Source organism: Panicum virgatum, chromosome 1K (genome assembly GCF_016808335.1).
Source record: "Panicum virgatum strain AP13 chromosome 1K, P.virgatum_v5, whole genome shotgun sequence".
Lineage (NCBI taxonomy): Eukaryota > Viridiplantae > Streptophyta > Magnoliopsida > Poales > Poaceae > Panicum > Panicum virgatum.
This window is the reverse complement of record NC_053136.1, coordinates 49,757,481-49,893,824: the sequence shown is the minus strand read 5'-3', so window position 1 is coordinate 49,893,824 and position 136,344 is coordinate 49,757,481. Positions and strand designations below refer to the sequence as shown.

The window sequence follows — 136,344 nt, the reverse complement described above, 5'->3', positions numbered from 1 at the left end:
GAGATGATAAGCAAAGCTCGGGCTCAAGGCAAAGGTATAAAATAGGGCCTTTGTATTTTACCGGTCACAAGGCGTTTAGTGGATGAAAAGTGACCGGATTTGTTGGATAGATAGCCGTACTATCAAGAGGGGTTGTGTACTCATGCTTGACGGGTCTTTAGTGCCATTTTGCTCAAAATGTCTAGTTGCATGCATGAGGGCTAACGGCGTTTTGAAAAGATTTGAAATAGACTAAGTTCTAGAGCGACTGAGTAACGGCGGACAGTCCGCGCCTGACGGCGGACAGTCCGCCTGAGGGGCGGACAGTCCCGCCCGTTCCAGAGAGCTTGCAGAGGCTCTGGTGGGCTGGCGGACAGTCCGGCCAGAGGGGCGGACAGTCCGCGACCGTTCCAGAGAGCTTGCAGAGGCTCTGGTGGGCTGGCGGACAGTCCGGCCCAGGTGGGCGGACGGTCCGCCACTGTATTTCAAATTTGTACCAGAGAGGTTGTTTCTTGGTTTGGGCTGAAAAGTTAACTGCGGACGGTCCGCTCTGAGGCGCGGACGGTCCGCAGGCTAATCTCAAAGTTGTTCCAGAGACATTGTTAGTCTCTGGTGGGTTGGAACTCTTAACTGCGGACGGTCCGCCACTGGGCGCGGACGGTCCGCCAGGGCTTAACGGCTAGTTCTGACATGCATTAAATGCACTCTGACTCACTGGTTTATAACGGCGGACAGTCCGGTTTTTGAACCGCGGACGGTCCGCGACTTCGCAGAAAAGAGTGTAACGGCTAGTTTTTGGAGGGATGTCTATATATACCCAATGCCCGGCCATTGGGTGGGTCTCTTGGCCATTTGGATAGCATTTGACACATTAGAGCTAACATCCCTCTCTCACACACACTTGCTTAGAGATTGCTTTTTGAGAGTGTGAGAGCTTCCTAGTGCATTGCATCAAGAGTTTGAGCTTTGTGGCATTAGGGAACTTCAAGCAAGCGTCATCAACTTGTTACTCTTGGGAGTTGCCGCTCCCTAGACGGCTTGGAGAAGTGGATTTCGTGGAGCACCTCCAAGGAGATTGTTGAGGAGCCCCGATTTCGGTTGTGAGAGGTTTTGTGCTCACCTCACCGGAGTGGTGAAGAGCAACTCTAGTGGAATCGAGGTGTGGAGCGGTTCTTGATTCAAGCCGGCTCAAGATCAAGAGGTTCTTGATAGAGGAGCGGTTGATTCTTGGAATCCACCTCAACGTGGATTAGGGGTGACCGGCAAGTCATCGACACCACGGGATAATTCTTGTGTCAAGCTTGGTTACTTCTCTTGCTCTCTTTAATACTTGCTTTACTTTGAGCAATTTACTTTACTAGAGCTTGATTTGTGTCTTGTCACCCTAGGTTGCAAACCCATCTAGAGATAGTAATAGCATGACATAGGGCTTTCCTTTGTTACTAATTAAATTTCTCTAGTGTTATTGCTTTTAGATTTAAACCGCCTATTCACCCCCCCTCTAGTCGGTGTTCTTGATCCTACAAGTGGTACCAGAGCTAAGTACTCCATTAATTAAGGATTTAACCATCTTGGAGTAGAACAATGACTAGTGATCATGGGATTCATGTTGGGAAGCCACCGTTCTTTGATGGGAACAATTATGATTATTGGAAGACTAGGATGTCGGCTCATCTCAAAGCCATGAGTAGAAAGCTATGGAGAGTAGTAAATGATGGATATGTCATTTTGGACCCAAAGAGTTTGACTCCCCTAGATGAGGAAAATGAGACACTAAATGATCAAGGGGTTAATGTGCTCTTTAGTGCTCTTGATGTAAATGAATTTAATAGAGTCAAGAGCCTCACAAATGCAAATGACATATGGAAGAAGCTCATGGAAATTCATGAGGGTACATCAACGGTGAAGAGGCCAAGCTATACTTGCTTAAAGGAAATTTTAGTGAATTACCATGAAGAAGGATGAGAGCATAGCCGAGATGTTCAACCGGCTAAATGACATTGTAAATGATCTCAAGGGACTTGGATTTGAGGTACCGGATGGGGATTTCAACCACAAGTTTCTTAGATGTCTTCCGGAAAGATATGACACAATGTGACCTTACTTGTAAGGTCAAATGTGAAGACCGCAACTCCCACACAAATATTGGGAGAAATTCTCACCCATGACATGTTCAAGAAATCTCAAGATGAAGCTCATGGTGGAGAAATTGATATGAAAAAGAAAAGTGTGGCATTCAAAGCTCAAGATAGCAAAAATGAAGAAGAAGTGGATGCCAAGAAGAAGAATCGGATGAGGAGATGGCTCTTTTTGTCAAGAGATTCAATAGAATGATGAGCAAGAAGAGCTTTGGCAAGAGAGGTCAATCATCAAGAAAAAATCCTTTGTGGACAAGACTTACTTTAATTGTGGTGAAGTAGGTCATATCATTGTCAATTGTCCAAACAAGAAAAAGGACAAGAAAAATGATGAAAAGAAGAAGAAGAAGTTCATCAAGAAGAAAAAGAATGGCCAAGCTTATTTTGTTGAATGGGATTCCGATGCAAGCTCCGATGATGATGATGATGATGACAAGCCATCCAAGGGAGTTGCCGGGATCGCCATCAAGGAGGCTCCATCACTCTTCTCTACACCACATTGTCTTATGGCAAAGGGTGGTGCAAAGGTACAACAAGATGATGAACTTGATGAACTTTCATATGATGATCTTGTTGAAATGCTTAATGATGCCGATGAATTCATGACAAAGGAAAAGGCTAAGTTGAGGGACTTGAAGTTGAAGTTTACTTCTCTTCAAGATTCCTATGAGGAGCTAAAGACTTCTCATGAGAATCTCAAAGAAACTCATGAGAAGCTTGAGGAAGCTCACAATACCTTGCTTAGTCATGAAAGAAAAGCAACATTGAGCATTGGTGTTAGTTGTGATTTAATTGATGATAAATCTTGTGGCTCTAGCTCTACTAGTTCTTTGTGCACCAACCTAGACAACTCATATTGCAATAAATCTCTCATTACGGAAAATGATTTGTTAAAGAAAGAGGTTACTTGCTTGACTAATGATTGAGAAAATGCTATGATAGTAGAGCAAAATTTAATCATTGTTGGGCAGCCAAAAGTTCACCTTGACACAGCAAGGGTTTGGATATATTCTAAGAAAGGGAAGAAGGTTTTGTGCAAACCACAACTACCTTTGTGAAGAGTAGTGGCAAGCCATATTGTGAAAAAATGCAAGAAGGTTGGCCATGTTGAGAAGAAGAATTGCACCAACAAGAAAGTCATATCCTTTAAGTCAAGTTACATGCTATGAAAAATTCAAATGGCAATGTTAGTGCAAAATTTGTTGGGATACCTATAAATGGTGCTAAAAGAATGCCATTTGGGTGCCCAAAAGTTCTGGTCACTAATGTGGTCACTAACGCTCAAGGACCCAAGAAAGTTTGGGTACCTAAAAGAGTTACTTCCTCTTTGTAGGTGAATTACAAGTCCGGAGGAAGACATTGGGTGCTTGATAGTGGATGCACTCAACATATGACCGGAGATCAAATGATGTCTTTCCTCTCTAGATGAGAATGTGGGGTGGCTATAGTGACATCATTTTTGGTGACAATAGGCCGGGGCCAAAGTCAAAGGAGTTGGTACAATTCCTATCTCAACCAATCATTCTCTCTCAAATGTATTGTTAGTTGATTCTCTCAAGTTTAATCTCTTAGCGGTCACTCAACTTTGTGATTTTGGATATAAGTGTAGTTTCACTAAAGATGATGTTGTAGTGACTAGCTTGGATGGAAAAGATCACATCTTTACGGGATTTAGACATGAGGATGTATATCTTGTGGATTTTGCAACTAAAGAGGCAAATTTGTCCACTTGCTTATTCACTCAATCATCTTTGGGTTGGTTATGGCATAGAAGGCTTGGTCCTGTTGGCATGAAACAACTCAACCGACTTTTGAAGCATGATTTAGTAGTTGGTTTGAAGAAGAAGTTTGATAAAGATAAGCTTTGTAGTGCATGTCAAGCCGGAAAGCAAGTTGCAAATACTCATCCCACTAAGAGTGTCATGTCAACCGAGAGACCTTTGGAATTATTGCACATGGATTTATTTGGTCCTACAACTTATAGAAGTATAGGTGGAAATTGCTATTGTCTTGTGGTAGTGGATGATTACTCAAGATATACATGGGTTTTCTTTCTTCATGACAAGGCCGATACATATGACACATTCAAGAAATTCTTTACAAGGGCCGAAAATGAATTTGAGCTCAAAGTGAAGAAAGTGAGGAGTGACAATGGAAGTGAGTTTAGAAAACACAAGAGTTGAGGAATGGTGTGATGAGAAAGGAATCAAGCATGAATTCTCAACCAAGTACACTCCGGAACAAAATGGTCTTGTTGAGAGGAAAAATAGAACCTTGATTGATATGGCAAGATCAATGCTCTCCGAGTATAATGTTTCGGATAGCTTTTGGGCCGAAGCAATCAACACGGCTTGTCATGCCTCAAATAGATTGTATTGCCATAGATTTCATAACAAGACCCCATATGAGTTGCTCATTGGAAGGAAGCCAAAATTATCATATTTTAGAGTGTTTGGTTGCAAATGCTATATTCTCAAGAAGGGAACTCGGTTATCAAAGTTTCAAAGCAAATGTGATGAGGGTTTTCTTCTTGGATATTCATCTAGTAGCAAGGCTTATCGGGTCTACAACAAAACACATGGCATTGTTGAAGAAGCTTATGATGTTGAGTTTGATGAAACCAATGGGTCTCAAAATGAACAAGAAAATCTTGATGATGTGAGAAGTGGGTTGAGAAATGCAATGAAAAAACATATCAATGGTGATGTTAGACCAAGAGAAGAAGATGAAGATGAAGATGGTCCTTCTATCTCTATTAGAGTTAATCCTTCAACTTCTATCTCAAATGATCAAGCACAACAAATTGTACAAGATTCAAGTAATGATGATTCTCAAGTACAAGATCAAGTTGGTTCATCTAGTGCACCTTCTTCATCAACTCAAGAACCCATTATTCCTCAAAGAATTCATCATGTTCTTGCAAAGGATCATCCGGTGGATCAAATCATGGGTGATATTAGTAAGGGTGTCCAAACTCGATCTCGCATCGCTTCATTTTGTGAACATTATTCTTTTGTATCTTTTCTTGAACCTAACCGTGTAGATGAAGCATTGAGAGATCCGGATTGGGTGAATGCTATGCATGAAGAATTAAATAATTTCACCCGGAATCAAGTTTGGGATTTAGTTGAGAGGCCAAGAATTATAATGTATTGGCACTAAATGGGTCTTTAGAAACAAGCAAAATGAAGATGGAATGGTTGTGAGGAACAAGGCAAGATTGGTCGCTCAAGGCTTCACTCAAGTCGAAGGTTTGGATTTCGGTGAAACTTTTGCTCCCGTGCTAGATTAGAAGCTATTAGAATTTTATTAGCTTATGCTTGCTCTCACAACATTAAACTTTTCAAATGGATGTGAAAAGTGCTTTCTTGAATGGCAAAATTAGTGAACTTGTTTTTGTTGAGCAACCTCCCGGTTTTGAAGATCCCAAGAAGCCAAATCATGTATACAAGCTCTCTAAAGCTCTTTATGGTCTTAAGCAAGCTCCACGAGCTTGGTATGAAAGATTGAGGGATTTTCTTATCTCTAAGGGCTTCAAATTGGTAAGGTTGATACTACCTTGTTCACTAAAGATATTGGTAAAGATTTGTTTGTTTGTCAAATTTATGTCGATGATATTATCTTTGGTTCAACTAACCCAAGTTTTGTGAGGAATTTGGTGAAATGAAATGATGTCTAGGGAATTTGAGATGTCCATGATTGGTGAATTGAGTTCTTTCTTGGACTTCAAATCAAGCAACTCAAGGAAGGCACCTTTGTGTGTCAATCAAAATATGTGAAGGATATCTTGAAGAAATTGGAATGGAAGATGCAAAACCAATCAAGACTCCTATGGCCACAAATGGGCATCTCGACCTAGATGAGGGAGGTAACCCGGTTGACCAAAAGCTTTATCGTTCTATGATTGGTAGTTTGCTTTATTTGACCGCATCTAGGCCCGACATCATGTTTAGTGTTTGCATGTGTGCACGATTTCAAGCCGCACCTAGAGAATGTCATTTGACCGCCGTCAAAAGGATCTTGAGATATTTGAAATATTCTCCTAATATTGGTTATGGTATCCCAAGGGGGCTCATTTGATTTGGTTGGATTCTCGGATTCGGATTATGCGGGGTGCAAGGTTGATAGGAAGAGCACTTCGGTGGTTGTCAATTCTTGGAAGATCTCTTTGTATCATGGTCATCAAAGAAGCAAAATTCCGTGGCTCTTTCAACCGCCGAAGCGGAATATATCTCGGCCGGAAGTTGTGTGCTCAATTATTATGGATGAAGCAACTCTTCTAGATTATGGTGTGAAATTTGATGAAATTCTCTTGTTGTGTGATAATGAAAGTGCCGTGAAGATTGCCTCTAATCCGGTTTCAACATTCAAGAAACCAAGCATATTGATATCCGCCATCATTTTCTTAGAGATCATGTGAAACAAGGGTGATATCAAGATTGATTGGTATTGGCACGGATGATCAATTAGCCGATATCTTTACCAAGCCTTTGGATGAATCTCGGTTTTGCAAGTTGAGAAATGAGTTAAACATAATTGACTCTCAAATGTAGCTTGAAAACTAGCACATGTGCCATATGGTTCTTTTATGCACTTCTTGGTTCATTTTTATGAATTTTTGAGGTATTTTTGAGCCATTTATGAGTTTTCATGATTCTACTCGATTTATTTTGAATTCTTGTTGAAACTTGCTCATATAAGTTGTTTGAAGGTTTTCATGCAAGATTTGAGATTTTAGATTTTTATTTGAGCAATGATCCCAAATTGGAGTTGAATTGAGAAAATTGGCAGAATTCAGACTTGTCAGCTTTTTGGTAGCGCGGACGGTCCGCGTGTAAGGGGCGGACAGTCCGCCGTTAATTGGACGTATTCACCAGAGGTTCTGCAGAGAAGTTGTCAACCGCAAAAATTCATTGCGGACAGTCCGCCAAAGGACCGCGGACGGTCCGCGCATGTTTGGGCAGAGGCAGTTTCAGTCAGTTACAGTGTAAAAATTTCAAAGGCGGACGGTCCGCCAAAGGACCGCGGACAGTCCGCGACTGGACAGAATCGTGGGGTCGGCCAGACTTGACTTATATTGGATGTCCCCTTCACCTCCCCACCAAACCAAACACTACTCCAAAAGTGTCTCTCTCTTTCTCTCTCAAGCACGTGGGGAAGACGACAAGGTCAAGCCCTTTTGGAGTGGTTCCCGGACGGTCCGAGCACATCCCCGGACTCTTCTCAAGATAGTGCATCATGTCCTCGCGGTATTTCAATGAATCCCTAACTCTTGTTCTTGGATTTCTTTATTGGAAAGAGTTAGGGTTAGATGCTCCGATCTATTTTTTGACCATGGATTCGTGCAAATACTTGGGGGATCTTATTCCTAGTGATGAGGAGTTGCTAGAGTTAAGTTTGGTTGGTTGATTTGAATCAAAACTCAAATATGGATGAATCAAAGATGAGGGCGATTTTGTGTTCCTATGCAGAACAGATGGGTCGCGGACAGTCCGCCTGCTGGACGCGGACGGTCCGCCGTGGTATTTCATGAACCGCGGACAGTCCGCGTTCAGAAGTGCGGACAGTCCGCTAGTATCAGTTTTCTCAGATCAGTGCTGAATTGAGCTTTATCATTAAGGATTGATTCTATGACTTTAGTAATTGTTCTTATGGTTAAATCTTGATCTCAGGCCACCCCGGAAGATCGTCAAGGCCACAGCTACGAAAATCAAGAAGGCAATGACTTCTAAAAGGCAAAGAGACAGTGATGACTCGGATGATGTGGACTATGCTCCAAATGTCAGTGAGATGGCTGCTGCATCTTCAGTGGGAGATGTTGGTGATGAGTCCTCAGAGGAAGATACTGAGGGGGTTGACAATGATGTTACAGATTTGATGGGGTTAGATCTACCTAGCCGACAGTGGACTGCAGAGAGCTATGCAAATGCAAGAGCAGTGGATCAGTTCAGCTTGCCTCGTGACACCAACATTCTCTTCTTCAAAACCGAGGTACAAAAAGATGTTTACTTTGGTCATTTAATTAAGAAAAATGTCTTCAAACATCAGACCATTGACTTAGGCTATATGAGACAACATCAAGTCATGACTGATCTAGTGGATAGATTTCAGCAAATGGGGTTAGCTGATTTTCTGCAGCATAGGTGTGATTGGAATGAAACAGTGATACGCCAGTTCTATGCCACTCTAGAAATCAACATGGTTGAGGAAACATTTAGGTGGACAACTGGAAAAAGAACCAATGGTGCTACATTTGCACAGTTTGCTGAGGCAAATCAATTGGATTATAATGTCATAAATAGTGAGCATAGTATGAATGTTGTGCTAGAAAACCCTCTAGATGAGAATGACTACCCCATGTTCTATGAGCCTGCAAATCTTGGAATTGCTAGAAGCTTTGGGGGCACTCAGGGTCTAAGGCATCATCCTGCAGTGATCAATAAAATTGTTAGAGTCACATTCATGCCTAAGAGTGGCAACAAGGACAAGATTAGAGGGCACTATTGGAATGTGATATCTCATATCATGAATGGAAATAGAATCAATGTCATTGCTCTTATCATGGATCAGCTTGCAGACTTGAGGCTTAACATGGAGATGAACTTGTACTTTGCTCCATACATTATGTCCATCATCAAGGTTAAAACTAGCTTCAGAGGGATATGTGAAAGCAAGCACACACCTTTCAGGCCATTCAAGAATGACAATGCTTTTCTCTTGAGGCCTTTGACTCCCTTCCCTGGAGATGATATGGATGCCGAAGCACAGGGGCAAGATGATAGTGATGATGATGCTCATATGGGAGCAGCTGCAGCTCAGCATGCCATGCCACCACCGCATCCTCCAGCACAGCAGCAGTGGGCTCCTCCAGCTGGCTACTTTGATCCATACTTTGCATCCATGCAGGAAAGCATGTCCTCTCAGATTGCGGGGTTGGCTAGTCAGATGCAGAATCAAATGAACCTCAACTTTCAGAACATGCAGCAGCAGATGTTCCAGCCCATGATGACTCAGATGCAGGGGTTTCATGAGAGCTTACACTCAGATATAGCAGCCCTTGACTCACGTTTTGAGGATTTGCCCTCCTCTGAGCAGTTTGAGCAGCTTGAGCAGAGACAGGAGCAGCTAGAGCAGCGCTTTGATGCTTCAGCACAGCCTTCACAGGGTTTTCTGATCATTTCTACTCAGTGTTTCCAGCTCCAGTGCCGCCTCCAGAGTTCTATCCGCACCAGCCGTTCTACCCACCGCCACCTCCTCCACCAGCCGTTTGACTTTCTTGGCAATTGATGCCAAAGGGGGAGAAGGAGCTTTGGAGTGCTTGGATTCTAGGGGGAGCTCATGGACTTCTTATGGAGATCATTCGTTTTCAGCTTCCGCTTGCCTCACATGTTTTTATATATTTGTGTCTTTCATGAACTCTATTTGAGACTTGTGTTTGGATTTGAACCTTGGTTTGTAATGTGTGATGAACTATGTTAGTTTGCGCTACTCTTATCTATTTATGTTCATCTTGTGGTTGTGAGGGTCGTCTGCTAACCATGCTAAACTTTTCATATCATATATCTATTGTATCTTGTATGCCTCGATTTCCACTTGTAGGGAAAACTCTGTCAAAATTCTCAAATATATATATGTGCTCTTGGTATTCATGAAAATTTATATGCACATATCAAGGGGGAGAGTTCTCTCTACTCATCGAACTTGGTGAATTTATTCATACCATATTCTGAAATTTTCAAGAAATGAGTAAGTTCTTCCAAAGTTCAATTCCAAGTCCACCTTATGCCTAGTGTATAAAGTTGACTTGAAAACTTTTATCACTCCAAAATTTAGTGTTGTCATCAATTACCAAAAAGGGGAGATTGAAAGCATCTAGGCCCCTAATTCGAGTTTTGGTAATTAATGACAACGGTTTGTGGATTAACGATTTCATTTGAGAAGATGAGTATAGGTTGATTCACGGATGAAAGACATTTGTGTTGTGAACGTATGGAGTTTTGGAGATGATGCGTAAAGCTCGGGCTCAAGGCAAGGTATTATCAAATAGGGCTTTTACATTTACGGTCACAAGGCGTTTAGTGGATGAAAAGTGACCGGATTTGTTGGATAGTTAGCCGTTACTATCAAGAGGGGTTGTGTACTCATGCTTGACGGGTCTTTAGTGCCATTTTGCTCAAAATGTCTAGTTGCATGCATGAGGGCTAACGGCGCTTTGAAAGTTTGAAATAGACTAAGGTTCGAGCTCACTGAGTAAACGGCGGACAGTCCGCACCTGAGGGGCGGACCGTCCGCCGCCCATTCCAGAGAGCTTGCAGAGGCTCTGGTGGGCTGGCGGACTGTCCGGCCCAGAGGGGCGGACAGTCCGCGATCGTTCCAGAGAGCTTGCAGAGGCTCTGGTGGGCTGGCGGACAGTCCGGCCCAGGTGGGGGACGGTCCGCTACTGTATTTCATTTTTACCAGAAAGGGTGTCTCTCTGGTGTGGGCTTCAAAGTTAAACTGCGGACGGTCCGCTCCTGAGGCGCGGACGGTCCGCAGGCTAATCTCAAAGTTGTTCCAGAGACGATGTTTAGTCTCTGGTGGGGTTGGAACTCTTAACTGCGGACGGTCCGCCACTGGGGCGCGGACGGTCCGCCAGGGCTTAACGGCTAGTTCTGACATGCATTAAATGCACTCTGACTCACTGGTTTATAACGGCGGACAGTCCGGTTTTGAATCGCGGACGGTCCGCGACTTCGCAGAAAAGAGTGTAACGGCTAGTTTTTGGAGGGATGTCTATATATACCCCAATGCCCGGCCATTGGGTGATTCTCTTGGCCATTTGGATAGCATTCTTGACACATTAGAGCTAAGGCATCCCTCTCTCACACACACTTGCTTAGAGATTGCATTTTTGAGAGTGTGAGAGCTTCCTAGTGCATTGCATCAAGAGTTTGAGCTTTGTGGCATTAGGGATACTTCAAGCAAGCGTCATCAACTTGTTACTCTTGGGAGTTGCCGCTCCCTAGACGGCTTGGAGAAGTGGATTTCGTGGAGCACCTCCAAGGAGATTGTTGAGGAGCCCCGATTTCGGTTGTGAGAGGTCTTGTGCTCACCTCACCGGAGTGGTGAAGAGCAACTCTAGTGGAATCGAGGTGTGGAGCGGTTCCTTGATTCAAGCCGGCTCAAGATCAAGAGGTTCTTGATAGAGGAGCGGTTGATTCTTGGAATCCACCTCAACGTGGATTAGGGGTGACCGGCAAGTCATCGACACCACGGGATAATTTCTTGTGTCAAGCTTGGTTACTACTCTTGCTCTCTTTAATACTTGCTTTACTTTGAGCAATTTTCTTTACTAGAGCTTGAATTGTGTCTTGTCACCCTAGGTTGCAAACCCATCTAGAGATAGTAATAGCTTGACATAGGGCTTTCCTTTGTTACTAATTAAATTTCTCTAGTGGTATTGGTTTTAGTTTTTAAACCGCCTATTCACCCCCCCTCTAGTCGGTGTTCTTGATCCTACAATGGGGACCATAAAGAACTCATCTGACACTTTTCGAGAAGAGGTGCAGTAAATTTCCTAACAAAATTTATTCATCTGAACAACTGATCAAGTGCATCCACAAATTTTAATGACCAGAGCTATTGCAAAAGTTGACGGAGCCATTATCCAAAAGCCAGGATACTCTAATATTGACAGATTCATTATGCAAAAGCTAAGATATTATAATATTGCAGAGCCATCATCCAAAAGCCAAGATACAGGAACTCACCCGTCACCATACAATCTTCAAAGCATCACACCAGGAAGTCATCCATCTGCAGTGATAGCAGAGACAAACCAAAGGCAATTGCAAGAAAGCGAGCCCACAGATGATGGAATACAACTGTAATAGTTTATGTTTGCATGATGGAACATGGAAAATATAAGAGAAGCATACGGTGGCCCCGCACGGCCTCGCCCACCAGCGACGGCGGCCTCTGCCGCCAGCTTCGCGCCCCGCCCGCAGCAGCCTCGGCCACCAGCGCCGGCGGAGGAGGCGGCGGGGGACCAAAGGAGGAGGCGGCATCGGAGTAGATCCACTCTGTACCGAGGTCGGAGAAGGCCGCGCCGGCGTGGATCCAGCCGACAAGCACGGCGCCAGTGCGGAGGCGGCGCCTAGGGTTAGGGTCGGGAGGAGCTCGAGAGAGGCGTCGCGAGCGTGGACGGGGTGGCCCCCACCCCTTTCCCTCGCCGGATCTGGAGGGAAGGAGGCGGCCGGAGGCCGGAGCTGAGGAGGGCGAGGGTCGCGGCGGCGGGGGGAGAGAGAGGGGGGGCAAACGCGAGAGGGAGAGGGAGAGGGGGAGCGCGCGGGGGGGGGGGGGGGGGGGGGGGTGGGGCGGGGGCGGGGTGTGGGGGGTGGGTGCGCCGGTGGGGGGTGGGGGGCCGGCAGGGACGGACGCGCGGGGTGGCGGGGTGAAGCGGTGCGTTGAAGCCGCGGATCCATATAACATCAGCCGCTCGATCGCGTTGAAGTCGGGTTGGAGAAGATCTCCGTCGTACATTTCAATGGAGTTACTTTTTCTGGGTACATTTGGATGGGTGGACAACAGTTGGAGCATCTCAGTGGGGGTAGATTTAGTGGGTGGCCGTAGCAAAGAAAACTTCGTGCTTTAATGGATAGAAACGACGTTGGAAAGCTCCAGCCCCCCCTCCCCCCCAATTATAACTCCCCTCAGATCCAGCATTCCGGCTAGTGATGCAGGAATTCGGTTCCCACTTAACTGGCGTTTTTCCAAGGTCAATTTCAGTGGGAGTATTATAGGAGTATCATGGACATTAAATTTATTAATATGTACCAATAGTAGGAGGAGAGATGGGAGATAAATGTCATGAAATATGAGAAGAGTATGACACTCTACTGGCATAGTTCTCAAATTTACAGTCTTCATCACTGTCTCGATGACACTCCATTGAGACTAGCTTAAGATCAACTACACTTACACCCAGAAAAACTCTAGGTCGGGCGAGGCAGATAAGCAAATGAAGTCAAGCTCCCCCGAGCCACTCGAGATTTTCGTAGCAGTATAAAAAGAAGCCAAATCATAAGTAGTGCATTTCATCTAAGAACTTGGATTTGGACATTACTTCCCCAAGTAAGGCCGTGTTTAGTTCCCAAAAAAATTTCTACAGTATCCGTCACATTAAATCGTCGGACACATGCATAGAGCATTAAATACAGTTGAAAAAATAACTAATTATACAGTCCAACTAATTCATACGAGATGAATCTAATGACGCTAATTAATTTATAATTAGATATTAATTGTCAAATAACAACAAAATGTGCTACAGTATCAAAACCCATACTTTTCGCGAACTAAACACAGCCTAAGTTTCTAAACTTTCAAAAGAATTTGGATTCAATTCAAACCCCCTTTTTCCAAACATGGCCTCGGTGTCCTCACAAAGCTCCATTCTTCTTTCCAACGCCACATACCACCCAGCTTTGCCGGGCAGTTTTTTCCCCCCGGATATGTTACAGCAAGTAGTACTAGCGCGGAGAAGCAACAGGAGATCCTGGGCGTTCCACGCGCGCGCGCTTCGCTGCCCGTCCTTTCGCCGGCCAAGTTCACCCGCCTCGAGGTCGAGGCGCCCGCCGCGGCTTCTGTTCTGCCTCGGGCGGGCGCGGACAAGTTCGTTGCGCCTTGCCGGACGTTCCGCCGCGGTGTACCGTACCGTGTGCTACGGCCTAGGACTAGGAGTGGTACGGGTACCAGTAGAACGAGCGAGCAGCCAAACGAGCGATTCTGATTCGCACGCACGGCGGCGATCCACGACCCGTACGAACTAAGGGTGGGCAAATTTAACCGAAACCGAAGAACCGAACCGAAAGAACCGGAACCGAAACCGAAATAACCGGAACCGAAAAATTCGATTCCTTGTTCGGTTCCAGATATTGAAGAACCGAAATAATCGAAAAAAATTCGGTTCCTACCCTCGGGTAACCGAATTAACCGAAAGAACCGAATTACATAAACTTTGCATTTTGTAAGATTATATTTAGTTTACATGTGATGTATCATACTTCAATTGCCATGTATTTCTCTTACTATATTGTTATTGTTCTCTTCTCAATTATTATTCTCTAAAGTAGAGGAAGTATTGTCTAAATTTGCTATAGAACATGTATATTTTTCTTGTTATCTTAGCTTTCGGTAAAAAAATTCGGTTAGTTCGGTTAGAACCGAAACCGAACCGAAAGAACCGAGAACCGAAATACTCGGTTCCTGAAATTTCTTGGAACCGATCGGTTCCTATTTTTTAAGAACCGAATTTCTTCGAAAACCGAAGAACCGAACCGAACCGAACTGAAGAACCGAATGCCCACCCCTACGAACGCCCCTGACGAGGTTCGGCCAGGCACCTCCGTGACAACGCGAGCACGAGCACTGCTAGCTTTGCCTTTACGTGACACTTGGCCGTCCTTTCAGGCTTCTCCCCCCCTTGGCTCATTCCTTTCGGACGCGACGCAGCACGCACGGGGCCATCCGCCATCGTCGCCCGCGCATCATCAGGTCATGCGCGCGCTCCGATCCTCCACGGGTGCCGGCCATGTGACGAGCGCCCTTGCTCGGGGGCGCGGCCCTTTTCCCCCGCTGTCGTCGTCGCCATCGCGGGCGACGAGACGCCGAGCCTGGAAAGGTTCCAAAGGATGAAAAAAGGGAGCTAGAGCTACGCAAAAAAAAAATCAAAAAGGGCAAAAGCTACGCAATTTTTTTTTTCAAAAAACAGGGAGGGAGGGAGCTACGGAAGGGGTCAAAAGGGCACTGATTCTTTCCTGATGCGATGTGCGCTCCTGCTGCGCAAGCTGGCGAAAACACCCTGCAGAGGGACAAGAGGTTGCCGTAGGCACGCCAAAGAGCCAGGTGGGGCCGCGATCGATCGTCGTAATCCGCAACCGCAGTGGGGAAATTACCACGCAGTTTACCTTGCCCCGGCAAGCTTCTGGTGCAAGTGCATGGCTTGCTCTTGCTGCTGGCCTGCTGCCCGATGTCGTCTCCGCGAACCAGGAAGGCAGGAAAGGACTCGGGGGGGGGGGGGGGGGGGGGGGTCGCACCGTCGCAGGCTTGCAGGTGTAGGGAAAAAGGACAGGAAGGTGCGCGGCGTGCTTCGCCCTCGAAGAGAAGTGGTAAATTTTTACTGCCATTTCCCCAACTGAAGTGAACTCTTTCGGTTAGATTCAGGCCAGATTTGATTTTTTTTCTGTTTCTGTTGTAAGTCTCGTCACATCACATGTTTAAATATTAATTAAAAGCATCAAATATAAATTTATTATAAATATAATTTCATAAGTTGTGACTTAATCACATGACGAAGTTATTAACCATAATTAATTTATAATTTAACCACTAATTACTACAGTAATCATCCTCTAATTGTACTTTAGTTATACTTAATATATTCGTCTAGAACATTGCAATTTATACAACTAGTTTAATATTAAATTGACATCCGATGCTAAAGCCACAAAAACCGAACGAGACCTCATCTGTCCCGGACAGATAAAGACCTAGCATTTGCTACAACAGTTACACTGACAGACTGACTACACACACGAAGGGAAGCTTTCTCTCGCTCTTCGATAAAGGAAGCGCATGTGCACGAGGGGAACAAAAGCTGGATCCGGGACCGAAATCAACAGGAGGCTGTGTGCTCTAGGACCTAAGGCTGGTTCCAGCAGGACGCGGTTGCGCATGCGGAAAATGTTCCGGATCCGCATCTGGACCCACCATCCGCTTCGCGATAGGAGAACATGCATTCCAGCGGAACGCGGATGCGGGAGGTGAGACCGTGAGAGGATGCGGGGAGAAAAGAGAACACGTCAATATGCAGTACGCCCAGGGCCATCTCATATTTTACGTAACCGCATCCGCACTCTCCTGGAAGCGGTAGCACCGCATCTGCCCAGGCTCAGGATTCGTTATTTCCGCATCCACATCGCGATAGGAGCACTGCTGGAAACAGCGTAAGCGTGGGCCGCATAGAGCCCGCGCTACGGCGGCGAGAATGATCGGCGCCTGATTTTCCGGGTAGTTTGTTGTGGACGGGGCCCACAAACCCAAACTACAACCCTGTCTCTCCTCTTGGCCCAAAAGAAAAGTGGCTTACGGCCCAGTCTATGATACAGGCGGGCCCAATTAAACAACTGAATGTTGTGTTACTTGCTGTAATGCTAAAACTATACACTGGAAGTACAGAGAAGTGACAGAACTACAGCTCCTAAAAAAAGCTAAAAAAAGTGACAACTACAGAAGTCGCTGAACATCAAAAATGCTATTTTGCTAGTCAGTCTTACAGACTTACAATTACATCTTCACAAGTACCTCAACAAGTCAAGAGCAGCAGCAAACACATCACAAATTTTTTTTAAAAAAAACAAGGAACAGCACAACAGAAGGCTTTACGGACAAAAATCCCGGTTGGGCTCTCCAAAGGTCTGCAGGTGTGTTGTTAGCCCGTGCTGTGCTCCAGGGTCACTACTTCTGTCACTGTGTCAACGCCTTAGCGTATAGGCGACAAGGTGGTATGTACAGGCGGGGTGGCAGAACACTGTCTCATCTCAACCTTTTATACAGCTGCTGGTGCTATCAGACCTGGTAGACCATTCCTACCTCTAGGGTGGAAGCATGAGGTATGTTTGCGGCGTACGAAGGGCTGCGACTGTTCTTTCTCAAGAACTCGTAGAAGTTTATCACAATTCGCTTTATGAAACTTGATCCACTCTTCGCCTTCATGTACGAGTGCCCCAGGATGAAGGACATGCCTGCCTCCCTTGCGTCCATGAGCTCCTGCAGCTCGCGGCGCACCTCACTGTCCACCTGGGCGCTCTTTGGTATCATGAACCTTGCTTTCTTTCGCTTGGGTGCTATGTTCTGTGCGTCTATATCCTTGTGAGGAGATGCTGATGCATCAAGGTCCCCATCCTCTTCCCACAGTGGAATTCCAGTGCTAACTGGAGACAATTTATCAGAGGGCCTATCTGTATCCTCCACAAAACCATTCTTGTCACATTCCCCGGAGCTGCGGATGAACTCTGCAATGTTGCTGACTAGCTCCTTCTCAAACTCTAGGTCATCCTTCTGCACATCACGATACCCATACCTGACAATAACCCTGTACAGCCTGTACTCTTTTGGACCAATGCGACCCACGAGAAATCGGTCTTCAGGTTGCACGTGTGGCACTGGAACTGATTTAACACAAAGAAAGACCAGCACCTGACAAAAAAACAAATGTGAGAACTGTACAAGTTATTCAGATCTATAAATTGCCCGGCATAATGATGCAATTTATTCAGATTTCTGAATAGTGCATTCAGGCAAACTAAAAAAAAAGGGTTGTGCCAAAGGATGCTAGCCCAGTTGGTTAGTCACTCCGGCGGCACCCCTCAGGTCCTGAGTTCGACTCCCCGTGGGAGCGAATTTCAGGCTGAGGGTAAAAAAATCCCCTCGCTGGCCCCGTGTGCCAAAGCACTGGTTGTGAGACTACCCAGGTCGGCCTAAGGACCGTTACATGGCCCAGGCACAGTTCCCAGGGGTTACGTCTCCCAGTGTCAGGGCGGGGCCAGGGTTCGGGGATTTTCTCGGTCGGGGAAGCCGAGGCTTCTTCTTAAGTTAATACCAGTGGGGCGGTCTTTCCCCATCCGGCCGAGTTTTTTTTAAAAAAGGGTTGCGTGTACTCTGAATAGGGAACCCGTGATAAGGTACCTGGTGAAATGCAGGCAGATTGGTGACAAAGTGGGAGAAAATGGCTGGAATTCCAGACATTAGTTCTGTATGTATTAGCCCAATGCCTCGAACGCGGACAATGCCCAGTGAAGGACCAAGGTTTAAGAGCCAGTTTACTGATACCTTGTTTTGGACATCGAACTCGTACTTCTTTATTGTGCCATAGTGCCAGACACACATGACTACCATAAATATGAAAGAAAGAGTAATAGGGACCCAAGCACCTTCATGAAACTTGACAAGAGAAGCTGAGAAGTAGAGTACTTCAATTGTGCCAAAGAAAAGCAGGAAACCAATGGCAAGGAAGATACTCTTGTTCCAGCAAAGCACAATAACGAGTGACATTAAGCATGTGGTGACAAGCATAACCGTTATTACCGCCAACCCTGTACAAGAAAGTAGGGCAAAACATCAACAAATATATATGAGAAGATTCACTTCGATGTATAAAAGGAGCACAACAGATAGCTGAAATTATTACTTGCGAGGGAAAGAACTATTTGAATATGGGCTCTCGTTTTCTTTTCTTTTCTTTTTACCTTGTGCATTTGCCAAGTGCTTTGTGTCTCTGAAGCCAATAGTAACAGCCAGGCACAGTACCATCAGCATCCAATTGATTTCTGGTATGTATATCTGACCGTGCACTGTAGAGGATGTATGCACAAGCTTCACTCCAGGAAAACAACTTAATGAAGAGCACTGCTTGATTATGGAAAAGGTTCCCGTAATAATTGCTTGACTTCCAACTACAGCAGCAAGTATTGCAATCACCAGAACAGGCCATCTGAGTGATTCTACAGAAACAGTTGCCTACATCAGCGCTTCAAAATATGCAGATTTTTAAATGGGAATTTATGATAAAAAATACTTTAATAATAATATTTAAAAGGAACCAAAAAGGAAATCAAAGAGATGTACCTGGTACTGACACATAAAATCCAATATGATAACTACTCTCAAAGTTGTGATGTTGTGAAATAAAAGCAGCCTGTCCCATATAAGCCAGTACAAGAGCAGGATAGACCACAGATATGAATGCAATCTGTTGGGGAACAAATAAAAACTCATTAAACTGGAACTAGTCCAAAACTTCAAAAAGAAAACAAAGAGTGTTAAGTAGAACAATCAAGACAAAAGATCATGAGAATGTCACTATCTCGTAAAATGTCAAGGATACAGAGTACGGATATACAGATAGATTAAAGTATGCAGGGAAAGAAATAGTCTGAACTGTCGACAGAACAGAAACATGTATTGAGCACAGGTAACTGGTTGATCTTTCAAGGAAATCAGCAAGTGTTTTTACATGAAAATTTAAATTATTCCATTCCTATAACGAGCAGATTTTAGTCAAGAGCAGGACACTCGCAGAAATTGTTTTTCTGATGAAGGTGACAACTCACCACAAAATTGCTAAGAAAAAGGGATAATGAAAATCCCATGTGGATGAAGAAAGAGTTTAAATGTTATGGATAATTAGAAAATACATAAAACTAGTGCCTTACAATTTTTCTATATTTACAACAATCCTAAATGTGGCATACATATGGAAAGCCATGAAAGTAGGAGCTTTTATCAGTCATGTAAGTAACTGCATCTTTTAATTTTATTGTGCAAAGAATAGAAATTGAGTTAAGTTAGACATAATTTTATTTCCGTACAAGAAAAAGGTGCCGAATCAGTAGAATTGAACTAACCAGGGGTCAGAAATAAACACTGAAGGCTATAAACAAAACGTGCATCATGTTCCTATAAGTTGCAATAGATTCATCCCATACCTGAATTGACGATTGTGAGAAGTGTCCAAGATCTGCATACATGGCTTCAGAGCCTAAAAGTGTCAACAAGAAAGAAAGAAAGTGTCAGCCTTCTGACATTGCAATTCAAGTAGGGCCGCAACCAAACAGCAGGCAACAGCAGTACAGCGTATCTGTACCTGTTACACATAGAAGGATTCCACCCAGTGACATCCAGCCACCAGTCTGAGTCTTCTTGAGGAATTGGTACATGTAGTATGGCGAGAGGGCTCGATAGACATGGTGGTCCCAATGGATGATATTGTAGAGACCTATTGCACTTATGCAGAGAAGCCAAATGCATACTATTGGTGCAAAAAGAAACCCAACTTTGTGTGTCCCATAGTGTTGCAGTGCAAATAAGCATATAAGTATGGCACAAGCCACAGGAAGTTCTATATCTGCATATAAACAAGTTGCAATGAACATCTCATAAGCATGGCGCAATTGAACATACATTAAGTTGACTGAAACATTTGCGCCTATTAATTCAACTATGTACCATATGGCACGCACTCAAAGAAAGGATTTAACCTACATTTGTGCTGCTCCTTTTCCATCGACAACTCGAGCCCAGATACCGCAGAAAACACTGCAAATGAACCAGCAGAGCACATATGGCGTCAGAAACAAATAGAACGGCATGGAGACAGACGATCCAGAGCGAAGAAGGAAAGGGTCCAACCGGAGACTGCAGGGGTGAGCACGCCGTCGCCGATGACCATACAGGTCCCCAGCAGCGCGAACAGCAGCAACAGCCTCTGCAGCACCCTGTACTTCTCCAACACCGCCCTGACCCTTGACACGGGCCGCTCGCCGCGACGCCCCGTGACCTTGTCTTCCTCCATGAGCTCATCTCTGGTGCCGCCACCGGGCAGCAGGCCAGCGCGGACATGGCGGCAGATGAGGGAGTAGAGCGCGAAGGTGCCGCCCTCCCCGCCGTCGTCCGCGCGGAGCACGATGAGCACGTACTTGACAAGGGTGATGAGGGTCAGCGTCCAGAAGACGAAAGAGAGGACGCCGTAGATCTCCTCGTTGCCCGCCGAGTGCTGGATGTCGTCGCCGGCGAAGGCGCTCTTGTAGACGTAGAGCGGCGACGTGGCCACGTCGCCGTACACCACCCCGAGGCTCTGGTACGCGAGCAGCAGCGTCGCGCGCCATGACTCCCCACGCCACCTCTGCAGGAGAAGCAAAGCAATCGAGCAAGCAGTCAGGAAGGAAATGGAGGAGCAAGGCCCCCACCCAACACAGACGAGCGCTCCGAATCCAAGGACTCCGAGAGCCGCGAGCTGACTCGCTCACCTTCCCGTGCGCCGCCGCCGCGCCGCCCGCGGCTTCCAGATCCATGTGCCCGGCCCCGGCCCCGCACGCGCCGCCTCAATGCGTCACGCCTGCCGCCGCCATGGCAGCAAACCTCGTCGAATCGTCGCGAGAGGGAACAAGGAATCGGTCCTCGGAGCCGAATCCTTCCGCGGCGGCGCGCCCAAGACCAAGATTTGTCCGTCGGCTTGGCCCGTAGCGAGCGGGAGGCCAACCAACCAACCAGACCAAGCAAAGCGAGGCACCCACAAAGCAAAGCGAGGCCAAGGCGCAGTCCACACTCCTCCTCGCCCCCCTCCTTCTACTTCTAGCACCTTCCCTCAAAACCACCTCGCCTAAACCAAAGCTACCTCGCTCGCCCCCACGCCTGTCGCGCCTCTCACTAACTCGCTATCAACCGCCCGTACGGAACGAGGCCGGGCGGTAACTTCCCCGCTGGCCGCGTACGAGAGCGCCACGACAAGGCAAAACGGCCCAAGGTGGGGGGAGAGGTCTCCCTCTGGCGGAGAGGGCGAACCAGCCAGCCAACCACGCGAGCAGGAGGAAGATAGGGATGCCGTGGGCTCCCCCCGCGGCCGCTCGCCCTACGGATTTTGATTCCAAACCACCCTGCTTTTTTGCTCGACGACGTCGAGTCGAGTCCGGTGAAGCGAGGCACGCCGCACGCCGCACGCAGCTTCCTCCTCTCTTGTAGCTAAAAGCTCGCTGCGGGTGCGGGGGGAGGTGTCGGCCGGCGGGATCGAGTTCGAGTGGGAGCTTGGGCTGTTGGGCGGAACGGGACGCGTGGAGCGGGTGGCTTGTCGCGACGGGGGATCGATACCAGGGTTTACCTTTCCGTCGGGAAGCGCTTTCCCGCCTGAGTCCGGGAACGGGAAACCGGCCGGTTCCCGGTGAAAACCGCCAGAAACCGGACGGGATGGCACTTCAAATTCAAAAATTGGGAAACCGATTTTCCCGACCGGGAACCGGTGTTTTCTGACCGGGAAACCGGTCACAGCGACCGGGAATTCAAGAAAAACAGGTGCAGTGAAGCCAAATTTTACAAAGAAATGACTCCATTTGAACAATTGACATGTTGTAAGATATTTTGAAGACATATATAATGTTTTAATGTATATAATGGACATAGCATTGCATAGTTAGTACGAACAATGGAAATTTTGGCAGCATTTCAGTGCAAATTGAATACATGACATGGCACAAACATATATAAGATACATATATACATGTCACACACATATATAGACATGTCACAGCATATGTTTTACACATATAGCGCCTTACAAATACAAGTCATATAGCACCGTTGAATTTGACCGAAAAATGTCGTCGGCTGCGGTGAAAATAAAATTTTTTTAGCAACATTTCCCCCTAATTTTGTAAAAAGCATTGCACAAAATATACATCGAGCAATTGTATATCATTGACACAGAGATAATGTATATAAATAGAAGTTCATACACACTAGTTCATACAAATCATCAAATACATAACCAAAGTCCATGCTCCATAGTACACATTATTCCGCATGATACATACAAATAACATGATGTGTATTTGATGATTTGTATGGACTATGGATATGAAGTTTGGATGGACTATTGTTGTGATTTATGGACTACTCATGCGAACACAACATTTATATGTATATGAACTTCTATTTATATGTTTATCTCCCTGTCAATGATATATAAATGCTTGATATATACTTTGTGCAATGCTATTTACAAAATTACGGGGAAATGTTGCCAAAATTTTTAATTTTCCCCTCGGCCGACGGCATTTCCCGGTCAAAATCAACGGAAACCGGTCGGGAAACGACGATTCCCGCTCGGGATGCAGCGGTTACCGTTCATACAAAATTTTTTAAATTTTTTAAATTTGGGCGAAATTTTCCGGGAAATTCTGGCGGTTTCCAATCCCGGATAGTTCCGGGAACGGGAAATTTTTCCGGTTTCCGGCGGATACCGGACGGGAAGTGAAACCCTGATCGATACGTCGTTGTACGTTTTGCTGCCTGTTTCAGCGCCTTTTAGGCCCTAATCAAGTGCCTTTCCTCGCTCCGCTCCTTTTTGGCTGCACTTTAATGGCAACCCGGCAGTGAATTATACGGGTTTGATGGGAACCCATCATGGTGTGGAGTGGAGGGAAAGGCGTAGAAATCGCAGGCGTCTGATTGGAAAAAAAATAGTGGTGCTAAATCTGTATATTGATGGAAATGGAACCAGTTAAAAATTATGCTTTGGGTCTCCTTCAAATATCGAAAGGGAAACGCTTAGCATGCGCCTGATATTTGAAGGAAAACAGTTAAACAGGCGACACATGAAAAACAAGACCTATGGTAAACTTCTTCGGTTTGGATTCAGACATGGGAAGTTGTTTGGGATCGGAATTGAAGTGCCGGTCTTAGAAGGGAAGCTTTAGAGCAAGTATAGTAACACTCTCTCAGCTGGCGAGGAGAAGCAACATCATCAAAAAAAAAAACAACCACGTCAGGAGAGAGAAACGAAAGCCGGCGGCAAACTCTTCGCCGGCTGAATGGAGCGTTGCACTGCTGCATGTGTGTCCAAATTAGCTAAACCGGTAGCACACAGCCGGCAGCAGGCGCAACAGTGGGCGCATGGCCGCGCATGCAGCCCGCCAGCCGGCTGCGTTATTGTTCTTGCTCTTAGGAGGGTACCCTGACGTGACGGAGGATGGTCGGTAGGCAGCATTGGGAGGCTGGGAGCTCAAGAATTGAGCGTTAGCAGTAGGCGGGGCAGCACGACTAGTTGTATTGGTGTGAAATGTCAAGCTGAAAACGAACAGTGCTCCTGCCTTTAATTTCAAAAAAACAAACAGTACATTGAGCTAGAGGTAGATTGGTGGAAGTTGAACTATAAGCTGCAAGCTTGTGATCTCCTGTCTTTAAGTTGTTGCTTGGGAGTGCTATTTTGCAGGCACCTCAAAATAGTACCCTCAAAAGGGGAAAAAAAGAAAAATCTTCTGCAAACCTCTTGGACCGAGTACAAGGCAAACTAAAAGTGCATTCTACGAAAATTACGTGACGAATGAGCAAAAGGGTTGGAGATGCAAACGAAGTTACAGTCGTACCACCGCCATGTTTTTTCTTCGAATGCGAAGTTCTCATATACTATTACAGTCAAAGATGCTCCCGATGTGACACGCGCCCTCGACCCCTGGTAAGAAATTTCAGCGCTGTCAAAAACAGGAAAAGCATGGCTGCTAGCTACAAATCAGTCCACGTAATTTTCATGCATTTATAAAGATCCTTTCGAAGGGGGAGCACATTTCTTTCCGTTGAAAAAGATGAGTCCACTTTATACTGCTTCTGATAGCTTGTCAAACAGGCGAAACGCAGTGTGAGCGAAAGAGATATGCACGGACGTGCGTACTTGCCGGCGGAAAGCTACGCGCGGGCGATGGTGCGCCGCGAGCATCTAATCTGCCGGCAGAAAAATATCCGTGTCCGGTGTTCCCAAAGCAGCAGCGTCCTCCAGCCCATCCAGCGTTTCCACCCTGAAAGAGACGCTGCTGGCAGCATCTGTTTTTTTTTTTTAAATTCCCGCGCGCTAAGGGCGCTGCTGCTTTTATTTTCAAAGAGGGAGAAAAAATGGCTCGTGTACATGCAGCGCGGACAAGTTTGCCCTTGCTGTTAGATGCTGCTGCTCTTCTTGCTGTTTCAGTGGAGGGTCAGGGCTGCTCGCTGAAATTTGGGTCGTCGTTGTTGAAAACCTTTCGTCGTCTGCTTGAATTCGGTGAAGGAGAAATCTCACGTCTCTCTCTGACAAAGTGAGCTCGAGATATTCTTCCTGCAGCCTGTGTTGTTGTGCGTGCAGGGTGCTTCGACTAATGTAGCTTGACAAGTTGTTTTGCTCATACTCTTTTTTATTCTTTTTTATGCTTTTTAGAAAGCAGATGGCGTTTCAGAAACCGCACGAAATCGAAACAAGAAGTTCAGGCCACCTACCTACTCTCGAGCCCCTACACTGCCAGCTATTTTTAAATCGCCGGGAGTCACTGATAAAATCGATAGAAAAAAAAGAAGCTGGACGCTTCCAGGTGAGCTGAATGCCTAGAATATCTTAGATGCGTGGTGCCACATGGTTGGGAGGCGTTAAAATTTCTCAAAATCAATAGATTAATCCGGCGCCAGAATTGAGTAGATCACTATCAGATTCTACGCGGGGCAGCAACATACGGAGACGATCTGATCCACCAGATTAGCTTCGGTAAGCCATGAGGTTTGCGAGCAAACAATCAGGGACTTTCAAATCTTTTTTTTTTTGAAAAGGAAGGGATTTTCAAATCCGTATATGTGTGCTCCCAGTTCATCGTTCTAGAAGACAGGACGTCAAATCTGAACACCTGATGGTTAACAACCGCTACGAGCTTTGCATTTGAAGGTTTGCAATCGCATTACCTTTGACAGCGGCGGATTCCAAACCCCTAATAAGCTCCCTGTCAACCTTTTTGTAACATCGCCCCTCTTATTCACCTCGTCTTTTCACCTTCTTTTTTTAGACGCCATTGGTATGGCATCGTCCTCCCCACCTAGCACATTGTTTGATCGAAAGAAACCAGGGGATGGAGAGACGTTGCTTTCGGTCGATCGCTCAAGACAGGAGGACGTCTACGGGTGTCTGAATAAGTTAATGCTCTTGCAACGCTCCAAAAGAAATCTTCAGAGCTCCTGCATGTCAAACTCGATGGCGCCGGTGCTCTCGTCTTGGTCCCCAAACCACCAACCAGAGAAGATCCTGACGCACCGATGCTACAGTTGTGGACTAATTTTTGACGCTTCTGTGCAAGTAGTATTGTTTAAGCACTTATACTAATTTGTGCCGGAAAATTTCCAGATCCTCTGGAAACCGAACCGAATTTCAGATGAAATTCGCACGGCTTTATTATCCAATAATAAATCTCCACATTTGGACCGAACCCTTATTCTAATTCGGCCTCGCTTTCGGGGCACCGTATCAGAATTGTGCTAGCAGCACGGACGACAAAGCTAAACAAAACACGTCCAGCTATTAGCCGGCCTGAATCTCTGTGATGACGTGTGACGTGGACGGGCCCTTGATAATATATCTAATCCAACAAATAATGACCGCGCGCATCCATCAGCCATGGCGGTCGACGGCCGGGCCCCACCGCGGCCTCCGACGTTCGCAGAGGTTCGGCTCCGGTCACATCCGCGTCCCCGTCGGGCATGGCGGCGTCGCTGTCGCCGGCCGGGGCCCGCCGTCGACGGTGCCGATGCGGAGGCGGGCGTTGAGCTTTCTTTATTTTTTTTCCTTTTTCTTTTTGGTCGGCGTACGGGCGCGGGCGGAGCTGGACGAGAATATCTTCCTTCCCATCGTCTTCCTCTTCCCCAGCCAGCAGCCACCTCGGCAGGCTCGCTCCCATGTTCTTGGGCCACGGCCACAAATTTCCTGCGTGGTGTTAGGTGAGACTTGCGTGTGCTCGTCAAGAGTTTTACTTACCTGGGCAGCTGACTAATCGACAGTGGGAAAGACACTACGGTAAGCCAGTCCAGCAGAGATTTTCGTTTGCTTGTTCTTTCGATAAACCAAGCCGTCAAAGGCTCGTGTACTAGTTTTTTTTTTTTTTAAAATGTTAACCTACCTATACGTGGCACGTGCACTGACACGTCGGCTTCAGTACTGATTTGTTTTCGGTACAGGCTAGTATTAAAGTGACTCATCAAGTCATCATGAGCTCGGACCGGTGCCACCCGCTATCTGGTGTGCAGTCGATTTCTTGCTGGTTCGATGTGATAATAATATCTCCTCGAATAATTGGTTTGTTTGTGTCAGAAAGAAAAAAAATGCTAGAAGCGTTTTAGGTTGGCGTATTGGTGGATCGAGCCAAGTACTATATGGAGGCGGATGGTCATGGAGAGCAGAGGTTGGCAGCTAACTGCTTCCATAAAACCGTGTTAACCGACAGCATCTCGAGCGGTTTTGCAGAAAGAGACCTGAACGGACGGCTGAATGTGTAGCCCACTCCCCACTGGATGAACTCTTCTTCTTTTTTTTTTTCTTTTTGAGACCAACACTGCGATCAACATTGAGCTGCGTACAAGGCTTGGTACGTTGAAGTTGAACAGCTAGCACTGGTTCATCAGGATCATCTATTCCATGGCAGCCAATCATCAATGTGGAAAGGCATCAAAAATCAAAACCTACAGTAGCCCGTGGTGCGAAACCCCCGCGCGTGGAGCCGCGAACAGTGTCCGGATCCCCGATGTCCAGTCCCGATTCATGGGAACCATGGCAGCAGGCCGGAGCCCGCAGGCGCAAACCCTGCCGCCGCCGCCAGCAGTTCCAAATCGCCGGGTCGCCTGCCGGAGCAGTGAGCTGACCCTGTGTCGAGACAAGCCGTGCGTCGTGGAGCTCGACCAGAGGAGCTCTTCCTGCTGCCCGGCTCCGACGCTGAACGGAGAGAGAGCGACGCGCTCGCGAGTTTGCGAGCGTCGCACGCGACGAACGCGAGCCACATACGGCGACGCGTCAGGAGGAGAACAAGTCTGAACGGATCACTCTCCTGCTGCTGCTGACTGCTGGCCTGCCTGGTAGCTGTAAGAGGATAAGGGGCGGCAGCAGGCAGACTGCCGACTTACAGTGGCGAGGACGAGACGACGCAGAGGCAACGATCAGCCGGTCGTCGAGACCTGCTCCCTAGCCCTACGGCGGCCTACGGATCGTCCCGTCAGTTCTTGAGAAAACGAGAGGTTCAGAGGCCGGGCGGATCGGCTAGCTTCTCGCCGATGGCGACGGAGGGAGAGATCGAATCGCATTGGAGATCGAATGGAAGGTGGTGTGGATCCCATCCTTTCCTTTGGGTTGGGTGTGGGTTGCTAGTCAATGCCCCCGTGCGCCGGCATTGACGCCTCGGCCCCTTCGGGCACGGGGTCAAGGGTCCACTCCGCGGGCGGTTGGGCGTCGCCGTCGTCGTCCATCGCCGTGTGGGTGTGGCCGTATCTCCCGGCCGGACCACCCGCGCGCCCGCGCCGACGCGGAGGCGGTCGGCTTGAGTCCTCTTTGTTGCCATCGTCCCGGTGAGCCGCACTTGGCGCGTGGTGCGGGGCCGCGTGGCGCACGCCGCCCGCGCGCCGACGGCCAATTCCCTCCCTCCCTCCGCGACCGGCCATCCCGTGGGCGCGGGAACGACGACGACGACCCGGCGGAGAGGCCAAGACCCCGCGACTGGGGCCTGGGTCTGGGACGCGGAATTCTCTCTTTTTCCCGGGCCGTTGAGCTACGCGGGCGGCACTCTCCCCAACACGACACGCGATGATGGGCTGGCGCCGGCGTCTACCGGCCCACCCTCTTGTGTAATGGGCCGTATCTGCGCTCCGCTGCGTAGGAACCTCAGCTCATTCTTGTGTAATGGGCCTTGCCGTGGAGTCGCCTTTCCTGTGCGGGCTAAAAAAAAACTTATTATTTATTCCGTACCCCTCCCAAACAAAAAACTTTGCATTCCCAACATGGTAATTTTTGCTTTCTAATCCTTTTTGCAAAAGTTTTTCACATATAGGACCTTTTTATAACGAATGGTAGAAATGGACCCTGGGGTCGGCGACGTAGTCTACAACGCCGAGCTAACACGTCTCGGCGCCATTGTATGCGGCGCCGAGGTGCCACACCCGCATGCCGAGCCGTGCCGAGCTGGCGCTGATGTGGCCCAGGGTCGGCGCCGTAGATCTTAGCGCCGAGCTTGGCGCCAAGATCTACGGCGCCGAGCTCCTGCCACTCTCTGCTTTCTCGCGCCACGAGCTCCTGTCACAATTTGTAGAGATGCAAGAACGGGCGAGTCACTGACAAGGAACAAGCTAGCGATAACGTCATGACAATATGTGGAGAGGAGTTATGGAGCCCATTGGATATCACTTGCTTTCCATTTGATAAAAGATTGTAGCTTTTTTTTTCCTATTAGAACAGAAAAGTCCTGCACTGTGATTATTTGTGTCTGTATGTGTTTTTTGGTTGATGATTTAAATCCATTGACCAAGTTCTTGTAAACTGTGAGAATGGCATGCAAATATACTAACATTTCAAGTGTGTTTTCTCACTTATTTTGGATGCCATACCTACCTGATGATTAATACTAAGTTGTTACTTCAAAAAAATAATACTAAGTTGATCTTGCAATAGTATAGAAGAAAAGCTAGTATCCTAGTTTCTGCAGCGAGGCTCCACCAGAGCTTGCGGCCAGAGTTGTTTGAGCGAATCAATAATCAATCGAGCAGATCATGACACCAAACACGTGGCGGAGCAGATGGTCGAGCACCATCATTTATGGATTTATGGAGGCACGCCACGAAGCAGGTCCTGACACCAAGCACGTCAGGCGCGAGCGGCAGGTGGCCGTGTGCGGCCGGCGAGCGGTGCGAGAAAGTAGAGGTGTTATGGCAGGAGCTCGGTGCTGTAGATCTTGGCGCCGATCCTGAGCCACGTCAGCACTAGCTCGGCACGGCTCGGCATACGGGCGTGGCATCTCGGCGCCGCATACAACGGCGCCGAGACGTGTTAGCTCGGCGCCGTAGACTACGGCGCCGATCTCCAGAGTCCATTTCTACAATTTGTTAAAGGATTTATATGTGAAAAACTTTTGCGAAAAAAGTTAGAAAGCAAAAAATACGGTGAACCGACCGTTTGGAACATCGGCAGACCCCCTGAAATCTCGGTTTCGACGGAGCCGGGCGTGGTGGCCGGGTGCGCGCATGGGCCGCCCTAGCTGCGGTGAGTCAGTGACCCGCCGCTCTCCACTACGGGAGACGGCCTGTTCACGGCAAAGGAGTTGTAGCACACGGTAAAGTGTTTGCCGTATGTAACACACGGCAAATGACACACGGCAAACAGGCATATCGGGCACTCAGCAAGTTGCCGAGTGCCAAAAGCGACACTCGGCAAAGATTTTTCAAAAAAATAAAAAAAACAGGGCTCGCCGCCGCAGCCCGACGCTGCGCCGAAGCCGCCCATGCTCGCCGCAGCCGCTGCCCCGGCTCGCTGCAGCAACAGCCGTACACCGCGTCGCCGCAGCCCGCGCTCGCCGCCGCCGCCACGACCGCAGTCCGCGCGCTCGCCGTCGTCGCCATAGCCCGCGCTCGCCGCCGCAGCCCCCGTGCGCTCGCCGTCGCAGCCATAACCCACGCGCTCGCCATCGTCGCCGTAGCCCGCGCTCGCCTCAGCAGCCCCGTTCGCTCGCCGGCGCAGCCGAAGCCCGCGCGCTCGCCGCCGTCGCCGCAGCCCGCGCGCGCTCGTCGTCGCCGCCGCCGCCGCTGCCGGGGCTCGCCGCAGCACCAGCCATACACCGCGCCGCCGCTGCCCGCGCGCTCGCCGTTGTCGCAGTAGCCCGCGCTCGCCGCTCGCAGTCGCAGCCCCCCATGCGCTCGCCGTCGCAGCCGTTGCCCGCGCGCTCGCAGCCGTTGCCGCAGCCCGCGATCGCGGCTGTCGCCGCAGCCCACGCGTGCTCTCTGTCGCCACAGCCGCAACCCGCACGCGCCGCCGCCGCCGCCCGAGCTCGCCGCCGCTGCAGCCTCCGCGCGCGCTCGCCGCATCACAAGCTTGCCCGTGCGAGTCAGGAGAGAGACACAGAGAGAGAGGTCAGGTGCCTTATCGACCGATGGGGAGGGAGAAAAGAAGATGGATCCGGTGAAGGCCACTTGAGCCAATTAGAATCAAGTATTTTGGGCACACGGATCGCTGACGTGGCGAGTTTGTTTCCTTTATGCCCTTGTAACTAAAATTTGAATGGCTAAATGAACTCAGATCAAAAAGTGGTAAACTACAAAGTTTTAGATCTCTTTCAGCTCTACAAGGTTGATATACAACTTATTTACATCCGAAGTCATTTGGAAATTTCAAAAAATTAAAATTTGAATTTAGAGAACTTATAATGATATTTTGAAGTATAAAACATTGTCAAATACAAAAATATACAACTACAAAGTCTTAAATCTCATCGGGCTCTATAATTTTGGTATAGAAATTATTTACATCCGAGATAATTTGATGAATTGATACTTCAATTTAAATATGTATCACATTATATTGTTTAACTAAAAATTTTTAAAATTTACGAACTGATCTGAAAAATTCCCAAACTTTGGCATTAAGGAAAAGATGTTGGGTATTGCATATACAAAAGGTTTGAAAGTGAAATCCCAATTCGACAGTCACTTTTGACTCGAACTCAGAACGATTCCCTCTCGAATCTATGCATCTTCTTTAGATAAGTTCAGATTAGTAAGGAGCGATGTTAAATTTGTGCGAAACCTCCTCAATTTTTTACCATAGCTTCAACACATGAAATTATGATATTATTCAAAATTTTGTGATATTAAGAGTTGAAATGTTATTTATAGAATTTATAAATGATTCCGCTAGATGTTTCCGGTAATGTTTCAGGACGAAATTTTTTGAAATTCTCTCCCATCTCATGCATACGGGACAAAATTTTTTGAAATTCTCTCCCATCTCATGCATACGGTGTCAGATTGGACTAAAAAACATGAATATAATTTTTCAATTAATTTTAGTATGTTATTTAAATTAGTTGCAGTTCAAATTTGGTTTAATTCTAACAAATGTGTTTAATGTAAATAAATGATTAGAAAAAGCATACGTACTAAAAGAAAATTTAGATATTAACATAAGGTACCATGTGCAATAGTTTACACTAGAAAAAATTAGGTGAGTGGAATCAAATTTTTTTGAAAATGTTTGTCGTGTATTTGCATATTTGCCATGAGTCGTCATGACAGACACACGGCAAAAGGTCTTTTGACCAAAAAAAAAAGACTGCACACGGCATCCAAGCCGTTTCCGGAAGTGCTCGCAGCACCGGTGCTCTTCCCGAATCCCGGCGGCCGCCTGCCTGCCGCCGTGGGAACGTGGGCTCCAATCACGGTAAGTTCGTGGCGGCTCGTTGCATCTGCTACCTCCTTCGAATCAGTTCGATCGCCGATGACGCGGTTAATTTGTGTTGGAATTGTGCTTCCCGTACGGAGCGCGATGGACTCCGTCTACCCCGCTGAAGCCGGCGACGAACATCTCTGTATTTAGAGAAAAGCGAAATGGCCATTTCGACGGCGGCAAGTCATGGCGGCTGCTCCGAGCAACCATGCCCTGTATCACGAACATCTTGCTTGCGACGAAACCGCCAAATTAAAACTCTAAATTAAACATAATGGTCATTATTTGAACACATCAGATGCATTAGCTTAATGGTTTAATTTAACGTTCCTTTCTCAACCCACGGCCCGATCGAAACAACACCGGTAGTCCCACACGAAGGCTGGCGCAGATGGTACAAGCACGATAAATACTTGGAAATATAAAGAGGCGACAAATCGATACACAAGAGTTTTTATAACAGTTCAAGTACATATATAGCTTACATAATTTATATAAATTAAATAATTTACAAACTTTACAATAGGGAGATTAAATTCAACAAAGGAAAGGAACCTACAACTACATTAGTGTTCTGCCCCCACACCACCGGTTAGACCGGTTATTCCAGCCGGTCAGACCGGCCTGCACGACATACCAATAGAAGATACCGGTCATACCGGTCCACGGACAGGTCAGACCGGTCTAACAAAATAGACAGGCTGCACATTCAGCCCTGCACATGTGCAATCCTGCGGACCCTATTCTAACTATCTGGTCCCAAGACCTCCCACCCCTCTTGTGGCAGTCCCGCCTAAATTAATCCGGCTTAAGTGCACTAACCATCACCGAAACGGCAATTAGGATTAACACGCACTTAAAACAGAGTAATCCGGCAGTGCTGTCTGGTAAAATCCCGATTAAACCACATGAAACAGGATCAACAAAGCAGTTCAGAGCGTGCAATATTCCACAAATTTTACAGCACAGAGTATGAAATTGAATTATTATTACAAACTAAGTTTGAATTTATAAAAGTACAACAAAGTTTAAGTTTGACGGAAAACGAACGATAGTCTAGCGACGAAACAAGACGTCATGATGAAGCCCGTACATGACGTCAACCACATCCTCAGATGTAGTACCTGAAAAATAAAGCCACAAACAAGGCTGAGTATACTAATACTCAGCAAGGCTTACCCGACTAAGGGTATACTTAGCCCTTTATCTAGACATGCAAGGCTTTTGGCTTGAGGGGTCTGTTAAAGAGTAGATCCGTAATTTTAGGTTTTAGCTTTCAAGTTCTAGTTCAATTAATCACTCTAGGTGAGCATCTATCCAATAGCATACATGGTGAAAATAATTATCTTTCATCATCCAACCAGCCATATTCATTATCATCATCTTTCACTTCTTACTCTATGTGGCAAAAGGGTTAAGCAGTCCCAAACCGTGAGAAGCGGACGATTAACCTGGCCAGGCAGACCTAACACACACGTATGGGAACCGAGTCACCCACACGACTTTTCTCCTTTCTTTCCGGGTTGTGGATCAGGGTCACCCACCTCAACTACAAGAATCCACACCTGGCGTGCGCCTTCTTGCACCCGCATGTGGCCGCATGAGAACAACGTTCAAAGAGGGTGAAAATAAAGTCCACTCGCCGGGCCAATCAGTTACTTAAGCTTACCGATTACCATATTTCTCGGCATGTGGTTAGTACGTTCAAAAGCTTAACCACCACTACCACACACTGCGGCCTTATCATCTTTCACTAAACAGACGGGGCATCACAAGTACCATAGCCCCGCCCGTGAGCCTTATAGTTGCAGCATATAATAAACATTCAATTCCTATCATTCTCGCGAGTGACAGGAAATCACTCGACTTCTACCGAACCATTAGCCTAGCTAACTAGCGACCTACACATACTAGTGTTCAAGTATAGGTACCTAGGATCATACAGCTAAGGTTCCAAACAACTCCTGTAAACTTAAATGCGCAAGTAGGTAGGAACAATAATAAGTTGTATAAATTTAAAATAGAAGGACATGCTCCGGGGCTTGCCTGGAATTAACACTAGGTCAGCGTTAGTTAGAGGCTTCTGAAGTCGAGTTCGGGTTCTCAACGGCGTCTGCAAAGTTCACTTGAGCTTCTCCGGGAGCTTCTTCGGCTTCACACACCAACTTGTACGTTCCGTCTAGTAGGTTCGTCGGCTCTATATGAATGCATATGTATGAGACGAATATAATGCATTTATTTCTTGACATAGATGGAGATCAACCAAACTCAAGTTGGAGGGTGCTACTACTTTCTTTTTTATCCTGTTGGGCAGTCATTTATAGAGTATGAATTTTATCTATACTAACTCATAAAAGAGCTGGGTGTGTTGCTTTTTTTTATATTAGTACAGAAAAAGTATTTCTACACAAAAATAATTCTCCAGGCCAAGGATTGTAAGTGATGGTAATGATCTTTTAACTGAAAATTGTATTCCTTAATATGAGCCTGCTATAAAATTTTCAGAACTAAAAGAGCTATATAAGAGGCATGAAAAATAAGATAATAATCCATTGCATGGATCAAGATGAATTTTCACAGGCTAAGCTACTGATTTACCGAGGCTCAAATTCTTCTAGCATGTTTCTAACCTCAAGTGGAAACACCAACAAAAATATGAGATTTTTCCAGGTATAGAAACTATTTTTCATGATTTATTGTATTTCTCCCTACCATAAATTGTCTAGGTCAGTTAGTCCTGCCTAAAAATTCTCTAAATTTTTCTATGGCATCTATAACACAAAATAGGGTCACTGTAAAAATTTCAGTTCAAAATACATAGTGTAGAATCTGTATTAAATAAATCACTTTATCCTAGACATAAATTCAAATTTAATTAAACCTATAGCTAAACATGTCTAATGACTACCAAATTTTTACACAAGACCACTATATTTTTATACAATTCACTGACCAAAAATCAGAACCAGCACATGCATACAACTTGAGATACAATAAAAGATACTTATTCTTTTTATTTTAAATAGAGCAAAAACTATTGGGCAAAAGAAAAAGTGACTGTAACAGAACTTGTAGATCTAGTTGCAATGAACTCATAACAATTGAGTTTGCATTTTTATGATTTTTCAATAATTTTTAAATGAATATACAAACTCACTGAAAAATTGGAGACAACATAGACACATATTTACCAAGGGGTCCCTGATTCTTGCATAAATACCCTTGGAATCTTTTATATCTTACAGGGAGGCCCTTGACCGGTGACAGAACAGGGGAGGGCGACAGGGGGCGGCGGCCGGCCGGTTTCTGGCGAGGAGCCTCGCTGGCAGCGAGGGCTAGGGTGGGGAAAAGAAGGAGGAGGCCAAGGGCTACCTAGGGGTGTGCTTATTGGGGTCGGAGACAGCCGGGAAAGAGGTCGCCGGCGTGAGTGGCGGTTTGCCGGCGGCGACGAGCAGCGACGGTGGCGCTCCGGCGGCTGTGGCAGCGGAACTAGGGGTCGGCGAGCTCAAGTGGAGGTCGGGGAAGCTCGTAGGCCGGTCGGACCGGGTGGAGGATGGCCGGAGAGGGGAGGTCAGCGTGTAGGGGCGGCGGCGACAATAGGGTGCGGTGGCAGCAATACGCCGGCAGCCCCGGGTGGCGAGGATGGTGTCGGTGTGTTTCCTTGGGAGGCGGGGGAGCGATCCTAGGGGTCACTTGGGGCCGAGGAGAGGCGGAGGAGTGAGCTCGTCGGTGAGCTCCAGGGGACGGCGCCTCTGGTGCAGGGAGAAGCTGGGGCACGGCTCCTAGCGGTGAGAGGGGTGAGGGGAGGGTGCTGAGGCTTACGTTGCGTCTAGGGGAGGTGCACTTGGGTTGGGGCACGATGGGCAGGGGCGACGGCAAAGGCACGACGGCGAGCGGCGCACGACGTCGGCGTGTTGGGCAGGGAGGCGAAACTGGGGGCGCGAAGGCGGGTTTGGCCGAGGGCTCGGCGCGTGGCCGGCCAGGTGGCCGCGCCGGCGGCGAGACGGCGACGCCGTGAACGTGAAACAGAGGAGAAGGGAGATGGTGGTGAGGGCAATTTCGTAATTAAAGCAAAGTTCAAAATTTCATTTTGTAAACTCAAATTTTATCCCTATTCCAAAGGTCAAATGAAAAACTTTTGAATACCAAACTCGTTCAAAATTTTGAGATTTACAACTTTTGTTTTAGGCAAAAGTTCATTTGAGCAATGGTTTGAAATTTAAAATTTGAAACTTGAGTGCATTTGAAAATGTCCTATACGCTTCGGAATTCAAATTTTTCTCCCATTTTTGTGTGGCAACACGAAAAACTTTGAACACAAAAGTTGTTCGTCATTCGAAAACCTATAATATTGGTTTTGGACAAAAGTCCATTTAAGCATCGATTTAAAATTTATTTTGAAAACCTGTTTTTTACAATTTGAAAGATAAGTTAAATATTTAAAAACTGTGATTTGAAGAACTCGTCATTTCATGTGCAAAACGTCATTTTCTCATCTGTTTTCATATACACATAGACACACATACACATGCATATTCAAACACACACATATATTATTTCCCAAAAAAATGCATAATTTGAATTGTTCTTGTTTATTAAGCATGACTATGTGTTTATTATTTCTTGCTTAGTATTTTAAAAATCTGGGATGTCACACCTCTGCGTCCCGACGGATGAACTTGACGCAACAGGACAGAAGTCAACGTCCGGGTGCCTTGAAATAAAATTAGGTGGCAACAAACCCTGAGCAACTAATACTCAGCAAGACTTACCCGACTATTGGGTATACTTAGCCCACATACCTAGACATGCAAGACATTTAACTGGTGGTTGTTTTGCAGAAAAAACTTCTAAAGTGAGTCCTTATTTTTCCACTTTTAGCTCCAAATTCTATATGCTTAAATCATCAACTAGTATTTGCATCTTCTAAGTAATTATACTAAACATTGAATATTAACTCAGGGTAATCATTTCCAACCATTACTATGATGCGGTGCTGCGATCAAGGTGCTCATATCCGAGGGCGACTGACGGCGAATCGATCCGATTTAACCTTGCAAGGTGGACCGAACCAACATGGCAAGTATTTGCCCCGTCGGACTATACGAACCAACCATTCCCCTCCCCGCCTCGAACTACAGAACCGCCCCACCTACATATAGTCAGTCGGGCCCTATGAGAGATCACCAAAAGTAAACTCATGCATCCCAATTCTCCGCAGCCACTCGACTCATCCTAAGGAGTGGATAGAAGTTCTGTACTTTCGAAGCAAGGCAGTACTCGGCTTACCGGTTTCGACTACCTCCTACTCTCGGCATGCGGTTAGTAATTCAAACTCGATCACAAGGCCAGACAACGGATGATCCTTAACCGACACAGACAGGGCAAACCTTTCCCCGCCCGGTCTCCAAATATTTTCCTTTCCTGCATAATCTAATATTCCGTGTATCCAAAAATATGGAGGCATCCTATATCTCGCGAGTGACCAGAAATCACTCGACATCTACCGGGATTTATTAGGCATAGCATTTCTATCGTCCTATGTATACTAGTATAACTCAAGGGAATCTAGGGATCATGCAACTAGGGTTCCAAACAACTCCTAAAACTTAATGCACAAGTAATATATATATATATATATATATATATATATATATATATATATATATATATATATATATATATATATATATATGTGTGTGTGTGTCATAAATTTAAATTAATAGGTTGTGCACCGGGGCTTGCCTTGAGACTGCTGCTCAGTGCTAGGGTCAGCTGGGCCTTGGGCCGACTCCTCACGACCCTCCTGCTGCGGGGCTTGCCCCTGCGGCTCCTGTGGCTCCGCAACCACCTCGTATACCACCTTCTCCGCTACGGCTGTTACACGTATGCATATGCATACGATATGAGAATGTATACATGATTTATAAAAATTACAAGTAACCAATAACCGAACTTATTTCTAACTATTTGCACCAACTATCCCGCATTTAGCCCTCTCAGCCCCTGCCACACCGGTCAGACCGGTCCCTCCGACCGGTCAGACTGGTCCCATTTAATCCAAACACACTACCGGTCAGACCGGTCCTGCCCAGACCTAGAGCTAGAATTTTTGGCGCGGCGAAAATCGCCCACCAAATCTAACACCCTTCTAGGAATTAGTTTAGGGACGCCCCTAAAGATGTTTGATCTCAGAAAATCACCTAAAACCATCTAGATCAAGAGATCGAACCAAGCCAAGCTTGAGTACCTTGAATGAGCCTCTTCCCCGTGAAAAAACTTGGACTCCACTTCACCCCGGAAAGGAGCACATGGCAGAGATGATTCCCCACGCCAATTTGGAGCTTTCCTCGGCCTTGGATCAAATGGAGAGGAAGGATTTGGGGATTAGGGTTTTGGGGGAGAAAATGAGAGGGCGAGCTCAGGCAGGCGAGCTGAACACGGTGGGGATGAAGGAGTTGGTGGAGAGAAGAGAGAGAGCGATTTAAATGTTGTGGGGTCCAAAGAAAACGGTTGACCCAGCTTCAACCGGTCCGACCGGTTGGCCCGACCGGTCCGGCCCAAGCTGACAGGAAAAGTTTGATTTAGTGATTTGTCGCGTGAAATTTGAAACTAATGACCGTGATTAAATTAATTATAGTGGATTAACACCTGAGTGTTACATTGCTTGCATCGCACAGTCGTCACACCACCCCGGTCTCGCCGGTGCTGTCTGGCTGCCACTCTGCCGCCGCTAATACCTTCTCTGTTCTCTCTAACAGCAAGCGCTCAGCGCTCCAGTGGTACGGGCCTCGCGGGAGGGCATCATCACCGAACTGGCAAGCTCCAGCACCATGCATCAGACCAAGCTTCAGTGCGGTCTCGCTCTCACATGGATCTCACATCTCTTCAGTGCATCCTCTATTCCTCTCCCGTCTCTCTGCTCCGAATTAATAAACTTGTGCTTGAGGAGCCTCTGCAGCCCACTGCCCACTTACCCTGATACCCACACCAGACACCACTCGGGCCGTCAGTCGACCGAGTGGCGTGTTCCACGCGCAGGAACAAACTTATATGTGCGTGTCTTTTTTTGATAGGGTTATTGTGTGTGTCTGTATATATGTTGAAGCGAAATCATACGGTAAGCCTTAATTTCTATTTTTCTGTTCGTACAAGAAATGAAAAGCTACAGCTGCTAGCCTGCTGCTTTCCAAACAAACATACAAAGAGAACTGGATTACTGTCTTACTCTTGCCTATCTTTTGGTCGCGGCCGGCTCCATCCCAGCGTCCGGCTCTGGAAGGTCGACCTGCACAGCAGGGGCATCTGATGGGGTGAAGCTCCTCACAACAAATCGTCCACAACTCCATCATCTGGAACAGAACATGGATGACGAATCGCCATGGTTCGGGAAGAGGAGAAGGCGGGCTTGCTTGCCACGGCCAAGCTGACCAGCTTGAGCTTGACGGCCCTGCCGATTAGATCAGCTGTAAAGTGAATGCACTACTAAGAAGTTACAACTTACAACCATTCTTGGTCTGAAGGGGAAAATTTTCCAGCTTCAGCCAAAAACACACGGAGCTTATGGCATCAATGTTTGTTAGGATGATTTGTTTCCATGAGGTCTTAGGCATTCCTAATCCTAGCCGCCATTCTCCCAAATAGACTATAGTCTTGCTTGGTTTCCTCAGTGACGAACCGTGACACAAGAAAATTCCACCTGGGATTCGTTTCTCCCAGAGAAAAGACAACCAACAGAAGATGATGTGATGCCAATCTCTACATAACGAAATCTGCTCCATAGGATCTGGCGTCTTATTTGGCCACGTCGCTGGCCGTTCTCTTCCGTTGGATGTTGATCGGACCATCCACAGTTGCAGGCAAATTACCTAGCGTTTCTAGACACTTCGTCCCGACTCCTGAGTGTGCGCCGCTGCCGCCGTTGTCCACCTACCCCCTCGCCGGCGCACGAGGAGCTCTCCCAATCCTCCTCACAAGGGCCATGGACCCAATCTCGTCTCGCTTTCATCACTCTCTCCAGCTAGTGCCATCCGCACTGGAATCTTTTTCTCCCATCTAGCTGACGCTCCTCCCCACTCATCCACAAGCACCTTCCATTCCCCCAGCAGTTGCCGGTCGATATTCTCCTGCCAGCTGCAAGGTCCGTCGTCCTCCACACCTGGCTGGTGATTCGTGAAGGAGCCGTGGTGTCTGCGCCAGCGCAGCTCAAGGCTCTCGCGTCGAAGAAGGTGAGCCGCACCAGCCTGCACTGCAAATAGCGGCCCTTGGGGCCTCTGTCACCACAGAGCACGATTGGTAGTGCCCCTACAGCCAGAGCGGTGGTCAACATGTACGACACCCAACAACTGCTTGAGGAAATGCCCCCAAAGGCTCTAAGGTAAAGGTGCTCACTGAAAGTTGGTGTTCGGAGGAGTTGTAGCCCAGTAGGACCTGCCAAACATAAAAATACGACTTCGATTCAAGAAGGGATCACATAAGTTTGTTGTGAAAATTATGGTTCACTTTGACCCATCTTTTCTATCTAAAACTACATATATAATTTTCAATTTATCCCTAATGCTTCATAATTTATCCCAAGCTACTGTAAAATTCTTTTATATGTTCAATACAAAATTGCTGGCTATTCCTGCATGTTCAGTCCTCGTGCTAACTCTTGCTCTCAAGTTTAATTTATGCTATCTTTGCATTTTAATTCTGTACAAACTACATATATTTCGTATGCATTCTTGATTGCCTTTTTGGCAGGTTGTCTCGGGTGTGATGAGGATTTTAAATCAAATTAGCTCTCCACTTGTCAGTATCTAGCAAACTTTCTCATGTGCATAAGCAGATGCTAGGTTAAAATTTCATGTGTAAGAGCCAATTTTGTACTTGAAAGTGAGTTTCTTATACTGATGTTTTTTGCCCATGGCTAGAAGTGCCTTGATTGGTTCAAAGCAACTGGTTAGTCAGTGCCATATATCAGCTTGATTGCCGATCCGCTTGGCTGCAGCATCTAATGTGGCACCCATTTGGTTGTGTCGTCATGAAATTATCTGCAGGCTTTTGAACAGGCTGTGGCCCATGCATAGATTGTTGTTCCATTTCTTTGTCTGTGAGTTAAGGGATTGTAGTTGACAAGTGGTTTGCAGTTTCCACAAATCATGAGCTCAACCACTTCACGATGAATTATTAGTTTTTTTATCAACCAATTGTGCACCATGGAGAATACCAAATCGGTTAGTGTACTGCTTTCTTAGGATTTGACTAACACATGTTGAGTATTTACAAGCAGCCAAATATTGCCAAAGCCACCAAGGTCAAGCTTGAGTTCTTGCCACATCAAATTGGAGGTATTGGGCTTACTGTCATATAGCATTGCCAAACTTGAACTTGGGAAATCAGCCTTTTCTGGTCGGAGTAGCCTTTTGAATATTGCATCTATTATTTCTATGCATAAGGTATTAATTGTCAACCTTAGTTTTTGGCACAGGAAATGATCAATATCAGCTTGAGAACCTCAATGCCCACAATGAGGGTTTTGGTTCTTGACTCCAGATGACCTAATTTGAACTCAGTTGTCGGCTTCCCTGCTCGCAAAAGCTGTGTATAATTATGAGTCATTATCTTTGCTTGCTTTTAGACTTTAAACATAATCTAGCTAAATTGTTTACAACTTGTTTCTTCTTTCCTTATACAGCCTCACCATGGAAGAATATGGAAAACAGTCGAGAACTAGAACAGCAAGTGGCATGATGTTGACTTCGCCAATAAAACTTAATGAAACAATATAGCTTCTTGAGATGCTCAATTGAAATTCCAAAGTGTGTATCAGAGTACTTTTGCAGGAAATAGGCATACTCGTGACTTCTGGATGGTTGATCCCCTATAACAGCTTCTTATGTAAATGCTGCTTGAGGATTTCATGCCCTTCCATAAGATTGTCATGGCATTTGCTCAAAGCTAAAATTTTATACGCGTTACATTTATAGTACTTGTTGATCTGCGGTTGAAAAAGCAGAGACAAGTAGAAGACCGGAATGCATTTCCATACTATGTCTCGACTAAGCTAATTTACTCAGAGGGTAACCAAACAGCAAGACAAATAAAAAAAACTCTTATCCTGTTACAAATAGAAATATATCAAAATCTGGCATTAATCACTCATGTATATGTTATACGTTGTACCATTTTTATGCTCATCAAAGGGTTGAAGCTACAAAGCTGAAGTAACACGAAACACTGGCCAGATTCCGAATGGAGCGGCAACGCCGCGCCAAGAGTTCTAGTACAAATCGAATTGCCACTCTTTTTTCTCGGCCATGCCTTGCTCTGCTTCCAAAACCACTCGTGACGCCGGTGTGAAAGGAAATAACCTTGATCTGTGTGCGCCGCCCACAGTTTGGGAGCAGCGGCCTTGGTGGAGCACTCGCCAAGTTGCCCAGCGAACCGAGAGGACTGTACAACGCTGACGCACCACCGGTTGCAGCGAGGTAGCGATGATCGGTTTCTTGGGTGTTGATCGAGACTGTTGCCTCTTCTTGTCGCCTGGAGACTGTAGAAGCCAACGATCTCTCCTTATCCGGGACCAGGAGCCAACCTGCTGCTCAGCTGCCGAGGCTGAACGCATACGAACGCTCTTGCTGCAGGCCCGTCACCGGTAAAGCTGATTCGGTTGATGCTCTGCAGCTCTGCTCCTGTTCGTCTCGGCTTTGCATTCGCAGATTCGCTGCCTTCTTGATTCTTGTAGGTAGGAGTGACAAATTGAACAGTAGCATCAGATTGCGAGGATCATGTGGGGCCACTATGTAAGTGGCACACCCCTAAGGGGTGCCGTAGTTTTCTTCAAAAATATCATGTGGGGCTAGCATGTAACTGGCAGCTGCAGCGTGATGAGCACGCTAAAAACACACTCTCTGTGCGGAGCAGAAATATAGAGATCATTGCTACGGAGCTAGTCAAGGGAGAGTGGAAGCATAATTATCGTTTCTTTGTCTGTTTTAGAGACTGGTTCTGCTCTTTTTTTTTGTAAACTTTTCAATAATTGGCTGTGTACTTACAGACGTAGAGGCCGGATTTGTAATCTTTTTTCTAAAAAAATATAAGTGGCACACCCCTGCTAGTTTCCAATCTGCATGATCAGTGTGGCCCTGCGCGGCTGCGCCTGCGCTTGTGGGCATCGTTTGGTCGCATCGACGGACCACGGTGGGCGCCGTTCATCGCAACTAGACGGCGAACCGAAACAAAAAGCTGCGCACGCATGGAACGTAGCTATGCCGTGCCCCACTGCCCCGGGTCTGTTTTCACGTGAAGGCTGGGGGGTCGGTACCCTCTACCGCTGGTGTACCAGCGCTTATCAGCAGCACGTCGGCCGTCTTTGCAGTTGCAAGTCGTCGAATCCGATTCGCCTTCTCAAGCCTGCTGATGGCAGCAGCGAGCATTTGCGAAGGGAAGTGGATCCTCATAGAGGTCACGATGAGCGTCTACAGCCTACGCACGAGTCGAACTGAGTGTGACATTTCATCTTTTCTGGGAATGGAAAAGATGAAGACACGGAGAGGACGAACCTGACGATGGGTGCATGATTCCCTTCGTTACGTCATTCGATCACAAGTAGGGCATAGTTTAAGTTTTAAGTAGTCAAATTATCCAAACTTTCCCCAATAATACCTATCTTTATACTGTTTTGAGGCCTTCCGCGGTGTGGAGCGAAGCTTGAGAAAAAAAACAGACCCCACCGTAAAAAGTTAGTTTCGCTTCTCAACTGCTGCAATGTGCCGGCTTCACTCGCTAGCTTGTAGTCTGTACAAAAGTACCATGTTTCCTGCTCAGGCAAGCAGTTGGAAGAGTAAGCTCTACACAACAACAATTCTTCTAGCACGGGCATCGTATGTCACGGTGTGGGAGTGATGCTAATTTTTTCTCTCTCCGTTTGAAGCATCGCTCTAGACCAATAATGTGGAGGGCCTGATTGGACATCTGAGGATGATATTGGCACAATTATCTCCTAAATACTTATCGTATCGTAGTTTTGGTAGCCTCTGTAGATATCTTGCAAACTTGCAGTGAAAATTTGTGGTCGCAGCTCACAAGTATAAAATGTCTCGGAAATGTCCTAAAACGACTTTTGTTCATGATGACCGTAGGAAGCTTACTTTTTACTCCACATCCTTTCTCTCGTTTAAACATTCTTTCCTTTGCAGTAGTCTGGTAGAGCACAGTATTGTCATGTCTCTCCCCTCCTTTTTCTATTCCTTATCTGGACATGCTTCACCAGCAGGTAGCTGCACTCGCGTGCTGTCACGCAACCCCGCATTCCACCTCGAGGCTTGCCTGATATATAGGCCCCTCCAAAAGAATCGCAAGGCAGCAGAACAAAGGCCATCGCTCTCCCATACTGGCCTCAGACAGAGAGAGACTTGCCTGAAACACACACACCTTATAGTTCCCCGCAGCTGACGGCTGAGCTCTGCTTGAGATTTTCAGCCGCAGTAGCGTTACAGGAAGGGATCAGGCATGGCTGCAAGGAGGGCTGCTTCCTCCGTCCTCTCTCGCTACCTCCTCGCAAGGTCTTCTGCTTCTTCTCCCGCCGGCAAATCCGCTCTCCTCGGACCAGGTGACGACCTGTTCATGCGTCTTGGTTCCTTTTTGGTCCATTTCAAGTTTTCTCCTCGTGGCCTCGATCGAAGCTCTGGTGTTTGGAGTGATGAGTAGATGAGAGCGGCCGTCTTACCTCTGCTTATCTTTTCTCAGTCGCCGTTTCAATCACCTGATCACTCACGTTTCGGTCGTCAGACGTTTTGTCCTTATTTCCCCCCTCTCTCCGTAAAGTCTATTATCTTTGTCCCTATCTGAAGAACAGAAGAAACAGATTGACGTCGCTGGCTGTTCGGCACGCCGATCAGCGAAATTCCGCTCAGAGAAAATGCAACTATGCACTTTTTTGTACGCCAAATTTCTTTTCCTTTTCGGTTTCAGTAGTCACGTCATCAGTGAGTCATGGCGCTAAAGGCAGCCGCCGCGGCAGTTGGTGAGGAGGTTCTTCCTTATCAAAACTAGGGTGGGAAGCAAAAGCACAGTAATTGCGTACCGTTTGGTTTGATTGCGACTCTGTATTTTTCAAGTTGCAAAATTGCAACTTCAGTAGTTCCATGCCATGGGTTTGCATGCCTATCATGCACTTATGCGTCAAACACATTTACTTAAAGCATGTACCGATCAAACGCTTAGAAATTGTAACATCAGTCCATTGATTCTGCAATCGAAGGAAGCTACCAGCAATCTGTCAGTCATGTTCTAGATGAAGAAACGACTCCATTGAACCGCGCTCTGTTGCCAGGGGATCTTCTTCGCAGGTTCGGTACTGCACCGGCTGCCGCCGCCGCCGCCACCGAGGAGCCAATCCAACCCACAGTGGAGATCAAGCACACCCAACTCCTCATCAATGGCAACTTCGTCGACGCAGCTTCTGGTACGGCAACTCTAGCAGCTCCAACCTGTCTGCCGATGTCGATCGCGTTCAGGGTCTCAGCGATGTGCACATTGCAATTTTCACCAGGGAGGACGTTCCCGACGGTGGACCCCCGCACCGGCGAGGTCATCGCGCACGTCGCCGAGGGCGACAGCGAGGACATCGACCGCGCCGTCGCCGCCGCCCGCCGGGCCTTCGACGAGGGCCCGTGGCCGCGCATGACCGCCTACGTACGCACCCCCCCCCCCCCCCCCCATCCACCCACCCCACATTGGCATTGGCACAGCGCACGCCGGCGGGTTCGCGCTCACGCCACGGTCACCGTGGTGATCTGGTCTCTCGCAGGAGCGGTGCCGGGTGCTGCTGCGGTTGGCGGACCTGATCGAGCAGCACGCGGAGGAGATCGCAGCGCTGGAGACGTGGGACAACGGGAAGACGCTGGCGCAGTCGGCCGGCACCGAGGTGCCCATGCTGGCGCGGTGCATGCGGTACTACGCCGGGTGGGCGGACAAGATCCACGGCCTGGTGGTGCCGGCCGACGGTGCGCACCACGCGCAGGTGCTGCACGAGCCCGTCGGCGTCGCCGGGCAGATCATCCCCTGGAACTTCCCGCTGCTCATGTTCGCCTGGAAGGTCGGCCCGGCGCTCGCCTGCGGCAACACCGTCGTCCTCAAGACCGCTGAGCAGACGCCGCTCTCCGCGCTCTACGTCGCCAGCCTCCTCCACGAGGTTTGCCTAGCTAGTCGGAACTTGTCATTGCTCTGCTCGTGAATTCTGCCATCAATGCGGCCGTTTCTTGTGTTTGTTCGTCGCAGGCTGGGCTCCCCGACGGTGTTCTGAACGTGATCTCCGGCTTCGGCCCGACGGCCGGCGCCGCGCTGTGTAGCCACATGGGCGTGGACAAGCTCGCGTTCACCGGATCGACGGGCACGGGCCAGATTGTCCTCGAACTGGCGGCGAGGAGCAACCTGAAGCCGGTGACCCTGGAGCTCGGCGGCAAGTCCCCCTTCATCGTCATGGACGACGCCGACGTCGACCAGGCCGTCGAGCTCGCGCACCAAGCCGTCTTCTTCAACCAGGTAGTTACTACAATTGTGATGAATCGTGTCGTGCTCCTGTGCTGAAGAAATTACTGCTGCTGATTCCTGAATTCCGAAACTCTTTCATTCCCAATGCAAAGGGCCAATGCTGCTGCGCCGGGTCGCGGACGTTCGTGCACGAGCGCGTGTACGACGAGTTCGTGGAGAAGTCCAAGGCCCGCGCCATGAAGCGCGTCGTCGGCGACCCCTTCAGGAACGGCGTCGAACAGGGGCCTCAGGTGCAAAGAGAACCTTTTCCGGAGCGGCGACATTGATCCTGGGTCCTGGCTGCTGACGCTGAAACCTTCCATTCGTGTCGCTTCAGATCGATGAGGAGCAGTTCAAGAAGATCCTGCGGTACGTCCAGTCCGGCGTCGACAGCGGCGCCACCCTCCTCGCCGGCGGCGACAGGGCGGGCAACCGGGGCTTCTACATCCAGCCGACGGTGTTTGCCGATGCCAAGGCAAGGCCCCGCTACCCACACCATTATCTGTTTCTACCAAAAGCACATCCTTCGATCTCGACGTGTTCGATCCATGGCTCCATCTGCAGTCGATCCCTGAACTCTGTGATGGTGCGTGCAGGACGACATGAAGATCGCTCGGGAGGAGATATTCGGGCCGGTCCAGACCATCCTCAAGTTCAGGTAAACTTGTGATTTTTTTTTGGTGGCGCGTGACGTGTTGGCTGACGGTAGGCATGCCACCACGCGCTGGGCAGCGGCGTGGAGGAGGTGATCCGGCGGGCGAACGCGTCGCAGTACGGGCTGGCGGCGGGGGTGTTCACGAGGAGCCTGGACGCGGCCAACACGCTGTCGCGGGCGCTGCGGGTGGGCACCGTGTGGGTCAACTGCTACGACGTGTTCGACGCGGGCATCCCGTTCGGCGGCTACAAGATGAGCGGCGTCGGCCGGGAGAAGGGCGTCTACGCCCTCCGCAACTACCTCCAGACCAAGGCCGTCGTCACGCCCATCAGGGGCGCCGCCTGGCTGTGATCCCGGCCGCCGCCGCCGCCGCTTGCCGGTGGTATGATCTCTGATGTACTAGAAGAACATGGACGGCGCCGGACACCAGAAAATGTGGCGAATAATAACAGCCGGTTTAGTTGCAACACCACACCACCGCGCTGTCTGTGCTCTTCATTTACCAGGCCGATTTCGACACCGAAATCAAATGCGTGAACATGTAATGTACACACACACACACGTAATGTACAGAGGGAAGTAAAACCGGTACCAAACATGCGGTCATACACTCAGACATACGCGCTGCTACCTTCCACTTTCAGTAACGACCTCCACGGTGCCGGCGTCCTCCTTGCGCTGGTCGGCCGCCTCGGCGCGGCAGAGGGGGCACCGGCGGCTCTTGCGCAGCCACGAGTCCACGCACTCCGCGTGGAACCCGTGCCCACACCCGGCACCGGTCGCTCGCGAGGAACGCCTCCATGCACACCGCGCACTCGCCGCCGCCGGCGGCTCCCTCCTCCTCGAACTTGTGGCACGGCAGCTCGCCGACCTCCTCTGGCGTGAGCCCGGCGCCGCGGCCACCGCCTTCTTCTTGCGCGTGCTTGTAACGCCCCGATATTTTGCCGGGGTCACCAAGGCCAAATTGGCCACGGCACCGCCGAACGACGCGCGCGTTCCGCGTGTCCCGCGTTGCCGCCGTGCCGCCCCTTCCTTCTGCTGCTGCTCGCCCACTGCCATCTTTTCCTCCTCCCTCTGCTCGCGAGTGCTCCGTGTGCGCGCCATGGCCGCTGGTCTGCCCGGCTTCCGCCACCGCACGTCGCGGGCCGCCTCCGCGCAACCTTGCGCCGCGCCACGGGGCGTTGCAGCTGTGCCTGGCTACAGCGCTGCTCACCTCGTCGCCGGCCAGTCCCGCCCGCCTGCGCTTGCGCCGCGCCGCTGCTCGCTATGGCTGCCACCCGCCCCTCCATGCTGAGCCACCACTCGAGCCCACGCCGCCTTCCACCAACCCCCGAATCCGCTTGCTCTCATCCCAACGAATCTCCCGAGCCCGGCCATCACCTCCACGCCTCGCCGGAACGCCGCCGCAGCGGCATAGCACCGCCGCCGGCCGCTGCTCGCCGTGGAGCCGCCACCACTGGCCACCCCGAGCCCTCAAACCACCACCCACAGGTAGCTCTCGCTCTCCTCTTCCTCCTCCACCCCTCCCTCTCCGCCAGCAAGCCCCCCCATGGCCGGAATCGCCGTTTCCCTTTCTCCCCTGCTTCAAAATTGTTTCCCCATAGCCGCCCCTCCGTCGTCTCCCAGCTACCCTCGTCTCGCCTCCGACCTCCCACCTCTCCTCCCAACGCCTGAATCCATCTCTCCTTGCTTTGCTCCGATTGGGGCTACTGTTCCTCCCCCCTGTTCTCGGCGCCGTGGCCGGAGTTGGCCCCTTCCGTCCAAGCCACCTCCTCCACTGGTGTTGCCGTCAGCTGTGGCGGGTGGGACTTGCATCTCTCGTGATGCTCTGGGCTCCTGCTCCTCCATCAGGGCGTGTCGACTCCCAGCAACTCAACGCCGCTACCCGTTGAACACAGGTATGCCCTTCTGCGACTTGGCTCTGTTGCATTTTCATCACCTCGTCGTCCCCGCCCCTAGGGGTCAACCGGCGCCGAGGGGGGCTACCTTCTGGGTTCGACCGAAGAAAGGCTCTTGCACTCCTTCCTTGCTCCAAGTCCAGAACGCGCTGAGTTTTCGTTTTTCCAGAGCTCCCCACCGGTTCGAGGTTCAGTCTTGTGGTCTTGGAGTTTTCTCTGCCAGTGCGGCCACCAAGAACCTTGCGTCCTTCCTTGTCACACGGGGGAGGTGCAAGGTCGGGGATGTCTCGTTGCTCCTCTTCCCATATCTAGCCTCCGCCATGGCCGCCGGTGACCTTGCTGGAGTTGAGCGGGAAGATGTCGTCACCCCTGGAATTCGAAATGCGGATTCCCCGGAATGGGCCGGGCACGCCCCCTCCCAGGCCCATGGCGGCCCACCTTGCGAAACCCTCCCCACATCCTCCCGCCAAGCCAAGGAAGGCGACATTCACTTCTTCTCCCACCTCCTGTCAGAAGCGCCACTGCCCCAACGGCCTGTCAGTGAGTGCGCCATTGCTGCTCCGGGAGATCTCCTTGATATCTGGGGAAATAGATCGCCTACTGCCACTCCTCCTCTCCGGATATTCAGTGGTGAACTGGGGCATTCATCGCCCCGCAGCGCTCCGTCAACTCACTCTCTGTCCGGTGGTGTTGCTTCCAGCGCGCCGAACGGAGGTCACCTCGCCCACCCCCCCATCTCCGCGCCGCTCGCCGTCGACTCGCATCAGGCGTCTAATCCGAGTGCGGCGCGACCATACCTCCTCGGTTTGCTCTCCTCCGCCCCCTCGCCTATAAAAAACACGGATGGCAGCAAACATCGTCGTGCTCGCTCAGTGCCTCCCTCCCACAACCAGTGTTTCCGGTGCCTCTCGACTGATCACCACGTCGAGGCGTGCAGAGACCCAGTCCGGTGCCGGCAGTGCCTCCGCTACGGCCACCGCAGCACAGCGTGCTCGATGGCGGGGCCGTCGGCCCTCTGGGCGGGAGTCGCTCGGCGTGCGTCGCGCTCCTCCAGCGAGGACTCCTCGTCGCCGCCCCGTCCACGAGCGCCTGCGCCGTTCGGACCACGGTCTGGGGACTCCACTTCCTGGCGCTCCCCGACGGTGGAACGGCGATACACGGGCTCCGGACCTTCCCCTCTTTCCCCCACCACCCACTCCCCCGCTCTCTCCCCTCATGCTCACGGGGAGCAGCGCCGCGCTCCTGCAGTCCGGTTTGTCCATGACACCCCTCCTACTGTAGCCTCCACCGTTCGCCGCCCCCACGCCCGCTGTGCTTGGCGTGCCGCCACACCTTTCCTCCCCACTCGCTCTCCCACCCCTACTAGCGATGCTGCCGCCAACGGACATGACTTCGTTGGGGTCCACATGCCCCCAGTGGACATGGAGCCCTGCCGGCACCTTGCTTACGCCTTCGTCGAGCCTGAGTGTGCTGACCCAGGGCTCTTCATCCGCAGTGCCCTGGAGCAACGTGGCGGCGACCCTCCCATCCGGCTGGCGCCCTCTTCCTATGGGACCATGATAATGGTGTTCAGGCACCCCCTTTTTCGGGAGGAGATGCTGCGGTGCGGCCCTTTCTTCCACGAGGGCCGTCTTCTGCGGCTAATCCGTCACGAGGAGGCGGATTTCAGGTTCGTCTGTCGCTACCGTCGCTTGGCGGTCCTCGCGGCGACGAACTACCCGCCGGAGCACTAGACTCGGGAGCGCATCACCCGCGCGTTCCAAGTGTACGGGCACGTCTGCTGCGTCGACAAGGAGTGTATCCGGACCGTTGGGGACCACAGACCCGACAACAACTATGGCGCGGACATTGCTGATTACTCAGCTGTCCGGGTGTTGGTCCTCCTCGACAACGAACTTCTGGTCCGCCCTGGCCTGGTGATGCGCAACTTGAGCAGCGGCCTGGCCGGCATCGCCAAGGTTCGCGTGGTGAAGGTCTGGGGGCACCCTGACGGCGCCCCGCTCCCCACCGAGCAGGACTTCTCCGACTGGGGGGACGACGATGGCTTCGACAACCTCCCTCCCCGGCGCGCGGCATCGGCGCGTTTTGATCCGCTCGGCCGCTCAGAGCAACCGCGTGGCCGCCAGGGGGTCTGTCGCGCGAGCCCGGGGCGCACAACTTCACACGACCACGGTACTTGCCGTTCGCTCGGCCCCTTGCTTTTCCCTTCTGTCCCGTTGTGGACTTTTGTGGAAGGCGCAGTGTCCGCTCTGGCACGTGCCCTCTCTTTGACTGGCGTTCCACAGCTGACGATCCGGGAGCTCCCTACCCCATCGCGCTCGGCTTCTCCACCACCTCCGTCACCTTCTCTCAAGCCGGTGGACGTGCTTCATCGCTCTCCCTCACGCGCTCCCTCCTTGGAGGACTTGCTGCTCGAGGAGGAACACGAAGTCAGCGTTCGCCGCCGTCGTGCTCGCCGCAAGCGGGCGCACGACTCCGCTGCCAAAGCCCGTCGCCGCAGCAGCCGCCTTGCCGCAAAGGAGGACCCCTTCTACATCGACGCCACTTCCAAGGCCACGCATGTCAAGGCCTCTCAGCTCGACCTGACACGTGCCTCTGCTCGGATGAAGGAGGCTCTCACCAGCTCTGGCATGCTCCTGTGCCCCTGTAACATCCCGAAAATTACCCAAAATAAATCGTGCGCTAAAATTTTGCTTCGTCGTTGAGCTCGAGATCCCTCCTTGAAACCCTAACCCCAGTTTTCCGGAATCCTCCCTGTTCCGCCGGATCTCCCGATTCCCCAAAGACCCGACACCCGTATCCGACACCCTGTTTCCCCTCGACCTGCGCGTCGCGCTCTCGCGCGCCCGGACGCCAAGCGTGGCCGACCGGCTCCGCGATCAGCGCCGTGATCCCGGCGCGGACCTCTCTCCCCCTCTCTTTTTCCCTTCTCTTTCCCCTCCTTTTTCTTTTTCTTTTTCCCATTTTCTTTCTCTTTTCTTTTCTTTTCTTTTCCTCCTTTTCTTTCTTTTCTTCTCCCCTCTCCTTCTCTCTTCTCTCTTCTCTCTCCCCTTCCTTTCTTCTCTGCCGCGCGCGCCTGGCCCGCGCCCTCCCCCCCTTCGCCCCCCTACTCGCCCGACCGTGCCCCAGCTGAGCACGCCTCCCCCCGGGCACGCCGCCCCTGGACCCCGCTCCGGCCACGCAGCGCACGCGCCGCCCTGCAGCGGCTCGGCGCGCACCGGCCGCGCCCCGCGCAGCTCGCCTTCGCCCCGCTCCCGGCCGCTGCACGCACCCACGCGCGCCCGCCTGCCCGAGCGCGCACACGCGCACAGACGCGCCCACGCCACGCGCACGCGGCCGCGCCGCGACCGGAACGCCCGCACACGCCACGCCCTGCCCCCCCTCGTGCCCACGCCTCGCCACGGCGCCGACCGAACACGCCGCCGGCCCCGCTCGCCGTACTCGCCCACAACACCGGTGACCCCCGCACAGCGTCGCCTGCGCGCGGTCGCCGCCTCCTCGACGCGTCTCGTCCCGCCTCGCAGCGCACGCCGCCTCCCTGTGCGCGCACGACGCTGGCGACCCCTCTACAGCGCCGCCGTTGACGCCGCCGCTGCCCCGCTCCCCGCTCTACCGCCTTGGCCGCCTATAAAAGACCCCGCAGAGCCCTCCCCGAGCTCCACCGCCACCGCCGCCCCTTTTCCCCAGCCCTGCAGCGCCGCCGTCGCTCACCACTCCCACCATTACCGCCGCCGCGAGCAGGCCACCGTGGAGCCCCCATTCCACAGCACCGCAGCTCGAGCCGAGGTAGGCAACAGGGTTCCCGAGCTCCTCATCCCCTTTTCCCCTCGAATCCGGGCCGCAAGCAGGCGCTGCAGCGCCGCCTCATGTCCGCCGCCGCTCGCCGCCGCACCCCGTCGCGGCCAGGCCAACTCAGGCCATCTCCGCCCGAGCTGTGGCCGGGAATCAACCTCACGGCTCCTTCTCTCCCTTTTCCCCCACTCCGGAGCCACCCCCGAGCCTCTGGCCGCCGGGACTGGCGCCGCCGGCGCCCCTCCATCCCCTTCCTCTGTTCTGAACGAGAGGAAGGAGGGGGAAGAGAGGGCTTTTTGCCCCTAGGCCCTTTCTTTCCCTTCTAATTACTTAAGAAACCCCACCCCTTTTAAGCCTTTTGCAATTAAACCCTTACCCTTTGTCATATTTCCAAAACAAACCCCCCACCTTATAAACTTAATTACAAATAAAACCCTGACCCTTTTTAATTAACCCAAGAAACTTCTAAAATATAAACCAAGCCCCTGCCTACTTAATCTTAATTACAATTAGGTCCCTGGACCCCTGTTTAGGGCCTAAATGCTCCCCTGACCTATCATTTTATGTGCCTAACGACCCCGGTTTAACCTAAAATTTTACCCCGCCTCTCCTAGCTCAGTTGTGGCCATACCATTCAGAAACCATCCAAAAATAATACTCTATGCTCTATATTTCATGTGTTCCCGTTTCGAGCTCGACGACAAATCTTTATTTTCTGTGTTTTGATTGTGTGCCTGTTTGTGTGCGCTGTAGACCACGGAGTGAATGAAGGAGAACCCGTTGATGAGCAGTGCTGTGAGCAGGTGAACGAGGACCCGTTCCGCGACCCCGAGCCCGAAGGTCAAGACTTCCCCGAAGGCTTTGAAGACGGCAAGTTCAATCCCATCCTTTGATGCATGTTTCTGTCCTAGTTTTATAAACACAACCCAAAGGCCTATTTTATAAAATTGCATATGTACTGCTTGCATGAAAACACGGTTGGATAGCCACCCCTTGATTTGTGATGACCATTCCTTGACCACCTAGATTAATGTCTGATTTTGCTTGGACGTTAATCGATATTAGAACGCTTAAGACTTTACTCTTAATATGATTTATTTGATAAAGAAAATGTGTGCGTGTGGGAAGGGATAAAATGTGGATTTCGAAAGATGAGTATGGACGAGATGGACGGCATTTCTGTGTGATTTGCCGATTGGTGTGCTTGTGCCTGTGTGGCAGAGCAAGGAGGGAGATATCCATCTTGTCGTGTCTAAGGACCGAGTTGGTGTGTCATCTCACCTAACTCCATTATCGTGCAAACCACTCGACCGTTGAATGGGCAACGGCGTAGCATAAATCCCACTAGTTGGTGTGGTAGCCATCAGGAGAGCTGAGAGCAACGGGTAACTAAGGAAAAGGGATAAGCCCCGAGTGACTTATGCCCGGTTATACCTAAGTGAACGGTCAATGACCCCTTGGTGCATCCCGTGATGGCTAGTCAGGCTTAGCTATGGTGGGTAATGGCTATGTTGGGATCTACACCGACACGACGGTGTTCGAGTTGTGGTATCCTACTTGTGGGTAAAGTTGCACACCTCTGCAGAGTTAAGAATCTATTCGAATAGTCCGTGCCCACGGTATTGGGCGAGTTACGGTGTGGTCACATAACTAGTGTTTCTTTGGGATGGGCGGGTGTGAGTTGTTTTTGAATTGGTTCCGGCAATTGTGCCGTGTGCTACGACGGACGGGGAGTCCGGTAGCAGTTTTAAAAACCTGAACTCTGTGTTACTGCAAAAACTGTTTTCTAAAAGGTTTTTCGTAAAATAAGCCCCTGCATAAAATGTCGTTTTTCTGTAAATTAAACCGTAACCTTATCCTTGATTTACCTATGCATATTATTCTGTTATAACCCCCTCCGTGGGTGTGGTTGGACTTGCTGAGTACGTTTGTACTCACCCCACTCTTACTTTTTACAGAAGAAGACCCGGACTTCGTACCAGACGACGCCGAGTAGGGTTATCGTTCTACACCCAACCTTGCCTGTGGAACCGGCCCTGTTGAGATGCCTCCGCTGTCGCAGTACTCTGAGCCCGTAGTAGACCCTATGTGGTTCGCGGTCTGGTGTTATGTCGTAGCCTGGTTAATTATTATTATCATCTGTATCGAGTGTCCGCCAAGGTTTGTAAGGTTTTAAACCATCTGATGTAATAAATATGGCATCAGCCTCCTGGGACTGGTGCTTTGTATCGCATTTAAGTCTTCTCTTATGAGGGGACGCTTCAGCCCCGCTCCTGCCAAGATCTCGACGAACAAGCTACGTTGCCTTGGTCGTGTGTGCGGTCTCCCTGACCTGTCGGACACCGAGGAGGAGGTGGTGACCGCGGGCTGATGTGCCCGGCTTCTTGTCAGTGTTGTATTTATCCTTCTAGAGGATGTAGTTTAGTCTATCCTGATCCTGTTGTTCAGGATAGTGCTCTGTCTGTTGTCTGGTTGTTGTTTGGTGCCGTTGTCTGGTACTTGTCTTGTGTGTGTGTTCGGACTGATGCCTTGCTCGGCCAACACAGTGGTTGGGGTCCCGGTTTAGAGGCAGCCGGTGTAACTTGTACGCGCTCATGTGTTGTTTCGTGCTCAATCAATTGTTCTGTTCCGTACCTTGCTGTTGTCCCTTGTCCCTCCGTCTTTTGGTGCCTTTTGTGTTGTCCATGAACAGAACGTTGTCCTTTGTTTCGTGGAATGTCCGCGGCTTGGGCCATCAGAGTCGGTGTGACAACGTCCTCTCTTAGCTACTCTCTGTCCGTCCGTCCTTTGTGACCTTGCAGGAAACCAAGCTCTCCTCTTCTTGCTCTGTTAAAAGAAGCTCTTTCCTTCCCTCTCGCCTCTCTAATTGTGTCTCTCGTGATTCCGTGGGCGCTGCTGGAGGCATGTTAACCGCCTGGGATGCATCCATCTACAGTTTGGGTGCGGTGTCATTGTGCCCCTTCTCTTTGACAGCCTCCTTCACATTGTCAGTCGATGCTATGTGCTTCTTTCTGACTAATGTCTATGCACCTTCTGTCCGTGAAGACAGACCTGCTTTCTTTAGTGAGATTGCATCTGTGGCCTCGACTGTTCAGGGTCCTTGGATGCTCCTTGGCGATTTCAACCTCACTCGGTGTCCGGACGACAAGAACAATGATTGTTTTAACGCTTCCGAGGCAAATCGCTTCAATGATCTTATCAACAGCCTTGGGTTCATTGAAATCCCCCTTGTCGATCGGGCCTACATTTGGAGCAACCGTCGAGATGTCCCCACTCTGGTGCGTCTGGATCGTTGCTTTGTGAACACTGACTGGGATGCGGTGTTTCCGAACACCACGCTGCGCTCGCTCACTCGTTTTGCTTCCGACCACATCCCCCTCCTTGTCTCGGCGTTGACCCATGTTCCACGGAGTGCTTGCTTCCGTTTTGAGAACTCCTGGATGCATCACCGCCTCTTTCCTCAGGTCGTGCTTACGGCTTGGGAGCGCCCAGCCTTTGGGAACACCGGGAAGGTGTTCACCCAGCGACTAAAACACTGCAGGAATGCCTGTAAAACTTGGTCTCGTCGTCTCTCACCGATTGACGTCCGGAAACAGGACACCAAGGTGTTGATCAACGCCCTTGATCTGTTGGAGGAGCAACGTCCTTTGCTCCCCAATGAGAACGCTCTCCGATGCCTTGCCATCCGGGGGCTGCGTGATGTGCACTCGGAGAAGCTTGCCTTCTGGAGACAGCGCTTCCACACTCGCCTCACCCTGGAATGGGATGAAAATTCCAAATTTTTCCATGCTGCTGCGAGTGGGCGCCGAAGACACAACTCCATTGCTTGCCTTGAACACGATGGAGTGACCACCACTGCCCACAGCGCAAAAAGTGACATCCTTCATAATTTCTATTCTGCTCTCCTTGGTAGTACGCCGCATACCGCCTGGAATTTCGATCTCGGTGCTCTCTACCCTACTTTGACGGTTGCTTCTGCATCCATCTCCGAGCCCTTCTCCATGGAGGAAATCACCCGTGCACTGTTTGCCATGGATGTTCATGCCAGCCCAGGGCCTGATGGCTTTGGCCCTTCCTTTTACAGGCATTTTTGGTCGGCCTTACGGGACGACGTCCTGCAACTCTTCCATGAATTTCATGATGGTAGTCTTGAGCTTGATGGCCTTAACCGTGCTCTGCTCGTCCTCCTACCCAAGAAGGAGGGTGCTCGATCTGCCGATGGTTTTCGGCCAATTTCATTGCAGAACTGCCCGATGAAACTCTTCTCAAAAGTGATGGTGAACCAGCTCAAACCACTTATCCCCCTGCTGGTCGACCCGGATCATACTGGTTTTGTACACGGGCGCAGTATCGCTGAAAACTTTGTCTACGCCGCGGACCTTCTCAGTTGTTGTCACAAAAGGAATGTTGCTACGGCGGTCCTCAAGCTTGATTTCAGAAAAGCGTTTGACTCGGTTTCCTGGGCGAGCCTTGACGCCATTCTGCAGGCGCGTGGTTTTGATGCTCGTTGGCGACAATGGACTGCTCACATCCTAAACAGTGGGCGAACGGTGGTGCTGCTCAATGGTGTTCCCGGGAGGTGGATCACCTGTTGACGTGGTCTGAGGTAGGGTGATCCAATGTCACCATACCTCTTCATCATTGTCGCGGATGTTCTTCAGAAGCTCATCCAACGTGCTTCTTCTGACGGTGTCCTCTGCCACCCTGTGGATCACTCCCCCCTTGCCCTGTGCTGCAGTACGCAGACGATATGTTGGTCCTCACCAAAGGAGATGTTCCTTCCATGCTTGCCTTGAAGTAAATTCTTGACAACTTCTCCACTGCAACCGGCCTGTGTATTAACTTCCAGAAATCCACTTTTGTTCCCATGAACGTGAACGACACAACTGCTGCTCAAATGGCCACGGTTCTTGGCTGTACGCTGTCCTCCTTCCCCCAAACCTACTTGGGGCTTCCCCTCTCACCACACAAGCTGCGTCCTTCGGATTTTCAACCCCTGATCTCGTCCTTTGATCGGTATCTAGCTGGATGGAAGGCACACCTCTTAATCACTGGTGGTCGCATCGTCCTAGTGAATGCTGTGCTTGGTAGCCTTCCCATCTATTTCATGTCATCCACTCTCCTCCCAAAAACCGTCAGAGATCAGCTGGAAGCCAGGCGCCGTGCCTTCTTTTGGACTGGTGAAGATAAATGTACGGGCGCCAAATGTTTGGTGTCTTGGGAGCGGGTGTGCCAAAGCCGCGATGCTGGGGGCCTTGGGATCAAAAACATGGAGGACATGAATCACTGTCTACTGATGAGATTTGTCCACAAGCTACATGAGGCTGAGCCCTTGCCTTGGAAACGTTGGTTTCTCTCCCATGCCAGTTCTGATTTTGTCAGTAATCCCGACTCATACCTGTCTAAACTTGTCCTGGCCGAACTTCCCCGCTACAAGTCTGTGACCAAAGTTCTAATCAGGGACGGGTTCAGGTCTCCTTCTGGCATGATAAATGGTTGCTTGACACTCCTTTGGCCGAGCGATACCCTGCCTTGTTTTCACACTGTGTTCGCGACATTGCCACTGTCCGAACCGTTCTACGTGATGGTCTCCATCACCACTTGCGCCCACGGCTAACTCATGTTGCCAGGAGGGAACTAGTGGACCTGGAAGACTCCCTCTCTCACGTCGACCTTCAGTATGTGCCTGATTCTCGATTGCTGGCTCTCGTGGCGCATGAACCTTTCACTACTCGTGGTGCCTATCATGTTCTCCACGCAACCTCTCAGTCCTCTGACGTCCCCAGGCTGTGGAGCGTTTGTCTCCCTACGAAGATCAAATTCTTTGGTTGGCTACTGCACCACGGTCGTCTTAACACGCGGGCGCGACTCTTCCACAGAAACATCAAGCCCAGGGAGGAATCATATTGTGAACTCTGCACTAGCACTTTAGAGACAGACACACACCTCTTCCTGAACTGCCCCAAGGCCCTTGCTGTCTGGTGCCGCTTGCAATTTGTCTTGACCGACACCACCCTCAAACGCCCCTAGGACTTTGGCGCTCCCACCACTCTCCCGACTGTCCTGCGGCTTGAGATAATGATGCTGCTCCTTTGGAATATTTGGAAGGCTCGAAATGACTTGATCTTCGAACACCAAGATCACTCTCCCTCGGAAGTGCTACGCCGTGTTGTCAAGGACATCGATGATTGGTCCTGCAGATACAGAAGACACACCGCCGAGATCACTGCTTGGCACGATTGGATTGCACACTCTTGACTCCTCTCCATTCTCCCTCAAACCTCCTGTAATCTCCAACCTCGGTATGCCGAGGATCACTTGTAACCGAACTAACAAGTTTCAATGAAATGGGTAGGTGGGGATCTCCCCCCGATACAGTTCAAAAAAAAAAAATCGCGACCAGGGACCTTGTGCGACAATTGAAACAAGTTCAAGGGCCTATCTGCACAACCGTAGACTCATATGAATAGTGCTGCGAAGGGTTATTTTGCAATAAATTGGCTGAAATGTTGAAAAATCATAGTAAATCATAAAAAAATCAAAAAAATGCAAACTAAAATTTGTTGGATTCCTTGTTCTAATATCTACAACTTTTCTTAAAGGTTGATCTTAAGTTTCTAAATAGTTTTTGCTCTAGTTTACATATTAGTTTAAGTGGCTGTAAACTTTGAAAAATCATAGTAAATCATAGAAAAATCGTAAAATAGAAAATGAAGATGTTTTGGAATTCTCGTTAGTAGATATATGCAGTGGGTACATAATATGATATGTGTTAGTAGAAAAATATTGTCCTAGAATTTTATTTATATTTGTTAGGAATAAATTTATATTTATAGTTATATTGCTCCGTTTGCTATGAAATTTTTATGGTAGGCTGTTCATGTGATTCATATGCTGTGGCAAAGGTGTTAGATTTATTTGGTGCATGTATACATGAGTTAATGATTTAATATTGATGCTTTAACGTTTCTTCTATTAAAAATAAATCCCTATGGATAAAAGTCATGAGACTTAGTTCAAGACTTTAATTATGTAACATACATTAGTTTTGCATCTTTACAGGACCATAGGAGCTATAAGTGTTATCCGGTGCATTTCACTCCTTTTTGCATCAACGATGTTGTATTTAACAATAGTACTTTATAAAAGCTATTAAAAATCATCCAAACTATAGGCTCTGTATTTACAATTAAAATCCCACTTTAGAGTAGTAGTATTTATTTTTGAACCAAAGCACCTATATTTATGAAATGTTTGCAAATTTTCTAGCTTGGCTTTGTAATTAAAATGACCGTTAAGTAGTAGTAAATATGATTTTATTTTAGTCTGACAAAATAAATAGTGCTATAGCTCATAGCAATGTCTGTAAGTGCTGGTTTTAGATGATCATGTATTGATACATTTGTTTATGATAATTATGCTCTTTTCGAAGTGTGATTCATCTTTTCTTTAATGTCAAATGATATATTGTATAGTGTGTTGCACTTTTATGAATGCTTTGCGCGTTGTACTTTCATACATTTATACATATGCATTATTGCACCTCATTTAGGTACGATAGATGAACCACGTGAAGGACGTGATATTGGAACCGAACACGAAGACGATGTTTGGTGAACATATCCAGAAGAGGCAAAGAATCAGGAGTACATGCTTGGACCGGAATACTCGCCACCGAGTGTCATCTAACAAACACTGACCTAGTGTTAATCCCAGGCAAGCCTATATATTTGAAATTATGACACCTATATATGTATTTATTACTTGTGCATTACGTTTCAGGAGTTGATTGGAACCCTAGTTGCATGATCCCTAGGTTTTCTTGAATTATACTAGCATGTATAGGACGATAGAAATGATATGCTTAATAATTCTCGATAGAAGTCGAGTGACTTTTTGCACTCGCGAGATATAGGATACTTAGAAGTCGAGTAATTTCTGGTTACTCGCGAGATATAGGTTATATACTTATATACAGTACCTGAGTTGTTGAAATTGACATGGAAATATGAGACCGGACGGGGAATGATGATGATATATAGGTATGGCAGCAGGACAGGGTTCCTGGGTGTCTTAGTCCCGTCTGTGTTGGTTAAGGACCGCTCGTTGTCTGGCCCTGTGATCGAGTTTGAATTGTACTAGCCGCATGCTGGGAGTAGGAGGTAGTCGAAACCGGTAAGCCGAGTACTGCCTTGCTTCGAAAGTACAGGACTCATTCCCACCCCTTAGGGCGAGTCGAGTAGTCGCGGAGAATTGGGATGCATGTATTTATTTTTTGTGGTCTCTCGTTGAGCTCGGCTGACTATACGCTGGTGGGGCGGTCCTGTAGTTCGAGGCGGGGAGGGGAATGGTTGGTTTGTATTGTCCGACGGGGCAAATACGTGACGTGTTGGTTAGGTCCACCTTGCAAGGTTAAATCGGATCGATTCGCCGTCAGTCGCTCTCGGATATGAGCACCTTGATCGCAGCACCGCATCGTAGTAATGTGTTGGAATATGAATGATATATGAGGAGGATTATTTTGAACTGTTATTTAATGCTCCATCATGATTGCTCTAGTTAGGAGGCAAATATTACATGATGGTTACCATACAAAAATCCTGAGCTAAAATATGGAAAATAAGGATTCACTTGTAGTTGTTTTTCTGCAAAATAAACTACCAGCCAGAAAGCTTTGCATGTCTAGATATGTGGGCTAAGTATACCCAATAATCGGGTAAGTCTTGCTGAGTATTAGTTGCTCAGGGTTTGTTGTTTACCCTATTTCAGGTATAGGAGCTAACCCGGATGCACATCGGTGGGCTCGATGTGACGTCCTCACGTCTCCGTATTTATCGTTTTATTTCAATTTATTTTAGTTGGTTTCTAATGAAAATCTTCCTCATGTTAGACTCTCTCTACCGCTGCTGTTATCTATTATATGAACTTTAATTTGTAAAAGTCATTTTGTAAATATCTTAATATTGTTTACTATTTTGTAAAATTGTATCATGCTGGTACCGTTTGCGCTCGCCGTCGTGCGAGACTTCTGGTGTGTTTCGATCGAGCCGTGGGTTGGAAACAAGCTGTCAGGTTACACTTAATTAAGCTAATGCGCCTGATGCGTTCAAATGATGGCCATTACGCCCAATTAAGCCGTTTAACTTGGCGGTTCTGTCACAGTCCTCCGCGACGCGGCGGAGGTCTTGGCACGCGTGGAAGAGCGCCCAGATGGCCACGACTAGTTGGAGGGCGAGATACAGCAGGATCCCGGCGATGGTGAAGACGCCGGGACGGGTTAGTCTGTCCGGCCATGCATTCGGGGAAACCTGCGGCGCGGGCACGCACGCACGGAGAGACATTGAGAGAGCTGAGACCTGGAAAGACTAGAACTGATCGATTAGCTGCGGCCTGTGGGCTGTCAGCTGTGCGCTATGGGTATAAATACTCTGATAGAAAAGAGAAGACTTCTTGCTTTCTGACTTTGAGTGATCCAATCATCAGTTCTTCTGACTCCATGGAAGTCGTTGGAACTGATGATGATGCTACTGATAGGATTTAAATACCAGGTCAGTTCTCGATCAGCCTCAGCCATGACCTTGGGCTGCAGCTACGGGACAAGGAAAGGAATGAAATTAAAGACTAATTTGGAGTCCATGATTGGCAGGAGCGGCACCGCACTTCTGATGGGGAAAAAGTACACTATTTGAGCTTAATTTGCTACTAGGTAGCTTTTCCGGGCATGTCATTTGACCAATCTTGCAAGGGACATCCCTTGGACTTTCGAACATTCCAATGAGGATGTTTTTTTAAAAAAAAAGTGAATTTCTCTTTTTTTTTGAAAGATAAAGTTAATTGCTCTGGGAAGGCAGTACATGATGTACGGACTGATGGCATAAGTGCCGTTGCTAGATTGTTTCATCTGAGAATACTGCACGCGCAAGGGATCAGTGGGAAGTGACAGTTTGGATTTGGATGAGAAACCGTCCAGATGCATCCCCTTAAATTTCCTCCTCTCTACATCGACGCTGTGTGCGATAAGTTTTATGATTCAAAGTTGAAATTTCGAGTTCAAAAACGACAACAACATTTTCAAACTCCTGATTTGTTTGCTTGACCTACAAATTGATCAATTTTAGTTCAAGGGCAAGTGTTCGAAGTTGACGCTTTATACACATAACACATGGATTCCTGCCCAAATGGACAAAAGATCACACATTCAAACATGTACTACAGTACTAGTGTAGTTGGAATTTGGAAAACATGCAGAAGCGACAGCATTCATACACGGAACGGCGCATGGCAGACCCAACTACCACATGAATATCTCCACATATCGCATGCTACCACTATCTTTCAGTAACAATCTCCACGGTGTCGGCGGCCGCGGCCACCGCGCCGGCGCCGCCGTCCTTGCGCTCCGCGACCACATCGGCGCGGCAGACGGGGCACCGGCGGCTCTTGCGCAGCCACGAGTCCACGCACCCCGCGTGGAACCCGTGCCCGCACCTCGGCAGCACCCGGCACCGGTCGCCCGCGCGGAACGCCTCCAGGCACACCGCGCACTCGCCGCCGGCGCCTCCCTCCTTGACCTCGTGCCACGGCAGCTCGCCGATCTCCTCGGCCGAAAGGCCGGCCCCGCCGCCTTCTTCCCCCGCGTGCCCCGCGACGCGGCGGGAGGGGCGCGCGCGGAAGAGCGCCCAGATGACCGCGGCGAGGTGGACGACGACCATCAGCACGAGGCCGACCACCATGACGACGATGCGGTGGTGCGCTGGTCCCGCCATGCCGTCGGAGCCTGACGAACTTGCTGCGCCCGCATGCAGGGACGGGACCCTTGCAAGGCTGCAGCCGAGAAGAGCTGGGGCGCAGCTATATAATGAGAAGGCAATGAGAACCTCAAGAGCTGACTTGCCTGCTTCTGACTTTGTGACTGCCCCATGGAAGTTGGAGCAGCGACGCTGCATCTTGACAGTTTGAGCTGTTGACTATCCCTTTGGTGCGGGCAACTCTCGGGATTTAAAATAATCTGGCTGGCAATGTTGCGTGCGCCGCGCCATCTGTCCGTACATCACGTACGACCATCGATCCTCTAGCGATTCGAATGTCCAAAGGTTGTGTGTCTTGCATTGCATCACAAAATCTCGATTGCTGACTTTGATACCAGGTGATGCACGAATCTTTGACAATCAAGCCCAGAACGCAAACTGTGGCTAACAGTTTGAAAACATGAAGCCATCCAGGTGCATCCCCTCTATCCATCTAGGGACGAATCTAGTCAAGGGACGGATCCAGTCAATGTATAAAGAGAGGCCAGGGCTTATCTTCCAACTACTCCTCCTCCTCCTCCTCCTCCTCCTTCATTCTTTCTTTCAAAAAATTAATGGAGGGGCTTGGGGTATCCATTAACCTTGGGGAGGAGCCCCCTCACCCCTGGATCTGCCACTGCCTCTATCTGTACCCGCGGCTGTTTTTCTCTCGTCATCACTAGTGACTCGAGATCGTCATATCCCCTGCACGCATAACTGCATAAGTGATCAATATGAACTATAGGGTTAGACATATGGTGATTAAGTGTTGACATTTTGATTTCCTTAATCGAGCTACGTCCCATGAACCAGGTCCTTCTATTCATGTGGGCTTGACACAAGTGAAGTATTGTTCAAACTAGACCTAAACATTCTAGGCCCAATACAAGACCGCGATCCTAGTAGGGCCAGGCATGTTTTTTTTAAAAAAAAGATCAAACCTGTACAATAATTTGTTTTATTTATTTTTAATTGGAAAGAATGAGAAGCCTAAGCCCATCCAAAACAAGCTACAATACGTCAATACTGTCCATAGGATGGGTGTGGGAGCGAATTTTAGGCCCAAAGGTAAATGGGTTTTTTCGGCCTTGGCCGGTTGGCCCGACTTTTGCACAGGTCTAGTCCAAACTACCTTTACGAAACAAAAGCATCTACTGTCATATGTTCAATTTGAAAAGTTAGTCTATGGAATTGAACTTACGAAATACCTCAGTTGGAAATCATATGGATGATTACATCTGCAGCCCACGCATGCAAAAGCAACTGATTTATGGAAACGCTGTCCTAGAAGAAAAAAAAGCTTTGGTCGACCAGAATTTTAATAACAAAATCTTTTACCAATGTATGGCTTGCCGACTTTGGTAAAAAAAAAGTCACATGAAGATGTATGTAAATGAGATTTTTTTTTGTCCTATCATTATCACTAAAAGAAATCTGAACTCCTTTTTACTATTTTATAAATCTACTCTTAAATACCTAGGGAAATACGTTGTTGCTATTTTTGTGGGTGAGTGAAAACAATATTCACTGTGCTCCTTTCGTCCTAAATTATCAGTTGTCTTGGCTTTTCTAAATATGTAGATTTTGATGTATACCTAAATATATCATATATCTAGCTAGATGCATAATAAAAACTATGCATCCAGAAACTCTAAGACAACTGATAATTTAGAACGGAGGGGGATAATAGCGTGTTTGATTAGCGGATCGTCCTCATCCGACATGTGCTATCCACACGGCCTGTTTGGTTGGCCGATGCTCTTATCCAAAATCCAACCCTCCACGCTGTTTGGTTTGAGTCACGGTATCATGTATTCATGTCGCCCGTTGTCCATGGGTCCCATGGAGAAACATCGACTGGTGCAGGTGTTTGGTTTGCGTCAACTTTTTTTCGCCTATGAGCATCTTCGAAATTTAAGTCGGTAAATCCTTGAGGAATCACAGGCGTCTTTTTGTCGACGAAAACATCGCCTACCACTTAAAGCACAACGTCATTAAATTTTAGACTAATATTCACTGCCGCTGGAGTTGAACCCAGGACTTAAGGTACTGCTAACGCTGTTGTAACTACCAAGCTACGTACCCGGTTTGAATCCATTTAATACTGAACTGTCAACTTAACATTGTGAGACTAAATATTTTGAATATTCACTTTGCGAAGATGTGTACGGATGGGCGCCGGCCGTACGTTTTGCGAAAACCTGGGCACTCCAGAGTCCAAACTAGACTGTTTAGTAGTGGCTGATGAGGTGCGGCCCGCCGCGCCGCACCACCAGGGAGGCGCCCAGCTCGATCGAAGTGTTGAAACGTGGGTGTCAAATCTGCCTGCTGGTGGTCGCCGAGGCGCCTGATGAGCTAGACGTGGAAACCCGAGTGCTCGTGGACTTGTCGAGCAAAAACTTAATGAATTGATGCGTGGCCTACGACGCTTCTGAATAGGCAGGCAGGTGGTCATGAGCTATTGAGCTGTATTACTGAGATAAACGTTGTGTAAGGGGGATTTTTGGAATAGACGTGGAGGATCCATGTCCTGTGATAGATTATTTCTAAGAGACATGAAAGAGTTGTTTACAGTGGTTTTTGCTAACTGTTGTTTCAGGACTAGGGTTCGAAGTTTTGACCAAAAGTTGGCAAATTTGTTTCAACTTTCCCACATTGGTGGTGAAAGTCAGAACCCATAAAAGTGGTGAACACCTTACCTCATTGGCTAGCCTTTTGGATGTAGAGAGTGGCCCTTCAACATGTTCTCCCATGTTGTAGTTAGTGGGACCAAAATTGCACCTCTCCCATATGGTAGCTATTGGTTAAAGATGAGTACTTGTTTAAAGATAATAGAGCTTGTTTGGGAAGTCCAAATTCTAGTCCAATCAACTTGGTTGTGCTTGAAGTTGCATATATCAAGTTAAGGGGAGGCCGAGAAGTTTTTTTTTTTGTTAAAATAAAAAGTGCGACAACAGCATTGTTAGTGCATTTTTTTTTCGGTTATATATGATGGCCTTGCATGAAAAACAGAAAGTAGTTTCCCTTTTGTCCATGTACGTAGTTTATGATGATACAAAACGGGGTACTGTTCAAGCTAACTTCGTAAAACTGAAGCAAGATTTGTTCCAAAACGTTCCAGATTTCAGTAGACGAAAACATATCGAGCAAAAGAATCGCATTAAATTCGAAAAATCAGTTACCCTATAAAATAGAACCTTCAAATAAAAGTGTCTCACCTAGAAATCACATGGATTGAAGACACGTTCACAGCTCGCATCGTTACAGCTGTACAGTACAGCTAGCTTGCAAAAGCTGGAAGGCAAAGCCAACACCAAACAAGCGAACTATCTTTCGCTGACGATCTCCACGGCGGTAGCCGCCTCCACCTCGCCGGCGTTATTGCACTCACCGCCCACCACCTCGGCGCGGCAGATGGGGCACCGGCGGCTCCTGCGCAGCCACGTGTCCACGCACTCCGCGTGGAACCCGTGCTCGCAGCCCGGCAGCACCCTGCACCGGTCGCCGGCGCGGAACGCCTCCAGGCACACCGCGCACTCGCCGCCGCCGGGCCCCTCCTTGCACTCGTGGCAGGGAAGCTCGTCGACCTGCTCGGCCGAAAGGCCGCCGCCAGCGCTTTCCGCCGCGCGCTCCCCGACGCGGGACGAGGCTTGTGCTCGTCGGCAGCACCGTTTCAGCGCCCAGAGCAGCAGCACGACGTTGGCGACGAACAGCATCGCGAGGCCGGTGTCGAGGAAGACGATGGAACGGGCTCCCGCCATGCAATCGAACCAAGAGCACTCTGCTGGCAGCTTTGCGACCTGGGAGTCTGGAACCTGACAAAGCTGTCCAGGTGACCAGGATATAGGACGTCGACATGACAGACAAATGATTAGACTTGTTGCTTCTGACTTTGGATACGCTAGAGAAGTTGCAACTTGCAAGCAGCAGATGTAGCATCCGAGGATGCTGCTACGAGCATTATAAATTTAAACGAGATAACTTAAGATAACTTGTGGTGAGAGTTTTCGTCAGAGTTTCTTTTCTTGAAAATACAAGGATATGCTCTGGTATTGGTATATTGTAGGTGGCGTACGAGGATACACATTCGACCATTAATCTTGTCAGATATATGTATTCTTTCAGATTATGAGTTTATGACCCCTTCTGTCAGTTGTCAATCCGTTGGATGCTTCCGGATTCGTTAAGCTGGAGAGTTCATCAGACGCAGAGAGATTGGTCGGAACAGAAGACTTGATCGATTTAACAATGCAGTGACGAGCTAATAATGCTGCGGCCGACAGGCATGGTTAACAGCTAAACAAGTCCAGGCCAGCAGAGCGGCCGCCGCGGTGTCGGGGGCTTGGAACATTTGCTTCGCTGTGGCATCCCTCCTATGCTGATTTTGCCGAGTCAAAACTGTCCGTGTTCATCTTCAGTCCGGTTCGGTTTGCAAACAAACAGAACAGCGCACTGAACTTGGGCAGACATGAACTGCAACGACCTGCATCGTAGTTCGTACGTGATCACCTGGTCACTACCTGGGGTGTTTTAGGCTTCTAATTCGTTCTAGGCATCCTTTTTTTTTTGGGGTGGGGGGGGGTGGTTCTGTGTGGTGTTGCTGTGTTTTGGTGGTGCTTGTGTGGGTGGTTGGGACGGGTTGTGGGTTGGGGCCGCTCGCGGACCACAATTCGTTCTAGGCATCTTGGTCACTCCTGTTCACTACTCACTGCTTTCATTATGGAGTGTCCCGAAACTAGGCCGCTTCTGGGAGAGGTGGCGACACCATTCTGAGCTGGCATGAAAAAGAGGGAATGAATCGTGGATGTGCTTTACCAATTGAAAATAAGAAATGCTTTCGGGGGGCATTCCGATTTCGTTAGTTCCATCTTTTTTTGCCGCTCAAATACAGATTGAGATAGAGGAAAGGGAGTAAATTAAGTTTTCGAATCACTGACTCAAGTCTATTGTAGAATCCTACTCAGCCAAAAAATGGGGTACTTATTGCTTAAGTTAAGGGATCACCACATATATTTATCAGATTATCATGTCTAGGGCGCTGTCAATGAGCCGAGCTTGAACTAGCAGGTTTGTCGCCTCAAGCCTAAGCTTGTAAAAGTCCTAGAAGGTCGAGCCAAGCTCCTTCCGAGACTAAGATCTCGTTTGGATCTAAATGCTAATAGATGAAAGTGCTAAATTTTAGCACTAATGTATCCAAACAGGAGTGCTAATAGATTGGGCTAAAATTTAACCAAAACTCAAAAGTTTTAGCAAAAGTTATAGCTAAATTTGACTTAGAACAAACATAAATAATATGATATATAAATAAAAATGGAGGGAGTATTGCTCAGTTTTCAGAAAAGAGGCGCTCACGGTTTACATCATTAGAGCTGTACAACATGCATGGAAAAGCAGGACGGCAAAGCCAAACACCAAACAGTCAAACGCATGCCGGCGTTCTTGCCATGCCCGTGACATGATGACAAAAAGCTACCTAGCTAGCTACCTTTCGGTAACGATCTCCACGGCGGCGGCCTCCGCCACCTCACCGGCGTTCTTGCCATGCGCGGCCACCACCACCTCCGCGCGGCAGATGGGGCACCGGCGGCTCTTGCGCAGCCACGAGTCGACGCACTCCGCGTGGAACCCGTGCTCGCAGCCCGGCAGCACCCTGCGCCTGTCGCCCGCGCGGAACGCCTCCAGGCACACCGCGCACTCGCCGGCGCCGGCCCCGGGGCCCTCCTTGCACTCGTGGCAGGGAAGCTCGCCGACCTGCTCGGCCGAAAGGCCGCCGCCGCCGCCGCCTTCCTCCGCGCGCTCCCCGACGCGGGACGAGGGTTGTGCCCGGCAGCACCAGTTCAGCGCCAAGAAGAGCACGAGGACGTGGACGACGAACACCATCGCGAGGCCGGTGACGAGGAAGACGACGGAGTGGGCTCCGGCCATGCGATCGAACTAACAGAGAGGAGCCGACGCGCGCGCGAGAAGCTGGCAGCCGTACGACCTGCTGGAACCTGACGCGAGCTTCTCCAGTGTACAGGATATGAGGATAGGAGTTAGGAATGAGACAGAAGAGAAGACTTGTTGCTTTCTGACTTTTTGAGTGATCAGGTGTGGTATCGGACACGCTAGAGAAGTCGCAGCCGGCAGTTAAGTACTAGTAGTAAGTAGCAGAACTTGTCCATGATGCCACGAGTATAATAAACTTCAATGAGTGTACGGGCCAAACAAGCACTACATCATTCAGCTTCAGCCTCTCACTGAAATTCTGATGAAAGTCTTCGTTGAGTTCATCTCCGCTATGGTTGGTGGCGTACGAGGATATACATTCGACTTGTCACAGATAATTTTTTTGGATAGTGATGTTTTGTCAGACACACATCCTTTGAATACTTCATGGCTGGGATGGAAGTACATGATGTACGGATGGGCATCCGTACCGCCACCAGATTCTTCAATACTGATACTTCTTCGGACGCAAGAGATTGATCGAAATAGAAGACTTGATAGACTTGGTAGACGAAGACCAGGGGCTCGGAATATGCCCCCGCCGTGGCATCACGTCCATTGCGGATTCGACTGAACTCAAGTCAAACTGCCACAGCTCATGTTCAGTCATGACCCCGGTTTGCAAATAAACTGAGCTCAACTTGGGGACAACAACACGTACTGAAACAGGGTGCCGGTCTATGGAAATGAAACACTGGTTTTGCTCTGAAGATTACTAAGTTCATTGTCAGAGCCGATCTGAATAATAATCCTGGTCAACTGCTATTTTAGAAACCATAGCACTGCTCTCCGTTCAGAAGTGTGCACCTCTGCATGTTCCGGCAACATCTCCGTTTTCCTCTTAGGACACACCGAAACGTTTAGATTATTACCCATCTCCAAAAGGACTAAAATGTGCGTTTCCAAGATAACCTCTCTGTCAGGTTAACGGAAATGTCTTCGTCTCTTGCAGCGTTCCTCATTGCACTGAATAAATCTACGTCGGTGATACGAACGAAAGGTCGTGAAACGTCACCGTACCTGGTCAGGCTGTGGACGCAGCCAACTTCTCAAATCGTAAATCACTATCGATTGAATCAAATCTCCTTTGCAATTACAAATGATGAACTGAATTACTATATAGTACTAGTAATTACGAATTTCGCGAACTTCTGCTTGCATATGTACAGGCACGAACGAATCAAGCGGTGAACTCATCGAAGCCGCAGCTACCGATCCGCGCCCCCCTGTCTTTCAGCCACGACCCCCGACGTGGCGGCAGCCTCGCCGGCCACCACCGTGCCGGCCGCCTTGCCGCGGCCTGTGTCGACGACGGCGCGGCAGACGGGGCACACGCGGCTCTTGCGCAGCCAGGGGTCCACGCACTGCGCGTGGAACCCGTGCTCGCACCCCGGCAACGCCCGGCACCGGTCCCCGGCCCGGAACGCCTCCAGGCACACCGCGCACTCGCCGGCCTTGCCCTCGTGGTCGTGGTCGTGCCACGGCAGCCCGTCAAGATCCTCGGCCGACAGCCCCTCCGCGCGCTCCTCGTCCTGCCGCGACGCCGCGGCGCGGCGCGTGATGCCCCGCCTGAGCGCCCAGAAGACGATGAGGATGTGCAGCACGAGCATGGCCACGACGCCGGCGACGAGGAGGAGCACGGACAGCGTCACTGCCGCCATTGATGCAGCGGACGCCGGCCGCCGCGAGCCAGAGCCACCCAAGCCCGTTGCCTTCGCCTAGCTAGGACGAGAAACGAGAGTGCAGAGGAGATTAACCGACGCCATAGAAGTGGACAGAGGAAATCCGCAAGTGGCTGGAGAAGAACCACCTCGCAGCAGCTCGCAGGATCTTCTGGTCCAGGTCAATTGCATCGATTCATCTTCCATGCTTATCCCCTTGTCCGCCTCTTTGACAAACTTGCCGCACAGTACAAGTTGTTAAAAGCGACGTCGTGTCTGATCACGCGGATAGCATTACCGAGTTCTTTAAGCTCTTGCTTTGGAAGAATGGTGTGCTGGATCGGATTAACAAATGCCGTAAATGGTCATCGCTCACCGGTGCTGCAACTGTTGGATGATCAGTACATGGCACTAGGCCTCGCTCGGTTGGCGAAAACGACAAGAGGTGTGCTGCCCTCGGTAGGCAGCCTAGTAGTAGTAGGTGACTCGAACTGGGGCGCGGCCAAGCGGCCTGGGCAGGGGAAAGCGACGCCACGGCCGGTAGAGACTAGATACAGTTTGCCGCTACCTCTGTTGCGATGGTAGAGTACAGTTACAGCTTACAAGTGTGAGTTGCCATCGTTTTTCTTCTACTGTTGCTTGCGTTGTTCACTGTCTATGACCTGCGTTGCGTGACCTCCACGTTGAAGAATGCAACCGCAATATACTACTGACCACGACAACGGTGAATATAGACATTATGTAAGGCCAACTGGCGGTCTATCTACTGAAACTAATTACTAGAGTATGTATAGCACATACTCTAATACTAATCAGAGTTCATTCAGTGAATACTGCAACGACACCGAACATTCGGTAAATAGCCATCAGGTGAACTAAATCTTCAGTTCAACCTGTTAATTCGTTCAATTTTTTTTACTACCATCTTGTGCTCGGTACCAGCGAGAGGAACCGAGGAAGACAGGAAATCCAGCCCTGAAAAAGGCTGAACAACACTTCTTTCTTTTGACCAGCAGAGAGCTGGAAAGAAAAATAGGTGTACTGTTTCAGGTCTTACTGTGAAATTGTCTGTCAGGAATTCTGGATGGCCAACTGATGTACGGTTAACAGTGATCCCATTGGATGAACTTTCGCGAGTGGAGTAAATAAACAGGATCCGCGACCAAAGTTAGCGATGGAATTTAACTTGGCCCAAGCTTCATACATTCAGAATTTCAGATAGCATGCAGGAAGAAGCCTCACTTTCTGAATCCTGAAGTCGTCTGAATAAATACCTCACCACAGCGGGCAAAGCAATCAATTGGGGATTTGAGGATGAGCAAGCACATTCCTATAGTTCTATGCGTGTATCAGCGTCAGAATCTCTTGGTGCCCAGGTACCAGATTTACTTGGCGCCCACAGGTATCAGAATCTGTCCGGTTCTAGCACGGGAGAGGCCACCGGCGTGCGAGATCATTGGACGACGAAGATTCCAACGAATCGAACCTTGCCCGACTGGGGCCCACGGCGATTTTAAAAGGCCCACGAGGCCACGGCGATTTTAAAAGGCCCACGAGGCTGTGGGCGGTGACTCGTAAAATCCTATACATCTTCCACAAGATTTTTTTTCTTCCTCATCTTTCAATGTTTAAGATTCGTGCAAACTATTCCACCCGTTAGATTTTCTCAACCCTATCTTTCTTCCTCCTTTCTTCTTCCCCCGCGCGCTGCCGCCGCCCCGCCTGCCGCGCGCGGCTGCCTGCTGCTGCGCGCATGGGTGCTGCGCCCCGCTCCGTGTGCAGCATGCTGCCTGCGCCGCCTGCTGCTGCTGCGCGCATGGCTGCTGCGCCCCGCCGCGTGCTGCTACTACGTGCATGCTGCGTTTGCTGCTGCTGTGCGCCGCTCCCGGCCGCTGTGGTCTATTGGGGTGCGCACGACCGCTCCGCCGCGCCTGCCCGCCTGCGCGGAGCGCCACCGCCGGCGCCGAAGCCGGAGAGGAAGGGGGCGATCGGAGATTTTTTCTCAAAAAATGTTGATGCAAGTTGATAAATGTTGAATAAATTTTATTCAAATGTTGAAATAGTTTGTAAAAGATGTTGAATTTAGTATTTCAAAATATTGAAGTATTCATCTTCCACAAGTTATATAGGGACCCCCCGGTGACTCGGCCAACCCCGAAAACCTCCGCCCCGGACCCATGGCGTCGTCGTCCTCACCTCCGCTGCCGAAGCTGCCGATCCCCGGCCGCCGCAACATACTCATCACCAGCGCCTTACCCTACGTGAACAACGTCCCGCACCTCGGGAACATCATCGGATGTGAACATTCCTCCCTCCTTCCCTCCCCTGCCCCGCACCCGCCTCCCGGGCCCGCGAATTGTCCCCCACCCCAGACTTCTCCCCCGGCACGTCTCATGGGGATTCTGTTCGGCTGTGCGCGCAGGTGTGCTGAGCGCCGACGTGTTCGCGCGCTACTGCCGGCTGCGCGGGTACAACGCGCTCTACATATGCGGGACGGACGAGTACGGGACGGCCACGGAGACGAAGGCCATGGAGGAGAAGTGCTCGCCCAAGGAGATCTGCGACAAGTGAGTCAGCAGGCCCTTCGCCTGAAATCCTTGCCTTCAAGTGCAGGCAGTGCCTCTGTTCTAGTTGGGAATTTGATCAATTGGTAATTCGGGGCCTTCAAGTGCAGGCAGTGCCTCTGTTCTAGTTGGGAATTTGATCAATTGGTAATTCGGGTGTGCAGATGATTTTTTTTAGGGTCAGCCGGGGGGGGGGGGGGGGGCACCCCCACCTGGTGTGCAGATGATTCAGTTTGTTGTTATATAGCTGCGCTCGAGCTGTTTGGTTTTGGGAGTTTTAGATACAGGGCGAACTGGCGGTGCTAGATGGATTTCCTGGCGCAGCCGATTCTTTTGCGTTTTGATATCAATTCACTAGACGCTCTTCACTTCCTTGGGTTTGTTTTGCAGTGGTATTTCGTAGGTACCGTTAGTGTGTTCAATAGTGTAGTTATTAAGTAAGTTAATTTTCAGTGATGATGGCTGATGATGAACTTGTACGGGGGAAAGAACAGATCCAATAAATTTGTTGGCGTTTCAACTGATTGATATTCACGAATTTCGGTTAGATTTTTTTCCTAAATTACATTGATATTGTGACTTCGGCACCACTCATGAGGAAGGAGATGTTAGTTTGGAAGGCCAAGTAGTGCCCAAGAGGGATACCTTTCGATATTTGGGATCGATGCTACAGAGAGATGGAGATATTGATGAGGATGTTAGTCATAGAATCAAAGCGGGATGGATGAAGTGGCGCCAAGCATCTGACGTCCTTTGTGACAAGAAGGTACCTCAGAAGTTAAAAGACAAGTTTTATAGAACGGCGATTAGACCGGCAATGTTGTATGGTGCAGAATGTTGGCCTACAAAAAGGCGGCACGTCCAACAATTAAGTGTTGCAGAAATGCGCATGTTGCGTTGGATTTGTGGACATACAAGGATGGATCAAGTTCGAAATTATGATATACGGGATAGGCTAGGGATAGCACCAATTGAAGAAAAGCTTATCCAACACCGGCTGAGATGGTTTGGACATGTCCAAGTCCAACGGAGACCGCCAGAGGCACCAGTGCATAGTGGTATCCTAAAGCACGACGGTAATATGAGGAGAGGCAGGGGCCGGCCGAAGTTGACATGGGAAGAAACAATTAGAAGAGACTTGAAAGACTGGAGTATACCTAGAGTTTCGTCCTTGGATAGGAGTGCTTGGAAAGCCGCGATTCTCGTGCCAGAACCATGAATAATGGTCTTTGTTGGGTTTCAACTCTAGCCTACCCCAACTTGTTTGGGATTAAAAGGCTTTGTTGATGTTGATGTTGACATTGAACATAAGTGTCCATGCTGGCATGCTGCAATATTGAACCACGTAGATTTGATTTTTTTTTTCCAATAGTTGACCGACGACTTAATCATGATCCTGCAGTTCTGTTTCATTCTTCATTGGCTACAGTCTGATTAGTGCTTGATCATAATATCTTGGTTACAAGCATTTCACCTAGTATTAAACCAACTGTTTTTTTTTTACGTTTTGTATTGTACACCTGAAGTATTCAACTAACAAGTCCTGATGTGTTAGATGCATTGTTTGCTAAGCTGCATATATCAGATGGAAGAAGCCAAAGAAGACTTTCCTCATAGGAACCTTTCTTTATTGAAAAATGCAGGTACCATGCTATCCATGACGAGGTTTACAAGTGGTTTGACATAAAATTTGACAAGTTTGGACGAACATCCTCTCCTCAGCAGACAGAAATATGCCAAGCAATTTTCCATAAATTGATGAAAAACAATTGGCTCACAGAAAATACCATGCAGCAGGTACAGCTTGTATTGTGGTAAACTTGTCTATTCAGCTTCATATGTATGAGGTATCCTGAGTACAATATTTTTTTCTGTTTTGCAGCTTTATTGTGATACTTGTCAAAGATTTTTGGCGGACAGACTTGTAGAAGGAGCATGCCCTACACAAGGGTGTACTAATAAAGCTGCGCGAGGTGATCAATGTGATAAGTGCAGCCATATGTTGAATCCAACGGAACTAATTGATCCAAAGTGTAAGGTAAGCATACCCAGTACTTAATGTGGAATTTTTGTTTCTGTATCGTTATTGTTGTTTGATTGCATAAGATGCTGTCGACATGTGAATTAATTTCCTTTTGTTTACTGTATTTTCTTTGTAGGTCTGCAAGAATACTCCTCATATTCGTGAAACAGATCACCTATTCTTGGAACTCCCTCTATTAAAAGAAAAGTTGGTAGACTATATCAATGATACTTCCGTAGCTGGTATGTGGAGTCAAAATGCCATTCAAGCAACAAACGCATGGCTGAAGGAAGGACTAAAGCCACGCTGTATCACAAGAGATCTTAAATGGGGAGTTCCTGTTCCAATGGAGAAGTACAAAGATAAGGTTTGGCCATAACACATATCAAGGAAGTCTGCAATTATGAATTTATCTTATTTCCCATTCTGATTATTTTCAGGTTTTCTATGTCTGGTTCGATGCGCCAATTGGCTATGTGTCGATCACAGCATCTTATACTCCTGAGTGGGAGAAGTGGTGGAAGAATCCTGATAATGTGGAATTATTTCAGTTCATGGGCAAAGATAATGTGCCATTTCACACGGTATGATGTCTATAACACGTGAACATTTTCTTGAGCCATTAGAGATTGCTTTATGATGAGTCGATGACCACATGTTGTGCTCTTCAATGCCATTTCTACAGCTCTATTACTCACTTTCTAGGTATAGTGTTTGTGGGACTTGTGAACTCTGCTACTTCTACTGCATGCACTCCTTTTTGTTATGAAGTACTTATTAATTTTGAAGGTGTTGTCAGATCATGTTCCCTTCAACACTACTTGGAACTGGTGAAAATTGGACGATGATGAAGACCATTAGTGTTACTGAATATTTAAATTATGAAACAGGTACATGCTATGATTGTTATGTGTTCTATTTGTCAATTTCTGATTGAGATGCAGCCCATGTAATCATGTGATTATTAACATTCGCTAAAAATGCTTGTTTGCTTAAACTGGGTTCTGTGTAATCCTGGAAGATATGTTGGGCCCTTTGATCATTGTTGATCTTGTGCTGCTAGAGATTCAATGAATCAAACCAGACAGTTCACACCACTCTCCTTTCTATTCTGGTTTTCATCTTTAGACATGGTTCTCTTCTGCCTTATGTTCAATGAGCTACAAATTTCTACGTTATGCCCGATAACTATACGTGTATTCCCAATGGATTGGTGTACTGGTCTTTCCTGCAGGCTACAGTCTGTTGTTTTTTTCAATCTTTGTTTGTGTTTAAAAGTATCGTAGTATGTACCTATATGTCCCTGCAAGTAACTAAAATATTCCTTTTGCCTGTAGGAAAATTCTCCAAGAGTAAGGGTATTGGAGTTTTTGGCAACGATGCAAAGAATACGAATATTCCTCCTGAAGTCTGGCGATACTACCTGCTTACAAGTCGCCCAGAGGTCAATACCAACATTTGTCCAGTGATCCTCTATTTATGACATTATATGAGTTTAACAAATGCATTTGATCTGATCTACATAGGCATCAGATACACTCTTTACATGGACTGATTTGCAAGCCAAATTGAACAGCGAGTTGTTAAATAACTTGGGAAACTTCATCAATCGTGTGCTAAGCTTTATTGCAAAACCAGCTGGTTAGTCACAGTCTTGCACCAAATAAAATATACCTGATTCAATAACTGCTCCTATTACCTTCCTCACATTTGTGAGAGTTCATTTTGTTATTATTTATATAGGAGCTGGATATGATTCAATTATACCTGATGCCCCCGGTGCCGAGTCACATCCATCGACAAGTGAGCTTGCAGAAAAAACCAGTAAACGGGTTGAACAATATCTTGATGCCATGGAAAAGGTAAAGATGCACTAATGCACTATGTGAAGTGGCACAATACTAACACGTCATGTGTACCCTTATGTTTTATTTACCACGTCTGCTGCTAGATTTTTCAACATTGCATCGGCCTTCTTATGACAGGTTAAGCTGAAACAAGGACTGAAGAGTGCAATGGGCATCTCCAGTGATGGAAATGCTTATTTGCAAGTAATTCTGTTTCCCCTTCTTTCATTTATCTCGTTGTTCTGTAGTAATTAACACTTATTTATCTTTGCTTTGCTACATTAATGTAGGAGAGTGAATTTTGGAAACTTTATAAAGAAGATCCAGTAAGCTGTGCGATTGTGATTAAAACTTCAGTTGGTCTTGTCTATCTCCTTACCTGCCTGCTGGAGCCTTTCATGCCTTCCTTTTCTAATGAAGTATGATCCTGGTTGTCACTGAGTGTTGTCAGAGTTTCTTCGAGTAGCATTCTTGCCTCAAACCTCACTATGTGTTATCTTCTATAAGGTGCAACGTCAATTAAACCTGTCCCCGGAAGAAAATCTCTCATTCAGTGATGGAAAAGGAGAAATTGTGAAGGCAAAAACTCCTTGGGATTTTCTACCAGCAGGGCATAAAATAGGGAGGCCTACACCTCTGTTCGAGGAATTGGTGCGTCTTGCATTTAAAATATTTTTGTCTGTTGGCCATTACTATACACCTCATAACTTGCAATGGCTGCAGAAAGATGAAAACGTGAGTGAGCATAGGAAAAAATATGCAGGAAGTCAAGCTGAGAGGAGGTCACAAGAAGTTGCTGATGCTGAAGCCATGAAAATTGCTAACCAGCTCAAAAGCACCACATTATCTGGTAATTGTTTGGATACTCTAATTTATTCTGCTTCAGCCCAGGTATAAGGCAGATTCGCCTTTTCTGTTGCACATCTAGGAGCAAAGAGAAAAATTCATGTTGGTCAAATTATTGGCAAATTGCGCACTTTATATGTCTCCTTACAAAAAAATATTAGCTAGGGATCATGCACTTTCTCAGTTGGCAGGTGTGCTGTCAAGCACCCTGCCCACCTAGGCTAAACCCGGATGGCCCCCTGTCTTTAGAGTGAGTCAGAGCTCCTAGCACAATTTTGGAAAACAAACACCAGAACTATCATGCAAATGTCAGCTTCATCGTTCAGGTTGAAGCACTTTGATTCATCTTTGAATTAAGTAATTGTCTATTTCTCCACATTTTTTTCATCCAGAGGGAGGCTCGAAAAAGGAACAGAAGAAACAGTCTGGTAACTCAAAATCTAAGGCAGCAGAGGCAGAAGTGTCTATTGTAAAGTTGGATATTCGAGTGGGGCTTATCAGAAAAGCTGAGAAGCATCCAGATGCTGATTCCCTGTACGTAGAGGAAATCGATGTTGGAGAGGAGGCTCCAAGAACAGTGGTTAGCGGCCTTGTCAAATACATTCCTCTTGAAGAAATGCAGGTTGGTTTTACTAATCATCATTTGTGCTTCCTAGACTAGATTTTTGTTTTTGTTCTGAAGATGCCTTGGGTTGGGTCACTGATTCTGTAATCGTTTTGTGAATGAGCAGAACCGGAAAGTGTGCGTTCTCTGCAATTTGAAACCAGTGGCAATGCGTGGTATAAAATCACATGCCATGGTTCTGGCTGCATCAAGTGACGACCATACCAAGGTAAGACATCGTATAGCTTCACCTTTGATAAAGTTTGCTCTGAAATATGAAACGCGTCATCATGAAGCAGGGCTGTTTATTTGTTGATGTATAATAATGCTGAGTTCCCATGCGAGTTTAGGTCGAACTGGTCGAACCACCAGCGGATGCTGCCGTGGGGGAGAGGGTCACCTTCGCTGGGCACTCGGGTGAGCCTGAGGCTTCTCTCAGTGGCAAGAGCAAGGTCTGGGAGAAGCTAGCCGCTGACCTTCACAGTAACGGCGAGCTTGTGGCGTGCTACAAAGATGTCCCGTTCACGACTTCGGCTGGCGTGTGCAAGGTGAAGACATTAGCAAATGCAGAAATCCGCTAGACTTGGTGCCAAGAGTCAGCCTGACCTAACTGCTGTCTGAAGTCATTGAAATACTAGCTGATTGCTTTTTGTTCCAAAAGTTTATCCTTTGATTTGAAAATATGTAAAAATATGTATATCGAAAGAAATAGCGTGGCCCAAACGAGGCGACGACGGTGTTATCTGTCTTTGAGGGAAAAATGGACACTTGATGGCCGAAGCTTCTACTTGGTGAATCAGGCATACATGGTGTGCTTCCCAAGAAAAAGGATGCATCCTCCATCGGCGATTATAGGACGATTAGCCTAATACATAGCATCGCCAAGCTTCTGACCAAGGTACTTGCACGCTGTCTTGCCCCGCACATGAAGGACCTTGTCAAGCTAAATCAAAGCGCCTTCATCCGGAACTCGTCTCATCCATGAGAATTATAAAGCTCTTGCACAGGAAAAGAGTACCATCAGCTCTTATCAAGATTGACATCGCCAAAGCATTTGATACTGTAAACTGGCGCTTCTTGCTCAACTTACTTCAGCACCTTGGTTTCTCGAGATGCTGGTTTGACTGGATCTCACTGATTTTATCATCCGCAAGCACAAAAGTCATCTTGAATGGATCACCTGGGAGGAGAATCTGTCATGCTAGGGGGTTGCGGCAAGGTGACCCTCTATCTCCTTTGCTTTGATTTCACCTATCCAGTGTGATCTTGAGGCAACAGTAAATCTACTAACTAACTTTCCAGGCAAGATTGACCCATTTCCAATTCACTATCTTGGTATCCCACTGGGTTTAAGACGGTTGAGCAAGGCCGCTTTACAACCATTGGTTGACAAGGTTGCAAACAGATTGCCATTCTGGAAGGCCGGCCTCCTAAATCGTGCTGGAAGAATCGTTCTTATCAAGAGCACCTTATCTGCAATTCCGACACTGCTCTTGTTGTTAGCCTCTCTCCTTGGGCCATCAAATGTATTGACAATATTAGACGAGTGTTTCTCTGGAAAGGAGCACAATCAGCCAAAGGAAGACATTGCTTGCTGGCTTGGCCTAGAGTTTGCCGTCCTCCAAAACTGGGAGGCTTAGGCATCATTGACTTGCAGCACTTCGGATATGCGCTACGCATGAGATAGTTGTGGATGAAACGTACAGATGATTCTCGGCCATGGCATCTACTGCCAGATGAAAAGGAGCCCATTGTGGAAGCAATGTTCCAAGCTTCGATCTACGTTGATCTGGGGGATGGCAACACTGCTTTTTTCTGGACTGATCGATGGCTCAATGGGAAATCGCTGGCGGATGTTGCACCTTGTCTCTATGCTACAGTTGGTCCTCGAATCAGGCAAAAGAGAACGGTTGCCCAGGCACTGCATGGTGATCTTTGGATTACAGATATCTCCGGGGCTCTTACTGTACAAGACATTCTCGACTATCTTCTTGTTTGGGACATGACAAGGACAATTCAGCTTGTTGTCGGTCAAAACCCACCGGCGAGTAGCGACAGGCAACACGAAGAGCCGGGAGGTCGCCGGGGCGCTGGCAGTCACTGCTTCCTCGGACAACGGCCCGCAATCCGGCACACGTCGAAGATTCCGGAGAATATAAGGCGTGCCACCTGACCTATACCTGATCAGGAAGGTGCGAACGTGTTTTAAACGATTTGACTGCATGCACAAACACGTGTAAATATTAGTCCGAGCCGTGGTCGGCTCCCCGGGACGACTCTTGCATCGGCTTTCAAAGAACCGATCAAGTCCCGGTGTCAGATCTGATCTGTATATCCGGATATCAATGGATAAAGCAAATAACCATGAAAACTTGCTTTAATTGAATCTAGCTAATCCAACCCACGACAGTAAAAGCTTCACCGCTAAATCGGAACATCCTACACGTAACTAGGCCTAGCGAGTATAACAAATAACTAAACCATAACAAAAAACAGAGGCCTAAGAACTAGCAACAGCCGATTCCCGGAACAATCCCTATCAAGGCTAGAACAAAGCATCTATTACATCACCAGAACATCCAATCCGTTTGCAAGGCCTAACCTAGCAGATATTGAGCTACTCCTTATAAAATAAGAACAAACCATAACAGATTGGATCTACTAGATAGAAAAGAAGCAAGGTGTTAACTCTATGCAACTAATCCTTTACGACGAAAATTAGCTTAAGATCAAGCATGAACGCATAGAGAAAACATGATATTCGTAGATGGTAAATAATAAAAGCATAATAAATCTACTAAAAATCATGCTATGAACATCAAGATAACTAGCATTACTCGCCATAAAAAATGCTTCAGTACGAGTAATACCAAGGTAAAGGCAAGAACAATACTGCCCTGATCGCAAGAAGACGATCAGGGCAGCATGACGCTTACTTGGATGAAACCCTAGAATTAGGGGCGGCGTTGCGCCAATGTGTTGTTGCAAAACGTGATGACATTCTCTCCTTTACGAATATCATGGGGTACATATTTATAGTCCGGAGACTCGGGAAACAATCTAAACCTATAGCGTCCAAATCGGACTCTATCTCTAATCCAAACTGAACTAAATCTAAAGATACATGGCCTGCACGGCCCAAATACTCACGCAGGAGCCGATTCTGAAGCCTTTTTTAATCCTTGCTTCAAGCCCAACTCGCTTGCGGCCCATTAATTAACCCTGTTAATTTATGGCGATAACACAGCTACAGCCCGATCAGCCGGATAGAGTTTGTTGGAAATGGACTCCAGATAAGGTCTTCTCCACCTCCTCTGCCTACAAGTCATTCTTTATTGGACAGCAACCAGTTGAAGGAGCCACATTGCTTTGGAAGGCGCGGACGCCGCCCAAATGCAAATTCTTCATTTGGCTGATGTTGCATGATCGATGTTGGACCGCGGCTCGGAGGAAAAAACATGGTCTACAAGATGATGACTCATGTGCTCTTTGGTCACAGGCACCTGAGACAATTGAGCATCTGCTGTTCTGTTGTCCATTTTCAAGAGAACTCTGGTTCCAATTGTTCCATCGGATTGGTTGGTCCGCTGTCTCTCCATCAGGGGCGGGCCCAGGATTTGGGGTTTGGGTATTCAACATTTTTTAAGGATGAAATGTTTTTGACCGCCGCTGCCCGCTGCGCTACGCTGTCCCCAGCGCCGCAGGTTGCTTAGGTCTCATCGGCCAGAAATGGAAAGGATGCGGCCACAAGGGAAAGGAGAAGTGGAATTGGGATGGATTGGTGCCGGTTAGGGGTTGCTATTGGGCCTAGAAGAGGTGAAGTGAGCCATTTGAGCACAAGAGGCAATATGAGATCGGGAAGCCTGTATTGTGACGTTAGATCATCTCCAAGAGACACCCTAAATCATCTCTCGCCACACCCTATCTAAATACTTGCTATTTTAGAACCGGATCTCAGACCCTCAACCTTCAAATTTATGGGTCATATTTACCTAATATATCAAGGTTCAAACAATAAAATACCCGGTACAAGGGAAGTACCATGGCGACACAAGAATACAAAGAGAAATAATATTTAGGATGATCCTCTACTTAAAGGATATAGAGAGTTGGAGACTAGAATTTAAGAATTCTTTTAGAGATACCCTTATTTTATATTTTAATACATATACATGTTATATATACTATGTATATAAATTTTGTTGCAAAAAATACCAGGCCTGCCCCAGTCTCCATCAAGTCATGATCAATGGCTGGTTGCTTGGTGGACTCGAGCTAGGAAATGCATTCACAAGGATGACCGGCAGTGCTTTGACTCAGTGGTAATCTTAATATGCTGGATGACACTACCAGAAAATGCCTCATTCGTCCCTGACTGTTTGTACCGGTTGTAATTTGGTCTGGTACTAAACTTGTCCCGATGTCATTTTAGTACCAGGTCCAAATTTGAAAGCCCTCAGAGCCAATTTAGTACCGGTCGGTAACACCGACCAGTACTAAAATACGTCATTTAGTACCGGCCGGTGGCTTGGCCCGGTACTAAATGGTCCTCCACGGGTTGGTTCAAAAGAAAAGCATCTCTCACACAGTCACATGTGATGCATAGGTGAGATGATAAGGAAGCAACGCGCGAGGCCAGAGGTCATAGGTTCGAATCCTCGCGACCGCGCACGCACATTTACGCGTGAAAAATTCGCGTGACGATGCGCGTGTGCGGATCTCCCGAGGGTTCGTCAATTTTTTTCTTTATTTTTTGGCTCAAAACCATTTAGTACCGGACCGTGTTACCGACCAGTACTAAATGGACAATTTAGTACCGGGCATTTTGACCGGTACTAAATGATGTCCCATTTAGTACCGGCCAACCGGTACCGGTCGGGAGCCCGGTACTAAACAAGGGTGTTAATAGGCATTTTTATAGCAGTGTGATATGGAAGGAAAGAAACAAGAGAACCTTTGACCGTCAAATTAGGACTATACATAATACATGAGGTGCTAGACTGGGTGATTGACGAGATCATTGCTTGGTTTCAGGCAGGTTTTAGTAAACTAGAGCCAGTCCCTCGGGCTTTAGGTAGGTTGCCAGGTCGCGAGTCTGCTAACAATGTAATCATCTAGTGTGCATGTTGGGTCGCCGCCTTGCCGGTTTGGTTCCATTTCTGTGAAACCAACTCGAAGTTTGTATTGTACTTTTTTTCCTCTTAATGAAAAAATATGCTCACGCACGGTCGCGAGAAAAAAAAAGAAAGATGGAAGAGAGTGCTCTATTTGGAAGTTGGAACGTCCCTACTTGGAACGCCGAAATAGTAAAGACTAGGGGGGCTCTGCTACACAACTCCACATGTATGGCTACACTGACATAGCCGCGCGGCACGGCACAACATCACTTCGCCTTCACCGACCTGCCACCACACCGAGACACCTCGCCATCGAGCTTGCCAGTAAGCCACAACCATCGTCGTCACCCTCCTGCTGCCGACCGAGACCGACGACCCCTTCGTAGCCAAGCCCTAGAACTCCCCATCTCGTCTTCTTCGCTTGCAGGGACCCGTCTCGCCACCGCTCACCCGTAGCCGCCGTCGCCACATCACCACGCGGGTCATGCCATGGGCCTGGGATGTCAGGGCCCCGCGAGAATGGCATGGCCACGTCATGGCCCTGAGTTGCCAGGAAACCATGCGTGAACGTGTCCCTAGCCTAACAGGTGGAAAGGCCGTGGCTTTGACTTCAATGATGGAGACCATCGTCATTCCGGCCGCCGTGCCTAGCCACCGTCGCGTCGTGGCCCTAGGGTGCAAGGAGCCCGCGGGAAAGCAAGTGCACTGACCTGTCAGGCCTAAAGACTAGGCCTTTGGTATTGCCTCGCATCGCCACGCCCCGATCTCGCCGTGGTGCAGTGACCGCGCAACGAGCCCCACCACGACACGACGTCGTGGCGTGGCACATGAGAGTGCCTCTACGACATTTCGCCGCACTGAATCGGGCTGGCCGCATCGCATCTGACATGTGGTTGACTCACGGACCCCACTTGGCGATCAGAGGGAGAGAGAAGAGAGGTGGACCGGACCAGGTTAGGAAGTTGGCTCGTTGAGCCGATAGCCAAGCCAGCCCTTTTATTATATCAACCGACTAACTTAGCAGAAGTAAGCTGGATATAATAGGATAAGATAAGATAATGACCAGCAATGACAATTTGACACAGGAGACTCTAAAGACTCTAAACCTTAGAGCGTTGAGAAATTGGGAGAACAATGAGTAAGAAAGGACATGCACTTCTTAAATGTGCATTTGTTACTTTGTTTTTTAACACCTCCACTATATTAGATAACAAAAGGCGTGATGAGCTAGCTTGGGACACAAGGTATTATTGCACCATTTGCTTTGATAAAAATTAGTTCAACCGCATATTCAGGTCTCACACACAAAAAAAAAAACTAATTTTTAAATGTGCAGTGGATATACGGCACCTGAATATGCGGTTGGATATGTATCCACCAAGTCTGATGTCTTTAGCTTTGGAGCGAGTGATTATCCTGGAAACTGTGATCGGAAGAAGAAACAGCGTTTCTTCATCGGAAACAACGATGGCTCAGCATCGATTAAGCTATGTGAGTCTTTAATTATTAGCAATATTTTCAGCAGAATCGCTATTATACACCTTAGTTTGTAGCGGTTTTCCCCCAATAATCAAAATAATATTGACCAAAGTGATCACGCCGAATAAATATAATCTATCTCAATACTTCAGTAACTCAGTTGGGTATAGCAACATCTAAGGTGTAGAATAGCGCATGTGTATATTTTTCAGTTACTAATAAAGTTGGGTATAATAATAGTTTTGTGATTTCCTCTTCGTGCACAGGTATGGGAAAACTGGACGAGAGGAACAATTACAGAGACAGTTGATCCATCGTTGCAACATAGTTGTGCTGAAAACATGATTCTCAAGTGCATGCACGTTGGGCTATTATGGTTCACCCTGCAAATGGGTTGAAATCCAAACTATACCTACACCACCCCATTCTTATGAAAGAAATTATATGAACCCACTCTATCCCAAACCACCACCACACACACCAATCCAATCCAAACATTTGAGCTCATAATATAATAACTATTAGCCAAACTATAGTTACAACCCAATAAGAACCCGTTTCTCAAAAAAAATATAATATAAATTTTATCACACTGTTTTGCACAGAGTAGCTGCCAATTATACTGAGTCATCTCAAAAAATTTCGGTCCATTTTGATTAAATTTTATAGCGTGAACGCGATATTTTAATTCCATAGTCCGGCTCTTGACATGGGGCGCACATATAGGTCTAGCCACACTGCTTTGCACAAAGTAGCTGCCAGTCATACTGAGTCATCTCCAATAAATTTTGGTCAATTTCGATAAAATTTTATAGTGTGAACGCGAGATTTTAATTCCAGGGTCTGGCTCTTGACGTGGGGCACACATGTATGTCTAACCACACTGCTTTGCACAGAATAGCTGCCAGTCATACTGAATCATTTCCAACAAATTTCGGTCAATTTTAATAAAATTTTATAGTGTATACGCGAGGTTTTAATTTTAGAGTCCGGCTCTGCATAAAGAATTCATTTCAGCCCAATCCTGCCCAATCCAACCCGTATTTACATAGAACCTGCTCACCCCATCCCATTAACTAATATAATTCATTTCAACCCACCCAAATATACTCCACATCAAAATCTAATCCATTAAACCCATTTGAACCCACACCGTTTGCAGGGTGAATTATGGTGTATGAAAATCCAAGCGATAGACCTTCCAAGGTAGTGGTCACCCAACATGTCCAATGCGATCCTAATGCTTCTCGGAAGGTCCACTACCTTGCCTGCTCCTTCTAGGCCTGCATTTCTCTTTAGGTTGGACGACACAAATCAATCCCATCTTGAAGGTGCAGCTGACCTGCCAAGGCGCTCAAACAAATCAAATTTATCACTCAATAAAGGTGACGATCACAGAACTTGAACCGAGGTAGCTGGCCCCGATTACCAATTATTCAGTTACAATAGGATACGTGGAACATTGTTATTTAAGAAGAGTGTGCATAGTGTATAAACATTTGCAAATAGGATAAGTTTTATTACTAATCATTTAGGCCGTGTTTAGATCAGGGGACGTGTAAACGCAAAAAAAATTTTGCGTGGGAATCTTCTCAATTTGAAGTACTAAATGAAGTCTATTTACAAAACTTTTTGCACAGATGGGTTGTAAATCGCGAGACGAATCTAATGATACTAATTAATCCATGATTAATCAATAATTAGCGGATGGTTACTGTAACATTACTATTGCAAATCATGGATTAAGTAGGCTCATTAGATGCGTCTCGCGATTTACAGCCCAACCATGCAAAAAGTTTTGTAAATAGACTTCATTTAGTACTTCAAATTAGTAAGATTCCTTTTCACTTTAATGTGTTTACGGCTTTTTTTGCGTTTATGGGGTGGGATCTAAACACACCCTTAGCTTCAGAAACTAATATAGAGTAGGTAGTACGTGGGACCGTCTATGGACGTTCGAGGGGATGGTGTCATTCTTGTTCAGAGTCTGTCGAAGAAATAGGACCGCTATTTTCCATCTTCTTCTCCTCTGTTCTTTAATCGTGTGGCATCAACTGGGAACAAGGAGTTGCTCTGTGCGTGGGTCCTGGTGATCAGGCGTGGAATGGAAGGATTTAATGGATTTGATGCTTTGAAATTGAGGAATTTTACAGCAAAGAAATTAGACAATTCTGTGAAGTATATAGCTCCCTTGAGTACATTTATGGGACCCTACATTTATACTGCAGTAATGCATGGATAATCTGCTTCTTTAATATCCTTCCACGAGTTATTATTTTCCGGCATAAAACACACCACCCTTTCGCACCCAAACTCACCTGGCGCGCGACATTTGCCGCATGGAGGACGATGAGGAGCAAAGTGAGGACTGAGGAGGAAGAGGTGCAAGAAATGGAAAGCGATGATGACGGAGAGGAAGAGAAGGAAAGCGACGAGGATGAGAGAGCGAGTTGGATACGCCGTGCGACGTCAACGCGCGTGGCCGGCTGGCCGCATGGAGGAACTCGTGTTCACCATTTTGCAAATCTGGTTTCTGAGCATCTCCAAGAGCTCTTGTATCTTAAATGAGTTGGCTAAATAAAGAAGAGGAACACAAAACAATCATATCCAACAGATATTCTATATTCCCCATCTTCTATCCTGATTTTGTATCCTAGGGGCACCGCTGGGCAAAGATGCCCAGCGCCGAGCGCTCGGCATCCGGCCCTTCCGTGCCATTCTCGCGCGGATTTTGCTGCTCCCGCGCGTGCTGCCCCCTTCCATGCGCGTGAACAGATCGATTTGATCCAACTTCCAGTAAAAAACGAAAAGGAACTACATTGGTTGTGTTTAGTTCCAAAATTTCTCTCTCCAAACTTCACTATTCACCTATCACATCAAATCTTTTGCCTCATGCACGGAGTATTAAATGTAGATAAATAAAAAACTAATTACATAGTTTTGATATACACGACGAGACGAATCTTTTGAGCCTAGTTAGGTTATGATAGGACAACAATTACCACAAACAAATGAAAAGTGTTATAGTGTACTACAGTATTCGATGCGATTTTTTTACTACCATTTTACGAATCTAAACACAACCATTGAAGTGAGCACGTCACGATACCTCACATCAATTTGATCCAACTTCCAACGTTGCCTTGTCGAGCATCCACGTCCGCCCAGGCACCATTGCCGATGGTCTTGGCCTCCACGTCCACATGGTGCAACATCAGGGGCAGCCAGCGGCACTCACGTCCAGGCGATGCTGCTTCAAGGAGCAGCGGCACTCACGTCCAAGGGTCGGATTCACGTCCAGGGGCGGCGGCGCTACGTCATCCAAGGGCGACGGCGCGAGTTAAGGGGCAGCAGCGCTCATGTCCAGCGCATCGCGAACAGATCGATCGCGGTGGAATTGTAAGGGCCAATGAAATTGGATGACGTGAACCCAATTTTGAATATAGCTATCCCACTTTACCTAGTCTCTTGGACTACCCCATAAAATTAGGTGCTTTTCTATTTTTATTAAGGGTCTACAAACTCTATATTTAGAAAACAAAACACAAGAGCTCTTGGAGATGCTCTAATGCATCGTCAAATTTCCAAAATAAAACTATTTTATTCGACATTCAATAAAATATTGCTATATCCGCAATTTTTATTGATCGCGGTTATTACTGCACTAACTGTTAGCACATTGAATAACCCGTGTGGTGGAACAATTGTATAGCATTAGCATATAAGGGTGTGTTTTTATTTTATCCGTGCATGAGTTTTTTAGACGGCGTGTGTTGCAGGCTAATTACTCTTTTGGCCATCGGGGTCACGTGGAAACCTGGACACTTGTAGCGTGGTCGATGAATTTTTATTTCTTTTGTTGATTACTATTTGTACATCTAGCGTCTCTTCTGAATATTTCATCCTGGTCGTCGAGATTCTTTACTCTATATGAAGTTTCCCCGCACTCATTGTACTCTATTTCTCTTCCTACCGACTACCGGATGTGGGACCCATGTGTCATTTGTTTTATCTTTTCTCTCTCCCCCCCACCGACGCCACCCTTTCTCGTCCTATGTACCGATTGCCGGCCGTGGGACTCACATGTTTAGTTTTTTTCTCTTTTTGTACCCACTCCCCCCACCGACAGCCTCCTCCCTCCCTCCCTCCCATTCTCTCTCTCCCCACGGCTCCTCCTGCTCCCTCTCGGCAGCCCCCACTCCCCTGCGCCCTCCCGGCGGCGGAGCCGAGGACGGCCCGCGGCGCGCGAGTGAATAGCTTGTTAATATATGTATATATTATTTGTATGATTGGAAATATTAATTGTCCATCAAATTTAAAAGTTGTCGTGGACCATAGGTTCCTTTCTCGTACAAATTGTAATAATGCATTGTATATATTTTGGACTCTCCATTGTTGTGATGCTACTATTTAAGTAGGATAATATTTTGGAAATCGAACTTTTTTTTTGTTAAAAGTTTGTTGTGTAGCAAAGCTTTAGGCTTGTTGATGTAAAGACGTTTCAGTGTCTGAATCGTAGGTAGAATGGATCCTATGTAAACATTTATTTGGATAAATTGTAAAAGTGTTTTGAATTTGGTATTGTACTATATATTAAAGCTGCAGATTTTTAAATTCGGAGCCACTTTTGTATCAAACATTTTTTATTTTGAAGATGTTTTGGTGCCTATATTGTAGGCACGACGGGTCGTATGTAAGCGTTGTGCAAATGAATTGCGAAAGTGTTTTTTTTCGAGCCCATAGACAATACTGTCTATCTGACTATTTAATACTTTACGTGCAAGCCATGATCAATTATGAATAACATTTTTATACACCATTGTGTTGCTATATTGCTTTCTTATTTGGAGACTGTATCATTTACATTTAATCTATGATTAATTATGAATACCATTTCTATACACCATTGTGTTGCTATATTGTTTTCTTATTTGGAGACTATATATCATAAATAGCTAGAGACTTTGTAAAATAGTACTGTACAATATTTTTTTGTTTAAAGATTATTTTGTAAATAACCAGGGTATATATTGTAAAAATGTAAAAATATCTCGTCTCTATCTGATGTCTCGAACTCTCTCTCTCTGCTTCAATCTCCTCTACCTCTCAATCTCTGTCGCTCTCTCCGTCTCTCTGCTGTCTCTCGCAGCGGCGGCGGCCGGCCGCTTGCTTGCCTGCTTCACCCGCCAGCCTGCCTGCTCCTCTCACCTGCTCTGTCCTGAGCCGGCCGCCGGGCTGCTACGCTCGGCACAGGAGGAGCCGGCGGTGCAGCGGCCGGGCGGGTGGGTGCAGCCGACTGTGCGACACAGGCGAGCCGCGGCTGCTCGTCCCGGCCCGGCGGCGCGCGGTGGCCTAGCGGCTGGTGCGGCGGCTCGGCGTGGCTTCTTGACGGCGCGTGGCGTCGTCCTCCGCGGTGGCCCAGCGGGCAGCTTGGCACGGCGTGGCGTGACCCGCGGCTCGCACCGAGGGAGGACGGGCCGGAGGACGGAGGCGGCGCCCGGCCCGATACCCTTCACGGGATCCTAGCCATCGGTCGAATCCGCAGTGGCCGCGCCCGCCTGCGGGGCGCGCGGCGGCGGCCGGCGCATGGTGGCCGGCGGGAGGCGCAGCGGCCTGGCGGCGTATGGTGCCCGTTCGATGGCCCAATCGGATGGTTGTTTTTTTGGGCGACGTGGCACGCTGTTGTGCCAGGGAATCTCTCCCTACGAATCCTGGCCAATTCCGAGACTAGGGAAGCAGGTCATGTCGCCGGCCGTTTCAGGCCGTCAGATTGGTCGGGTGGACAGCCCAGATCATGCTTTCCCCGGTCATTTTGCAAAAAAACCTCAAACTTAAGAGAAATCAACCTGCAGTCTAAGTTCCTCTCTCATTAGGCCTGCTAATGGGTTGGGTTGAAATGGGTTTTATGGGGTGGGTTTTGAAATAGAGTGTGTTTGGATGATTTAAAATGGGTTGTATTAGTTAATGGGGTGGGTCGGGGCGGGTTCTATATAAATGCGGGTTGAGGCAGGTTGGGGTGGGTCGAAATGGATACTTTTTACAAAATAATATAACTATATATAAATGTGGGTCCCACGTGAGAGCTGGACTCTGAAATTAAAACCACGTGTTTATATCAGAAAATTTTATCGAAATTGACTGAATTTTGTTGGAGATGACTCAGTACGACTGGCAGCTATTTTGTGCAAAGCAGTGTGGCTAGAACTACCTGTGGGGCCCACATGAAGAGCCGGACCCTGGAATTAAAACCTCGCGTTCACACTATAAAATTTTATCGAAATTGACTGAAATTTGTTGGAGATGACTCAGTACGACTGGCAGCTACTCTGTGCAAAGCAGCGTGGCTAGAACTACACGTGGGCTCCACATCAAGAGCCGGATCCTAGAATTAAAACCTCGCGTTCACACTATAAAATTTTATCGAAATTGACTGAAATTTGTTGGAGATGACTCAGTACGACTGGCAGCTACTCTGTGCAAAGCAGCGTGGCTAGAACTACACGTGTGCTCCACATCAAGAGCCGGACCCTAGAATTAAAATCTCGCGTTCACACTATAAAATTTTATCGAAATTGACTGAAATTTGTTGGAGATGACTCAGTACGACTGGCAGCTACTCTGTGCAAAATAGCGTGGCTAGAACTACACGTGGGCTCCACATCAAGACTCGGACCCTGGAATTAAAACCTCGCGTTCACACTATAAAATTTTATCGAAATTGACTGAAATTTTTAGAGATGAGTCAATATGACTGACACATACTCTGTGCAAAATAGTGTGGTTGGACATATATGTGGTCCCCACATTAAGTGTAGAACCACTAAATTCCTCTGCATAGTAGAACACATGGGTTTTTATGGGTTACCCGCTTATAATGGGGCGGGTTGGTTAGAGTTGAGAAATTAACTAATTGGGTTGGGTGGGGTTGGATATCTAAATATGTTAATTTTGGGTGGGGTTGGGTATGGTGCGGGTTCCAACCCATTAGCAGGGCTATCTCTCATAAAATTTTACAAAAAAGCCCTCAGCTTTTCTCAAAATAAACTCGCAGTCCAACAGTGCTGGTTGAAGGAAATTTCCAAATAAAATCTTAAGTTTTCATAAAATCGACCCGCGGTCCGTATCCTCTCTCAGGTTTTTTTTCTAAAAAAACTCTCAGATTTTAATTGAATCAAACCACAACCCGTTTCATCCATTACTTCCACACGAGCAACATTATACGTACTATTTAAACACCAAAACGTGTTGGAATCAAAAGTTGCTGAACATAAAATTTAATCAAGAATTCAAAAACTACAACTTCATTATATAGCAAATTTTAAAATTCAAAATGCTTTCACAATTCATTTAAACAAACATTTACATGCGACTCGTTGCACCTATAATTTTGATACCAAAATATCTTTAAATAAAAAGTGATCAATACAAAAGTTGCCTAAAAATTCAAAATCTACAACTTCACTGTATAGCAAAGTTTTTTAAATTCGAAGCATTTTCATAATTCATTTAACATAATATTTTAATTTACTAAAAACATAATATTGTATCACCATTCTTCTATAGCTTCTCATGCTACCTCCATAATAACATGTCATATTTAGTACAACAACCGCTCTCTTATAAAAAAAAATGTGCTACTAATTGCAATATAATTTCGCAAATATATTAAGTACACGACTAATTGTGCTCCAACCTCCTTAATAAATTATCTAACTCTTCTTTCACCACAATTATTTCCATAATCCATTCCACATAGCATATTATTTTGTTAAAAAAAATATTGTACTACCGTTTACGGTTCCTCATGCGATTTCCACAATAACGTGATATATTTTAATATATCTACAACTTTTTTAAAAATATCACATCTATTAATTATCACATGATTTCACAAACTATATTAAGTATCCGACTAATTGTGCTCCGCCCTCCGTAATAAATTATTTTACCCTTTCTTTCACCATAATAAATATAACAACAAATATCATACCTCCATTTCGATACCCAAAATATTATAGTACTTAAATATTAATATCACGACAATTGAATTCTCAAATCATACCAACTGCAACAGCGGGCTGCAGACCATAACATCTATGCGAAAATAATGGAACAGTGGATTCAACTTAACTACGTTGCTTTAAAAAAAATATATACATTTGCCTGTACACAACAACTACATGTATGAACTAAAATCCACATCAACTACCGTACTACAATGCGGGATACAGGTCCACCCGGCAAGAACGCGTCATTACTACTACAATAGCAACACTATACGTACAATTCGATCACCATTCTTCTATGACTTCTTATGCTACCTCCACAATAACACATCATATTTAAATATAACCACTACTTCCTAAAAAAAATTGACACCTCTACCAATCGCAATATATTTTCGCAAATACATTAAGTATCGGACTAATTGTGCTCCGCCCTCCCTAATAAACTATTTTATCCCTTCTTTCACCACAAAAAAAAAATTCGATACCCAAAATAATATTCAAAGTTTCATACAATACCAAAAAAAAAGTTAAAAATCAAGTCGTTCCCAGATAGTTTCCAATAGTTACATAGCCTTTTAAATTTACAAAACATAGCTTGCGCTAATACTATTACACGGCATCCATTGAACCAGTTCAAATTGGCGCACCAACGGTGCGCCCCAGTTTCTAGTGAACCCAGGTTTCGATTGTTAAGATAGGTCACCCCTGGGCCGTTTGTCGAGGATGCCTAAATGCCGGCGAGTTGGACCTTTTGCATGTTGGGCTATGCCAGTCTCACATGGGCTGAGACACTTTTGTTTCGACCAAAAAAAGGGCCAGCGGCGGCGCGCGAGTTTTTTTTTTGTGAAAACATTATGTTAGCGAGCTCTGTCGCCTGTCAATCGTATTCGTATATTGTTGTTTTCTTTGTTATTGCGGCTAGTTTAATTGCACGGTCAGGAATATCTGAATCCCACGATAAGTGTGGAATACAGAGGTGATTGATTATCTGCGCTGCGTAGCAGATTTGCTATGAGCCTGCTCGTGCCAAGAGCAGGGTTAAAAAACCGACCAGAACCGGTCCGGAAATCGCGGTTATCGGTCAAACCGGTTCTAGTTTGGGTCGGTTTCAAACCGATCCAAATTTAAAATTTAATTTTGAATTAAAAAATGAAAAATTCTCAAAAAATTCTAAAAATACTTCAAGTTGCGACGAATCTAATGGTGTCAAAAATTTTCAAATATTTATTCATTTAGTATATTTTGCGAGCATTTGAAGTTAAACAAAAAAACGTGCATATAAAAGTATACAAATACAATGTAAAACATGTTATACATTGTATTAATGTAAAAGTAGTACAAAAGAGGGTTGGAGGGTTCATTTAGGCTAAAACATGTTATACAAACATTCATTTAATATACTTTGCGGGCATTTGAATTTAAACAAAAAAAAAAGAAATTTTTTTTTGAATTTGGCCGGTTACCACTCAAACCGACCGGTAACCGGTCAAACCGGACCGGTAAACCGATCTAACCGCTCGGCTAACCGGTGGAAACCGGTTGAACTACCATTTTTTTTGAAATTTGAATTTGATCGGTTTTTTCGGTAACCGGTCAAACCGGTCCGGTTTACCGGAACCGGCGGCGGTTTCGTCGGACCGTTCGGTAAAAAAAACTGGCCAAGAGCTGAGGCCAGGAGACGACAAAAGCAAGAAGAGAACATGGCAACTCTACGGACTCGCGGCGGTGGGTATCACACGCGGCGGTCACAGGCCGCGGCACCACCGGCGCCCGGGATCGGAGCGCACGGGGGCGGCAGCGGCAACCGCGCCTTGGCTCGCCGATGCAGCGGCGCGTGGTGGGCGGAGCTGAGCTGGGGCCTGGACGCCTGGTGACTGGTGAGTGGTGATGGCGGGTGGATCCGCGGCGGGTGGAGCAGGGCAATGAAACCCCCGCCCCGCGCCCACGGCCACGGGGACAGGGCGGAGCATCGGCGCACGGGGATGGGGGCCGCCCGGGGCAAGGGCAACTGCAGCCGCGGCAACCTTGGCAGCTGATCCCCCTGGTGATTGGGCGATGCGTGCGGTGCGAGGCTGGCTGGGGGCACCCCGGCCAGTCCCAGACACGGAACATGGCCGGCGGAGAACAGCACAGCAGAGCAGAGCAGGGCAGGGCAGGGACCGGCGCGGGTGGTGGAGATATCAACCTTGGGAAAGCGTCCGTCAGATGCGATGCGACCACCCTACTGTACTGGGCGCCAAATCCAGCCCCCACCATCTGCTCCACCACCGGACCACCCTGGTCTCTCCGTGCCTCCTCTTCGATCTTGCGATTCCCAGTTCACACCGGTGCCGTTCTCGCAACAGGCCGTGTCGTGTCGTTCTGTACGAACGCCATCTACACGAACGCCCAAGCATCTTTTTTTTAACCAGTCATCTTCGTGCGGCGCCGGTCGTTGGTAGCAACAAGCAAGCAAGCAAAGGATATTATCAAAAATAAAAAAGCAAAAAAAAAGTCCCTTGCGCCCAAACGCTTCCATCTACGCTTCATGCCGATCCCCAGAGACCAGCGCGGCGCGCCAGACGCCGAGACCCGCGCCTGCTGCGCTGGGCCGGGCTCCGGCAGGCGGCAGCGGCCGGTGCCCAGACCAACACGACGACGGCACGCCGAGCGAGCGACCTCTCTCCCCGCTCGTTTTCTTCCTCCTCATCTCCCCATCATCCCGGCGCGTCCCCCAGATGCCGGTAGCCGCGGCCACCCCCTAGCTAAGCGCCTAGGCCCCCTATCCGCACCGCCACGGACACGCCTCCTCGTGCCATCGGTTTCCCTCCCGCGGTCGCCTTCGGAGGCGAAAATTTCCCTGCTTTTTCCGCGACGGGACTGATGGCAACCGCGATAGCTGCTCGGACGGCGAGGGCCACTATCAAATATTCTCATCGACTCCCCAGCCCGGCGGCATAGATTTTTTTTCTTTCTAACCGAGGGTGTGTTTAGATCCGCGAAAATCTGGTAGAAAAAGTCGCATCGGACACTGTAGCATATTATAGCACTTTTCGTTTGTTTGTGAAAAATATTGTCATATTATAGGCTAACTAGGCTCAAAAGATTCGTCTCACAATGTACATCAAAACTATGTAATTAGTTTTTTTATTTACTTATATTTAGTACTCCATGCATGAGTCATTTGCTATATTTAATATTTCGATGTGATTTCGATGTGATGGAAAGTTTGAAAGAGTTTGGGGAAGTAAACACAGCCCGACGAGCAAAGGTTATCATCGGCTTCTGCTCGATCAAACGGGCGAGCACTGAGCGCACGGCCTCATGGCACATGGCCGCGGCTGCAGGACAAAAGCCTTTTCCCTGACGTCGCCGTCAAGGATGGAGGGGATGGAATCTTGGCGGTTCAGTGGGGGCTGCACAGAGACCAAATGCGCTCCCGCGTCCAATCGCCGCCGAGCCAGATTTGCTTTTGCGATGCATATGCTGCTGCTAGGCTACTACGGACCGCATGGTAGGATTAATTTTTGAAAAAAATAATCAGCCCCCCTCTACTAATAAGCATGTCAGGCTCAGCAAGAACAACGGCAGCTGCTACCGGTAACCACCAGGCATCTGTCCCTGAGGCGAGATTTCTTATTTGGCTGTTTGCTCTTCGTCTGAAAAATAAAAAGATTTCTTACGGGTTAAAAACGTCAAATCCCCATGTGTGAGGACATGTGCTTAGTCCAGCAAAGCATGTGGATTTGTAGATTCTGATTACTAGGAACAGGTGGCATGCATGGCATGGATTATAGTGTGTTTATAGCATGTACTGAGCCGCGTGAGGGATCGATTGAGATGACTTCTTGTTTCTAGGGGCATGCCTGATTGGAGGATGAGACTTGAGAGGGATGGATCAACCTTGGAGACTGTAAAAAAGTCGCAGGTGAGAGCGATGGCAGCCGTGGGGGAGTGGCGGCTAGGCTAAAGACTCCTCTCTTTTCAGAGGATTGGATCGAGCTGGGGGAAAAGCTTCCTCTTACCAGCACATTTTTATTCAGCATTGATCTAGACACTGTTGAGAGGCAACTTTCAGCTCCTGTTGTTCTCTATCTCCACGACCACGAGCCAGCTTTTCCAGATATATTCGAGGAAAAGACCTTTCAACTGAACTTGAAAGGCACACCTATAGAAACACACACAAATTGCATGTAAACAAGCCAACCACATATCCCTTGATCTCACATCCATCCTCTGGACTGAATTTACTACGCCAGAACCCAAAACCTTTGTAAATTGGTAATGTTTACTAAAGAACACCGTTCATCAGTAGTGGAAATTCAGATATTGCTTTGTTCCTCTGTGATCTCAAACATCCACTTGTAGGACTTTTTTTTTGTTTGTAAATGTTACTAGCAAGTGATGACAGCAGATGACTATATAATGAACAACAGAACAAGAACAGCAGACAGATTTGCCAGGGCCAACCGTTTGCCTCGATCAAGGCTATCCAGTTTGTGTAATTAATGTCCAAAGTTGGCACTCGTGTTCAGACTTCCTGTTTGTGCATGTCCGAAAAGATGAAAGGGAAAGAAAGCTGCATTTGTCTCATGCTCGTGTTGAGCAAGTGGAAGACTTGTTTAAGATGTTCGGGCTTTCCAGGCGCACTGATCTATACTTAATTTGGTGTTACCAGGACTCTGATACATTAGTGTTTGTTCTGAAGCAGTGCTGCTTCCATGTTCCATTCCCAGAGCACAAGCCAATCATTCAGTGACATGTTCTACCTCTCTTTTCTTTTTTTTTCTTCTTTTTTTTTCTTTTTTCTTCTTTTTTTTCGCACATGAAGGATTCAGTAACATGATTTACAGATACCATCTCTTGACTCGCATTTGGAAGCTGAATATCATATAGTAGGTTGCATCTACTGCTACTGTTGGTCTTTTCTTGCTTTTACTGACCACAGGTCAATACAACTGACCACTAGCTAAAGATCACTTTCGGGCACTATTCCATTCACTAGCACATCCTCGGTTTCATTCTGTAGAACACATAATAACCATGCAAAATGTATATAGTACAATTAAGAACTCCAATTGGTATTGACAAAAGGAAAAAAAAAACAGAAATGACATGACTGAATCTCATCATTTGACATACTAGTAATGTATACTGTGCCATAAAAAGAGTACTTGTCTCCATGCACTTATTTCTCGCCCCAACTCTCTTAATCTTCTCGAACGCCAAGTCTGATCGGGATTAACAATATTAACTGCCCAATTTTACCCTACCATGCATGCATACACCTTATCCATAATTCACCATATTACAGCAACGATTGCGAAAGAAAACCGAGGCACGAGAGATTTCGACAACATAAGATTTTTGACGGTCGATCGGCTTTGGGAAGAATGTCTAGTTCCACATCCACCAGCCGATCTGGCCGGCGTCCTCGTCGTCTTCGGCGTGGGGGTGGGCGTGTCCGGCGAAGAACACGGCGGCGGCGGCTTCATCTTCGGGATAGTAGCTGCATCCCTCGTCGCTGCCCGCGCCGTCGTCATCCGACTGGATCCCTCCCGGGCAGTGGTTGACGGGGCCGCCCATCCCGCAGTCGTGGTAGTCCTCGCCGCCGGGGAAGTAGGACTCCACGCTGCTGTCGACCGCGGCGGCGAGCTGGCCGCACAGGTGTGCGTCCGTGTCCACCACCGCGCTCCCGCCGCTGCCCGTGCTCAGCCTGTCCTCGGACTTGACCTGCTGATGCGCTTCGAACGCCTCCGCGGGCGGCTCGTCAACGTCTTCGTCGGCCAAGGAAGCCAGCTTGACATCCACCGGCAGCGCCGCGGCGTCGGCGTCGGCGCTAGCGCCGCCCTCCGTCCCCTCCTTCTCTTGCAGCTTCTCGGTCAACGATGCCACCTTAATTAAACAACAGCAGAGATCCATCAGCAACGTGCTCGGAGCTAGGCTTCTAGGAGGAGGAGGAGGGTTACAGTTACTTGCCTGTGAGCGGAGGCGGTGGTTGTCCTGAAGGAGGAGGTCGTGGTCGGCGCGGAGGGCGTCGAAGGAGGCCTTGAGGCGGTCGAAGTCGCGCTCGAGCTGCTTGGTCTTCCAGCGGGCGCGGCGGTTCTGGAACCAGACGGCCACCTGGCGAGGCTGCAGCCCCAGCTTGCGGGCCAGCTCCGTCTTGCGCTCCGGCTCCAGCTTGTTCTCCTCCTCGAAGCTCCTCTCCAGCAGATGCACCTGCGCCATGACCATGACGTGCATGCGTCATCATGCATCGTCTAGCTTAGCTATCTAGGCGCGCGGCGGCCGGGGAAAGCGCGCGGGTTGACTAGCTAGTAGTTAGTAATTACCTGCTCCGGGGTGAGGCGGCGCTTCTTCTCCGGCAGCTGCTCGTCGTAGTACTCCTCCTCGAGGAGCTCGTCGGGGGAGGTGAAGAAGGGCCGCTTTACGCCGCGCCCTTCTTCCAGGCCGAGCACCGGTCTCCCACCTTCATCACTCCCACATGGCAGCCCCAATCAGTACACACGAATTCTAAGCCAAATCGAAGCACCACGTAGTACAACATGACGATGGAACGAATGGAATCAACAAGCAAGCAGCCAAGGATCGGAAATCTAGATGTGACTAATACCTCGATGGAACAAGCCGCCGCCGCCGGGGACGCCGCCCGCGCCGCAGTCCAGGAAGAGCATCTGCCCGGCGCCGGAGCCCGTGGCGCTGAAGATGAGCCGGCCGGACTCCATGGATCCAAGACGTACCCAAGCTTGAAGATTATTATTTACTTCTTAGGAGATCGAGGAAATTTAACTATACGTGCGCCGGCGTATGTACAGCACAGAAGCCAAGCTGCCGACGACGACGGTGAGGGATCGGATCTATAAGAAGCAGGAGGAGGAGGCGAGCATGGCGGCGATCTTGTGGCGGAAGAAGCTGGTGCTCCACAGAAGCCTCGCCGGCGTCTCCATCGGAATCAGCCAAAATCCCATCATGCACGCCCCAATTCCGAGCGCCCAAGGGGATCCCCTCAGCCGCGCGGAGGAGAACGAACGCTCGCCGGGAACAGCCTCTCGCCGGCCGGAGAAGCTAGCGAGCCCCGGAGCAGGACAATTCGGCTACGCTACGGCGGCCGGAGAGGAAGCTGGTGGAAGACGACGGGGTAGCAAAATGGAAAAAATCCTTTTTGCCTGTTTTTAATAATTCCACTGTTTCTATCGATGAGGAAAAGGCTTTTAATATTCGATAATATTTTTTCTTTTGGAGGGCTCTGGAACTAAAGTTTGAAGAAATGGAGAGGGGCCTTCTTATAGGCGCCGGGGGAGGGTGGCTTGACGATTCTGCCCTCTGGTGGCAAACGGTGGGTGGCCGGCGCGGGAGACGAACGGTGGTAGGAGAGGATCTCATCTCATCTTTTGCTCTGAAAGGTGAGAAATGGTAGCCCACTAGAAGACTCAAAGGCATGGTCAATACTCACTCAGGATCTTCTGTCAAGGGACCATCTACGCCGTGTGATGAAGTCAGCTTGAGTATTCACAAATTCCCCTATTTTTGGGTCAAAATCAGGACATGGACAATACATGATACCACTTGCAGTATTGCTGATATTGATCAATTATTGATGCTAAAGCTATTTTTTTAAATAGAGGATAAACTGGCCTCTATATCCACATGGTGAAATATACAGCCAAGGATTACAAGAGATTTTAGACTATAAACCTCAAATGAGGGGCTCAAAAACACAAGAAGGAAAACTCTAAAACAATAAAAGAAAACTAAGCTTCAAACTTGTTCTCGTTCACATTTCATCCTTACAAAGTCTTTACACGGGATCAATCCATCGTATCTCTTGTCTGCTTAGAAACTTAATATCTGAATCGTATGATATTGCTGGGTAACAAAGCCACTTTTAGTAACAAGGGTGTTTTCTCTTCTTCCCTGGTAACTTATCTCCATCCCTCTTCACTTCCTTCTCTTGTGGTCATCATAGACTATAAATCTTCTTCTCTGATAATTTGATAAGGGTAGGTTCTGAGCTAGAGGGAAGGTCGTAGTGGTAGGTTGGCATGGTAGTGGTGATTAGGCTTGACATAGTATATGGTGCCTATTTGCCTAATACTGAGTTACTCGGCTAGCAAGAAAAATAGAACAATTGAGTGCCTAATAATACTTTATGGTGATGTGAAGCGCATCTAGGCCGATAGACTCTAATGGTAAGTTTTGGTGATTAATAACAACCGTATGCGACTAACATGTATTTTGAAGGAAAAATAAATGATTAGATTAGTCTCATATGAAATATAAAATGAGACTCCTCAATTCGAAACAATCATGCGTGCCAAGGACTCAATTTCAAAGATTAAGGACCTTTCTAGTCTCATGTGTCACAAGGAGATAAAGGACACTTGATTTAGCTAGGTTTTATAGTTTCTAGTTCTTGACCGTACTATTAAGAGGGGTTCGTGAGTTAGTAGCTTGACCAAAATTGAGTTGGCCTTAGAAATCTTGCACACTCGCTCACAAATAACTCAAGATAGTCAAAAGAAATCGACACAACACTTGGAAGAAGAAACAATCGAAGTTACATTCAACTCCAAGTCAATTCAGCTGAAAATCAAGAAAAACTACAGCACCGGTTTAACCGATGCCTTAGCATCGGTGCATCCGACGCTTGGCGGAAGTTACGACGCACCTGTCGGTCTATCTTCTCTGGATACAAAGGGAAATCAAGTCAACAATCTCTATAGCACCGGTTGAACCGATGGTCCCAAGCAAAGCACTTATTGAGGACATTAATGCTCTTGAAATTTCTCCTTTGACTACTACTGACATCATCCAGAAGGTCCTACATTCTCTACACATGCCCAAGTACAACATTGTCACCGCATTGCTTTATGAGAAGGATCTTGCAACACTTGAAGTTGGTGAGGTCATTGGAAAAATTCGGTCTCATGAGATGTTTCTCTTGGGTGAAGTTGACCCTCCAAATGCCAAGAAGGATCTTGCACTTAAAGCTAAGAGTGATCACAAGTCCAAAAAGAAAAACAAGTGCAAGGCTCCCTCACCAAGCTCAAGTGATGATGAAGCTAGTGAAGATTCAAGTGATGAGGATGGTGATATTGAGCTTGCACTCCTCATGAGAAAGACCTCCAAGATGATGTCAAGATTAAACAAGAAAGAGTACAACTATGATCCAAAGAAGAACAAATTCCATACCCGAAAAAGCAATGACAATGCCAAGAAGACGTGCTACAATTGTGGCAAATATGGGCATCTCTCCTATGATTGTCCCGAACCCTCAAAGCTCAACAAGAAGCAATATGATGATGATAAGCATAACAAGCACTCAAAGAAAAGCCATGAGAAGAAGGACTTCAAGAAGAAAAGGTCTTTCAAGAGAAAAAAAGATATCAAGGCTTTTCTTGGAGAATGGATCACCGATGGGGAATCCTCAAATGAAAATTCAAGTGATGATGAATCCAAGAAGAAGATAGTGGGGATTGACATGCATAATGACGGTGATGATGAGCCACCTTTACCTCCACCACCCATGTGTCTCATGGCAAGAGGTAACTCTAAGGTGAGCGATGATGACAACTCCTCTAGTGATGAAAGTGGACATGATTTATCTCCTAATGAAGTGCAAACCATCCTAGATGAGTACCAACAAGTGATCAAGAAGTACAAATCTAAATGCAAAGTTCTTGAAAATGAATATGCTAAGCTTAAGGCCTCGAATAATGAGTTGCTTATTAGACACAATGAGGTAGTAGAAACTCATGATACATGTATTGTTTCTAGCAAGCAACTTAGAGAGGAGCATGACAAGTTACTTGCTAAGCACAATGAATTGAATGTTAAATATGAGGAAGTAGTTGTGCTTAATAAGTCACTTACTTCATACAACAAGAAACTTAAGCTTGATTTTGTCAACTTAAGCTTGAAGTATCAACATATCTACTTAATGAAGAACTAAAAGAAACTCAAAAGGAAGTCATCAAAGTCAACATATCTACTTCTTGCGATGATCTTGTGGAGTTGTCTCACCCTACTACTTGTCATCATACTTCTCCTTCTTGTTCAAAGACTAACCATGATAGGGAGAAACAACTTGAGGAGGAATTTGAAAGCATGACCAAATGCATGTTCAATGTGACAAGGGGAGAATACTTGCATAAGGAGATTCTCTTCCACAATGCAAGGCACTTTGGGACAAATGGACTTGGATCATTTCTCAAGCCTCCGGAAAATTGTCCCAAGTCACCAGAACTCAAGGCAAGCTTCAACAAGGAAGTTGGCTCATATTGCCAATATTGTCAAATCACCGGACATCATACAAGGGAGTGTCCAATTCCTACTCGCCCACCTCCTACCTTGCCTCCTAATTACAAGTCTCAATTCAATAAACATCATTTTTTGTTAAACAAGCTTAAAAGTGGTAAGGTTGAGGCAAAATTCATTGGCACTCACATGAAGGGAAAGCTACCACGCCAACTATGGGTTCCTAAAGCTTTAGTAACTCATGTCCAAGGACCCAAACTTGTTTGGGCTCCCAAACCTCAAAAGTGATTCATTTGTGTGTAGGTGAACAACAAAGCCGGTGGAAAGCATTGGGTGCTTGATAGCGGATGTACACAACACATGACCGGCTATGTAAAGATGTTCACTGTGACATCTCGGAGTTTTAAGATGCTAAGCAAGAAATATTAAATATAATTTCATGCTTAATAAACAAAAAAAACTCAAATTATGTATTTTGTTTGGAAAATAATATATGTGTAGGTATGAATATGTATGTGTATGTAAGTGAGTTTATGTGTATATGAAATTTTGCACATAAAATGACAGGTCAAATGAACCATAGAATTCGAGGTTTTAAACACTCTTTCAAATTTTAAACAAATATGCTTTGAAAATAATTTCTAAAGTATCGCTCAAACGAACTTTTGCCCAAAACCAAAGTTATAGGTTTTCAAAGTATCGCTCAAACGAACTTTTGCCCGCCACCTCGCACTCTCGATTCCTCCTCGATGTTTCTCGACCTCGCCACGCGGCGCCGTCTCCCAGCGCGCACGCCGAGGACGGCCGCCCGAAGCGCCACGGCAACGACGCGCCGAGTCGTGCCGTGCGCCCTTCTCCATCTCCCTGCGCCCTCGGCCCTCTCCTTCCCTTGAGCTCGCGCAGCGCATGTTCCCGACCTCCCTCTTCACTCCTTTCCCATTCCCGAGCTGAATCGGGCTCGCTCCTGCACGCCCGAGCGTCGCCGCCCACCATGGCCGCCGCCGAGGCTCGGCCTCGCCGTGGAGGTCCCCTCTCCGGCCACCCTTCGCCCGGTCCGAGTCCGCAGTTAGCTTCCCTGAGCCCCTGTGCTGCTCGACGACCGTTTCCCCACCCTCCAAGGCCATCGGAGCGCCGCCGCCGCCGGCCGTCTGCTCCCGCTGAACTCTACCCTCCGCTCCCACTATGCCAAAATCGAGCACACCACGACCTTCCTCACGTCCTCCCGAAGCTCCTAGGCCCAGCCACCGTCGCCCAGCCATGCTGGAACGCCGCCGCCGGTGCACAGACCCGCCGCCGCCCCTTGCTTCACGCCGGCGAGCCCCGTCCGGCCATCCCCGTGAGCCCCGAGACCACCCACAGGTGCGCCTCGACGCCCTCTTCGTTTTCCCCCACCTCTGCCTCGCCGCCGGCGAGCAAGCACGCCGAAAAAAGGCCGGCCGCCGATCCTGTGTTCCTGGTCCGACCAGGGACCTTCAGTTAAAAGGAAACGAAAATTCCTGGGGTTAGTTTGCAAAATGTACATGGACTTCAAATAGCAAATTTTGAAAATTCGTAGAAAATCGTAGAAAAATTGGAAAAATACAAACTCAACTGTTCTGAAATCCTTGCACCTAGAACTATAACTTTTGTTACATCCACTTTTGTATTTGACCAATAGTTTTATATCTATATTAAATATTAGTTTTATCCACATTTGTATGTATCTCAAGTTCTATCCATGATATTTAGTTTATTTTTGTACAGTGTACTATACCATAGATTTATAGCTTACTTTAAAATTTTGAGGACATTTTGACAACTCTAGCTATATGTTTCATTAGATCTTGTTTTATACCTATGTTAAATAGAATTAAATCCACAGGGTTCTATTTTAGTTTTCCTGAGCTGAAATTTTTACAGCAGCCTTACCTTAGTTTCTAGATGCTATAGAAAATTTTTTGGGAACTTTTAGTAATGTATAACTAGTTCTTTTGATTTATTCAATAAACTTTGTAAATCAAAAACCCTAGTTTTCTTCATTAGAAAAATCTCATATTTTTACTAGAGCTTGGTTTTCAGAATATGATCATGCCTATAAAATTTTAGCCACTGAAACTAAGTAGTTTACTCTGTAGTTTTGTAGTTAGACAAATGCCTAGGAAAGGAATCTAAATTACTATGCTTGTTGTATAGCTCAATAAATTATGAAAACTTTACCACAAGCTCATCTTAAGGAATCTAACCTTCTGGTCAAATTTCATTACCAGCATTTACATTCCCTAGCTCGAAGAATTATTTTTTGGGTAGAAATGCTTTTTCTGTACTAATATAAAAGAAAAGCAACACACCCAACTCTTTTATGAGTTAGTATAGTTAAAATTACTACTCTATAAATGACTGCCCAGGAGATGTTAATTAAGAAGTTTCACATCCAAACTCACATCATGTTGGACTACAACATTATCGTGAAGGAAAAATAATAACATCTAAATCGCTAAACAACTCGGAACTTTGCATCCATACATATGCATTGTTGCATTTCATTTAGGTCCGATAGATGAATCACGTGAAGGATTTGACGTTGGAGCCGAGCCAGAAGACGGTGAATGGTAGACACATCTAGAAGATGGATGGATGGATCCCGATGTGCATAACCGAAGGAAGATGCTCGACGAGAAGTTGTTCTCTAACTAACACTGACCTAGTGTTATTCCCAGGCAAACCCCGGAGCATGTCCTATCTATTTTAAATTTATGCAACTTATTATTTCTATCTAGTTGCGTATTTAAGTTTATAGGAGTTGCTTGGAACCTTAGCTGCATGATCCTAGGTACCTATCTTTGAACACTAGTATGTGTAGGTCGCTAGTTGGCTAGGCTAATGGTTTCGGTAGAAGTCGAGTGATTTCCTGTCACTCGCGAGAATTATAGGAGTTGAATGTCTACTACATACTGCAACTATAAGGCTCACGGGCGGGGCTGTGGTACTTGTGATGCCCCGTCTGTTTAGTGAAAATGGATAAGGCCGCAGTGTGTGGTAGTGGTGGTTAAGCGTTTGAACGTACTAACCACATGCCGAGAAATATGGTAATCGGTAAGCTTATGTACCTGATCGGCCCGGCGAGTGGACTTTACTTTCACCCTCTTTGAACTGGGTTCACATGCAGCCACACGCGGGTACAAGAAGGCGCACGCCGGGCATGGATTCTTGTAGTCGAGGTGGGTGACCCTGATCCACAACCCGGAAAGAAAGGGGAAAAGTCGTGTGGGGGACTTGGTTCCCATACGTGTGTGTTAGGTCTGCCTGGCCAGGTTAACAAATTCGATTCTAATCATCCGCTTCTCACGGTTTGGGACTGCTTAACCCTTTTGCCACATAGAGTAAGAAGTGAAAGATGATGATGATGAATATGGTTGATTGGATGATAAAAGATAATTGTTTTCACCATGTATGCTATTGGATAGATGCTCACCTAGAATGGTTAATTGAACTAGAACCTAAAAGCTAAAATATGAAATTAAGGATCTACTCTTTACTGCTTTTCGGCAAACAAACCCCTCAAGCCAAAAGCCTTGCATGTCTAGATAAAGGGCTAAGTATACCCTTAGTCGGGTAAGCCTTGCTGAGTATTAGTATACTCAGCCTTGCTTGTGGCTTTGTTTTTCAGGTAGTACGTCTGAGGATGTGGCTGACGTCATGTACGGGCTTCATCATGACGTCTTGTTTCGTCACTAGACTATCGTTCGTTTTCCGTCAAACTTAAACTCTATTGTACTTTTTTAAATTCAAATTCGGTTTGTAACAATAATTCAGTTTCATACTCTGTTTAGTAAAATTTGTGGAATGTTGTATTCTCTGAACTGCTTTGTCGATCCTGTTTCAAGTGGTTTAATCGGGATTTTACCCGATAGCACTGCCGGATTACTCCGTTTTAAGTGCGTGTTAACCCTAGTTACCATTTCGGTGATGGTTAGCGCACTCAAGCCGGATTAATTTAGGCGGGACTGCCACATTCACCTCCCTAGATGAAGATGTGGGCGATCTTGAACATGTCACCTTTGGTGATAACTCAAAAGGAAAAATGGTAGGTTTGGGTAAGGTAGCAATTACCAAGGATCTTTCTATCTCTAATGTGTTGCTTGTTGAGTCGGTTAGTTTCAATTTGTTATCTAGTGCTCAACTTTGTGATTTAGGACTAATATGCACATTTAGTGATAGTGAGGTTGTAGTGACAAGCAAGGAGGACAAGAGCTTAATATTCAAAGGATTTCGACATGGTAACATTTACCTTGTTGATTTCTCATCTAATGATGCAAGTTTGGCGACATGTCTCTTCTCCAAGAAATCTATGGGTTGGCTTTGGCATCGCCGCATTGCTCATATTGGCATGAGCCAACTCAAGAAGGCCTTCAAACGAGGTATGGTGGTTGGTGTCAAAGATGTTACATTTGACAAAAACAAATTGTGTAGTGCTTGTCAAGCCGGGAAGCAATTTGCATCATCACATCCCATGAAGGCTTATTTGTCAACATCAAGAAACTTGGAGCTACTACACATGGATCTCTTTGGGCCAACCACCTACAAAAGTCTTGGTGGTAATCTCTATTGTTTTGTAATTGTTGATGATTACTCTAGATATACTTGGACTTTCTTTTTAGAGGACAAGAGCAAAACTATGGGGATCTTCAAGACTTTTGTCAAGCAAGCTCAAAATGAATTTGAGTGAAGTGTTGTGAAGGTCCGGAGTGACAATGGAACGGAGTTTAGAAACACTCAAGTTGAAGAGTTTTGCAATGACATTGGCATCAAGCATGAATTCTCATCAATTTACACACCCCAACAAAATGGAGTGGTGGAGAGGAAGAATAGGACATTGATCACTCTTGTAAGAGCTATGTTGGATGATTATGGCATCTCACAAAGATTTTGGGCGGAAGCCATCAACACCGCATGTCATGCATCCAACCGGGTCTATCTTCACCGCTTCTTGAAGAAGACGCCCTATGAACTTCTCATTGGGAGGAAGCCCAACATCTCATACTTTCGGGTCTTCGGTTGCAAATGCTACATCTACATCAAAAAGGAGCACCTAGGCAAGTTTGAAAGTAGATGTGATGTTGGTTTTCTTGTCGGTTACTCATCAAACTCCAAAGCGTATCGAGTATTCAATAATGCCACACGCATGATTGAAGAAACTTGTGATGTGGAGTTTGATGAGACTAATGGCTCTCAAAGGGAAGAATTTTCTTGTGATGATGTAGGTGATGAACCACTAAGGGAAGTCATGAAGAATATAGCCATTGGGCAAGTCAACCCAAAGGAGGAAGTTGAGGAGCTACCAAGTTCATCCACTCAAGTTGAAACCACTTCCAAGGATGACTCCAAGGTTGAAGAGAAGAGTATACAATCACATCACCATTATGAGTCATCCGATGAAGAAGATGGCGCCTCACATCCTCCTCATGACACCCAAGATGAACAAGTGGTTGAAGAACAACTTGCATTTGATGACACACACATCACAAGTGAACAAGCCCAAGCTCAAGCCCAAAATGTTGAACCACTAGAAGATTCATCGTCTCAATCACAAGAGAGGCTCACAAGAACTTCAAGGAATCATCCCATTGACTTGGTCATGGGTGACCCCTCCGGTGGAGTAAGAACTCGTAGACGTTAATATGCCTCTTTTTGTGAACATTACTCGTTTGTTTCATGCTTGGAACCCACAAATGTAGATGAAGCTCTTGAGGACCCGGATTGGGTGATGGCCATGCAAGAAGAGCTCAACAACTTCACCCGCAATGAAGTTTGGGTTCTTGAAGAACGTCCTCAAGACAAGAATGTCATTGATACTAAGTGGGTCTTCCGCAACAAACAAGATGAGCATGGTGTAGTGGTTCGCAACAAAGCAAGACTTGTGGCAAAGGGCTTTGCACAAGTTGAAGGGTTGAATTTTGGTGAAACATTTGCCCCCGTTGCAAGACTTGAAGCCATCCGTATCCTTTTAGCGTACGCTTCACATCACAACATGAAACTCTTTCAAATGGATGTAAAGAGTGCGTTCTTAAATGGCTTTATTAATGAATTGGTGTTTATTGAACAACCTCCCGGGTTTGAGGACCCTAGATATCCTAATCATGTTTATAGGTTGCACAAGGCGCTCTACGGGCTCAAGCAAGCGCCAAGGGCTTGGTATGAACGCCTTCGTGACTTCCTTCTCAACAAGGGCTTCAAGATCGGGAGGGTGGATACAACTCTATTCACAAGAATCATCAATGAAGAGCTATTCGTATGTCAAATCTATGTTGATGATATCATTTTTGGTTCAACTAACCCCACCCTTTGCAAAGAATTTGGAGAAATGATGGCTAGAGAATTCGAGATGTCCATGATCGGTGAGCTCAATTTTTTCCTTGGGTTTCAAATCAAGCAATTGAAGGAAGGGACTTTCATCCATCAAGAAAAGTATACAAAGGATATTCTCAAGAAATTCAAGATGGATGATTGCAAGCCGATCAAGACTCCAATGCCAACAAATGGACATCTTGACTTGGATGAGGGAGGTAAATCGGTTGATCAAACTCTCTATCGTTCCATGATTGGGTCGCTTCTTTACCTAACCGCATATAAGCCCGATATCATGTTTAGCGTATGCATGTGTGCCCGCTTTCAAGCTAATCCTAAGGAATCACACCTTAGTTCCGTTAAGCGGATCCTTAGATATCTCAAACATACGCCTAGCATAGGCTTGTGGTACCCCAAAAGCGCTAGTTTTACGCTCTTGGGATACTCGGATTCGGACTTTGCCGGATGCGTGTGGATTGCAAGAGCACTTCAGGTGGGTGCCACTTGCTAGGGCGTTCCTTAGTCTCCTGGTCGTCAAAGAAACAAAATTCCATGGCCTTGTCAACCGCGGAGGCGGAATATATTGCCGCCGGGGCTTGTTGTGCTCAAATCCTCTACATGAAGCAAAGCCTCTTGGACTATGGTGTAGTATTAGATAGGATCCTACTCCTTTGTGATAACGAGAGTGCCGTTAAAATTGCTAATAACCCGGTTCAACACTCTCGCGCCAAGCACATAGATATTCGTCATCACTTTCTAAGAGATCATGTGGCAAGAAATGATATACTACTTTGTGGTGTTCGTTCCGAAGATCAATTGGCGGATATCTTCACAAAACCTCTAGATGAGAGCATTTTTTGTAGGTTGCGAAGTGAGCTTAATGTTCTAGATGCTTCTAACGTTATGTAAATGCCTTGTCATATAGATGCATTTCATATGTATCTATGCTAGGAGCTTGTCTAACCTTGTCAAGATAGTGATGAACATGGGTCTTGCATGAGCCGGTGGTCTTGGTTTCGCTCATGGCATGAAGAATGGTTCATCATGAAGAAGCTTGCCAAGGGTTTAAACTTGGCAAGATAGATTTAAATTCTTGCGATGCATGTGCTTGTCATATAGAATGCATCCATGTTTAATTTCTCGCTTTGCATTGGCATTGCATCACGTTAGTAGCATCACAAGGGAGCAAATCACACTTTGAGAAAGATATTCATGCTAAATATGATATATCAACTCTACAAGAGTAATAAGATCAATGTTGCGCTTTCATGCCTATTGAGCCACGTCCTATCGAACTTAAAGTTTCAATCTCTATGTTCATAGGCAAAGTGGCTCATACATTTGGTTTTTTGTGTTTAAACCTCGCTTGGATCTTAATTTGCCCATATTTATGTAAAAGCTTGCGAGCACTATAAGTATGAGTATTTGAGGGGTGAGGTTGTCTCTCGAAAATGGTCCAAATTGAGCATTTATGGCTTCGGTTTTCGATATTTGGATCAGAAGTAGAGTTTGTAGTTCTGCAGCAAATTCTCTTAACCACCGGTTAAACCGACGCCCTGTTTTCTCCTGCATCGGTTCAACCGGTGCTTAAGTCATCGTGGCTCGATTTCTGCATCATCTCTGGACAAAAATCCGACAGTTAAACCAACGGCCACTGGTGCATTCGATGGTTGGCGGATGAACCGACGCCCCTGCATCGGTTCTTCCGGTGCTGCTGCGTGGAGTTTTGGGCCTTGCAGCGTCTCTGGACCTTCCTCCTGCAGTTGCACCGACGCCCATCGGATACTCTGATGACCATGTGGCGGATCTTCCGATGTCCCTCTGTTGACCTCATTCAAACCCTTTCAGATCTAGGTCCAAATTACTCCGATGGTTACACCGATGCTCAAATCTCTGCACTATCGGTTCTTCTGGTGTAATCTAGGGTTTACGGGCCCGCTCGTTCAGTTACACTTATCCCTCCCGCGGGCCCCGCGTGTCAATCTCACGCCCTTCTCTTCTCCACGCGAACCGCCGCGTCCGTGCTCCCGCTCCACCGCCTGTATGCCGCCGCCGCTCTGAGTCCGCGCACACCCGCGGCTCCAAGCCACCGCCGCTGCCAGTACTCCGCGCCGCCGCTGCGCATCGACTGCCGCCGCACCACCACGCTCATGCCCGCTCATCGCCCTGCACCTACGCACCTCCGCCCGCTCGCCGCGCCGCCGCTCACTGCCGCCTGTGCCGCCGCTCGCTGCCGCCAACGCGCCCTCTCCAGGCGTGCAACCTCCCCTGATTCACGCTCTCTGCCACGCGCGCGCACTCAAGCCTGTTCTGTGTCCTCTCATTTTGAAGCTCGTGTGCCCTTCAAGTGTTCGGTGAATTGCCTCCAAGGCAATTTCATCGATTTCTTCGTGTCTCTTGTCGGTTTAGCAAGGGTATGGTGCTGCACCTCCTAGCATGTGATGTATCTTCGATTTCTTACCCTTTACACACATGTTCACATATATCCTTGCCTTGCTCACTCACATCTAATCTTGGCACTTCAATGTTATATTCCTTTAGTGTGTTAGTGAGTTGTTATCCACTAGATGTTCACTCTTAGGCTCAGATCGTTCTATGCTGTGCTTAAGGACTTCTTATCTCTAGAACATATCTCGTATATTCATAATTCTCTGTCTTAACTCTATAATCTTCCACCAATTCTCTGTGACAGATGGCAGGAGACAAAAATGGCAAGGGCAAGCAGGTTGTGCAGCAAAAGAAGAAGCGCACACGTGAGGACCGAGAGCGAGAGAGAGAGAGCAGAGGCAGTTGCAGATGCAGCAGATAGGCAGGGTTCGCTCAGGATCAGGGATCCTCAGGCTCAGGGGGAGCCACAGCAGTTGTTACGCCGCTCAGGGCGTACTCGTCAGCCTGAGGTCACCCAGACCACACCTCAGTCCCGCTCTGGACCCCGGACTCAAGGTGGTGGTACTCAGAGGGCAGCAGGCCGTGCACAGCAACAGCACACCGGCAGTGGCATCGAGGCAGGAGGTCAGGACAGTGGTGAGGAGCTGCCCGAGGTTGAGTTATTGGATCTCAGGGGTATTCCAGGACCTAGGGTCAAGAGGTTGAGATATGTCACCCCCGAGACATGGTTTCCTGAGCAGAGGGATATTGGAGTTGACCGTCGCTTTCACACTCTGCTCCAGGAGTCCTTGTACCATGCTTATTGCTAGATGGACATCAAGATCAGTGAGCACAAGATGCTTCACTGGATGGCTATGTGTGTGGCAGCCGGTGGAGTTCCAGTACTCCCCTTTTTCGAGCACTACGATGGGCTGCCGGCACTACTCAGTGAGAGGTCCAGATGCATCCGCGAGTGGGTACACGTGTTCTACGCTACCTTGTTTGTGGAGGAGGACAGGCAGTTTATTGATTTCATGTTCCAGGAGAGGCACTATCGTTTGACTCGCGCCAGATTGGCTACCCTGCTTGGAGTTCAGATTGCCGAGGAGCCCCACTACTTGCACTATCAGGCTTATGGCAACATGGTGCCCCCTTGTCGCCCTCACGAGACCCACTTTCCATCTGACAAGGAGGTCAGTGTGCTTTTCCAGCAGCCATTTTTGCCTGGCACTACTAGGACTCCGGACAGGCTGACTCCCATGGCACACACTATCCATCTTGCTCTGAGGAAGAGTCTGCTGTTTAGGATAGGCTACAATGAGGGGATCACAGCTCTGCAGCAATGGCTATTACTGTACATCATGACAGGTCGAGACTTTGACCTTGTCAACTTCTTCATCTGCGAGCTAGAGGACATGATCATGGATGGGATGACAGTTCACCGTCGTCACCCCTTCGCTCACTGGATCTGTTGGATTCTTGCCCAGCTCAGTTAGAATGCTCATATGGATGAGCTGGCACAGTCGAGGACGCACTTCACAGTTTACTCATCTACTACTCCTCGAGACGACCGCCACGGCCCGAGATGCCAGCGCAGAGCACAACATTTTTTGGATGAGCATGCTTGGCTGAGGGCAGAGTTGCAGATGATCCCATGGTAGCTGATGATGCTTCACTCACTGCTGCAGAGGCCCAGCTCCCGCACTACTTGGTCACTAACTCTGAGGACTCTGAGGATGACGAGGACTACATACCCACTGTTACCGTCCCTCGAGGTGCTCATGATGATGAGGCAGGATCCTCTGGTGCAGCCCGAGTCCCTGCTCCTCCAGTTATTGCTGCTCAGGTCACTCAGCCTGATTCATTCGCTGCTATTCATCAGAGGCTCTCTGACCAGCAGGACAAATTTGCAGCAGCTCAGCTGAGCATGCAAGCCGAGCAGGCTCGCCAGCAGGAGGCCCAGACACTTGTACTTGAGGGGATCCGGCAGCAGCCGGAGGCCATGAGGTTACAACTTCAGCAGCTGTCCCAGATTCAGCAGCAGATGTTCACATTCTTCTAGGGATGCTTCGGTCAGCTGTACCGTCACACTGGACTGCCTGAGCCTCAGCTCCCTACACCCCAGCAGCTCTAGCTCGACCCCACTACTCCTGCTTGAAGCGTCCCCTCATAAGAGAAGACCTAAATGTGATACAAACATCAGTCCCAGGAGGCTGATGACACATTTATTACATCAGATGGTTCATCACCGTACAACTCTACGCGGTAGTGAGCAGAGAAGCGCCACTATCGCGAGGATTACAACCCACACCCACACAATGATATTAAATATAAAAAGGGGGTCATCAGAGTCTTGCGCCATGCGGTATCTTCTGCGGGTGACCCTAATCCATAGGCAAGGTTGGGTGAAGGACGGTACCCTACTCGACGTCGTCAGGAACGAAGTCTGGGTCTTCCTCTGTAAAAATTAAGAATGGGGTGAGTACAAACGTACTCAGCAAGTCCAATCACACCCACGGAGGGGGAATAAACAGAATATAATGCACAAGGTAATTCAAAGATAAGGTTAAGATTTATTTTTGCGGAAATCAATATTTTATGCAAGGGTTCATTTGAAAGAAAACATTTCCAAAACCAGTTTTCTTGTACCTAGTAACACATAGGATTGATCCACATAGGATCCAAGTTTTAAGCCGCTACCGGACTCCTCATCCGCCGTAGCACACGGCAGAACTGCCGGACACGTTTCCAAAACAACTCACGCCAACCCATCCCACAATAAACACTAGTCATGTGACCACACCGTAACTCGCCCAGTACCGTGGCACGGCTATTCGAATAGGTTCTTAACTCTGCAGAGGTGTGCAACTTTACCCACAAGTGGGGTACCGCAACTCGATCACCATAGTGTCGGTGCAGATCCCAACAAAGCCATTACCCACCTTAGCTAGACCTGACTAGAAATCACGGGATGCACCAAGGGGTCATTGACCTATCATAGAGGTTGTAACCGGGGCATAAGGCACACAGAGCTAATCCCTTCTCCTTGATCACCCGTTGCTCTCAGCCCTCCTGATGGCTATCAGACTAACTAGTGGGGTTTATGCTAAGCCGTTGCCCATTCAACGGTCGAGTGGTTTGCACGATAGTGGAGTTAGGTGAGATGACACACCAACTCAGTCCTTAGTGGTGACAAGATAGATATCTCCCTTCCTTGCTCTGCCACACAGGCACGAGCACACCAATTGGCAAATCACACAGAAATGCCATCCATCCCGTCTAGACTCATCTTTCGAAATTCCACATTTCTCCCTTCCCACACACACACATTTTCTTTATAAAACAAGTTATATTGTGTATGAGGTCCTAAGCATTCTAACAGTGATTAACGTCCAAACAACACATTCAGACATTAATATAGGTGGTCAAAGAATGGTTATAACAAATCAAGGGGTGGCTATCCAACCGTGTTTTCAGCAGGCAAAACATATGCAATTTTTATAAAACAGGCCAATATGTTGTGTTTATAAAAACTAGGACAAAAGCATGCATCAAAGGATGGGATGGAACTTGCCGTCTTCAAAGCCTTCGGGGAGGTCCTGATCGAAGCATTGTCCTTCGGGTTTGGGGTCGCGGAACTGGTCCTCGTTCGCCTGTTCATAGTACTGATCATCGACGGGTTCTCTCTCGTTCACACCGTGATCTACGACGCATACAAACATGCACACAATCAAGAAACAGAAATAAAAGTTTTATCGTTGAGCCCGAATCGGAAATAGTTAAGATATGGAGTTCGGAGTAATATTTTTGGGTGGTTTCCAAATGACATGGACAAAACTATGTTATGAGAGGCGTGATAAAGTTTTAGGTCGATCCGAGGTCGTTTGGCGCATGAAATGATAGGTTATATAAAGGTTTAAGGGGTTAAATCAGAGTTCAGGGGCCTATTTGTAATTATTTCTGAGAGTGGAAGGGCTTGATTATAATTTCCAGAAATATCCGGGACATTCTGAAAAGGTGTAGGGGTTTATTTATAATTAGTTTTATATGGTGGAAGGGTTTATTTTGAAATATAATAAAAAGGGGGGTTTCTTTTGCAAAATGGTTAAAAGGGGAAAGAACTCTTTAGGAAATAGAGGGAAGGAAAGGGGCTTAAGGGCAAAACAGCCCTTCATCCCCTTCCTCTCGACCGGGAAATAGGGGAGGGGTGCTAGGGCGTCGGCGGCGGTCAATCCGGCCGGTCATAGCGACGGCGGCGGCTGGGAGGAGAGGGGAAAGGAAGAGGGGGACAAGGTGGCGTGATTCCCCACCTAGCTCGAGCCGGGGTGGAGCGAGGCGGCGGGACGACGAGAGCGGGCGGTGGCGGCCTCTGGAGCTCGGTGCGGCGACGCTGCAGAGCTAGGAAGGGGGGCTTGGGGAGGCGAGCGCGGATGTGGAGGCAGCGGGGTGCTCCTCGGTCCCTTTTATAGGCAGCCGAGGCGGTGGAGATGGGGGTGTGCGGCGGTGGTGACCCGGCGGGCGGTGCGCCTTTAATGGCGATGGGGGCCGGTCGTGGTGCTGTGGAGGTGATGGCCTGTAGCGGCTGCGAGGACGGGCGTGCAGAGGGTGGTGGTGTGGGCGTCGAGGACGTCGTCGAGCACGTGGAGCGGGCCGGCGTCGAGCGGAGCGACGCGAGCGGTGAGGCGGGGTGAGCAGGGCACGCGCGTGCGCGACCGACGGCGAGGGCGGGCACAGGGCGGTGCTGTTCCAAGGTGACGGGCGGCACGCGGCGTGCGCACGTGGGCGGCGTCGGGGGCAGTGGCGAACGGGACCAGGGCGGCCGGCGAGCGGCGCGCGTCAAGGTGGCGAGGAGGCTCGGCGTGCGCGGCGGAGCAGGTGACGAGACGCGTCGAGCAGCGGCGAGCGGCACGGCGGGCGTCCTGGGAACGCGGAGCGCGTGCACGGGGCCGGGCAGGGGAGGCGGTTGCGAGCACGTGCGCGCGGGCGGAGGAGGGAGAAGGAGAAGGGAGGAGGGAGGAAAAAGAAAATAAAAGAAAAGAGAAAATGATAAAGAAAAAGGAAAACGGTAAAAAAAGAAAAAGGGAAAGAGGGAGAGAGTAGAGAGATTGTGCGCGTGCCAGCGAAATCCGCGGCAGCGACCGCGGGCTGGTCGGCCACGCGCGCGTTGTCGGGCGACACGCAGCACGTCGCGTGGAGCGGGAAAAAGAAGATGGGACATCGGGTGTTCGGGACAGGGAAAATTTTCTGGGATCTAGGGTTTAGGGCTTTAGGAGGATCTCGAGCTCAACGACGAAAAAATAATTTTGAAAATAACTTAGCGTGTGATTTATTTTGTGGATTTTCGGGATGTTACACTGCTCCACCTGCTGGCGGTTTTGTGCAGACACCCTTGGCGTCCTTCCCAATGTCACCTCTTCTTCAGACCGGGGTGTTTGCCAGCACTGTTCCTGCTCCGGCGCCTGCTCCACAGCCTAGTGTCTGGACTGCCGAGCAACGTGTAGAGTTCCTCAGGCAGTAACAGGTTCTGCATCAGCTACAGCACCCCTTAGCTCAGTCCCTCACGTTCGAGTCACCCTCACAGCCTGAGGTGCTCTGTCCGTCCGTTGTTCGCCCTACTCAGCCAGACACGACTCCCGTCACGTCTGCTCCTCCGACGGATTCCACGGTCGTCACCGAGCCAGCTGCTACCTCTACTCCGGCTACTTCTGCTGCTCCGATGACTCCGGTCGAGCAGAAGTCCTCTTCGGCCGACGAAGACTGGACGGATGACGACGCCGATGACTCCGACACTCAGTTCTCCACTGGACCGAGCATGAAGACCCCGCCTTCTCCAGCTCAGGACTAGATCGCCTTCCTTTTTGGTGCCTTGTTGCCAAAGGGGGAGATAGATAGGGGGAGCAGAGATAGGGGAGCTTGGTGGTTTGTGGCGTGTTTGGATCTTCATGGATTTTGTGTATGGACATGCCTTTTGGATATTGTGTTTGCTCTGTGTTGATATGTCCCTACATAAGCTTTATTTCTAGTAATGAATGCTTGTTTAATCGCGTTTCAATTTCATATCTTCGTATCTCTACTTTGTGTTGTCATCAATCACCAAAAAGGGGGAGATTGAAGCGCATCTAGGCCGATAGATGCTAATGGTAAGTTTCGGTGATTAATAATAACCATATGCGACTAACATGTGTTTTGAAGGAAAAATCAATGATTAGATTAGTCTCATATGAAATATGAAATGAGACTCCTCAATTCGAAACAATCATGCGTGCCAAGGACTCAATTTCAAAGATTAAGGATCTTTCTAGTCTCATGTGTCACAAGGAGATGAAGGACACTTGATTTAGCTAGGTTTTATAGTTTCTAGTTCTTGACCGTACTATTAAGAGGTGTTCGTGAGTTAGTAGCTTGACCAAAATTGAGTTGGCCTTAGAAATCTTGCACACTCGCTCAAAAACAGCCCAAGATAGTCAAAAGAAGTCGACACAATACTTGGAAGAAGAAACAATCGAAGTTACATTCAACTAGAAGTCAATTCAGCTGAAAATCAAGAAAAACTGCAGCACCGGTTTAACCGATGCCTTAGCATCGGTGCATCCGACGCTTGGCAGAAGTTCCGACGCCCCTGTCGGTCTATCTTCTCTGGATACAAGGGGAAATCAAGTCAACAATCTCTATAGCACCGGTTGAACCGATGGTCCCAAGTAAAGCACCGGTGCATTAGATGTACTTTGTTCCAGAGAGCATGTTTTGGTGGACCTCAACTCGTCTTCAGCACCGGTTGAACCGACACTTAAGAATCAACCATCGGTGCATTGGATGTAGTATGTTTCAGAAAACTTGTTTGAGTTGATCAGTGAACCTCTTTAGCACCGGTTGAACCGATGCCCCTACGGAGCATGCACCGGTGCAATGACGCAATCCTGGATACTGTGTCAGAACCCCCAACGGCTACTATTTGGACACAGATAGACCGGTTGAACCGACGCCTTCAATTTCTCACCCGTCGGTTCTTCCGATGTCACGATTTTTCTGCAGTGGACTTCCAACGGCTATGTTACCCTCTCCACTCTATATAAGGGCACCCCCTGGCTCATTTGAACTGCCTTTGACGCATTGAATACCTGAGGCCACCCTTGAGAAGAAGAGAGAGTGCTTTGAGCAAAAGTGTGAAGATCTAGTGCATTGATTGTGCTTCAACCTTGAAGAATTCAACCTTTACAAGTGTAGCAAGTGTGCTTAGCTAGGGCCAACTAAGTATAGGTCAAGTGAAGGCTTAGGAGCTTGTTACTCTTGGTGTTTGACGGCACCTAGCCGGTCTCGGTGATCGGGAGGTTCTTGGTGAGCTCTTGGAGTTTGTGGGAGCCCCAAGACAAGAAGCTTGTATACGGTGTGAAGCTCGCCATTCCGGAGATGGAGAAGGAGCATTCTTAGTGATCACTTGCTCCTTGGTGAAGCAAGGGAGCGATACCCTTGTGTGGGTGCTCCAACGTGTATTAGGGGGGAGCGTCAACTCCTCGATACCACGGGAAAAAATCCGGTTGTCTCGTGTCCTTTGCATTTACATTCAAGCATTAAATTTCTTTTATTGTGATCTTGCTCTTCTTTGCTTGTTTGTTTGACTAGGATAATGGCATGATAGTTTGATCTCTTGACTAGAACTTGTTCTTGCTATTGTGTTTTTTCCTAGGAAAGATGATCATGTTAGTATGTTCTCCTATCTAAGGATCTTTTGCTAGTGTGCTCTAGTCAGTAGATTTTAAATTTGTAGATTGGGCAATACTAATCTAGGTTAAGGACTCTCTAGAAATTTGAAAAAATCCCAATTCAACCCCCCTTCTTGGGCCTCGATCCTTTCATGATGAAGGTAAAGTACCTTTTCAAATCGTGCACCTCCACTCCTTACCTTTGTTTCTCTTGTTGGTTTGCTTCACCTTCTAAAATGCTCCATCTGTTCCAAAATATAAGGTGTTTTAATTTTATCGTAATTAAAACTTATGTAACTTTGATCGATAGGATCTACAACACCAAATAAATGCACTATCAAAATATATTTTATGATGCATTTAATGGAACTAATTCGATATTGTTGGTGATGATGTATTTTCTATAAATTTGGTGAAATTTAGAAATGCTTGACATGCTAGATTACGAATAATTCAGGAGGGGCCGGGCCTACATAGTCATCTCTTGTTTTCACCACACTCGGGTAGCTGGCCAGGTGAATACGATTGATTGCGAAGTTCTCGACTCGTGTAGTAACTGTTCCCCGGACAAAATAGTCACCATCCGTGAAAAAACAATTTTTTCTTACTATCAACCGCGACAAACGGCCGGATTGAACCTTGGCTCTACACTCTACTACTTGTACTCCTATTGGTGCAGGCCGAAATGAAATTAAGGCCTAGGTGTATAAAGTTTTGGGTGTAAAGTACTGTAGTACTTTCGTTTTTATTTAGTAATTATTGTTCCGCTATAAATTAACTAAGCTCAAAAAAATTGTCTCACAAATTATAGATAAATTATATAATTAGTTATTTTATTTAGCTACATTTAATATTTCGTACGTACGTTGAAAAATTTAATGTGATGAAAAATCTTGTAAATTTTTTGAATTTCGAAGAAAACTAAACAAAGCCTGAGACGGCGAATCCTTGCTAGATCCAAGGCGGAGGCCGTGAACAGGCGACGGATAACCAATTGGCGATCGGTCCATGCTGCCCGGTCGGGTAACTGTCCGCTGACAGGGAATCCGAATTATCCAATGGCACGGAGTCCGGGGGGCTTTTGCGTCCTGGGTTTACAAAACCGGTGGCAACCGGTCCGGTTTGATCGGTTACTGGTCAAACCGGTCCGGTCTGGTTCCGGTTTGAACTGGTACCAAACCGGTCCAAATTTAAAATTTAAATTTGAATTCAAAAAATGGAAAATTCTCAAAAATTCCTGAAAAATACTTCAAGGTGCGACGAATCTAATAGTGTCAATTTTTTTCAAAAATTCGTTCGTTTAACATACTTTTCGGGCATTTAAAATTAAACCAATAAAGAAAAAGGAAAAAAATGAGACGGCCCATTAAGGCCCACTTGGTAAGCCGGTCAAACCGATCGGTAAACAGGTCAAACCGGTCGGTATACCGTTCTAAACCGATTACACATGCGATTTTAAATTTGGATTTGAATTCAAACCGGCCAATAAACCGGTCAAACTGGCCGGTATACCGGTAAGAACCGATTGAACTGAGTTTTTTGAATTCAAATTTGAATTCGACCGGTACCGACCGGTTTCCGACCAAACCGGACCGGTATACCGGTACCGGACCCCGACGGTTTGGCCGGTCCTGTCGGTAAATGAAACCCTGTGCGTCCAGCCGAAACGGCCGTTTCCCCGGTCGAGTCGCAGATTCGCTTCGGCTCCTCTCTTCTTCGATCATCTACCGCCGCCGTCGTCTTCACTGTTACCGTGGTGCGCGGCGGCCATGTGGCCTCGCCTGTGGCCGGAGGCGACAGCCAATGTGGTAGGGGCGCCGGGGCTGGTGGTCCAGGTGGTAGGCTACTGGCCACGATTTGCACTGAAAGATTCCATCAAGTCTCGTCCAGCGCATGCTCCATGGCCTGGGTTTCGGCATGTTATTGTTATCATCCCATGTGGAAATTAGTCGAGTACATGTATTTTTTTGGTTTTTTTCTCATTAGTTTTTGTGAGATGCCTGTAGATATGAGGGGAGAACACTTGTGGTTGCGGCAGTGAGGAATATCCTAACTGAGGTGGTGATGCAATTTCACTGTCTTGATAGCTCCAAGACCCCATTTAGGATGGTCCAAGAGTATAGGCTGGGGCAACCTGTGCCCCACAAGATGTTTGATGAGGTTATCAAAAAAAAAGTTGCCCTAAAAAAATAGTTAATATGACTGTATTTGTCATTTATTCAAATGGTGATGTGACTATTTGAGTTCTACTAAGAAATAAGGCGCGACTTCTTCAAGTAGCTGTGTCATTTTCTAGAGTGCGTAAAATGCACTTTTATGCTCTGTTTCATTGTTGAATCACGCAGAAAACAAGTTTCATGCCACATCAAATAACTCTGAGTAAAATATCTCTGAATGAGAGGAACCAATAAGTAAAATATTTGTGAACCTAACTTGTGACGTTGAATCGAGCATCTCGCTCCCTATAGCCATCTTAACACTCCGCTTTTCTAACACGAACACATTAGTTTTATGCAGTGGTGCTATTAGTTAATTTGAAGTCTTAGCTAATAATTAACTGCTAAAGTCTCAATCAATGTACGTGGCAAGGGTTTAATAGCGACAAGCTATCCTTTCACGCACAGGGATAATTAAACTAATCAGGGGTTCACTAGCTCACTAGAGAGAATTAGAGATGTTATAGGTTAATTATTCTATAGTCCACTCAGGAGACTTTGTTTTGGTGCAGTGTTTCGAATATTAGTTTAGTTGGCTTGAGAATGACCGTTTCATCACTAAGCATATGCCACGGCCACACTTAATTCATCACTACATGTCATCTCCTCTTCCTTTTTCCTCCACATTTATCATCAAATGGTTATGCTAGAGACAAAAATGGTCGTGGATATTTATAAGGATGTCATCTTTCAAATAACGAAGGTTCTCTATCAATGAATCTTGAAAAAAAAATATGTAACACATGAATCTATCTTTTGGCCCCTTCAAATACGCAGGGAAGATACATATATCACTTTTTACAAGGTTTTAACCAATGTGATGGAATATATGACTTGTGTGGTTGGCTGACGCTGTGATCTTTTCTATAAAAAAAAAAGAGGTCCTTCTCAAATTAGCATGGCTTTCCTTCAAAAATTCTTTCATTGAAGTAGCAAGCTAATCATCAACCTGTTTTCATATATGTTCCCATTTCTCGTGGCTAACTTAGCTTGGATACCAAGATTTTCATTTTCTTTTATTTGTTTCTCCGTTTCCTTCATAAAGTGGTAATAATTGCTTTTGGTGGATCAAAAGTTTAAAAGCAATATATAAGTACAAATTGAACCCAGAAATAAATCTTCTGTTTATTTTCTACTATACTCATATATTGTTTGTCTTGACCCGAGGGAACTAGGGACGAGGTATTGGAGGGTGGTAACGGGCCGTCAAATTTGGTCCAAATAATCTAAGGGTCAAGCTCTAACTTTATACAATTTTGAGCTAAAAAATTAACGACCAGTGGGCTGCGAAGTGACCAGTATGACCATAGCCCATTGCCATGCGGAAGTGTCTTGTCCGCCCATAGTCTAGTTTAACCCAGCCCCCAACAGCTACTATGGCATATTGCCATGCTAATCTAGCTGGATGGTAACTAAAACCAAATCAAACAAACCAAGCTTTGATTTGATTTAGCATTCTGTTACTCTTTTCTACAATTTCTCTTTGACAGCATACCATGGACATACACACTCTCCGGATCTCAATCCTACTTTGGAGGAAAGATGATCCGCCTGACAAAGCAGCAACAAAACTCGTCACGTTTTAATTTTGTACACGCTTTCGGCTTTCTGCTTGCCTACAGATGGATTCCTCCTCTACCTTCTCCCCCCGCTTCTGGCCTCTGCAGCAGAGACGTATAGGCAGACAAGACGTAGCAGAGGAAAGGATGCGAGGTCGTCGTCTCGTCGGCGACCGGCCACGGCGTACGCGCCGGTGGCGTGCGGCGATGCGATGGTGATGGCGCGCGCGACGCGACGCGACGCACGTCGCGCGGAAGGGACGGAGCGCCGGCGCACGCGGGGGGCAGCGCCGTAATCTCGCGCGGTGAATGCCGGGGCCCGCCGGCAGGGGAGGAGAAGCGGGCCCACCCCGTCACGGACGGCTTGTCCTGCGGGCACCACGTATGCCGACGCGGGGGGTCCCGCCACCGGCCGCGGCAGCCCATGTGGGGGGGCGCCCACCGGATCCTCTGCGCCGCTGCTTTCCGCCCGCTTTCGCTGGGTGCATATACGGCGCACGCACGACGGCACGGCCGGGGAAAAGTTATATTCTCCGGAACCGTGGGACTAAAACACTAGCTTATGAATGTATCTCCTGCAACTTTACATCCTCCTATATTTACACAGGGAGGCTAATTTTACCAGAATGTTTTCAATATTAGTATTATAATTTATAACATATAAGAAAAAAAACACCCTCGTAGCAGCCTAAAATTCTCATCGATCTTCTTAATAATAAAAAGAATGGTATATAACCGGGTGTCATAATCTATATTTCTATCTCTATCTCTAGTATTTCTAAAGCAAGCAATGTTTTCTTAGTCCGTTAATAAGAATCATAATCGGAGTCTGGACAAATCAATACGAATTCTAATTAGAACCCGGACAAATCAATCGGAATTCCAGTCTAAGCACGAACAATCAATGTCTCGTACAATCACAGCATCATTTGTACGTGAATTGAATGAACACAAAGTTGATGATATTACATGATTCTATTATATTACCGTAGCAACGCACGGGCACTATGCTAGTCTATTTCTAAAGTATGTAATATTTCCATCAAAAAATTTAGTCCGGGCATTATATCATTGACAGGTGGACCTTAGTCCATCTTGTATGCGAGTCAGACGAGCCATCCATTCATAACTCAATCACATAGATTCCTACAAATTTAATGCACGAACATTATACGTATCCGATACTTAAACCAATTTGTCCATAGCAACACATGCATATTTTTACCTAGTACTAGTAATAGAAAATTTTATTCTCTCGTAGAGGAAATGGTAGCGTGCAAGAAAAGATCAGTACATCCACAAAAGCGGATCGAGATTGTACCACCCGCGAAGCCAATCAAAATCTAATATCAAAAGCGGTCTTTTGTTCCGAATTCCGTCACGCCTCGACTCCCTCGGAATATAATCTCCTTTGCGAGCCCATCGGCGATCAAGTGCCAATGGTGGCTGCCCTGTGTGGCCTGGGCGGGAAGCAGAGGTCGGCTGCTGGCGGGTCCCATGGAACAAATGGCTCTCTTCCATTTCGTTTCTTCCTACTACGATTTCCCCTCTAAACTTTTGCATTGGACCATCAGGAGAAGCAGCGCAAAAGGGGGGAAGGAAACTGGGGAAGGCAAAGGTCTTATTGTGCTCATCACTCCTTTTTCCTCCACCCTCACTCGAAAAAGCTTGAGATTTTTCTCTCCTTTGCTACGAGTCGACTCTTCCACATCTCGTGTATCCGATTCGTGGTCGTAGTGTTTGATGTTTATCTGTGCTCCCTCACTTTTGTAAAAAGCTTGGAGCTCCACATGGTGAAACTTTGGAACTTTCTACGAAATCTTCAGGCTAGAAGCAACCTTTTACGAGTGAGTACGCTTTGTGTACCGCCAACATATTTTTGAACGCAAAAAGAAAAATAGCATTGATTTAGTAGTAGGTAAAAAAACTTTTTTCATTGGTTAATTTCAAAAATGGTTTCTTATTTTTTAAAAAGAACTAGATGATCTTAATCTCTCAATCGTGAAAAAGAAAAACAAGAAAACGTACCACTCTTCCAGGAGCATCTAAAAGTTGAATTTGTTTTCTCCTTTTTGTGTTTATGCGCCAAATTCCATTTCTCCGACAGAGCAGCTTTTTTTTTTTAGCTCCGAGTTTTGGCTGATAATGCAGCTGGCATGGAAATCACTTTCATGAATAAAAACCTGGATTGGACAGCTGAAAGGGAACTGTGCTTATCCGGCCATCACTCCCTGACCTCTGCAGCACATGGATGCATGCAGGCCGTTGGCGCGACATCGTACCGTTCAGAAACAACATAATTACTAATGCCTGTTACTGTTTAGATTGTACCTATAATCACTCCAGTTGAGCTGGATCCAATCATGTAAACCTATCCGAAAGATAATTATCCTCTGTCCTACATTCTACTTTGAAGCTAAGCCAAAGTTAAGAAGAAGATAAAAAAAATAAACGACGACGAACAAGATGAGAGAATTATACTCTTATTCGGGATGGCAAGAATTATTAAATGGGCGCCGGCGGATATATTTGAGTACAATTATGTTCCAGTGAGGTGATTTTGGCTAACATATCCGGTGTGTAGAACTGATTCCTGAAGGCGTTTCTTTTTGTGGCCTGCTGCAGCTTGCACGGAGACATGCGTTGGCAAAATAAAATGCTAGCACGCGTATTGACCTAGCTACTTGCTCTTATTTTGCGGTTCGTATTTAAATTTTGGCGCGAGTTTATTGACTACAAGTCAGGAGAAGAATAGAAGTACTTTATCTTATACTCTTCAAACAATTCAGAAGAAGAGTTTACTTTATTAGTTTCCTTGCAAGAGTTTGAAATACTGTCTTGTCATGGAGAATACTAGTACTAATCAGGGCTGCAATTAGCCAGCTATGCGGCGGAGCTGGTGGGTCTCCTCACCACCGAACCAGCAGAAGACAAAATTCAAGTTGGATTATTCCGACGCACCGAAATTCGCCGCATGTTCCTCTCAAGCATTCCGAGTACAGTACAGTACACCGATCTAGTGTTCCTCTTGACTGAATTGTTACCACACGATTGCTGTTGTAGATGTGTACATATGGCCAAAATTTACGCGGTTCCAGGCCTAATCCATCATTGCTCCTTAGCATCTACTAGCTGCCACTAATTTCCAGCAGCCAATGATAACACCACCGTTGCATCAACAGAACCTTGGATCCATCCATCCATCCATCCATCAATCCGGACGAAGCAATCGGAGACAAATTAAACTCCAATCAAATTTTAACCCTGCTGATGATGCCCTTTGGCAAGTGACAGCAACGTCGTCGGCCGCCACCAGAGAGGCTCCTCTGATCCGTATAGCCGAAACCAGGTGCATTGCATCCCGATCCGCATCGGCCTCGGCGACACTCGAGCGCGCTTTCCAAAGACGTAAAGGGACTCGACCGGTCGGCGAGAAGCGTTCGCGTTTCCCTTGCTCATCGTCTCTTCCTTTCACTTCATCAAATGGATGCGCGTGCTTCGCGTTCTGGGCTGACCTGTTGATCCAAGCTGCTTACTTTATCATCAGGGGCTAGCCTCCTAGCATAATACAGTAGCTTAGGCTGGTCCACTGGTGCTATATGAGGCGAGGCGGCGGGCGCCGCCGCCGCCGGCGAGCGAAAGGAACCGCAGGGTGGACGAGTCTGGGCTCGAGCGTCGGAGTGGATTTTTGCAGGAATTTCACATGAAACAGTTCGATTCCTCCGATCCTTTTGCGAATGCATCTGAGCCCAGCGATCATCTCCCTTTTTCAGACGATGCAGCGACACCATCTCTCGTTTAAACTCTACGCCAATCTGATGGAAGGAAACCCTAGTGGTGGCTCGCCGAGGACGTGCACTGCTCGGAACCACCGGGCACGCGCCCCTCCGTACGCCGAGCATTTTGGACGGCTGCCTGCCATCCGGTTAGCCGCGTGCAACTGCAAGTGCGCTCGCCCTTGGCGTTGCTTGAAAGACCATGGAAAAAGGGCAGAGGGAGAAAGAAAGCGAGGCGACACGGTGGCGAGAGAGGAAACGCAATGCACAAGGTCAACCAGCACTACTATAAAACAAGTCATAGGTCCACCCCAAAAGTACCACTATCAAGATGAACCGGTACCTATGGTAGCATAGGTACCGGTTCATCTCCATACCGGTACTTTTGGGGTGGATGGAATCTTTGAATGGGCCTTAGGCACCGGTTAGTATTATAAACCGGTACCTAAGGCTCTCCATAGGTACCGGGTGGTAATTTTTATATTAGTACCGGATGGTACCACCAACCGGTACCTTAGGAGCCTTTGGTACCGGTTGATAACACAAACTGGTACCTATGGCTCATACATGGGTTACTTTAAAAGGAATTTATCTCCTTCTCAATCAGAACAACTGTGTAGCTGAGATGGTAAAGGTGTAGCGTGCGAGGCTAGAGGTCGTGGGTTCAAATCCCAGCGAAAGAATATTTTGTCTCATTTTGGAGGCCTTAGGTACCGGTTATTTTACCCGGTACCAAAGACTCGAGCCATTGGTACCACTTTCGGGGTACCGGTTCAAAAAACCGGTACCAAATGGCAATCTTAACCGGTGCCTATGGCACTATAGGGCAATCTCAACCGGTGCCTATGGCACTTTTTCTAGTAGTGCAGAACTAGTAGCTCAATGCACCTTCCAAACTTTTTCTAGTAGTGCAGAACTAGTAGCTCAATGCACCTTCCAAAAGAAAAAAAAAGAAAGAAAAGAGCAGAGTGCAGAGCAGCAGCAGGAAAGGAGGCAGTAGCAGTGACGGCACGACGGGATGGGGATCCGGATCGAGCCGAGCGAAAGGCCCGTCGCACCGGCGCTGAAACCGTCTCCCTGTGCGCGCCTTTGCCCGCGCATTTCCTACAGTGCACGGCACCACTCGGAAGTCGGATCCGCCATCCTGTAGTGGTAGGGCACTATGGCTGGGCTCAGCAAAAGCAGCGCCTCCCCATTGACCCTGCCGAGCTTTTCTGAACCCTCTCCCTCGCTCGCTCTCCCTGCGTGCCTATCTGAATTCTGAAGCACATCGTCATCATCTTGTTCATCAGTGCGCGTGAATGCCATTCACTTTCAGTTTCAGCTACTGGTCACTGCTGGGGATGACAAGAATAAATAGACCAAAAAGGATGTACAGTACATGTGTGAATCTGAATCCATCTCCAGCAGTCCAGCTGTCTGACAAGAAGGTTTCAACCGAAGGATACGTTTAATTTTTTTTATTATAATTCGTAAAGAGGAAAGGAAACCGGAGAGTATGGCCAGGCTGACGATCAACAATTCGACATGTCAGATGCATCTGCACGAGGCCGACAGGGAATCCATCCAGAATGCAGCGGGCTAGATATTTCCTTCCACCTGCTGATGCATCCGGCTTCCCTTTGAAATAAAATGAAAAAAGAAATAAAATATAAAAACAGTTGAGTAGCATGTCAACAAATAATGCAAGCATTAATTTCCGCGCCACTATTTTTCGGGCAAAAATCTCCTTTTATTTCGATCAGCCCTTTTTATCTGCGACTGCGACAGGGTGCTCCATCAAGCCAGGCCTAGGCTGCAGTGTCCGACTGTCTGCGGCGAAACGCACCGGCCATTTTTTCTTCAGCCTAATCCGGTCGGCTTTCTCTCCGGCTGCCGTTGTCGTGCCCGATCAAGCAAAACAAAGCCCACCGAGATGCGCTTTGTTTAGCCCTCGGGAATTGAGAGCTCGGCATCAGGGAGCGGAGTGCGCGGCCGGGCATCGTGCGCGAGCACCGCCCGTTCGAGAAGTGGGAGCAAAAGGCGCCCCCCGCCGCTAGCTGCTGCTGGTGGTGGTGCCCCGGCGGGCTGGGCGAAGCAAGTGCTCCCAGCACTAGCAACAATTCCGAGGAGGCAGTGGAGCCTCGCCCTGTGGCTGCGGCGAAGCAGCAGCTATCACTTGCCTGCTGCTTCGTCGCCAGGTTCTTCAGGCCGAGCTAGCTGTAGGAGCAGTGTGAGCGTGCGACCAGGCCACAGAATTTGGTGCCGTGTATGTGGATCATGATGCAGAGATGAGACTGTGCAGGTGAAGATGATGGTATGGCTTACATGGCCTGTCGTCGGTTGACCGAGCATGCCACTTGCAGCTGCTATAGGTTGGTATCGTCAGCAACCACATCGATCCGAGGTCTTTCAATACAGGGGGTTTAAATGTTTAATCGCCCCAATTGGCAAGATTCTATTCGTTTCCATGTTACCTTTTGTCAGGTCTTGGGGCTGTATTGTATCTTAACCAAGGTTTGCTTGCCCGATTTCCATTTAAATAGTTACAGGTGACAATTGATCGCTGCTATATATGGCTTAAGCTCCGCATGAGTGGATTCAGGGATCAGAGATCCACCAGATGTCTGAACTTGACGCTGCTTACTATTCACCTTTGCTGACAGTAAACAGACAGGGAAAAAAATCTATGAAAGAAAGCAGTGACAGGAGCACAAGCTTATCCTGAATAATCCCGTTTTCTGAAACGAGGAACTCGACAAAACTTTTGCTTCGCTGTGAAGCAACAGTGACGGCTTTTGCATCAGATGAGTGTCCATGGTGGTGAATCTCCTGAGTGGAGAGTCAAGGTGGAATGGACTCCCAGCTTTAGAAGGCGTGGGGGTGGGTGATGGAATGCTGATGGGACGCCCCGAAAGCCAACGCCAAGGACAACAAAGCTCAGGGCATAAATACTCTGGTTATGGGGATAAAAGTGGATGTGTGGGGGCAGAATCGGCAAGCATTTTAGTGCGCCATGCCGCCCCCAACAGCAAAGATAGTAGCTTTTTCTTGCCATCTCTTGTTTAAAACTGGATGGATGGATATTAGCAAAGGAGCAGGGGGGAGTGCTGAAGAAAAGTTGCCTAGATTAAGGTAGGTGATTGCTTGATCCTGCCTAGCTAGGCCCTAGCTCCTAGGATGACTAGACCTTCACATAGCTGCTTGGATTAGCAGCCTAGTTGGAGTTTGATATTCTTTATTTTTCGAGGTAGGAGTTTGATAATCCAGTAGTAGTATGACATGAGCAAAGGAAGTCTCTTGTTATGGGCTAGTGTGCAATTTAGATGATCTATCTGATCATGTCCCACGTAAAGTGTTCTGTTTGGGAAAAGCTGGAACTTCTTATCAGATTTTAGAAGGATGAAAAATGGAAGATGCTAGCGAGGAGATGAGATTAGAGGAATAGGTGAATAAAGTGCTGGGACAAAAGTCATATGAAAAACCGTACCCCTGCAGTTTTCTTCAACGGTTTCGGTAGAATCTTGCAAGCATGCACTGAAGTTCGTTCTGTACTTTTCTCTCCAGTTTCAATCATCAAAATGGGAAAAATTTCCTTCAGCTTATGGGCCTACTGCATTCTAACGAGATTCAAGGCCCATTGGAACTGAACAGCCCAATTGTCTTTATTCGACGAAATTCGGGGCCCATATCTGTCCAACTTTATGGGCCAACCGATTACGAATGCAAGGTTGTCATACAGGCGTTCGTTCAAAAAGAGTTTTTTTATTTTTTTTATTTTTATATTCGATTTATCAAAAATATATTTCGTGAATTTTTTTTTTTCAAAAATGTCACCCAGCCGCCGGTTCATCCGGCGAAAGGTTGTTACCGCCGGATGAACCGGTGGTAGGATCCTTCCGCCGTGGGCCGTGGTGGGCCGGGCCTTACCGCCGGTTGAAACGGCGGTAGGTTCGTACCGCCGGATGATCCGGCGGTACGAACCTACCGCCGTTTCAACCGGCGGTAAGGTCCGGGTATTAAACACCGCGCGCGCTCCCCCAGCGCCGCCGCCCGCGCCCTCCGCCCACGCCGCCGCCCGCGCCGCCGCCCGCCCGCGCCGCCCGCCCGCTCCGCCCGCGCCGCCGCCCGCCCGCCCCGCCGGCCGCGCGCACGCCCGCCCCGCACGCGGCTCCCGCACGCGAGCCGGGCGGCGCGGCTCGCAGCGCTCCCGGCCGGCCGCCGCACCGAGGCGGCGCTCGCCACTCGGATCGCAGGTATTTTTTTAAATTTAATTTTAGTAATAATAGTTGGTACATTAGAATTAGAAATATTAGTGTTTTTGAATATAGTTTTATGTATAGAAATAGTTTTTAGCGTGTAATTATTTGAATATAGTTTCTTGTGTAGAAATTTGTTTTTATATGTGTAGAAATATTAGTGATTCGAAAATAAATGATTACGATACAAAATCGTAGAACAGGTAATTGAAAATATTAGTTTACATATGAATATAATTGAAAATATTAATGAGTTCAAACAGATATATTTGTCGCATAAAAATATTATTAATTAATATTATATTACAGAAAAATAGATATTTTTGTCAGTAATAAAAATTGTAGATAAATAATTAAGATATATGTAAAAATAGTAGAATTATTTTTGAGCGTTGATTAAATTCTAAGGAAGAGTAATTATTGTCGTAAATATTGGCAGGAATGTCAGATGATTTGTATTTTCAAGTGTTCTATGGGTCAGGAGAAGTTAGATATGGTCCTGAAGGGGTAGATTTGTCAGAGTTTAGCTCGATCAAAAAAAAATACCCCGAGCTAGAGAGAGGACTTGGATTTCAATATCCAATTGGCTATTTAAAGCTTTCGGCCTTAGTCGAGATGAACATGAGATCTCTGTCATGGCAGTGGTCAGTCGAAGGGAACCAGTATTTTAGGAGCTATTGCCGCTTGAAGGGACGCAAAACTGGAGGAACTATGTCAATATAAGTAGTAGCCGAGACTTACCGCTTGTGTTGTTTATTCAAGCATTCGAGAAGATTAGTTTAAGAACTGAAGCGGGCGGGGATCATGAAGGGCAGTGAGATATAGTATCGGAAGAAACTGAGACGATGCATGAATCTCATGAAGAAGGTGGTGAACTCGAGATTTTAGAAGATGATAGACATGCTGCACACGAACCTCGTCAACCAACTGGTCAGGCTGATGAAGGGGAAAATATTCCAGAGATAGTTGAAGAGTTTCAGAGGGAGGGTGAAGAACAGCACAATGCAATGAATGATGACTCCTCGGATGATGATGATGATGATGATGATGACGAAGATTATCATGTCCCATACAACTGGTCCGGTTATGATTTTTCAAAATTAAGTGTAAATGAAGGTGAAGCGGTGCCTTGGGAGTACAGGCAAAATGAGGTATGCATCGGTTCGGTGTATGCCAACAGTGACAACATGAAGGAAGCTATAAAACGTTGGTCGACTCTCTCTTTGCAAAGACAGTTCAAAGTTGTCAAGAGCAGTCCGAGAACATATGACGTGCGTTGTGTGAGAAGCGAATGTCCTTTCAGGGTGTATGCTTCTATGGGCAAGTGGCAGGATTTCTGGGAGGTTAAAAAAATTGTGGAGCACACATGCCTGCTTGAGCAATTAGAACCACAACACCGCAACCTCAGTGCAGGTTTCATAGCTAACTACATGTACCCTTTGATCGTGGACAATCCTAGTTATGAACCTAAGTCAATCATTTGTGCTGTTGAGGAGGAGTTAGAATATAAAATTAGCTACAACAAAGCTTACAGAGCGAAACAGAAAGCGCTGCAGATGAGGTGGGGGACGTATGAAGCTTCGTATCACAATATGCCGGCATTGCTGCACACTATATGTCTTAGAAATCCTGGTAGCTACTACGACTTGAAAACGTATCCATGTGCCCAGAAGCCTGGAAAGCAGGTACTTCAACGGTCGTTCTTGGCCTTGGGCGCTTGCATTGAGGCGTTTCCGCACTGCCGGCCAGTCATTTTTCTAGATGGGACATTTTTGACAGGAAGGTATAAAGGCACAATCCTCACAGCTGTTGCAGCTGATGGTAACAGACAATTATTGCCTTTGGCAATTGCCTTTGTGGAGAAAGAATCAGGGGATACTTGGTATTGATTTTTGCAGAGGGTGAAGCAGATGATTGTCAAAGATGTAGAGAACATGTGTTTGATTCATGATCGACACAAGGGTATATTACAAGCAATCGATGACATACAGAATGGTTCTACTGAGCGTAGTAGGACTGCACTTTGGCCGGACCTAAAGAGTAGGTGGTGCATGAGGCATATGGGGGCAAACTTTCATACCCAGTTCAAGAACAAAATCCTTATGAAGCTATTCAAGCGGTTATGCATCCAGAATCAGGAAAGGAAATTTAACTTCCTATAGAAAAAATTGGATGAGCTAACAAAAAAGCAAACGGCGGAGTTAGCGAAGAGATCTGTCAATATAGAGGAGGACGACCAGGTCTCGCTTGAAGATGTGGGCTTGGATGGTCCGAATGTCAGGCGCAAAAGGAGAAGGGCAATTAAGATATTCTCTGAGTGGATTGAGCACGAACCAAAAGAGAAATGGGCTTTACTGTTTGATGAAGGAGGTGCTAGGTACGGTTTAATGACTACGAACCTAGCGGAGGTATACAATTGGGTGATGCGTGGTGTAAGATCATTGCCACTTGTTGGGATCGTGGAGTTCTTCTTGTATCGCACTTGCGTGTACTTCAGGGACCGTTACGCTGTGGCACAGAAAGATATGGAGGAAGCTTTCAAAAAGGCCCGTTTACATCGGGTGACTCCAGTTGGCTCTATGGAATGTCGGTACGAGGTGATGTGTAGGGACAAAGGCCGAATGGGGGGCCGGCGTGAGAAGCATGTGCAGGAGTGTGTTCTCCGTCCTGATGCTTGTATTTGCTCATGTCATAAGCCAAAGCTGCTGCACCTGCCGTGCACACATGTCATTGATGCCTGTTTTGAAGCTGGTGGACTACAGGCTCGTATGTATGTCTCAAATTACTTCATGAAGGAAACTATTTGGATGACTTGGAGGCATGAGATATATGGGTTTCGCATCCTTGGAGACTTCATAACTGATCCTGGACACAATGCAACTTACATTCCGGATCCAGATCCAGAAATATTTCAAGGGGTGGGCCGACGCAAGAAGAAACGCATTAGAAATAACATGGATCGATCTGAGGCTGGTCGAGATGTCCGCCTCTACTCGAAGTGCCATGAGACGGGTCATACGTACAAGTATTGTACGACATTGAGTTATGGTGGCCGCACAAATGGAGCAGGCCCATCAGAAGCTGCTCCAAATCCGGCACCGCAGGCAACGGGTCGTCGTGGCCGCCGTCCTAACAACGATGGTCTTATGTGATCGATGACGATTGTCATTTGTCATTCGCTATTGAATCATGTTCGATGTTAAATTATGTAATATTAAGAACTAATATGTCGTAAACTGATTTCGTCTTGGCGTACGAATATTTGTTGTAATATGTGGCGCAAATGTATGTTCAACTTAATTTATGTTTTATTATGTTATGTATTATTTAGTATTTTATTAAAAATTTGTTGTATTACTTAATTTATTTTCTGAAATTTTATTTAGTATTGTTTTACGTTAATGTTATTATGCTTAATATTGTTATTTATGTTATGAAATTATTTGTAATAAATCTCATTATACTGGTATGGCGCACGAGGAAGGAGCTACCCCTGAGTTGCTAGATGCTCTCGTCGACAAGCGCCACCGGTCGTACATGTCTGCGGTCCGTGGCATCAGCTTAGGGACGTTTCGGGCTCGTGTGCCCATGTCGACGATGCCGATGGACCGTCGCTGGGTTCCTAGGTACGGGTTACATTTGTCACATATTTTAATTGTTTCCTTAATCTTTTGTTCTAAATTGATTTTCATTTTCGCGATGCAGGTTACGCGCTTCAGGTCTTCTCCCGTTTGTGCGACTTGTGGAGGGAGATATGGCGGACCCTGCACGTCGACCTAGGGACAGGGCTCCACGGTTCCAGTTCGACATGTCCCTCCTCGCGGCACTTCTTGACCGATGGCATCCGGAGATGCACACGTTTCACCTCCCGGTCGGTGAGATGACCCCTACTCTTCAGGACGTGGCGATGCTTCTAGGCTTGCCGTGTGCTGGACGAGCTGTGGGTGCAGAGGACGTGGGACTCTCGTGGCGCGACGACCTTTTGGCTCGTTTCGCCGGGGTTCAGCGCAACGAGCAAGCGTTGCCGTACCGGCCCTTGCCTGCGAACCACGCACACGGGCCTACAAAGAGGTGGCTTCTATAGTTTAGTGTGAGTACAGAAATGTTGATTCTTTTCGTACTTATATTGATACGTATTTGCATTGACGACTCGTACCATTTTGAAGGCGGACTACATGAGGGCAGACGCAGACGACTTTACGGTTGCCAGGCACTTCGAGGCCTACTTACTGTGGTTGT

At 47.6% G+C, this 136,344-nt stretch overlaps 8 protein-coding genes, 1 long non-coding RNA gene and 1 pseudogene across 12 annotated transcripts; 3 read left to right on the top strand and 7 right to left on the bottom strand.

Moving 5' to 3' along the window:
• Positions 1–16,274: 16,274 nt before the first annotated feature.
• LOC120640678 (potassium transporter 25-like) lies at positions 16,275–21,682 on the bottom strand. Of its 2 annotated transcripts, none has more exons than XM_039916582.1 (9): positions 20,963–21,682; positions 20,346–20,838; positions 20,199–20,252; positions 19,801–20,061; positions 19,643–19,695; positions 18,783–18,906; positions 18,404–18,658; positions 17,844–18,250; positions 16,275–17,354 (listed from the first exon to the last, which is right to left on the bottom strand). In XM_039916582.1, exons 1-9 carry the CDS (start codon positions 21,005–21,007, stop codon positions 16,725–16,727), a joined length of 2,322 nt encoding a protein of 773 aa, XP_039772516.1. In that variant the 5' UTR covers positions 21,008–21,682; the 3' UTR covers positions 16,275–16,724. The 2 variants fall into 2 exon arrangements, with proteins under 2 accessions (XP_039772516.1, XP_039772521.1); XM_039916587.1 differs by having other exon boundaries at positions 18,089–18,250.
• Positions 21,683–39,671: 17,989 nt separating this feature from the next.
• Positions 39,672–41,874, top strand: LOC120640670. The gene is made up of 2 exons (XR_005661955.1): positions 39,672–41,488; positions 41,582–41,874. It is a non-coding gene; the product is annotated as an uncharacterized LOC120640670 (long non-coding RNA).
• A 2,301-nt stretch (positions 41,875–44,175) lies between these two features.
• Positions 44,176–47,665, top strand: LOC120640655 (benzaldehyde dehydrogenase, mitochondrial-like). 2 transcript variants are annotated; one of them, XM_039916563.1, is made up of 9 exons: positions 44,176–44,497; positions 45,149–45,352; positions 45,440–45,582; positions 45,698–46,081; positions 46,168–46,431; positions 46,533–46,670; positions 46,757–46,894; positions 47,016–47,077; positions 47,152–47,665. In XM_039916563.1, exons 1-9 carry the CDS (start codon positions 44,398–44,400, stop codon positions 47,423–47,425), a joined length of 1,707 nt encoding a protein of 568 aa, XP_039772497.1. In that variant the 5' UTR covers positions 44,176–44,397; the 3' UTR covers positions 47,426–47,665. The 2 variants fall into 2 exon arrangements, with proteins under 2 accessions (XP_039772497.1, XP_039772503.1); XM_039916569.1 differs by having other exon boundaries at positions 44,180–44,497; positions 45,221–45,352.
• Position 47,666: 1 nt separating this feature from the next.
• On the bottom strand, positions 47,667–49,400 carry LOC120656141 (annotated as a pseudogene).
• Positions 49,401–62,973: 13,573 nt separating this feature from the next.
• On the bottom strand, positions 62,974–64,035 carry LOC120657661 (E3 ubiquitin-protein ligase ATL23-like). Its single transcript, XM_039936062.1, has one exon. The coding sequence runs from the start codon at positions 63,708–63,710 to the stop codon at positions 63,093–63,095; it is 618 nt and encodes a 205-aa protein (XP_039791996.1). The 5' UTR covers positions 63,711–64,035; the 3' UTR covers positions 62,974–63,092.
• Positions 64,036–66,877: 2,842 nt separating this feature from the next.
• On the bottom strand, positions 66,878–67,354 carry LOC120640647 (RING-H2 finger protein ATL39-like). Its single transcript, XM_039916557.1, has one exon. It carries the CDS (start codon positions 67,310–67,312, stop codon positions 66,878–66,880), a length of 435 nt encoding a protein of 144 aa, XP_039772491.1. The 5' UTR covers positions 67,313–67,354.
• Positions 67,355–68,852: 1,498 nt separating this feature from the next.
• LOC120640643 (E3 ubiquitin-protein ligase ATL23-like) lies at positions 68,853–69,745 on the bottom strand. Its single transcript, XM_039916545.1, has one exon. The coding sequence runs from the start codon at positions 69,474–69,476 to the stop codon at positions 69,033–69,035; it is 444 nt and encodes a 147-aa protein (XP_039772479.1). The 5' UTR covers positions 69,477–69,745; the 3' UTR covers positions 68,853–69,032.
• An 840-nt stretch (positions 69,746–70,585) lies between these two features.
• LOC120640629 (E3 ubiquitin-protein ligase ATL23-like) lies at positions 70,586–71,626 on the bottom strand. 2 transcript variants are annotated; one of them, XM_039916531.1, is made up of 2 exons: positions 71,350–71,626; positions 70,586–71,261 (listed from the first exon to the last, which is right to left on the bottom strand). In XM_039916531.1, the coding sequence occupies exon 2, from the start codon at positions 71,198–71,200 to the stop codon at positions 70,748–70,750; it is 453 nt and encodes a 150-aa protein (XP_039772465.1). In that variant the 5' UTR covers positions 71,201–71,261; positions 71,350–71,626; the 3' UTR covers positions 70,586–70,747. The 2 variants fall into 2 exon arrangements, with proteins under 2 accessions (XP_039772465.1, XP_039772472.1); XM_039916538.1 differs by having other exon boundaries at positions 70,586–71,257; positions 71,350–71,625.
• Positions 71,627–73,359: 1,733 nt separating this feature from the next.
• LOC120640624 (probable methionine--tRNA ligase) lies at positions 73,360–79,883 on the top strand. The gene is made up of 17 exons (XM_039916517.1): positions 73,360–73,498; positions 73,623–73,767; positions 75,408–75,561; positions 75,647–75,802; positions 75,924–76,154; positions 76,228–76,371; positions 76,587–76,677; positions 77,125–77,231; positions 77,314–77,428; positions 77,531–77,649; positions 77,773–77,838; positions 77,925–78,053; positions 78,142–78,285; positions 78,358–78,484; positions 78,873–79,102; positions 79,212–79,313; positions 79,435–79,883. Exons 1-17 carry the CDS (start codon positions 73,378–73,380, stop codon positions 79,663–79,665), a joined length of 2,412 nt encoding a protein of 803 aa, XP_039772451.1. The 5' UTR covers positions 73,360–73,377; the 3' UTR covers positions 79,666–79,883.
• Positions 79,884–98,708: 18,825 nt separating this feature from the next.
• LOC120640614 (homeobox-leucine zipper protein HOX16-like) lies at positions 98,709–101,003 on the bottom strand. Its single transcript, XM_039916508.1, has 4 exons — positions 100,282–101,003; positions 100,001–100,137; positions 99,648–99,887; positions 98,709–99,563 (listed from the first exon to the last, which is right to left on the bottom strand). Exons 1-4 carry the CDS (start codon positions 100,391–100,393, stop codon positions 99,066–99,068), a joined length of 987 nt encoding a protein of 328 aa, XP_039772442.1. The 5' UTR covers positions 100,394–101,003; the 3' UTR covers positions 98,709–99,065.
• Between the last annotated feature and the right edge of the window lie 35,341 nt (positions 101,004–136,344).

Bases quoted from the DNA above. Each gene is read 5' to 3' on its own strand.
- LOC120640647 (XM_039916557.1), bottom strand. From the start codon at position 67,312: ATGGCGGGAGCCCGTTCCATCGTCTTCCTCGACACCGGCCTCGCGATG.
- LOC120640624 (XM_039916517.1), top strand. From the start codon at position 73,378: ATGGCGTCGTCGTCCTCACCTCCGCTGCCGAAGCTGCCGATCCCCGGC. The intron at 73,499-73,622 runs GTGAACATTCCT...CTGTGCGCGCAG, and splicing joins CCTCGGGAACATCATCGGAT to GTGTGCTGAGCGCCGACGTG. The intron at 77,429-77,530 runs GTTAGTCACAGT...TTATTTATATAG, and splicing joins CTTTATTGCAAAACCAGCTG to GAGCTGGATATGATTCAATT.
- LOC120640629 (XM_039916531.1), bottom strand. From the start codon at position 71,200: ATGGCGGCAGTGACGCTGTCCGTGCTCCTCCTCGTCGCCGGCGTCGTG.
- LOC120640643 (XM_039916545.1), bottom strand. From the start codon at position 69,476: ATGGCCGGAGCCCACTCCGTCGTCTTCCTCGTCACCGGCCTCGCGATG.
- LOC120657661 (XM_039936062.1), bottom strand. From the start codon at position 63,710: ATGCAGCGTCGCTGCTCCAACTTCCATGGGGCAGTCACAAAGTCAGAA.
- LOC120640655 (XM_039916563.1), top strand. From the start codon at position 44,398: ATGGCTGCAAGGAGGGCTGCTTCCTCCGTCCTCTCTCGCTACCTCCTC. The intron at 45,353-45,439 runs GTACGGCAACTC...AATTTTCACCAG, and splicing joins CTTCGTCGACGCAGCTTCTG to GGAGGACGTTCCCGACGGTG. The intron at 46,895-47,015 runs GCAAGGCCCCGC...TGGTGCGTGCAG, and splicing joins CGGTGTTTGCCGATGCCAAG to GACGACATGAAGATCGCTCG.
- LOC120640678 (XM_039916582.1), bottom strand. From the start codon at position 21,007: ATGGATCTGGAAGCCGCGGGCGGCGCGGCGGCGGCGCACGGGAAG. The intron at 20,839-20,962 runs GTGAGCGAGTCA...CTTCTCCTGCAG, and splicing joins CGGCGGCGGCGCACGGGAAG to AGGTGGCGTGGGGAGTCATG. The intron at 18,907-19,642 runs GTATGGGATGAA...GTTCCCCAACAG, and splicing joins TCTCACAATCGTCAATTCAG to ATTGCATTCATATCTGTGGT.
- LOC120640614 (XM_039916508.1), bottom strand. From the start codon at position 100,393: ATGGAGTCCGGCCGGCTCATCTTCAGCGCCACGGGCTCCGGCGCCGGG. The intron at 99,888-100,000 runs GTAATTACTAAC...GTCATGGCGCAG, and splicing joins GCCGCCTCACCCCGGAGCAG to GTGCATCTGCTGGAGAGGAG. The intron at 99,564-99,647 runs GCAAGTAACTGT...TGTTTAATTAAG, and splicing joins ACCACCGCCTCCGCTCACAG to GTGGCATCGTTGACCGAGAA.